Source organism: Crotalus tigris, unplaced genomic scaffold (assembly GCF_016545835.1).
Source record: "Crotalus tigris isolate CLP2741 ecotype Arizona unplaced genomic scaffold, ASM1654583v1 scf7180000017666.379230911805:20528666, whole genome shotgun sequence".
Taxonomy (NCBI): Eukaryota; Metazoa; Chordata; class Lepidosauria; order Squamata; family Viperidae; genus Crotalus; species Crotalus tigris.
Window position 1 is genome coordinate 5169173 of NW_024096552.1, and position 143385 is coordinate 5312557.

The window sequence follows — 143385 nt, forward strand, 5'->3', positions numbered from 1 at the left end:
ATCCTATACTAGACAGATGGCTGTCCAGTCTCTTCTTAAAAACCTCCAGTGATGGAGCACTCACAAATTTTGGAGGCAAGCCGTTTCACTGATTAATATTTCTCACTGTCGGGAAATTTTTCTTTCTTTCTAGGTTAGAGCTCTCCTTGATTATTTTCCATCCATTATTTCTCGTCCTGCCTTCAGGTACTTTGGAGAATGGTCGATCCCCTCTTCTTTGTGGCAACCTCTCAGGTTTTGGAACACTGCTATCGTGTCACCTCTAGTCCTTCTTTTCATTAAACTAGACATACTCATTTCCTGCAACCACTCATCATATTTTAGCCTCCAGCCCTCTAAATCATCATCATCATAAGAATAATAAAGTTGGAAGGGACCTTGGACCTAGTCCAACCCTCTTGCTCAGGCAGGAAACCCTATAGCATTTCAGACAAATGGCTGTCCGGTCTCTTCTTAAAAACTTCCAGTGTTGGAGCATTCACCGATTCTGGAGGCAGGTTGTTCCACTGGTTAATTGTTCTAACTGTCAGAAAGTTTCTCCTTAGTTCTAGGTTGCTTCTCTCCTTGATTAGTTTCCACCCGTTGCTTCTTGTCCTGCCTTCAGGCACTTTGGAAAATAGCTTGACTCCCTCTTCTTTGGGGCAGCCCCTGAGATATTGGAACACTGCTATCATGTCCCCCTTCAGCCTTCTCTTCATTAAACTAGACATACCCAATCATGTTTGTTTCTCTTCTCAGCACTCTTTCTAGAGTTTCAACATTGTTTTTTATCATAGTGACCAAAACTCGGTACAGTATTCTAAGAGTGGTCTGATCAAAGCTCTATAAAGCGGCACTATCACTCCATGTCACCTTGATGCTATCTCTCCTTTGAAGCAACCCAGGACAGCATTGGGGGGGGGTGGTAGTTGCAGCACATTGCTGATGGCCATTAAATGAGGCAGCGCCCCTAAACACCTCCCCCCCTTTGTTCTCCCTGATGTAACCGTTTAACAAATGGGATTATTAAGGGTGCCTTAGATGGGGCAGCCCTGGGATGCCTAGCACAGTGTCAGGCTGGCTTGCCCTGGGCCTCCTAAGGTTACTCCCACTCTTGAGGCACTCCATACTCCACTTCTGTCCCCTTGGGGCCCCTGCAATATATGAGGGGCTGTCACAGAGAGAAGGGAATCAACTTTTCCAAAATGCCCGAAAGCCAGACAAGAAAGAATGGATGGAAACTAATCAAGGAGAGATTCAAACTAGAAATAAGGAGAAATTTTCTGACAGTGAGAACAATCAACCAATGAAACAGCTTGCTTTCAGAAATTGCAGGTGCTTTAAAGCTTTAAAGAAGAGACTAGACAGCCACTTGTGAGAAATAGTATAGGGTCTCCTGCTTGATCATGGGGTTGATGATCTACAAGGTCCCATCCGACTTGGTTATTCCGAAAGTTGTACAAGCAAATGACTGTGGGGATGGTACAGCGGCCATAACTTTGAAACTAGTTCATAAATAGCTGGGGGAGGGGCTGGTATAACTTTGAATTGTTGCTAAGTTATCCAGCATAAGTTGAGGACTACCTGTTAGTAATTGAAACAAAGGGTATCCAATCCATATAAAGGAAGATCAGCAAAAATAAACATTCCCTCAGAGTATTAAGCAAACAAAAAATAATAAATTCCATAATTCCAAACAGTTTGAGCAAATATGTACAAAATATTAAGGTTTCTTTTTAAAAGCATATAGTTCAATTCCCAACAGCAGCCACAAAAAGATCCTTTAAAATTTACTTTGTTTTCTTTGCTGATAGTCCAATCCACCATCCAAAGTAACGGTAATAAAAGTTATTAATAATTAATAAATAAGTCCGGAAATATTAAAATCTCCAAGAAAAAAAATAGCTCGTATCAAAAGAGAGCCTTTCTTAAAGAACAAATGAGTACCAAAAAAAAAACCCTGTTAAGAAATGAGGAAGTCTAAGTTAATTGCCCCATTAGAACTGTGTTACAGCATTGCAAGAGAGATCTCCCTACCTCTTAGTTGGTCACACACCAAACAGTGGGAAAAACCACTTCCACAATATACTTGCCCATACTGATTGTCCAAAGGACAAATTGAGTGATTCCTGGATTGCTTCTTGATTGTAATGTATGCTTTTTTTCCTTGGGGTTTTCATTTGTTGTGCACCGATTTTATATAGAATCGTTACACGAACCTTTTTTTGTGGATCTTTTAGATGAAGAGGATGCCAAAAACAACATTCTGGACAAGTGAGAATCAAAAAAAGCATTAAAGGAGAAAGCAAATCCAGCCAGTGATCAAACTTTTTTTACCTTCTTCTCCAGAAAAAAACGAAGCACTCCACGAAAAGGTCAAGGGGGGGATCATATCCAAATTCAGAAAAAAGATGGAAATATCTGGAAATCAGTGGGGAGGCAGCTTTCACATGGATAGCCACATAGGGCAGGCAGTCATGCAAGCTTTGCCCTTTGAAGATGAACAAAAGAGTATTTTGAATCAAAGCACCGTGCAAGAAAAGATTGAAAATATTTTTGATCTTCCAAATCCAGGAATATTAGTGGTGGGAAAGCCCAGCAGATCTACATACGAGAAAAGCATAGATTGCAGATCACAACTGATTACGCCTGAAGGGATGCACACCGGAGAGAAACCTAATGAATGTTCTGAGTGTGGAAAGCTATTTTGCTACGGCTCCCATCCTTTTGAGGATAATAGGACCTACAACGAGGGGAATCCATACCAGTGCTCTGAATGTGATAAGAGTTTTCACAGGAACACACCCCTAGTGATACACCATAAGACACACACAGGAGGGAAACCATATGAGTGTATGGATTGTGGGAAGCATTTTACTTACAATTCCCACCTGGTGAAACACCAGAGGACTCACACTGGGGAGAAACCTTATGAGTGTCCAGATTGTAGGAAAAGGTTCCGTACTAATTCACACCTGGTGGCACACAAGAGGATTCACACAGGGGAGAAACCATATCAGTGTCTGGATTGTGGGAAAAGTTTCAGTGAGAATTCCCAACTAGTGGTGCACCAGAGGACACACACAGGAGAGAAACCTTATGAGTGTCCAGATTGTGGGAAAGGTTTTCGTGTTAATTCCCACCTGGTGGCACACCAGAGAATTCACACAGGAGAGAAACCATATCAGTGTCTGGATTGTGGGAAAAGTTTCAGTGAGAATTCCCAACTAGTGGTGCACCAGAGGAAACACACAGGAGAAAAACTGTACGAGTGTCCAGAGTGTGGAAAAAGTTGCACTCGCAATTCCGACCTCATGTTACACCTGAGGACACACACAGGAGAGAAACCGTATGAGTGTCCAATTTGTAGGAAACGTTTCAGTCACAATTCCAACTTGGTGATACACCAAAGGATACACAGAGGAGAGAAACCATATCAGTGTCCGTACTGTGGGAAAAGTTTCAGTCGGAATTCTTACCTGGTGATACACCAGAGGGCTCACACTGGGGAGAAACCATATCAGTGTTTGGATTGTGGGAAAGGTTTTACTAACAGTTGTGAACTGGTGAAACATCAGAGGATACATACAGGAGAGAAACCATATGAGTGTCCAGACTGTGGGAAAAGTTTCAGTCAGAATTCCAGCCTGGTGATACACAAGAAGACTCACACTGGGGAGAAATCTTGTGAGTGTTCGGACTGTGGGAAAACTTTCAGTCAGAACTGCTACCTGATTATACATGAGAGGACTCACACAGGGGAGAAACCATATGAGTGTCTGTATTGTGGGAAAAGTTTCATTCGGAATCATGCCTTGGTGATACACCAAAGGACTCACACTGGGGAGAAACCATATAAGTGTCTGGATTGTGGGAAAAGTTTCAGTCAGAATTCCCACCTGGTGGTGCATCAGAGAACTCACACAGGGGAGAAACCATATGAGTGTCCCGATTGTGGGAAAGGTTTCATTCGGAATTGTGCCTTGGTGATACACCAGAGGACTCATACGGGTGAGAAACCATATGAGTGTCTGGATTGTGGGAAAAGTTTCAGTCAGAATTCCCACCTGGTGGTGCATCAGAGAACTCACACAGGGGAGAAACCCTATGAGTGTCCTGATTGTGGGAAAAGTTTAAGTTTCATTCGGACTTATGCCTTGGTGATACACCAGAGGACTCATACGGGTGAGAAACCATATGAGTGTCCCGATTGTGGGAAAGGTTTTAGTACTAGGTCTAAACTTGTAAATCATGTAGGTTTGCACATAGGAGAGAAACCTTTCAAATGCTCAGAATGTGGACAGTGCTTTACTCAAAATTCCTCCCTTACCGCACACAAGAAAATCCACATGAAGCAAAAGGTCTTGAATACAGAGAAGGCATAAATTTCCTTTCTGAACTCCCTCGGAAATGCAGTTGAGAAATTAACTGTTTAATTTCTCAGCTCATTCACTTTATTACAGTGGCTCTCAACCTGTGGGTCGCGACCCCATTTGGGGTCGAACGACCATTTCACGGGGGTCGCCAAACAACGCAGTCCGCCATTTTTTTCCCCCTTTTCCTTAGCTGTGCTACTCCCTTTTATTCTATTGGCTTTTGAAAGCCAATAGAATAGACTCTGTTGAATAGAGTCTAATTCTATTGGCGTTCAAAAGCCAATAGGAATTGTCCAGGCTGTCTCTGCCCTGCTGAGCCCGCCAAAAGTCCCATTCTGCAAACGGTGCTGCACCAGTTGAGTAGTCCTTGACTTACTACCGGTTGAGTAGTCCTTGACTTACGACCGGTTGGGGGTCACGGCAATAAAAAGGTTGAGAACCACTGATATTGATCATCTTAGGGCATAGAAATCCAACATACAAAATATTAACCTACCTAGATGTCCTGCAGTTTTTTGGACCAGAATTCCTCAGCCAGCGTACTTATTGAATAAAATATTTTGGAACATTTCTGGCAGGTCCCAGAAATCTGTGGCAGGACTTAAAAATACAGTGTTAAAAAATAGGAGCACTCATATTGTCATTCCTCAAATACGACCAATAAAAGGCGGTTTAGAGTTCATCTTTTTCTAACATTTTCAGAATTTTAGGTCAAGGAGAATCATATTTAGATGATGGGTAGGCTAAAGGACAGAATAGAGAATATACGAGGGAGGGCATTGTAAAATTTTACAGGTAATGGCTGTTGAACAATATTAAGAATATTGAAGAGAAACGATTGTGCTTTTGAGTGTAGGACCTTCATGTTTATTAGCAATCCTCCTATGATCTTGTGCCGTGGTGGCGCAGTGGTTGGAATGCAGTACTACAATGTAGGCTACTTCTGCTGACTGCCATCTGCCAACAGTTAGGCCAGTGGTTCTCAACCTGTGGGTCGGGACCCCATTTGGGGTCGAACGACTATTTCACGGGGGTTGCCAAACAAGGCTGTCCGCCATTTTTTCCCCCTTTTCTTTGGCCACGCCACTGGCACCCGGTGATGTATAAGTGGTTGGGGGTCACCACAACATGGGGAACTGTATTATGGGGTCGCGGCATTAAAAAGGTTGAGAACCACTGAGTTAGGCAGTTCGATTGTTACCGGCTCAAGGTTGACTCAGCCTTCCATCCTTCCGAGGTCATTAAAATGGGGACCCAGATTGTTGGGGAGGGCAATATGCTGACTCTGTAAACCGCTTAGAGAGGGCTGCAAAGCACTGGAGCAGTATATACGTCAAAATGCTATTGCTATTACAGGTACCCTTTCATGAGTGGTGGGTGATATTAATGTCAAGATGCTGCCCTTAGTGGTGGAGATCCTGAGAAAAACTCTGATAAATGTTTCATTTGTAAACATTTATAAAAGTGCATTGTGTAAGAACCATAACGTTTGACAAGGAAAATAAAAAGGCAGTATCAGCATTGCTGTGAACACGAGGCAAGGAAATGCAAACTTCTCAAGAAAGGGGATATTCTTTCAATTCTTTCACGCCAATCTCGGGGCTCTTTTTAAAATTTTCCCCAAAAAATCCCTACTAGTAAAGAGGAAAATTATTTGGAGCAGCTAAGTGGCATTTTAGTTATGCAGACGAATGACTCTTCATTGTGCTGTGTTTAAAAGACTCCAAAGAATTCAAGATAGGTTTGTTACATTAACACAGTGGTTCTCAACCTGTGGGTCGGAACCCCATTTGGGGTCGAACGACCATTTCACGGAGGTTGCCAAACATCACAGTCCGCCATTTTTTTCTCCCTTTTCCTTAGCTGTGCTACTCCCTTTTATTCTATTGGCTTTTGAAAGCCAATAGAATAGACTCTCTTGAATAGAGTCTAATTCTATTGGCTTTCAAAGCCAATAGGAATTGTCCAGGCTGTCTCTGCCCTGCTGAGCCCGCCAAAAGTCCCAGTCTGCAAACAGTGCTGCACCAGTCGAGTAGTCCTCGACTTACGACCGGTTGAGTAGTCCTCGACTTACAACCGGCTGGGGGTCGCGGCATTAAAAAGGTTGAGAACCATTGTATTAACAGAATTCAGAGGTCAGATTATAATATAATGCCCCTGTGACTCTGGACACGCAGAAACAACAAAGCATGTGTCTCAAAGCTGCTTTTTCAAAAGGCAACCGGACTGTTTTTCCCTAAGGAAAAATTCCTCATCCGAGAAGCGCAGTTGGTTCTGACCAAGTCTGATGAAGCTTAACGGATGAAAAGAGAAACATCTTCTTCGTCCTTAAGGGGGGAAAAAAATCCAGTTGCCTTTTGAAAAAGCAGCTTTGAGACAACTATGACCTGGATGGCTGAGAATCTCCACAGACAAACAAGAGCACCTGCTTTTCCAGTGGCTGTATTACAGAGGCTCATCTCACCATTACTGCATAAATACTCAGGGCACCCAAAACAATTCTGCATGTCCCAGCTGCTTTCAGATAGAAACCCTGCTATAACATATGTTAACAGATTCTGAGGATCCGCACTTAAAACTTGTCAGAGGATGGATGACCTGTGTCATAAATTAGTCTTGCTGAGCATCCAGCTTGTCATATTAGACTTTGCACAGTGATAAATTTAATATGCCATGTTAAATTTATGCTTATATGTTCCTTTATGCTCTCTGTTCCAAGCCCTCCTTTTAGATTCCATTTAGACTTCTCTTTTCATATATATTCTTTTTTATCCCCTCTTTCTCTTCCTTTTTCTCTCTCTCTCCCCCTGTCCCTCTCCCTCCCTCCTGTTATCACATCAGATTTTATTATTCTTAGGAGCTGAAAATGCTTGATAAGGTTCAAAAGCCTCTGGATCTTTTTTTTTTTTTAATTGAAAATTTTTAAAATTTTTACAAATAGAGAAAAAAAAAAAAACAACCCTACCCAACCCACCCCAACCCTCCCACTCCATCCCCCCAACCTTCCCAGAGCTGAATATAGGCTTAGTTAGAATTTCTAAAAATCTTTAAAAAAGTTAAAAAAGTATAAACCATAAGTATATCTAAATACATTACATAAACAACTTATAAAGTAATTAACAATAATATATATGTAAAAAAAAGCATAAATATTAAAAAAGAAAAATGCTTAAAGAGAAAAAGAATAAAAAAGAAAAGAAAGAAGAAAAGAGATATATAAAAAAATAAAAATAAAATAAAAATAAGAAATATAAGGAAAGAGAAGAAAAAAAAGATACAATCTATAAAATATTAAGATTTATATATAAGTTATTGAAAAACTAAGTAATATTTTTATATCCAATTTATGTTGTATAAAATCTATCCATTTTTCCCATACCGCAAAAAACTTCTCTTGCGATTGATCCTTTAAGAAAGCCGAAATCTTTGCCATTTCCGCCAAATAAGAAACTTTAAAAAACCACTCTTGCAAGGTAGGCAAAGATTCCTTCTTCCAGTATTGCCCTACTAACAACCTTGCAGCTGTGATTAAATTTAACATCAATATAACCTCCTTAGCATCACAATCAGTAACAATACCTAACAAAAACAATTGTGGGGTAAATTTTACCCTCCTTCTGAAAATTCTTTGAATATTCCACCATATCTTAATCCAAAAGGCTTTTATATTTTTACACGACCACCGAATATGATAATAAGTAGCATCCAAACAACCACATCTCCAACATTTAGGCTGTAAGTCAGGATACATACAAGACATTTTTTGTGGATCAAGGTGCCATCTATAAAACATTTTGTAAAAATTCTCCCTTAAGTTCTGGGCTTGTGTAAATTTAACATTCCTCACCCAGATGGTTTCCCGGGTATCTAGTAGAACTGGTTCACCAAAATTTTGTGCCCATTTGATCATACATTCTTTAATTAGTTCTGGTTCTGAATCCAGTTCTACTAGCAACCCGTAAATTCTCTTAATGTGAGTTCGCCTTTGGTCTTTTACTTGTTTAAAAAGGTTTTCATTTTCTCTAAGCAAGCCCATATTACGATCCATCTTCCATCTATCCGCTATTTGTCTATACTGAAACCATGAATATGTAATATTTTCATGTGCTAAATCTTCCAAAGATTTTAACTGCCAATTTTTACCATCCCATCTGAGTAATTGTGCATAAGAAACACTATCCATCTTAACTCCTCTCCTTATCCCCTCTATCGCATGCCAATGTATAGCCCATAATGGTATTTTAAAATCACTTCTATAATATTTCCTCCAAACCCGAAGTAAAGAAATCCTTATAATATGAGATTTACAAACCCGGTCAACTTTTTTATTAAAAATTAAATAGGCATGCATGCCATCCAAAAAGTAAATCCCAACCCTCCAAATGGAGTATTTCTACATTTGTTAAATTAACCCAGTCACTAAATAATGTTAAAGCCAAAAGGCCTCTGGATCTTTGAGAGGACCATACTACAATGCAAACTCTTGGTGACTACGGTATTCTGATGCCTTTTGGGAATAAAAGGGGACATTAATAAGAGGGAATGGAAGGGAAGAACATGGAAGAATTGATGGCTAGCTGCTGAAAAAGTTCATTACAGAGAGTGTGTTGTTATTATTATTATTATTATTCTCTAAAAATGTTTTTTTGTCTTTTGGGACATGTCTCATATTTACAACCAAAATGCCAGATGGCAAAAGAGGGGCAATGGCGAGGGATAACAATTTATGTCATGCTTAAGACTTAAGTGTGGAACACTAATCAAGGATATCATTCATTTATTTTATCTATGTATCAGACTTAACTGCCTGTCTCCCTCACAGAGGGGTCTGAGCAGTGTACACATTCATCAGTACAATAAAATATTAAAAACCGTATAATTTAAGATTAAAAATGTAAAACACTATAAATTTATTGATATTAACAATTGATTGAACTTGAATATGCAAAATACAAAGTAGAATTATTGAAACCGACACTAATAATGGAATACCCAGATTAATCAGACCGCACAAAATCTAATATAGAACGAATGAATTCAAGCAAAATTAACCAATCCTCTTAGATATACACAATGTTATTTCATTTGTTGTAAACTTCCATACTGCAGTTACCACTTTTCTGTTAAAAGGTCAGATATGAATTCTCTCCATATTTGTACTGTTAATTGAAGATAGATCAATTTTATTAAAAACATGCCCTGCCTTCTATGATGTCCCATTCTTGTGATTAAAGAAACAAAAAGGTGCTTTAATGGGTTTTTCTCTTTGTTTAGGAGCCATTCCACAATTTCATTTTGTTTTGAAGTTGTTTTCCCCTTTAAAGTCATATTTTGCAACAGTAGAGTTTCCGAGTGGTGAGCAAGCTTTCACATTCACCAGAGATCCTGAGGATAGGGTGCTTCTCCCAAGGGTTGTGTTTGTGACACTCAGAACTATAAACAGCGGGGAATTTGAATGAAGACTCAATTAGGAGGAGAGCCATATGAGTCTCTGGTAGCCAAAAATCGGAAGGCATCCAATAGCAGCTTCTCAGTCTACCATATTTTATAAAGAGGCATATATCTGTGTCAGCTATGCATTCTAATACAATTGGTTAGAAAGAAAAGATGGTAGCAGAATCCTGACATATCTCAGAAGGGGTAAAAATTAATTGATCTCTTATTCACTATTTTTTTCGTAGTGCTGTATATTTCATTACATTAAAATTTTTGACTGTCAAAAATGAATGCTTCACTCAAAGCACAGTGACACACTTTGCATGCAAATGCATAGCAGTACACATTTTATAATCCTTTAAATGTTTCTAAAGTTTATCAATTTCTTCTACCATATATAGTCACCCTCTCTTCTTAAGTGCATTTTTCTGGGTGGGTCCTGCTGTGTGTCTTGATTTGATGTAAGGGAGATTTCTGGGCAAGGAATTTTACCGAAGCAGATGACACTTAGCAGATTTAAAATCTCCTTCACTAACAAAGCAGGCTTGTTGGGAATAGCAGATTCAAGAGGCTCTGTGCACTTGGATGCCATCTCTCATCTGTACAAGTGAAGGTGGCACTTTTGGGACCTCTGCCTTGCCTTGTCCTAAATCCATGGGAGCCCCAGGAAATCAGTCAAAGTTTTTGGGGTGTAGAGAGTTTTTGATCTCTCCTGAGAATCAGCCCTGCGAAAGGACAGGAATTTTTAAGTGAGTTTTTTGCAAACTACTTCCAAGTCTTTTGCCCAAGCTGTTTGGGAGCAATAAGGCTGAAAACTAACTCCTCTAGGGATTGGGAAGGCTGCTCAGAGCAATTCTGCCCTCTGGTGAAATTTAGGCTTCCCAATAATAGAGATAGGAAGATCAGATGTATCTCCTATCTAGAAGTAGTTTAGTGGCAATGCTTGTGGAAGCTTCCAGATTTGTCCCACGTTTCATTATTAATTGGGTGAAGCTGCAATCATTTTAAAGGCTGTACACAAACACAAAACCTTCATGAACGTCTAGAGTCCAACACCTGGCTAATCTTTTTGTGCCTTATCTGATATCGGACGTTGGCGATCATGTTGGCGATCCTGTTTTTATCAGCAGCCGCACGAAAAAGTGCTGCTGAGTTTTGTCCAAACCAGTCCCTTAGAATAGATTTTGAAGCCACAATGTTCTTCTTCTGCCTGGACCTTGTTTGCCTTCAATCTTTCCCTGGAGGATTAAATGGAGTGTGCTGTATTTTTCTGGTGTCGCATCACATGTCCGAAATGTTCTAATTTTCTTTTTTTAATTGTTTTGATGATTTCTCTTGGCTTTCCCAGGCGGCTTATCCCCTCCTCATTTCTGATCTTCTCAACCCAGCTTATACGTAACAGCCGCCTGTAAATCCACATTTCAAATGCTCCTAGTCAATTCAGGTGGCCTTCTGTCAGAGACCAACTCTCTATTCCAGGGGTAGAGAGGTTCTCAACGTTGGCAACTTTAAGACTTGTGGACTTCAAGCTGGCTGAGGAATTCTGGGAGTTGAAGTCCACAAGTCTTAAAGTTGCCAAGGTTGAGAACCCCTGCAAGTCTACTCCATAGAGCAGGATAGAAAAATATAGCATCTGACATCTAATCTTACAAAGTTAAATATGGTCAAGCTTCTCTCTTCAAGCTTCCCTCAGTTGCAAAAATGGGTTTTGAGGAGTTATCCTGCATACCCCCCCAAGATGAAGAACTGGCTGGAACTGACTTCACCGATCCCCGAGGAAGGTGCACTTTAACATTGCCTGTTTTTCCAATGGTTCCTCCCCTCTCAAGGATGCTTTCCTTGATTTGCCTAAAGGTGCTTTTTCAAAAGGCAACTGGACTTGCTTTGTATTTGCTTGAAGACGTTTTGCTTCTCATCCGCGAAGCTTCCTCGGTAACTGAAGAAGCTTTGGATGAGAAGCGAAACATTTTCAAGCAAAAAACAGAAAGCCCTGTTGCCTTTTGCAAAAGACCTGGATGACTGAGAATCTCCATAGACATTCCCTTGATTTAGTTCTCACTTCTTGCAAAGGGATACATAGATCCTCCTAGAGCAGGGGTAGGCAACCTTGGCTCTTTTATGACTCGTGGACTTCAACTCCCAGAATTCCTGGCTGGCTCAGGAATTCTGGGAGTTCACGAGTCATAAAAGAGCCAAGGTTGCCTACCCTTGCCCTGGAGAGAAAAGGTCGGTAAATGTCGATCAAAAAGAAAAAAAAAACCGGGCAAACGCCTCAGGATGGAGATCGGACAAGCGTGTTTTTCAGCCTTATGCCGCTCGATGGCGCTCTAAAGATCAACAAGAGCCGCCACTAGAAAAGAGCATTAGATTGCTAGAGAGGACGTCGGAGGAGAGGAGAAGCGTAGAGGAACTTCCTCTTCCGGCTCACCCATGGGAGGATAGACGCGTGGAGGGCGGTTCTCGTGCTCTTCCCGGGGTCGAAGCAGCAACTGGAAGGTGAGTGGAAGGAAGGTGCGGAGGAGAGGCCGGGAGCTAGTAGCGGGGCTGCCTCGGGTGCAGCTTATTCTTTTCTTCCCCAATTTTTAATCCAGTAGCACTGCACGCTTGAAAAGTGTGTGCCTTTAAAAGTGGTACCTTCAATCTTCTGCTGGTTGGGAGATTTAAATAGTCTCCTTCCTTTTAGGGTTGACTCCTTGTGCTTTTTATGAGCGTGTTGTTTTCTTTGCAAATGAGGAGGGAGCTTCATGGGAAAACGGGGGGCTGTAAATCCTGCAGAGGCTTTGGGCACCATTTCCTCTGTTAAAGCCCCCCCCATATCTTTAAAATTAGACAATTTTTCAGGCCGAAATACACATGAATTGTAACATACGTACCTTTATATTTCTGTTTGTCTTCGTGTATTTGTAAACTGTCTTCGGCATTTCCAGGTATATTTGATAATAATGATTTCAGTGCTAAGAATTTGTGATTTTCCTTGGATCTTGCTAGTCATTTATTTGTGAAATGAAAATTAATGTCGGAGGTTAATCTAGACTTTTGGACTTTGGTTTGTTTTTTTTAAGGATTTTATTAAATTTCAGTAAATAGGGGAAGAACAAGGAATGTTTAAAAATGGACATAAGTAATGAAAAAAACAAAGACCAAAAGTAACATTTTAAAAATGATTCCTTCCAACTCTTTTCAAGATACGGATATATAAAAGTACACTTTTGCTTTCGATAACACAATAAAGTAAAGCTAAAAGCAAAGATATATATACTAATCAGATAACAAAAGGAAAATACATCTCAATCTAAATAAAGTATATAGCCCATAAATGCATCATATTATCAATTCAGAAAACATGTGTAAATAAAACATTTCTTTAAAACAATGAATAGATATGTTTAGACATATCTAAATAAAACATAGCCAATGCATCATATTATCAATTCAAAAATACACATATTACTAGATTCTTCTACAGTAAAAATTCTGTAATAAAACATCCTCTGCTTTAAAATTAGACAAATACATAAACCTAAAAATGTATATCTGTTAAACTCCCAAATGTTGCACAATATTTCTATTATCAAAACATACCAATATCTTTGGTAAGATATCCGCTTTGGCTATCCCATTAGCTAAGTTCTTTGAAAGCCATATTCTAGCAATTCTTGAAAATGATTTATGCTTTTCTGAGAAGAGTGTATTTTCGCTTTCAGAGTTAGTTTTGTGTCTTCAAGAATCTTATCAGTGCCAAATTCTCTTGTCAACCCAAAGACAGATTTGGAAGTTGCTCTGGTTTGGCTTGATTTCTTAGATCAATGTCTAAGAGATTATTATATCATTTTAATCCTCCAACATATGCTAATTCTGATATTTAAAAAAAAGACAACATTTTTTTTCATCATGTGACACACAAAGTCCAATAATGATAGATTTAATCCTTTGGGTCACAGTTTCCATGGCCACATATCTACCAGCTGATTAACAGGATAGAGTTGGAAGAGACCTTGGAGGTCTTCTATCTGGTCCATCCCCCTGGCTCAAGCAGGAGATCCTATACTAGACAGATGGCTGTCCAGTCTCTTCTTAAAAACCTCCAATGATGGAGCACTCACAAATTTTGGAGGCAAGCCGTTTCACTGATTAATATTTCTCACTGTCGGGAAATTTTTCTTTCTTTCTAGGTTAGAGCTCTCCTTGATTATTTTCTATCAATTATTTCTCGTCCTGCCTTCAGGTACTTTGGAGAATGGTCGATCCCCTCTTCTTTGTGGCAACCTCTCAGGTTTTGGAACACTGCTATCGTGTCACCTCTAGTCCTTCTTTTCATTAAACTAGACATACTCATTTCCTGCAACCACTCATATTTTAGCCTCCAGCCCTCTAAATCATTCTCATCATCATCATAAGAATAATAAAGTTGGAAGGAACCTTGGAGGTCATCTAGTCCAACCCTCTTGTTCAGGCAGGAAACCCTATAGCATTTCAGACAAATGGCTGGCCGGTCTCTTAAAAACTTCCAGTGTTGAAGCATTGACCGCTTCTGGAGGCAGGTTGTTCCACTGGTTAATTGTTCTAACTGTGAGGAAGTTTCTCCTTAGTTCTAGGTTGCTTCTCTCCTTGATTAGTTTCCACCCGTTGCTTCTTGTCCTGCCTTCAGGCACTTTGGAAAATAGCTTGACTCCCTCTTCTTTGGGGCAGCCCCTGAGATATTGGAACACTGCTATCATGTCCCCCCTCAGCCTTCTCTTCATTAAACTAGACATACCCAATCATGTTTGTTTCTCTTCTCTGCACTCTTTCTAGAGTTTCAACATTGTTTTTTATCATAGTGACCAAAACTCGGTACAGTATTCTAAGTGTGGTCTGATCAAAGCTCTATAAAGCGGCACTATCACTCCATATCACCTTGATGCTGTCTCTCCTTTGATGCAACCCAGGACAGCATTGGGGGGGTGGTGGCAGTTGCAGCACATTGCTGATGGCCATTAAATGAGGCAGCGCCCCTAAACACCTCCCCCCCCTTTGTTCTCCCTGATGTAACCGTTTAACAAATGGGATTATTAAGGGTGCCTTAGATGGGGCAGCCCTGGGATGCCTAGCACAGTGTCAGGCTGGCTTGCCCTGGGCCTCCTAAGGTTACTCCCACTCTTGAGGCACTCCATACTCCACTTCTGTCCCCTTGGGGCCCCTGCAATATATGAGGGGCTGTCACAGAGAGAAGGGAATCAACTTTTCCAAAATGCCCGAAAGCCAGACAAGAAAGAATGGATGGAAACTAATCAAGGAGAGATTCAAACTAGAAATAAGGAGAAATTTTCTGACAGTGAGAACAATCAACCAATGAAACAGCTTGCTTTCAGAAATTGCAGGTGCTTCATTACTGGAAGCTTTAAAGAAGAGACTAGACAGCCACTTGTGAGAAATAGTATAGGGTCTCCTGCTTGATCATGGGGGTCCCATCCGACTCTGTTATTCCGAAAGTTGTACAAGCAAATGACTGTGGGGATGGTACGGCGGCCATAACTTTGAAACTAGTTCATAAATAGCTGGGGGAGGGGCTGGTATAACTTTGAATTGTTGCTAAGTGATCCAGCATAAGTTGAGGACTACCTGTTAGCTAATTGAAGCAAAGGGTATCCAATCCATATAAAGGAAGATCAGCAAAAATAAACATTCCCTCAGAGTATTAAGCAAAAAATAATAATGAATTCCATAATTCCAAACAGTTTGAGCAAATATGTACAAAATATTAAGGTTTCTTTTTAAAAGCATATAGTTCAATTCCCAACAGCAGCCACAAAAAGATCCTTTAAAATTTACTTTGTTTTCTTTGCTGATAGTCCAATCCACCATCCAAAGTAACGGTAATAAAAGTTATTAATAATTAATAAATAAGTCCGGAAATATTAAAATCTCCAAGAAAAAAAATAGCTCGTATCAAAAGAGAGCCTTTCTTAAAGAACAAATGAGTACCAAAAAAAAAACCCTGTTAAGAAATGAGGAAGTCTAAGTTAATTGCCCCATTAGAACTGTGTTACAGCATTGCAAGAGAGATCTCCCTACCTCTTAGTTGGTCACACACCAAACAGTGGGAAAAACCACTTCCACAATATACTTGCCCATACTGATTGTCCAAAGGACAAATTGAGTGATTCCTGGATTGCTTCTTGATTGTAATGTATGCTTTTTTTCCTTGGGGTTTTCATTTGTTGTGCACCGATTTTATATAGAATCGTTACACTAACCTTTTTTTGTGAATCTTTTAGATGAAGAGGATGCCAAGAACAACATTCTGGACAAGTGAGAATCAAAAAGAGCATTAAAGGAGAAAGCAAATCCAGCCAGTGATCAAACTTTTTTTACCTTCTTCTCCAGAAAAAAACGAAGCACTCCACGAAAAGGTCAAGGGGGGGATCATATCCAAATTCAGAAAAAAAGATGGAAATATCTGGAAATCAGTGGGGAGGCAGCTTTCACATGGATAGCCACATAGGGCAGGCAGTCATGCAAGCTTTGCCCTTTGAAGATGAACAAAAGAGTATTTTGAATCAAAGCACTGTGCAAGAAAAGATTGAAAATATTTTTGATCTTCCAAATCCAGGAATATTAGTGGTGGAAAAGCCCAGCAGATCTACATACGAGAAAAGCATAGATTGCAGATCACAACTGATTACGCCTGAAGGGATGCACACCGGAGAGAAACCTAATGAATGTTCTGAGTGTGGAAAGCTATTTTGCTACGGCTCCCATCCTTTTGAGGATAATAGGACCTACAACGAGGGGAATCCATACCAGTGCTCTGAATGTGATAAGAGTTTTCACAAGAACACACCCCTAATGATACACCATAAGACACACACAGGAGGGAAACCATATGAGTGTATGGATTGTGGGAAGCATTTTACTTACAATTCCCACCTGGTGAAACACCAGAGAACTCACACCGGGGAGAAACCTTATGAGTGTCCAGATTGTAGGAAAAGGTTCCGTACTAATTCACACCTGGTGGCGCACAAGAGGATTCACACAGGGGAGAAACCATATCAGTGTCTGGATTGTGGGAAAAGTTTCAGTCGGAATTCCCAACTAGTAATCCACCGGAGGACACACACAGGAGAGAATCTATATGAGTGTCTGGACTGTGGGAAAAGTTTCAGTCAGAATTCCCATCTGGTGGTACACCAGAGGACACACACAGGAGAGAAACCGTATGAATGTCCATATTGTGGGAAACATTTCAGTTACAGTTCCAACCTGGCAGCACACCAGAGGATTCACACCGGAGAGAAATCGAATGAGTGTCCGGATTGTGGGAAAAGTTTCAGTCGGAATTCCTACCTCGTGATACACCACAGGACTCATACTGGGGAGAAACCGTATGAGTGTCCAGATTGTGGAAAAAGTTTTATTCACAGTTCTGAACTGGTGAGACACCAGAGGACGCACACGGGAGAGAAACCATATGAATGTCCAGACTGCGGGAAAACTTTCAGTCAGAGTTCCAGCCTGGTGTCACACAAGAGAACTCACACTGGGGAAAAACCATTTGAGTGTCCAGATTGTGGGAAAACTTTCAGTCAGAGTTGTTACCTGGTTATACATGAGAGGACTCACACAGGGGAGAAACCATATGAGTGTCTATATTGTGGGAAAAGTTTCATTCGGAATTACTCCTTAGTGATACACCAGAGGACTCACACAGGGGAGAAACCGTACGAGTGTATTGATTGTGGGAAAAGTTTCCGTCTTAATTCCCACCTGGTTGTCCATCAGAGGACTCATTCTGAGAAGAAACCATATGAGTGTCAGGATTGTGGGGAAAGTTTCACTCAGAATTGCCTTTTGGTGTACCACCAAAGGCGACACACAGGAGAGAAACCTTATGAGTGCCCAGATTGTGGGAAAAGTTTCAGTAACAATTCCCACCTGGTGGTGCACCAGAGTATTCACACAGGAGAGAAACCGTATGAGTGCCAGGATTGTGGCAAAACTTTTAGTCGCAATTCTCACCTGCTGATACATCAGAGGTCTCACACAGGAGAGAAACCGTATGTGTGTCAGGAGTGTGGGAAAACTTTCAGTCGGAATTCCCACATGGTGATACACCAAAGGACTCACACGGGAGAGAAACCATACGAGTGTCCTGATTGTGGGAAAGGGTTCGCCACTAAGTCTAAACTTGTAATTCATGTAGCTTTACACATTGGGGAGAAACCTTTCAAATGCCCAGAGTGTGGACGTTGCTTCACACAAAATTCCTCCCTTACTGCACACAAGAAAATCCACATGAGGCAGAAAGCGATGAGTCTAGAAAAGTCTTGAATTTCATCTCTGACCTGTCTTTAGAAGCAAGGGAGATCTAGAGAGGCCCAGCAGAAGCATGAGCTCACCTGCTTCAGACTTTCCCCAAGATACACAGCCAGTGGCATAGCTGTCTTGCCAATGAGAATCAGCGGGGAAGGAAAACTATTATGCCTGCCTTTCCTAATTCTGCCCCTGCCCTTCCTGCTCCCAAGGTGCCCTGCCTTTCTGGGACAAAAAAGGAACCATTTTCCTCAGCTTTTGGGAGCTTTCCCCACTAATCAGGAGTCCACCCATTAGCCGTCCATGGGGATGCTGCAAAGCTCCCCTGCCTCTAGGCCAGGGGTAGGCAACGGCTCTTTTATGACTGTGGACTTCAACTCCCAGAATTCCTGAGCCAGCCATGCTGAGGGGAAAGGGAGAGGTTTCCAAGCTGAGCCATGCTGGCTCAGGAATTCTGGAAGTTGAAGTCCACGCGTCACAAAAGAGCCAAGGTTGCTTACCCCTGCTCTAGGCTTTGCGAAGGGGGCCTTGCTGAAAGGGCAGTTTCAGGACAAGCTTCCCAAACCTTTCCCATTCTTAACACCCCCCTCCTTCCCTCAAAAAAACACATTTCTTCAATAAAAAAAAAAAAACAAAATAGAAAAAAACTGGGAAGGGTGGATGTTGATCTTCACTCATCTTTGTCCCAGTTAAGTGCTAAAATAAATTCTTCCTCTGCCCTCTAAACCAGTGGTTCTCAACCTTTTTAATGCCGTGACCCCCCCCAACTGGTCATAAGTCGAGGACTAAACCCGTCATAAGTTGAGGACTAAACATGTCATAAGTCGAGGACTACCCAACCGGTCGTAAGTCGAGGACTTTCCCTGCCCGGGAGTGCAGCGCATGCATGGTGCCACCCCCTGCGCCGGCCAAGGCGTAGCTGGCAAGTGGCAGAGACAGAGCAGGCTGACCACCAGCTGGCCCAGCCCAAGGGAGGTAAGGCACCCGCTGGAAAAGGGGGAAAAAATGGCGGACAGCCTTGCTTGGCGACCCCCATAAAATGGTCGATGGACCCCAAATGGGGTCGCGACCCATAGGTTGAGAACCGCTGCTCTAAACAATATCCTTTTAAAAAAAAAACTTTACTTTGATTCCAGGCTAAAGAGTGGAAGAATGAAGCCAACAAGGAGAGAAAATCCCCAGCTTTTTTCTCCTGAAGTTAAAAAAAAAAAAAAAAATTGTGCCAGAAAATGGAGGACACTGGGTCTTTGCAAGCTTAAGCTGTCTGACTGTAAAGTCCAGCTAGGACTTAAAGTAAAATAATGTGGCTTTCTGAGGGAAATGGGGGGTGGTGGAATTAAGGAAGGGAAAGGGTTGGGAAGCTTGTCCTGCCTTTTGTGAGCATAAATTAGTCTCAAGAAGTATTCAGTTTATCATGCTAGGCTTTGGGCAGTGATAGATTTTAATCTGCTACATACTAACCTTTATGTTCCCTAAACCCATCTCGTGTTCTTTTAGATTCATTTAAACTATTTTTTATGTATGCATTCTCTTTTATATCTTTTCATTTTCTATAATAAATGTTATTTTAACAATTATTTAGATTATTTTCTTTTTAATTAAATGTACCCAGAAATCCTTATGCTGGTCTTTTGATTTGATTTCACCAGGTTATATAGTACTTCCCCCCACCCCCAGTAGATCACATTGCATATGAATTCTTTGCAGGACCAGGCCAGGGGTGAGGAGCCAAAAGGTTCTTGAAACTAGGTGGTTTCAAATTTAAACGTGTGCAAAAGTTTTTAAATTTTAAAAGAATCAAATTACATTTAATTTTCTCTCTTTTGATGCCATTTTTTGGAGGTGCACCATTATCATAATATATTTAGGAGATGAAAATTCTTGAAATGATTCAAAAGCCTCTGGATCTTTGAGAGAACCATACCATAATGCAAACTGTTAGTAACTATGGTATTCTGATATCTTTGGGAAATAAAATGGGCTATTAGGACAGAAGGAATGGAAAGGAAGAACTTTGCTAACCCTATCCTTTTTACAACCATTTAAAATGTTTCTGTGAACCGTTTATTAGTGTATTTTATCAAATTTAAACAGTCCCACCTTCTTTCTAAGCCCTCTTTTTTTACTCCCTGCTAGTATGTGTATCTCTCACTTTGACCTAGTAGAGACTTTTGTGCAAGGAAATTTAAAGAAGATGGCATTTAGCATTGTGGTGCCCCATCACTGGAGGCTTAGAAAGAAAAGACCAGACAGCCATTTGTCTGAAATGGTATAGCCTCTCCTGCTTGAGCAGGGGGTTGATTAGATGACCTCCAAGGTCCCTTCCAACTCTGTTATTCTGTGTTCTATCTAGGAGATTTAAAATATTCAGGAACAAAGGTGGCTTGCTGAGAGCACCAGGTTCAGGACATTGGGTGTGCTTGGATACAGCTATGGCCAGCACGAATGAAGTCTCTGGCCTGCTGGTGCTCCCAAGCTGGTTCCTCTTGTGAGCCACAGAAAATCTGTCATGAAGTTTTGGGATATGTAGAAAGGTTTTAGTCTCCACTGGAAAAGACAAGAGTCTTTGAATCAGTTTTCTGCAAACTAGTTTCTTTCAAGTCTCTTTATCAACTTGTTTGAGAATAATAAGGCTGAAGTCTAACTCCTCTAGAGATTGAGAAGGCTCCTCGGAGCAATTCTGCCTCGGAGCAAGATTTAGCCTCCTCAATAATGCAGATAGCAAGATCATAGGATAGGTGGTACCTTGTTCAGTAGTAGTAACTGTGAGAGAGATTTTGAAGTCCCAGTGGATAATCACTTAAATATGAGCCAGCAGTGTGCTGCAGCTGCCAAAAAGCTGCCAAAAAAGCCAACACAGTGCTAGGTTGCATTAACAGAGGAATAGAATCAAGATCACGTGAAGTGTTAATACCACTTTACAATGCCTTGGTAAAGCCACAGTTGGAATACTACATCCAGTTTTGGTCACCATGATGTAAAAAAGATGTTGAGACTCTAGAAAGAGTACAGAGAAGAACAACAAAGATGATTAGGGGACCGGAGGCTAAAACATATAAGGAATGGTTGCTGGAATTGGGTAGTCTAGCTTAATGAAAAGAAGGACTATGGGTGACATGATAGCAGTGTTCCAATATCTCAGAGGTTGCCACAAAGAAGAGGGAGTCAAGCTATTCTCCAAAGCACTTGAAGGCAGGACAAGAAGCAAAGGATGGAAACTAATCAGACACAGAAGCAACCAAGAACTAAGGAGAAATTTCCTGACAGAACGATTAATCAGTGGAACCACCTGCCTGCAGAAGCGGTGAATGCTCCAACACTGGAAGTTTTTAAGAAGAGATTGGATAGCCATTTGTCTGAAATGGTATAGGGTTTCCTGCCTGAGCAGGGGGTTGGACTAGATGACCTCCAATATCCCTTCCAACTCTATTATTGTTATAGAAGCGAAACAGCTTCAAAGAAAAAAAACAAGGAGAGAGTGCTCCTAATCTCAGCTTGTTATCTGTATAAAAGACATCTGGGAGCCAGAAATCTTGCTGATTGACAGGGGATCAAATACTTATTTCACTCATTAAAATGCAAATCAATTTTTCACTTTTTTGAAATGCGTTTTTCTGGATTTTTTTTGTTGTTATTCTGTCTGCCACTATTACGCCTACCATTAAAATTGTAGACTGATCTTTTTTTTTCAATGGGAAAATGTACAAAATCAGCAGGGGATCAAATAATTTTTCCCCTCACTGTATACCTATACTCTTTTATACCTTTACCTATACTTATATATTTTAGCTTTTTATAATAATTATTTTTAGACTCTGATTACTTTCTGTACTATTTTAACTGAATGTACGCCATGTTTCTTATGCTGGTCTTTCACTGTAATAAATATTTGATTTGATCAGGTTGCATAGAATTTTTTTTCCCTAATAGGTTACATTATGAAACCTTTACAGAAGGATGCCCAACAATCCAGACAACCCAGAGGTTTATTTGGCCTGAGCCTCAAGTGCCAAGTGACTTCAAATGTAAACAGACCTTCTTAGTAAAAACAATGTTAGTAACTAAAACTTCTTAGTAAAAACAATCTTCTGTTAGATAGGAGGAAGGGGAGAAGTAAGTAGGAAGGTTGAGGAGAAGGAGGAGAGGGGGAGAGTGAGGAAGAAGAGGGAAAGAGGGAAGTGAGAGGTTAGAGCAGTGGTTCTCAACCTTTTTAATGCTGCGACTCCCAACCAGTCATAAGTCGAGGACTACTCAACCAGTCGTAAGTCAAGGACTACTCAACTGGTGCAGCACCGTTTGCAGAATGGGACTTTTGGCGGGCTCAGCAGGGCAGAGACAGCCTGGACAATTCCTATTGCTTTTGAAAGCCAATAGAATTAGACTCTATTCAAGAGAGTCTATTCTATTGGCTTTCAAAAGCCAATATCACATAGTGGTTCTCACCTTTTTAATGCCGCGACCCCCCAACCGGTTGTAAGTCGAGGACTACTCAACTGGTCGTAAGTCGAGGACTACTCAACTGGTGCAGCACCGTTTGCAGAATGGGACTTTTGGCGGGCTCAGCAGGGCAGAGACAGCCTGGACAATTCCTATTGGCTTATGAAAGCCAATAGAATTAGACTCTATTCAAGAGAGTCTATTCTATTGGCTTTCAAAAGCCAATAAAATAGTGGTTCTCAACCTTTTTAATGCCGCGACCCCCAACCGGTTGTAAGTCGAGGACTATTCAACTGTCGTAAGTTGAGGACTACTCAACTGTGCAGCACCGTTTGCAGAATGGGACTTTTGGCGGGCTCAGCAGGGCAGAGACAGCCTGGACAATTCCTATTGGCTTTTGAAAGCCAATAGAATTAGACTCTATTCAAGAGAGTCTATTCTATTGGCTTTCAAAAGCCAATAGAATAAAAGGGAGTAGCACAGCTAAGGAAAAGGGGGAAAAATGGCGGACTGCGTTGTTTGGCGACCCCCGTGAAATGGTTGTTCGACCCCAAATGGGGTCCCGACCCACAGGTTGAGAACCACTGCAATAGAATAAGAGGGAGTAGCACAGCTAAGGAAAAGGGGAAAAAATGGCGGACTGCGTTGTTTGGTGACCCCCGTGAAATGGTCGTTCAACCCCAAATGGGGTCTTGACCCAAGGTTGAGAACCACTGGGTTAGAGGGTGGATGCGGTTTGGGGGGAAATGGGTGAGCAATACCGAAAGTTGTCTGTATAAATTTACTTTATTCTTTATCTGAAGTATTTTTTATGAATGTAATGAAAAATTGAAAATAAAAAACCTTTTACAAAAAAAAACAACAACAATCTTCTGTTGCCACGTTCCTCACATCTCATCTTCACAGCTACTTCCAGGGCAAAAGGTGAAAACCTACATTAAAACAAAAGCTACCAAATTTGACAAAGAGGTTGAGACTGGCCAAAGGTGATTGCCCATTTAAGTAAACATTTTCAGCTGCCCAGAATTGTTTGGTATGACATTGGTGGGGAGGGGCAAATAAATTCAATAAATAAAATAACAATTCCTTTCAGGATACACAATAGATACTTGGCTCCCCCTTTTGGCCATCCAGCTAATTGCAGTTTCCAATAATTCCTCCTAGAGCAGGGGTGTCAAACTCAATTTCACTGAGGGCCGCATCAGCATTGCGGTTGCCCTTGAGGGGCCGGGTGGGTGTGGCCAGAGTGGGTGCAGCCTACTGGGTGGGTGTGGATGGAGTGGGTGTGGCCTACTGGGTGGGTGTGGTCAGTTCTACATCATTTGTTTCAAGGGTGCCTGTGGGGCCCTGGGCAGGAGTGGGACAGATCTGAGGGTCTCTGGCAGAAGGGGGTGGGACCGGGGCAAGTGCCAAGGCATGGTCCACCTGGGAAAGTGCCAAGATGGCCACCACAAAATTGTACATTGGCTCCCGGCTGGCCTGGGCCAGGGCCAAGGCAGCGGGGGCCGTTCCCTCACTGTTTCCAGGATGGCTTTGTGGGCCACATGAAACCACTTCGTGGGCCGCATCCGGCCCTCGGGCCTTGTGTTTGACATGTCTGTGCTAGAGGGCTGGCTCTATCCCTGGGAGAAACAAAGGAAAGATTTCTCTATAAAAATAACCACCTCAGATTTGTAATTTTGTTGCAACCATCCATTGTTGTACTTCTCCTTATTGCCCTGTGCACTCTTTGGATAACCCAGCCTGCTTTCAGACCCAGGACTTTCTTCTAACAGAAGCCATGAAACTGACCATCCTACTCAGAACAAGGGACTGTCCATATGTTCAGGAGAGCCGTGTGCATCTATAGTAGCCAAAAGTCAGAAGGCATCCAATAGCATCATTGCAGATTGACAGATTTTGCTGAAAGGGCATTCGCTTGTTTTAGCTGCAATCGATAGACAGAAAAGGTGTTCCCAGACTCCTCCTGACCTCCTGTATAGATACTGAACAAATCCCAGCATTCTAGCCAACGACAGAATAACAGAGTTGGAAGGGACATCGGAGTTGTCTGATCCAGCCCCCTTGCTGAACTGGTTGCTTGGTCTCAGGAAATTTCTCCTTAGTTCCAAGTTGTTTCTCTCCTTGATTAATTTCCATCTGTTATTTCTTGGCCTGCCGTCAAGGGCTTTGGAAAATAGGTTGACCACCTCTTCTCTGCGACAGCCCCTCAAATGTTGGAACACTGTTATCACCCGTACTCCTTTTTACTAGACTAGACATACCCAATTCCTGCAAATATTCTTCATATGTTTTAGCCTCCAGATCCCTAATTATCTTTGTTGCTCTTCCCTGCACTCTTTCCAGAATCTCAACATCACTTTTTAGAATGTGGTGAGCAAAACTGAATGCAATATTCCAAGTGGTCTTACCGGGGCTTTATATACTAACACTTCGCATGATCTTGATTCTGTATCCATCGGTTAATGCAACCTAGGACTGCATTGGCTTATTAAAAAAGGCTGAGCGCCAAAGAATTGAGGCCTTTGAACTATGGTGCTGGGGAAGACTCCTGCGAGTCCCCTGGACTGCAAGGCGATCAAACCGGTCAGTCCTAGAAGAGATCAACCCCGATTGCTCTTTAGAAGGCCAGATCCTGAAGTTGAAACTCAAATACTTTGGCCACCTAATGAGAAGGAAGGACTCACTGGAGAAGAGCCTAATGCTGGGAAAGATGGAGGGCAATAGAAGAAGGGGACGACGGAGAATGAGATGGCTGGATGGAGTCACTGAAGCAGTAGGCGTGAGTTTAAATGGACTCCAGAAGATGGTAGAGGTAGAGGAGAGGAAGGCCTGGAGGAACATTGTCCATGGGGTCGTGATAGGTCAGACATGACTTCTCAATTAACAACACACTGCTGGCTCATATTTGTCCACTAGGACTCCAGGATCCCTCCGTCAGTTTCTGTTATTGAGCCAGGTTTCACCTAATCTGTACCTGTACATTTGGTTCCCCCACCCCCAGTGTAAAACCCTACTTTCTCTATAAAGCTAGGAGTGAAGGATGGTGGGTGTTGTAGTCCCACCGCACTTGCAGGACAGTATCACTCATCTTCAATTCCTAATTTTCCCCTATAGATGCAGATGAGCCCATGTAACTTTCTCTTTCAGTCTCGGTGCTTGCTTTGAGCCTTTGGCTTTGGTGATGCGAGCGATCCTCTCTGGTGGAGCCGGACTGGGCGATTTTGCCCTTGCTCAGTTCCGCCCCCTCCCTGCCCGGGCTTCAGCGAAGGGGTTAAACGCAGAGAGTTTTTCCTTTGCGCCTAGAGAGGAGGTAGGACGGGAGGGGGGGGGGAAAGGGCTGGGAGCCCAGTCTCCGGCCCCTCCCGCTCTCCCCCCTTCGTGGTTTCCAGCCGCCTACTGCGCCAGGGCTGCGGAGATCTCCTCGCGAGGAGGGGCTCCAGGTGAGCAAGGACGTTGCAAGAGGGGGGCTCCATCAGGTGGAGGAGGAGGGGGAATCCCCAGATGCGGGCAGGGAAGGAGGGGTTGCTTGGGGGAGGGGGAGCAAGGAGTTGGGCTTTTCCCAGTTGCGCCCTCTCCCCTTCCGAGTCCCCGTCTTTGCTTGCAAGGTTTTCTGCCCGGTGCAAGTTGTTGCGCCGCTGCTTATCCTCCTTGATCGCTGCTTCTGCGAACGGATCTCCGATCCCCTTAAAATCCTTCCTTCAAGTCCCTCCCCCCCTCCTTCTCCTCAGCCCAACATCTCGGTGCAGCCCAGCTGCCAGCGTGTGGCCTCCTGGTATTTTCTGGAAGGTTGGGGGGGGGGGAGGCACCGTTCCCACGTTCTTCTCCTGTCGCTGCTGGAGAGGATCAACTGGCCAAGGTCGGGAGGGGAGGAGGACTCAGGGAGATCTGAACTCAAGCGGATCGTAGTTCCCAGGTCGGAGGCTGAAGGGACTCCCCTCCGATTGGGTGATCTGTGCTAGGAAGAGGCCAGTGGTATCTGCAAGCAGGTGGCAGAGAGAGGCGTCCCAGACTTTGGCCAATGGGCAGCCCTGTCCATGTGGGCTTGTTTTGAGATGCAGCCCCTAAATCTGCCTCCGTTACGTGCTCAGATTCTGGTTGTGGGCTGCATCCTAGTTTATCTGGGTCAACCTCACTGAAATTCAGCACTTGTGGAAGTTTTCAATGTTTTAATTCTTATAATTTTGAATGGAAAAGCAGCTTTCGACTGCCTTTACAAACGGCCTTCCCAAGAGATAAAACGTGTTCTGTGATACATGCAAAAAAAAAGAAATAGAAGAGAATATTTGTAACTCTGGGATAAACTATGGCATAAAACCTTGGCTCTTTTATGACTTGTGGACTTCAACTCCCAGAATTCCTGAGCCAGCCATGCTGAGGGGAAAGGGAGAGGTTTCCAAGCTGAACCATGCTGGCTCAGGAGTTCTGGGAGTTGAAGTCCATGAGTCATAAAAGAGCCAAGGTTGCCTACCCCTGAACTAAGGGATGCTTGGTGCTTTCTAAGCTTGGTTGTTTTCTTGCAGACGTTTCATTACCCAACTAGGTAACATCATCAGTGCTAGAAGAGAGTGATGTGAAGGTGGTGTTCTTGTTGGTTCCTTGATTAGGCTGCTTACAGCTTCGAGACACAGAGGGCAGCCCTGGCAAGAAGGAACGAATCCTTTGAATTTAGAGAGGTTTTCATCTCCATTGAGAACCACTCCTGCAAAAAGAACAGGGCTCTTTAGGTCAGCTTTCTGCAAAGTAGTTTCCTCCGGGTCTTTAACCTAAGTTGCTTGAGAATGATAAGGTTGCAAATCTAACTCCTCTGGAGACTGGGAAGGCTCCTCTGAGCAATTCTGTAGTGAGATTTAGACTTGCCGATAACACAGATAGGAAGATCGCATGTAGCTCCTATCTAACTGTGGTTCAGAGGTAAAGCCAGCAGACACTTCCAGGTTTGTCCCATGCTTTATTATTCTGTTAATAGGACAGTGGTGGCGAACCTATGGCACGGGTGCCAGAGGCAGCACTTGGAGCCCTCTCTGTGGGCACACGTGCTGTTGCCCCAGCCTTGCCTCCTCCCGCGACCCCCTCACCAGCAGCCCCGCTGGAGGAGAGTTGCCCCCGGCTGTGGCCCACACGGAGCAGTGCAGCCAAGGACATGGCAGCCAGGCAGCGTAGACAACACCCTGCCCTCATGCCTCATTGCACACAGTTGATGATGCGGGGCGTGGGCAGAGGGCGTGGCCACCATGGCGCTGCTGGGCGCCATGCTGGAGGCGGTGAGTAGCCCTGTGGGCAAGTGGGGTGGGGCAGGGGAGGGGATGGAGTGGGGGCGGGGACAGTTTTTGGGCACTCGGTCTCTAAAAGGTTCGCCATCAGTGTAATAGGATGAAGCTAGCACTCATTTAGGGCGGCAGCCAAAAGAAGAACTTCATGAACTCACGGGGCCCAGCACCAGGCTAATCTTGTGAAGCTAAGTAGAGTGAAGCTTCACTCTTCATGTTTCTCTCAGTTGCAAAGGTAGATTTTGAGGCATTATCCTGCACCCCCCCCCCAAGATGAGTAACTGACTGCAGCAGTCTTTACTGATGCACTTAATCTTGCCTGTTTGCATATCATTTTTCCCCAAGGATGCTTTCCATTGGTTTAGATCTCACTTCCTGCAAAGAAAGCTTTCTCAGTTCCAGCAGCGATGGGACAAGCAAAAGAATAGGTTTGGGATAGATTGTCCTGTAGAAAATCTATCAATGTCATCACCAGGAATCGAAAATGACTTGCTTGGATGTAATAAAAAAAAATCTTTTAAGCACCTCAGATTGTGTTTTTCAGCCTTATTTTAATTTGCATAGTTTTAAATTTTTTTATTGCTTTATTTATTTTTTTATGAACTGTAAGACGTCCAATATCACCTTATCAGAGAGTTTGATGGCATAGAAATTTAATAAATAAAATGTTGCTGTATGGTGCTCTACTGATCAGTAATACCCACACTTAGAAACCCATCAGTACAGTAGCAGCTTCTGCGGTATAGCTAAAAGGATTGAAACCACTGAGTATTCTTGGATTGCTAGAGAGAATGTGGAAGAGAAGAGAAGGACATAGGAGGTTCCAATTAACCCATAGGGCAGGGCTCTTCAAACTTGGCCCTTTTATGACTTGTGGACTTCAGCTCCCAGAATTCCTCAGCCAGCATGTCTGGCTGAGGAATACTGGGAGTTGAAGTCCACAAGCCATAAAAGGGCCAAGTTTGAAGATCCCTGCCATAGGAGATTGTGGCATGGAGGGCAACTCTTGTTCTCTTTCTAGAGTCCATGCAGCAGCTAGGACAGGGGTTCCCAACCTGTGGGTCATGGCCCACTACCAGACTGTGGCCTATTTGCAACCGGGTCGTGTGAGTGGCGGGCTGGTGGACGTATGCTTGTGCATGCAAGCAGCGGGCGCTGATACAGCACTCATGCAAATGAAGCTGTGCGCATGCGCACATACCTGCCCCTCACACAAAACCATCCCCTCCCCACCGTGTGCTGGGCCGCCAACCCGGAAAGGTTGGGGAACGCTGAGCTAGAAGATGAACTGAGGAAAGGTCAGAGAGCAAGGCTGGGAGCAAATAGGGCAGTGTAGAAGCAGAGAAGCAACTAGGCTGAAACATACTCAGCTGCTACATATACCTTCCCTCCCCAATTTTTATTCCCCTAATGCTGGCTGTGGAATTCTGGGAGTTGAAGTCCACATGCCTTAAAATTGTCAAGGTTGAGAAACACTGCCCTAGTGCTACAAATTTAAAACTGGTGCCTTCAATTTTCCACTGGTTGAGAAATTTAAAAAGTCTTCAGGTTAGGGTTCACTTTTTGTGATTTTATGTACATCTTGTTTTCTTGGAAACTGAGGAGCTTCATCGATAAAACTGGTGCTTTAAATTCTGCAGACATGTTGGGCATGGTTTCATCTATTGAAGCCTCCCCTCTCTCTATAAATCACATCAAAAAGTTTGAGCATACCCACTTCTGGGACAATGTTCAGGCTGAAATGGATTTCCAACTTGCCCACATTTGTAGATGTGTATGTATCTGTTTATCTCTCTGTATGCATATATTAGTATCTATGTAAGCCAAAGGCGGGGAAGTATGGTCTTTTTATGACTTGTGGACTTCAACTCTCAGAATTCTGAGAGTTGAAGTCATAAAAGGGACGTAGTTCCCCACCCTTGATATAAGCTTTCCTCCGAATTTATAAACTCATGTGATAATAACAGATGGCAGTGCTAAGGATTTCAGAATTATGCAAAACCAGAAGAGGATTTCATGATTCTGTGGATATTTGAACTTGGTTCTCATTAGCTTTCTATGTGTCAAATGAATCATAGTTAATGTTGGTGGTTAACCTATGATTTTTGGCATTTGTTTTTTATTGTAATGTATGAATTTTCCTTGCTGTTTTCACATCTTGTGCATCCTTTTATAAAGATTAAACTCACCACTTTATGTGAATCTTTTAGATGAAGAGGATGTCCAGAAAAACCATCCTTAAGAAGTGAGAATCAAAAGGAACATTAAAAAGGAAAACAAATCCAGCCAGCAATCAAAAAATTTTCCACTTCCTACAGAAAACCACAAAATTCTTCTGCTTCCCAAGGAAGGTGAGAGACAAAAGAGAATAACAGAAAGAGAATTTTGAGCTGGAAAGAATTGAGTCTGTGGAACTCACTGAAACACTCCCTAAAAAGGTCAAGGACAAGATCATTTCCAAATTCCAAATAATCTGGAAATCGGGAATGGATAGATACATAGGGCAGACAATCGTGCAAGCCTCATCATGTGAAGGAAGAAAGAGTAGCTTGAATCAAAGCACCATCGAAGAAGGGATCAAAAATATTTTGGACCTTGAGAATCCAAAAATGTAACTGGTGGAAACCTCCCTGCAAAAATTGCAGATCGTAGCTGAATATGCACGAGAGGATCCAAACTGGAGAAAAGTCCGCTCAGTGTCATCACTGTGGCAAAATCTTTAAGAAGCAGGCCACCCTAAGGATACACAAGAGGACCCACACAGGGGAGAAACCATATGAGTGTCTGGATTGTGGGAAAAGATTCAGTCAGAATTCCCATCTGATGAGCCACCACAAGACTCACACTGGGGAGAAACCATACGAGTGTCCAGATTGTGGGAAAAGTTTCAGTCACAATTCTGACTTGGTGGTACATCAGAGGACACACACAGGAGAGAAACCATATGAGTGTACAGACTGTGGCAAAGGTTTCAGTCACAGTTCAAACCTGGTGATACACAAGAGGACTCATACTGGGGAGAAACCATATGAATGTCTGGATTGTGGGAAAAGTTTCAGTCAGAATTATGCCCTGGTGATACACAAGAGGACTCATACTGGGGAAAAACCATATCAATGTTTAGATTGTGGGAAAAGTTTCAGTCAGAATTCCCACCTGGTGATACACCAGAGGACTCACACTGGGGAGAAACCGTATGAGTGTCCAGATTGTGGAAAAAGTTTCAGTCACAATTCTGATCTTGTGGTACATCAGAGGACACATACTGGAGAGAAACCATACAAGTGTCCCAACTGTGAAAAAACGTTCAGTCATAGTTCAAACCTGGTGATACATAAGAGGACTCACACTGGGGAGAAACTGTATGAATGTCTTGATTGTGGGAAAAGTTTCAATCACAATTCTGATCTGGTATTACATCAGAAAACACATATAGGAGAGAAACCATGTGAGAGTCAGGAATGTGGTAAAACTTTCAGTCAGAATTACCACTTGGAGAGCCACCAGATGTCTCACACTGAGGAAAAAACATATGAGAGTCTGGATTGTGGGAAAAGATTCAGTCAGAATTCTGATGTTGTGATATACCAGAAGATTCACACTGAAGAGAAGCTATACAAGTGTCCAGATTTCACTCAGGATTCCCACCTGGTGACACATCAGAGGTCTCACACTCAGAAGGCACCATATAAGTGTACAGATTGCGAGAAACACTTCATTCAAAATTCCAACCTGGTTGTACATCAAAGGACACACATAAGACAGAAACTGTATGAGTGTCAGGAGTGTGGCAAAATCTTCAGTCACAATTGCCACCTGGTGATACACCAGAGGACTCACACTGGGGAGAAACCGTTTGAGTGTCCAGATTGTGGGAAAAGTTTCAGTCGTAATTCCTACCTGATGATACACCAGAGAACACACACAGGAGAGAAACCATATGAGTGTTCAAATTGTGGGAAAAGTTTCAGACAGAATTATGATCTGGTAATACACCAGAGGACTCACACTGGGGAAAAACCATATGAGTGTCTGGATTGTGGGAAATGTTTCCGTCGGAATTCTCACTTGGTGATACACCACAGGACTCACACAGGGGAGAAATCATACAAGTGTCTGGAATGTGGGAAAAACTTTAGTCGAAATTCTGAGCTGGTTATACATCAAAGGATTCACACAGGGGAGAAACGGTATGAATGTCTGGATTGTGGGAAAAGTTTCAGTCAAAATTATACATTGGTGATACACCAGAGGACTCACACTGGGGAGAAACCATACGAGTGTCCTAATTGTGGGAAAACTTTCAGTCGGAATTCTGAGTTGGTGATACATCATAGGACTCACACAGGGGAGAAACCATATGAATGTCCGGATTGTGGGAAAAGTTTTAGTACTAGGCCTAAACTTATAAATCATGTAGGTTTACACATTGGGGAGAAACCTTTCAAATGTCCAGAGTGCGGACGGTGCTTCATACAAAATTCCTCCCTTACTGCACATAAGAAAATCCATATGAAGCAGAAGGTGAATGTAGGGAAGGCTTGAATTTCATTGCTGCCTTTAGACGTATGGCTGAGAAATTAACTAATTTCTGGGCTTGTTCATTTAGTCAAATGTGCTTCAGTATTAGAGATAAGGGAGAAAAGAAAACTTGTTAGTTTTCTAAGGGCTAATTTCCCGTATCTGGCTATCAGCAAAAGTTACTGGATATTCACTTGTTCAGAAATTGTGCAATTCTGCAAAAAAAACCAAAAACCTATTAGGGTATTTTTTGCTTATTGATAATCATGCATAATAGAAATACCACAAATAGATTTTCTGCCGTGTGTGTCCTCATTTTCAATGAATTTCCCAGCCAGCAGACCTTTTGAAAAAAATCTGAGTCATACTCAATCTTTATCAGAGGCCCTAGAAATCTGCTACAGGTCCTAAAAAATACATTACAAAATGACAAAGCTGGAAGGGACCTTGAAGGTCTTCTAGTCCAATTCCCTGCTCAAGCAGGAGACCCATGGCATGCCCTCTATGGGTACGCGTGCCATTGCCCCAGCCCCGCCTTCCTCCATGGCCCCCTCCTCACCAGCAGCCCCCCCCCGAGGAGAGTTGCCTCCGAGTGCGGCCCGTACAGAGCAGCGCAACCAAGGACATGGCAGCCGGGCAGCAGGGACAAGACTGCCCTTGTGCCCCATTGCGCGCAGTTGATGTGGGGAGCGTGCGTGGCTGCCATGGTACTGCTGGCCTGCCTGGGCAAACCGCGGTGGGCTGTGGAGGCAGTGGGTCGCCCTGTGGCCAGGTGGGGCAAGGCAGGCGTGGGCAAGCAGGGGTGGGCGGGGCACAGGGCGGGGGCAGTTTTTGGGCACTCAGTCTCTAAAAGGTTCGTCATCACTGCCCTATGCCATTCCAGACAAGTAGATGTCCAGTCTCTTCTTAAAAACCTCCATTGATGGAGCACCCGGAACGTCTGAAGGCAAGCCGTTCTGCCGATTAATTGTTCTCACTATCAGGAAATTTCTCCTTAGTTCTAGGTTGCTTCTCTCCTTGATTAGTTTTCCATCCATACAAAAAAGATAGGCGCACTTAGTGATTGTGGCTCCTCAAATAGGAGGTCAAAGGAGAGAAGAGGTAAAAAGTATTCATCTTTTCCCAACGTGCACAAAAAAATGGAGTGCAAGGAGAATGGTGAATTCATTGTTTGGGAACAGTGAAGCCCAGCGCAGTGAAGCACAGAACGGTGAACATATGAGGGAGGTTTGGGGTCGTGAGAAGAGCACAAAAAGTTCACAGGTAAAAGGTTGTTGAATATTATATGCAAATGCTGTTGTATTGCAGAGAAAAGGAGGTTGTGACTTTTGAACATAGGATCTGCAAAGGTATCAGCAACTCCTGCTATGATCGCCTTTGTGTGGAGGTGCCTCTTGTTATCTTTTGAAGGCTGGTGGATGATAGCAGTGGCCAAGATGCTAAATTTAGACACCAAAGAATTCAAAATTTGTTCATTTCAGTAACACATTTCAGGTTATAATACAGTACCCCCGTGACTCTCGACACCCAGAAACAAGCGATCATATGCTTCTCCACTGGTTGTATTACAGAGACATTTGTACTAGGCTCATCTCTCCAGTACTGCATTACTACTCAGCGTTCACAGAATTCTACACCTCCCTGCTACTTTCAGATAGTAACCCTGCTACTATCCTACTGCTACTATCATATTGTATAACGTGAGTATGGTTGAGCATTTGAGTATTGTTGAGTTTTTATATTTTTATAACATATTCGTTGTGTTTATAGATTTTGCATATTTTTATCTTTTTAATAAGCCACCCAGAATTATCCTCTGTAAGATGCCAGCCAGTGAATTTAATGAGTGAGTGAATAAATGAATGAATTTGTCAAGTTCTGTGAATCAGCATTTAAAATTTATCAGATGATGGATGACATATGTCACAAACTAGTTTTAACCAGCATCCGGCGTGTCACATTTGTGTGCTCTGTGTTGTGATAAATTTAGTCTGCCACATAACTAACCTTTATGCCCCCTACACCCATCTCACCCTAGCTTTCCTCTTAGTTCCATTTAAACTTCTGTTTTTATATATATTCTCTCTTCTATGTATTATCATTTTTAGACTATGATTTTTTCTGTACTTTTTAACTCAGGGGCCCCCAACCTGTGGCCTATGGCCCACTACTTGGCCATCGGGCTGTGTGAAGGGATGGCTGTGCATGCGTGTGTGTGCATGCACTCACCCCACCTCGCACTAGTACCACCCCGAGCATCCCGCCGGTGCTAGCACCGCCCTGCGCCAAGCATCCTGCCAGCATTAGTGCCACCCCAATGTGTCCTGCCGGTGCTAACACCACCCCATTTGTGGCGCTTGTGTGTGACCCATTTGTGCGTGCACATGCACGCGTAATGGTGCCTGCCTCCCTTTCCAGGCCGCCAAACCAAAAAAGTTGGGGACTTCTGTTTTAACTGTATGCCAGTCTTTCACTGTAATAAAGATTTATATGATTTTATCAGTTTATATAGTGCTTTTTTTTTTTCCTCCAGGAGATCACATTGCATATGAAATCTTTAGAGAAGGAAACTCAGCAACTAGGATCAGGCCAGGGTTAGGAGGAATCAAGATGTTTGTTTGGCTTGAGCCTCAAGCTCCAAGTGGCTTCAAAATTAAATATGTGCAAAGTTTTTAAACTCTAAAATAATCAAATTACATTTAATTCTCTCTTCCTTCCCTATTCCCCTCTCTTTTTTGGTGCCATTTTTGGAGCATCTCTGTTATCAAGTCACATTTTATTATACTTAGGAGCTGAAAATGCTTAAAATGGTTCAAAAGCCTCTGGATCTTTAAGAGGACCATCCTGTAATGCAAACCTTAAATGGCTACAACATTCTGATGTCTTTGGGGAACAAAATGGAACAGTAGCACAGAGAGAAGGAAGGGAAGAATTAATAATTTATAGTAGTAGTAGTAGTAGTAGTAGTAGTAGTAGTAGTAGTAGTAGTAGTAAAGTTGGAAGGGACCTTGGAGGTCATCTAGTCCAACCCCCTGCTCAGGCAGGAAACCCTACACTATTTTGGACAAATGGCTGTCCAGTCTCTTCTTAAAAACTTCCAGTGTTGGAGCATTTACTGCTTCTGGGGGCAGGCTGTTCCACTGATTAATTGTACTTACTGTCAGGAAGTTTCTCCTTAATTCTAAGTTGCTTCTCTCCTTGATTAGTTTCCACCCGCTGCTTCTTGTCCTGCCTTCAGGTGCTTTGGAAAATAGTGTCTGACTGGCTAGTTAACAGTGTTTCTCAACCTTGACAATTTTAAAGCATGTGGACTTCAACTCCCAGAATTCCACAGCCAGCATTGCTGGCTGTGGAATTCTGGGAATTGAAGTCCACATGCCTTAAAATTGTCAAGGTTGAGAAACACTGGGCTAGTACAAGAGTTCCTTGCAAAGAGCAATGTTTCTTTTGATTATCATTCCACAAAGAATTCAATTTTTTCCCCCTTTGGGGCGTTATCTCATACATACAATCAAAATACCAGATGGAAAAAAAGAGGGGCAATGGGTATGAATGTGAGGAGAGGAATAACAATATATGTCATGCTTAAGAATTAATTGAGGAGCAGAAATAAAAGAACTGTAACTGAATCCCATTACCCAAACATTCAAAATAGACACAATGAAATTGATAAAAAGGGAATAGTGGAATTCCCAACAAGTAATCCCTTGTTGGGATTACTATATCCCTATATTCTTTTAACAGTAGAAAGAATATATGAATTAGACACACCAAAATCTGACCACTATATAACTAATAAAACCAAACAATATTAAGCAACGGGCTATCTCATAGCCAGAGGAGCTGGTCCCGGGAGCCAGACCAGAAGCCACCAGCCTACAATCGGAGAAACACTCCATTTCTTCAGAAGAAAAGTTTGAGAAGCTCAGATTTAAAGATAAAAAGGATCTGTTATCAGGAGAATAATGGGGAACCGGTTGCAAAGATGTTGACTAGATCTTGAAAGAGTGCAGCTGCAGGAACAGCTGAGTGGGTAGATTTTGTGGGAAAGAAGAAGAGCCAGTTTGGTGTAGTGGCGAAAGCCCCAGAACTGAGAAAGGCTCAGCTCCAGTCCTGCCTCATGCACGAAGCCATTAACAAAACCCCCGCCTAGAAAGCCAGCAACAGAATAGCAACACTGCTAGTTGCTGTGTAATAACACCCAACAGGAGAGGGAGCGGCTAAGCTGAAAAGTGTTAAAACCATCGAGTATTGCTAGAGAGGACGTGGGAGGGAGCAGAAGGGACGAGGAACTTCCTCTTCTGCATGGCCCATAGGAGGTTGAAGCAATGGGAGACAGTTTTCCAGCTCTTCCAAGGACAGTGGCTGGCAGGTCAGTTGGGGACAGGTCGGAAGAACCGCGAGGAGCAAGTTGGGCTATTTGGTTTCCTCCACGGTGTAGAGCAGTGTTTCTCAACCTTGACAATTTTAAGGCATGTGGACTTCAACTCCCAGAATTCCGCACCCAGCATTGCTGGCTGTGGAATTCTGGGAGTTGAAGTCCACATGCCTTAAAATTGTCAAGGTTGAGAAACACTGGTGTAGAGAGAAGGAACAAGGCTGAAACATACCATCTGCTGTTTCTTTCCTCCCCAAATATAATTTCATAGATTCTGCTCACTTTAAAACTCTGGTCCACATTTTTCTGCTGGTTAGGGAGACTTAAATGTCTCCTTGCTAGGGGCGACTCCTTGTGGTTTTTATGAGCACGTTGTTTTCTGGGCAAGTGAGGAGTTTAATGGGCAAAACTGGTGCTTTAAATCTTGCAGAGGTTTTAGACACCATTTCCTCTGTTGACGCCTCCCCCCAACATTAGACCACAATATTTGAGCGTACCCAGGTTTGACAAATTTTTCAGGCTGAAATACACATGGATTTTTGACACGCATACATTTGTAGATGTGTGTATCTGTATTTCTCTCTCTGCATATATCTGTATAAACCAGTGGTTCTCAACCTTTTTAATGCCGCGACCCCCAACCGGTCGTAAGTCGAGGACTAAACCGGTCATAAGTCGAGGACTACCCAACCGGTCTTAAGTCGCGGACTTTCCCTGCCCGGGAGCACCGCGCATGTGTGGTGCCGCCTCCTGCGCTGGCCGAGGCGTACCTGGCAAGCGTCAGAGACGGAGCAGGCCGACCACCAGCTGGCCCAGCCCAAGGGAGGTAAGGCACTCACCGGAAAAGGGGGAAAAAATGGACAGCCTTGCTTGGCGACCCCCGTGAAATGGTCGATCGACCCCAAATGGGGTCGCAACCCATAGGTTGAGAACCGCTGGTATAAACTATCCTCAGCATTTCCAGTTATCTTTGATAATAACAATGGTAGAAAATTATGATATACAGATAGTACACAGCTTACGACCACAATAGAACCGAACTTTTCTTTTGGTAAGTGAAACATTTAAGTGAAATTTTGACCCATTTTATGAACTTTCTTGACAAAGTGTTAAGTGAATCACTGCAGTTGATAAATTAGTGTCATGCTTGTGAAGTGAAACTGGATTCCCCCTTGATTTTGCTTATAAGAAAGTCACAAAAGGGGATCACATGACCCTGGGACACTGCAACCTTCATAACTGTGAATTAGTTACCAAGCATCTGAATTGTGATCACATGACCATGGGGATGCTGCAATAGTCGTTAAGTATGAAAACATCGTAACTTTGAACAAGAGAATGTAATGATTGTACGGTTATTTGAACATGGATCTCAGAGTCTTCTATCTTTGAAATGAATCATAATTAATGTTATAGATAAATTTAATACTTTGGCGTGATTGCTTCCTAACTGTAATTTATGCTTTTTTCTTGCTGTTTTCACATCTTGTGCATCCATTTATATTATGTGAATTTTTTGGATGAAAAGGCTGTGCAGAAGATCATCTTGGACAAGTCAGAATCAGAATTTATGCTTTTTTCTTGCTGTTTTCACATCTTGTGCATCCATTTATATTATGTGAATCTTTTAGACGAAGAGGATGTGCAGAAGATCATCTTGGACAAGTGAGAATCAGAAGCAGCATTAAAAAGGAAAATCCAGCCAGTAATCAAAGATTTTTCCACTTTCTCCAGAAAACCACAAACTTCTTCTATCAGATGACAGACAAAAGAGAGAATAAGAGGGGAGAGTTTTGAGCTGGAAAAAACAGACTCTGTGGAATTCAAGGAAGCACTCCATGAAAAAGTCTGTTTCCAAAATCAGAAAAAGAAGGAAATATCTGGAAATCAGTGGGGAGGAACGAGTCACTTGGACTGCATGACTGTCTGCCCTATGTGGCAATATATTTGATTTCCATATCCAAAACTGTCGTAGGTGGAAAAGCCTCACAGATGTGCATATTGTGGGATTGCAGACCTTATGTGATTATGAACGAGAGGACTCACACTGGACAAAAGCCCACCCAGTGCTGCCAATGTGGCAAAAGCTTTAGGAACCAGGCCACCTTAGCAATACACAAGAGAATGCACACAGGAGAGAAACCATATGAGTGTCCCGATTGTGGGAAAAAGTTTGGTCAGAATTCCCACCTGGCGAACCACCACAGAACTCATATTGGGGAGAAACCAGTGTGTCTGGAATGTGGGAAACACTTCAGACACCGTTCTGACTTGGTGGTACACCAGAGGACTCACACTGGGGAGAAACCGTATGAGTGTCCAGATTGTGGGAAAAGTTTCAGTCATAATTCCGACCTGGTTATACACCAGAGGACTCACACTGGGGAAAAACCATATGAGTGTCTAGATTGTGGGAAAAGTTTCATCCGGAATTATGCCCTGGTGATGCACCAGAGAATTCATACAGGGGAGAAACCATATGAGTGTTCAGATTGTGGGAGAACTTTCAGTCGGAATTCTGGGCTGCTAATACATCAGAGGACACATACAGGGGAGAAACCGTACGAGTGTTCAGATTGTGGAAAAAGTTTCAGCCAGAATTCCCACCTGGTGAAACACCAGAGGACACACACTGGGGAGAAACCTTACGAATGTTCAGACTGTGGGAAAAGTTTCAGTCAGAATCAGGTGCTGGTGATGCACCAGAGGACTCACACAGGAGAGAAACCATATGAGTGTCCAGATTGTGGGAAAGGTTTCAGTACTAGGACTAACCTTATTAATCACGTAGGTTTACACACAGGGGAGAAACCTTTCAAATGCCTTGAGTGCGGACGTTGCTTCACGCAAAATTCCTCCCTTATTACACACAAGAAAATGCACATGAGGCAGAAAGAGATGATTGCAGAGAAGGCTTGAATTTCTTGTCTGACCTACTTTTGGAAATGCAGCTGAGAAACTACTTAATTTTGGGCCTGATTCACTTTAGTCAAATATGTCTTAATATGAACCATGAGAGAGGAGAGAAAAGGAAAGGAAAATGTTGTTTTTATAAGAGCTAACTACCTATATCTGGCTGTCAGCAGAAATTACTGAATGCCGTATATTAGAAGACAGGAGCACTCAAATTTACTTACAGGTTATGGTTCCTCAAATATGAAAAAATAAGGGGTTCAGAGTTTAACTTCTCCTAAGACTTCCAACTATTTAGTGCAGGAAGAATGCCTGTTCACATTGTGGTTAGGGTGAAATACAGACTGGTAAATATATGAGAGAGGGCTCAACAACAACAGCAGTGTAAAATTTCACATATAAAGGCTGTTGAACATATCTGTGAAGATTCTCAGTCATCCAGGTCATGGTTGTCCCAAAGGTGCTTTTTCCAAGAGGCAACTCCTGGACTTCCTTTGTTTTTCCTTGAAGACATTTCGCTTCTCATCCAAGAAGCTTCTTCAGTTCTGACTCCACCATTCAGTCAGAAGTGAAGAAGCTTCTTGGGTGAGAAGCGAAATGTTTTCAAGGGGGAAAAAAAAGTCCAGTTGTCTCTTGGAAAAAGCACCTTTAGATTGTTGAACATGATGTATAGGTGCTGTAAGAATATTGAAAAGAATGGGGTTGTCATTTTGAGCAGAGGATCTTATTATTATTAGCAACTCCTGCTGCGATCCTGTTTGTTTAGGGGTGCCGCTTGTCAGCTTTTGATGGCTGGTGCAGCACCAAGGGGCTGACAGTTTTGTTGCATTTTCCCCAGGGTGGCGGAGATGCGAGAAAAAGAATTGCACAGTGGTAAATGTTTCATTTTTAAAAACACGTTGTATAAGATCCCTGAATAGCTTTTGACAAGGGAAAAAAATGCGTAGTGTCAGCATTGGTGTGATAATTGGGACAATGGAATGCGAAGCTCTCTTCGCAACACTTTGGAAATTTGTCTAATTCTTTCATTCCACTCTCGGGGCTTCTTTTAAAAGTCCCCCCCCCTCCCAAAAACAAATCCCTAGAACAGTGATTCTCAACCTGTGGGTCGGGACCCCATTTGGGGTCGAACGACCATTTCACGGGGGTCGCCAAACAACGCAGCCCGCCATTTTTTCCCCCTTTTCCTTAGCTGTACTACTCCCTTTTATTCTATTGGCTTTTGAAAGCCAATAGAATAGACTCTCTTGAATAGAGTCTAATTCTATTGTCTTTCAAAAGCCAATAGGAATTGTCCAGGCTGTCTCTGCCCTGCTGAGCCCGCCAAAAGTCCCATTCTGCAAACGGTGTGGCACCAGCTGAGTAGTCCTCGATTTACGACCGGTTGAGTAGTCCTCGACTTACGACCGGTTGGGGGTCACGGCATTAAAAAGGTTGAGAACCACTGCCCTAGAAGTAAACAGAGGAAAATTATTAGGAGCAGCTAAGTGGCATTTTAGCTATGCGGGTGAACGGTTCCGATTTTGCTGCACTTAGAAGACACCAAAGAATTCAATTTTGTTCATTTCAGTAGGATAATTCAGGTTATAATACGATGCCCCCCTGACTCTGCACACATAGAAACATCAGAGGACGTGCTTTGCCAGTGATTGTATTGCAGAGATGTTCATACCAGGCTCATCTGACCATGATTTCATAAATAGTCGGGGTATACATGACACCTCCCTGCTGGTTTCAGATAGGAATCCTGCTACAGGGTATAAAGTTGCCAGCTTCTAAGGTTCATCACTTAAAACTTGTCAGATGATGATTTGTGCCATAAACTAATGTTAACAAGCATCCAAGTCACCATACTGATGTGCTCTGTAGAGTGATAAATTTAGTCTGCCACATATTAACCTTTATGCTCCCAACACCTCTCTCATGCTCCTAGCCCAGGGGTAGACAACCTTGGCTCTTTTATGACTCGTGGACTTCAACTCCCAGAATTCCTGAGTCCACGAGTCATAAAAGAGCCAAGGTTGCCTACCCTTGTCCTAGCCCTTCTTATATAGCAGTAGCAGTAGCACTTAGACTTATATAGCGCTTCACAGTGCTTTACAATCCTTTACAAGGGGTTTACAGTCAGCATATTGCCCCTCCCAGCAATCTGGGTCCTATATTACCCAAAATTACCTATATTACCTGATATAGGTAATCCTGGAGTTACAATAGTTTGTTCAGTGACCGTTCAAAGTTACATCGGCATTGAAAAAAGGGACATATGACCGCTTTTCGCACTTACGACCTTTGCAGCATCCCCATGGTCACGTGATCAAAATTCAGACGCTTGACAACTGACTCATATTTACAATAGTTGCTGTGTCCCAGGGTCATGTGATCACCTTTTGCGACCTGACAGAAAAAATAATGGGGCAGTCAGATTTACTTAGCAACTGAGGCAAGAGAAGTCGTAAGATGGGGCAAAACTCACTTAACGACAGAAATTTTGGGCTTAATTGTGGTCGTAAATCAAGGGCTATCTGTAGTTCCATTTATAGTTCTGCTTTTAAGTAATTTGTATCTCTTTTATAACTCAGCTTTTTATAATAATTACTACTTTGGGACATTGATTATTTTCCATGCTTTTAAATTAAATGTACCCCTCATTCTTTGGTCTTTCACTGTAATAAAGATTTGGCTTGATCTGATCAGTTAATATCATACGTTTCCCCCCACCCCCCCACCCCCCCCAGTAGGTCACATTGCAAATGTTCTTTTTATAGAAGATGCCCAACATTCAGGAGGAACAAAGAGGCTTGTTTGGACTGAGCCTCAAGCTCCAAAGGGCTTCAAATTTAAACATGTGCAAAGTTTTTAAACTTTTAAACCATCAAATTACATTTAACAAAAAAGAACTAAGGGTGACATGATAGCAGTGTTCCAATATCTGAGAGGCTGCTACAAAGAAGAAAGGGCCAGCTTGTTTTCAAAAGCACCTGAAGACGAAAGAAGCAGCAATGGATGGAAACTAAGCAAGGAGAAAAGCAACCTAGAACTAAGGAGAAACTTTCTAGCACTGAGAACAATTGACTAGTGCAGGGGTAGGCAACCTTGGCTCTTTTATGACTCGTGGATTTCAACTCCCAGAATTCCTGAGCCAGCATGGCTCAGCTTGGAAACTTCTCCCTTTCCCTTCAGCATGGCTGGCTCAGGAATTCTGGGAGTTGAAGTCCATGAGTCATAAAAGAGCCAAGGTTGCCTACCCCTGGTATAGGGTCTCCTGCTTGATCAGGGGGTTGGACTAGATCTCCAAGGTCCCTTCCAGCTCTGCTATTCTATATTCCTCCCCTGTCTCTTTCTTTGGTGCCATTTTTGGGCACCTCTGTTATCAAGTCACGGTTTATTGTGCTTAGGAGCTGAAAATTATTGAAACGGTTGAAAAGCCTCTGGATCTCTGAGAGGATCATTCCATAATACAAACTCTTAGTGGCTACAACTTTCTGATGTCTTTGGGGAATCAAATGGGACATAGAGAAATGGAAGGGAAGACGTTGGAAGTGTTCATGGCTGACTGGCTATTATAAGAGTTCATTGCAAAGGGTATGGTTCTTTTGATTATCATTCTGTGAAGACTCCATCTTTTTTTCCCCTCGGGAGATGTCTCATGCATACCACCAAAACCAGATGGCAAAAAAGAGGGGCAATATACTGTATATGAGTCTGAAAATAACAATAGCAATAATAATTTATGGCACACTTAAGTTTGGAGTAGAACAAATATTGATTTTAATTATATATATTGGATACTTTGATATTGACACGAAGGGAATAGTGGAGTACCCAACAAGTAACTCCTTTGCAATAAAAAAGATAACTTAGACCCCACAAAACCTACAAATGATATATAACTAATAAAACAAAACAAAATTAAGCAACAAGCAATCTTAAAGGAGTGTGAGTTCAAGTCCCACCTTAGCCATAAGAACCAGCTGGGTGACTTTGGGCCAATCACTAGTGCTCGGCCAAACCCACCTCACGAGGGTTACGGGGGGGGGGGAAATAGGTGGAGGAAGATGTGTTGGAGCCGCCTTGAATTACAGGTAGTCCTTGACTTACAACAGTTCATTTAGTGACCGTTCAAAGTTACAACAGTTGGATTCCAAGACCAGTTGCAAGAATTGGGTATGTCTAGTTTAGTAAAAAGAAGCAGTAGGGGTTGACATGATAGCAGTGTTCCAATATTTTAGGGGCTGCCACAAAGATGAGAGGATCAACTTATTTTTCAAAGCACCAGAAGGCAATGGGTGGAAATTAATCAAAGAGAGAAGCAACCTGGAATTAAGGAGAAATTTCCTGGCAGTGGGGGACAATTAACCAGTGGAACAGCTGGCCTCCAGAAGTTATGGGCACTCCATCGCTGGAGGTCTTTAAGAGACTAGACAGCCATTTGCTGTCCTGCTCGACAGGAGTTTGGACTAGATGACCTCCAAGATCCCTTTTTATTCTATGGGGAAAAAAAGGCTGTTGGAGCAGCCTAACGGTAAAGGCACCAGGCTAGAGATCGGGAAGTACTCAGTCCCAGTTCTAGTTAGACCTGAAGTCGTCAGCCAAAGCCGCTACTCGAAAGCCGCCAACACAGCAGCGGATAGCCCGATCGCCTTCTAATACCATCTAACGGGAAGGGAAACGACTGAGCTGAAGGTGTATTAAAACAATAGAGTATTGCATTGCTAGAGAAGATTTGGAGAAGGACAGAGGAACTTCCTCTTCCGGCTGAGCCATAGGAGGACAGAGGCGTAGAGGGCGGCTCTCCTGCTCTTCTCAGAGTCGAAGCTGCAGCTGGAAGGTGAGTGAAGGGCAGGTCGTAAGTCGGGCTGTTTGGTTTCCTCGCGGCATGGAAGCAGCGAAGGGACAAGGCCGACACATACTCAGCTGCTGCATATTCTTTCCCTCCCCAAATTTTATTCCAGTGATGCTTCATGATAGTAGATTAGACATGAGGAGACTAGAGTCTAGTCTAGAGTAGACTAGACTAGAGACTAGGCAGGGGTAGTCAACCTTGGCTCTTTTATGACTCGTGGACTTCAACTCCCAGAATTCCTGAGCCAGCTAGGAATTCTGGGAGTTGAAGTCCACGAGTCATAAAAGAGCTAAGGTTGACTACCCCTGGACTAGAGGATAGGGATAGGGATAGGGATAGGGATAGGGATAGGGCGGTGTGATAGGACACATGAGGAATTTGTCTCCGGTGCATAAGCTCACAAGCAACAAGTGATAAATCATCATAACCATAAAGTACAATCATAAATCATAAGATACAACATTCAGCGATAGTCATAGGATACTAAATAAGCAATCAACATAAATCATAATAGGATACTAATTAGTAATCAACATAAATGATAAGATAGAAACAATAAAGTTATAGTCATAAGAATCTAAGGAAATAGGTAGTAGGAAAGACGAGAAGGATAATAGTAATACAGTAAAATTGGTTCCTTCAATTTTCTGCTGGTTGGGAGATTTAAAAAGTCTTTACTTTAGAGTTGACTCCGTGTGCTTTTTCTTTTCATCAGTGTGTTGTTTTCTTGGCAAGTGAGGAATTTCATGGGCAAAACTGGTGCTTTAAATCTTGCAGAGGCTTTGGGCATCATTTCCTCTGAAGATGTTCACTTTTTGTCTATCCTATCCTAACATATCCTATCACCAAAACAATATCGAAAAAGTTAAATATCTGAGAGATAAACATATAGCACAAAAAGGTTCTGTTCAAAGTCAGCACGTGAATGGACATAATTGTCGTAAAAGTTTAATTTGATAAGAAATAGTAGTATTGGTTGGGAACTTCTCCAATTTATCTTCTTTCATTTTAATTCATCTATTGTGGTCTGCATTTTTTCTTGGATTTCTTTTTTCAACTCAGCATTATATTGGATGAAGCCTCTTATCACAGCTTCACTTGCATCTCAAACAAATTTTTATATGAACACACTTTTCAAGGTTATCAAATAATTTGTTTATTTGTATTGTTACCAGCCACGTGATCTTTTTGTAAAATTGCCTTGTTGAATCTGCAATGAGAAGATCTCAATTTTGTGTTAAACTTTAAAATGAGCGGATTATGGTCTGAGAAGTTCTTTGGTAAAATATCCACTTTGACTATTCTATTAGCTGCATTCTTTGAAATCTGTATCCTATCAATTCTTCAAAATGACGGACATCTTGAGAAAAATGTATATGCTTTTGCAGACCCATTTTTGTGTCTCTAAGAGTATACCGGTGCCAAATTCTCCATCAAGCCAAAGAAATATTTTTGGAAGTATGTCCTGATTAGGCTTGATTTTCTTTGCCTAAAATTCTGTATAACTGAGGGCCACGATCTCTCAACATATGCCAATTCTGATATGAAAATGGAGAAAATTGAAAAAAGTGGGGAATTTTTTTTCATCATGTGGCACATAACAACAGCGATTACCTGTTTTTAAACCCAGCCTCTTCTCCCAAGTCTCCAATCTTAAATCCATGGATTGGGTAATTTTTGCCGGAAATTTTTCCAAAAACGTTTTCAAATAAAAATAAAAATCCTTTGCCTGTTTTCTTTGCTCACAGGTGAGGACCATGGTTGAAGCAATAACAATAGCTTCTCCAATTCCAAAGTAATTCTAATATAAATAATAAGTCCAGAAATATTAGAAATATCCAAGATAGAAAAATAGCCTGTATTGGACTAAAAACTTTTAGTATACCAGTTCTGGAAGTTTTTTCAGGCTGAAACATACATGGATTTTTAACATATGCACATATGTAGGTTTGTGTACCTATATTTCAATATGTCCTCTATCCTCAGCATTTCCAGTGATTTAATACTAAATGCTAAGAATTTGTGATTTACTAAAATCAACGAGAGAATGTCATGATTGCTTTGGTATTTGAACTTGGATCTCATAGACTTCTATCTGTGAAAGGAATCATAACATTAAAGGTAACTCTTCTATTTTGGTATGTTTGCTTTTTGATTGTAACTTATGCTTCTTTTCTTGCTGATTTCACATCCTGTGCATCCATTTATGTTCAATAATTAAACTAACCATTTTATGTGAATCTTATAGACGAAAAAAGACACCAGGAGGAGCATTCTTGACGAGAAGGAATCGCAACAAGCATTAAAAAGGAAAGCAAATCTAGCCGGCAATCAAAGTTTTTCCTACTTCCTCCAGAAAAATCAAAACAGTCCTCCATTTCCCCAGCAGCTAACAGACAAAAAAAGAGAGAAATAACAGGAAGACTGTTTGGAAATTATTGAGTCTGTGGAGCTCATTAAAATACTCCACAAAAAGGACAGAAGGGGTCATTTCCAAATTGAAAAAAAAGGAAATATCTGGAATTCAGTGGGAAGGAAGGGATCACTTGGACTGCATGAGTATTTGCCCTATGTGGCAATATTTTTGATCTCCAGAAACCAATTGGTAGAAAAGCTCCCAGATATGCATATTGTGAGAAAAGCACAGATTGCAGATCACACCTGATTATGCATCAGAGGACCCACCCTGAAGAAAAGCCTTCCCAGCGCCCTCAGTATGGCAAAATCTTTAGGACAGATACTACCCCAGATATATACCAGATGACACACCCAAGGGAAACACCGTACGAATGTCTCAATTCCAAATTTATTATACACGAGAAGACTCACAATGGGGATAAATCGTATGAATGCCTGGATCCTGGGAAAGGCTCCAGTCACAATTCTGACCTGGTGATACACCAGAGGATACACACAGGAGAGAAACCGTATGAGTGCTTAATTTGTGGGAAAAGTTTCATTCGGAATTATGCTCTGGCTATACATCAGAGGACTCACACTGGAGAGAAACCTTACAAGTGTCTGGATTGTGGGAAATGTTTCAGTCAGAATTCCCACCTGGTGACCCACCACAGGACTCACACTGGTGAGAAACCATATGAGTGTTCAGATTGTGGGAAAAGTTTTAGTTGGAAATACGGCTTGGTGATACACCAGAGGACTCACACAGGAGAGAAACCATACATGTGTCCGGATTGTGGGAAATGTTTCAGTTACAATTCTGATCTGGTGGTACACCAGAGGATACACACTGGGGAGAAACCATATGAGTGTCCTGATTGTGGGAAAGGTTTTCGTCAGAATTCCGACCTCCTGGTACACCAGAGGATACACACTGGGGAGAAACCGTACAAGTGTCCAGATTGTGGGAAAGGTTTCCTTCGGAGTTACGCCCTGGTGATTCACCAGAGAACTCACACCGGGGAAAAACCATACAATTGTCTGGACTGTGGGAAATGTTTCAGTCGGAATCCTGATCTGGTGCTACATCAGAAGACTCACACTGGGGAGAAACTGTACAAGTGTCTGGATTGTGGGAAACGTTTCACTCATCGTTCCACCCTGGTGACACACCAGAGGACTCACACAGGGGAGAAACCTTATGAGTGTCCAGTTTGTGGGAAAAGTTTCAGTACTAGGTCTATCCTTATAAATCATGTAGGTTTACACACAGGGGAGAAACCTTTCAGATGCCCAGAGTGCGGACGATGCTTCTCGCAAAGGTCCTCCCTAACTGCACACAAGAAAATCCACATGAGGCAGAAGGTGTTGAGTGAAGAGAAGGCTTGAATTTCTTTTCTGATCTACATTTGGAAATGCGATGGAGAAATTGACAATTTGGGGCCTGATTCAGAATTTCTTTTCTGATCTACATTTGGAAATGCGATGGAGAAATTGACAATTTAATTTGGGGCCTGATTCAGAATTTCTTTTCTGATCTACATTTGGAAATGCGATGGAGAAATTGACAATTTAATTTGGGGCCTGATTCAGAATTTCTTTTCTGATCTACATTTGGAAATGCGATGGAGAAATTGACAATTTAATTTGGGGCCTGATTCACTTTAGTCAAACATATCTCAGTACTGGGCATGAAGAAGTAGAGAAAAGACATTGAAGAATTAAATTTTGTTCTTTTCAATTCAATTCAGAGATTAGGTCAGTAGTGGCGAACCTATGGCACAGGTACCAGGGTGGCACTCAGAGCCCTCTCTATGGGCACGTGCGCCATCGCCCCAGTCCTAGGCCTTCAGCTGGGTTTTATAAAACCTTTTTGCTTTAGGACTCTGCCGCCGTGTGCAAAAAAAAAAAAAAAAGTTCAGTCAATTTCAACTTCTTGCAAAGTTGGAATTGATTGATTGAACTTTTTAGTCCCACCCTGTCTGCTGTTACCACTACAGCAGTGGTTCTCAACCTGTGGGTTGGGACCCCATTTGGGGTCGAACGACCATTTCACGGGGGTCACCAAACAACGCAGTCCGCCATTTCCCCCCCTTTTCCTTAGCTGTGCTACTCCCTTTTATTCTATTGGCTTTTGAAAGCCAATAGAATAGACTCTCTTGATAGAGTTAATTCTATGGCTTTCAAAAGCCAGTAGGAATTGTCCAGGCTGTCTCTGCCCTGCTGAGCCCACCAAAAGTCCCATTCTGCAAACGGTGCTGCACCACTTGAGTAGTCCTCGACTTACGACCGTTGAATAGTCCTCGACTTACGACCGGTTGGGGGGTCGCAGCATTAAAAAGGTTGAGAACCACTGCACTACAGCCATGCCCACCCAATGGGCCACACTCACCCAATGGGCCATACCCACCCGGCACCTGACGATGCATAAGTGGGTTTGGGCACTCGGTCTCTAAAAGGTTTGCCATCACTGAATTAGGTTATAATACAATGCCCCCATGGCTCTGGACATCCAGAAACTACAGAGCACATGTTTCTCAAGTGCCTGTATTATGCTCATAACAGGTCAATACTACATAAATACTTGGGACACACAAGAGAATGCTACACGTTCCTGCCGTTTTCAGAGAGGAACCCTGCTACTGTACAACATAGAACGTTGCCGGGTTCTGCAGAGCAGCACTTAAAATTTGCGAGACAATGGATAACCTGTGCCATAAACTAGTCTTAATAAGCATCCAGCTTGTCATACTAGGCTATAGGTTTAATCTGTCACGTATTCATCTTTATGCTCCTTAAACCCACCTTGTGCTCTTAGCTCTCCTTTTAGTTCTGTTTAGACTTCAGTGTTAATATATAGTCTCGTATCTTTCAGTTTTTTTATAATAATAAGGTTTGGACTTTGATTATTTTCTGTAGTTTTTGACTGAACGTACCCAAGTTCCTTATGCTGGTGTTTCAGTGTAATAAACATTTGATTTGATTTCATCAAGTAATATAATGCTTCCCCCCCCCTCTATGATCCCCTTGCAGAAGGACACCCAACAGCCAAAAACATGCCAGGAGTGAGGAGGAACCAACAGGCTCTTTGGCCCTGAGCCTCAAGCTCCAAGGGGCTTCAAAATTAAACACATTGCATAGTTTTTAAATGTTAAAAAGAGCCGAGGTGGCGCAGCAGTTAGAGTGCAGTACTGCAGGCCACTTTAGCTGACTGTGTTCAACAGGTCAGCGGTTCAAATCTCACCGGCTCAAGGTTGACTCAGCCTTCCATCCTTCCGGGGTAGGTAAAATGAGGACCCAGATTGTTGGGGGCAATGTAAATATATATATATATATATACATTGCCTACTGGTGTACACTGCTTAGAGAGTGCTTGCACTTAAAGTGGTATATAAGTTTCATAAATAAATAAATGTTGAAATAATTAGATTATGGTCTCTCTCTGCCATTTTTGGGCACACCCCTTACCATGTCATATTTTATTATGCTCAGGAGCTGAAAATTATTAAAATGGTTCAAAAGCCTCTGGATCTTTGAGAGGACCATTCCATAACGTGAACTCTTAATGCAGTGTTTCTCAACCTTGACAATTTTAAGGCATGTGGACTTCAACTCCCAGAATTCCACAGCCAGTCCACATGCCTTAAAATCATAAAGGTTGAGAAACACTGTCTTAATGGCTACCACATTGTGATGTCTTAGGGCAGGGGTAGGCAACCTTGGCTCTTTTATGACTCGTGGACTTCAACTCCCAGAATTCCTGAGCCAGCCATGCTGGCTCAGAAATTCTGGGAGTTGAAGTCTACGAGTCATAAAAGAGCCAAGGTTGCCTACCCTTGTCTTAGGGGAATAAAAAGGAACTTTAGCAAAGAGGAAATGGAAGAGAAGAACGTGGAAGAATTCCTGGTTGACTGGCTACTGAGTGCCAATGGAGTTCGTTGGCAAGAGTGTTTCTTTTGATTTTCATTATGTAAAGACTCAGTTTTTTTCCCCCTCTTTTTGGGGCATGTTTCATACACACAACCAAAACACTAGAACAGTGGTTCTCAACCTGTGGGTCGGGACCCCATTTGGGGTCGAATGACCATTTCACGGGGGTAGCCAAACCACGCTGTCCGCCATTTTTTTCCCTTTTCCCTAGCTGTCCTACTCCCTCTTATTGGTGGCCACACCCACTTGGGGGTCACCACAACATGGAGGACTGTATTATGGGGTCACGGCATTAGAAAGGTTGAGAACCACTGCACTAGAAGGCAAGAGAAAGGGGGCAGTGGGTATGAGTGTGAGGAGAGGAATAAGAATTTATGCCATGGTTAAGAATTTAGTGTGGAGCAGAAATAAAAGGACAGAAGGCCATGATGCCAAGATTCAAAGTAGACACATTGAGACTTTCATGAAGGGAATAATGGAATACTCAACAAAAAACCCTTTACAATAAAAAAATTAATTAGTTGACAGCCTATTAACCATATAGGAAATTAAGCAATAATCTAAAAGCCAGAAGGACTCTTCCCCAGGACCAAGCTACAAGCCACCAGTCTCCAATTGGAGAAATTTCCTCAGAAGAAAAGAGCCACAAGTTTGTAGTTGATCATTAGGTCAAGCATGACAGTAGCCCTTGAGATGCCAATTGATAGGCAAAAAGTATGTCCATGAAAGAGTGATAGATGGGCAGGGGAAATTAAAATGAGAAAAGGAGCTGCTTTCTTGACCCACGATGCTACCCAGGAAGTGCTTTCTTTGCCACCTTGAGTTTCTGAAAGAAAAGGGAATAAAATTATTATTAATAATAATAATAAAAAAGTTGGAAGGGACCTTCAAAGTCATCTAGTTCAACCCCTGCTCAGGCAGGAAACCCTACCATTTCGGACAAATGGCTGTCCAGTTTCTTCTTAAAAATTTCCAGTGTTGGTGCATTCATTGCTTCTGGAGGCAGGTTGTTCCACTGGTTAATTGTTCTAACTGTCAGGAAGTTTCTCCTTAGTTCTAGGTTGCTTCTCTCCTTGATTAGTTTCCATCCATTGCTTCTTGTCCTGCCTTCAGGTGCCTTGGAAAATAGCTTGACTCCCTCTTCTTTGTGGAAGCCCCTGAGATATTGGAACACTGCTATCATGTCACCCCTCATCCTTCTCTTCATTAAACTAGACATACTCAATTCCAGCAACTGTTCCTTATATGCTTTAGTCTCCAGTCCCCTAATCATCTTTGTTGCTCTTCTCTGTACTCTTTCTAGAGTCTCAACATCTTTTTTACATCGTTGTGACCAAAACTGGATGCAGCATTCCAAGTGTGGCGTTACCAAGGCATTGTAAGGTGGTATTAATACTTTACGTGATCTTGATTCTATACCTCTGTTAATGCAGCCTAATCCCTATGTTGGGATTGTTTTCATTCAGATGTCTCCATGCAACAGAGTTTCAAGCCAACAGCTGAACTGGGGCATTCTAAGTCTCGTTGGGCCTCGTTGGATGGGTCGCATCGCCACCCACCCGCCCCCCTCACCCCAATGTTTTCCTTTTGTTTAGTTCTCGCTTCTAGCAAACAAAGCCACTGGGTCAGTTGGAGTAGCCATGAGTGCATCCCCGAGAGACCCGAAAAAACAGGTTAGGGATCGAACTTGCTAGAGTGAAGCTATCAATATGGTCGATAGTTTTGAAAAACACTTGACGGCGCATAGAGTACAGTAATCAATCTAAAATCTCGCGAAGAACAGAAGCCTCTACTTCAGCCTTCTGTCGCTAGATGGCGCGCGCTCTATTAAAGGAGTAACACGCACGACTAGAAAGCCGTCAATACAGTTGATGGTTGCTGACTACTAACATCCAACGGGAGCTGGAGCGTCAGAGCCGAAAGGTGTTAAAACAATAGAGTACTGGATTTCTAGAGAGGATGTGGAAGAGCGGAGAAGAACAGAGGAATTTCCTTTTCCGGCTGACCCTCCGGCTGGGAGGATGGTAGCATGGAGGCCGGCTGTCCTGCTGTTCTCAGGACTGCAGCAGCTGGAAGGTGAGTTGAGGATCGGTCGGAGGAGAGGCCGGGAGCAAGCAAGACTGTTTGGTTTCTTCCACAGAGAAGAAGCAGAGAAGAAACCAGACTGAAACATGTCAGCTGCTGCTGCTGCATGTTCCTTCCCTCCCCAAATTTTGTTCCAGTGTTGCTGGTCGCTTTAAAAGTGGTGCCGGCAATTTTCTGCTGGTTGGGAGATTTAAAAAGTCTCCTTCAGTTTAGGGTGGAGTCTTTGATTTTATGGACGTGTTGTTTTCTTGGGAACTGGGGAGTTTCATGGACAAAACTGGGGATTATATCTTGCAGATGCTTTGGGCATCATTCATAGATTGAAGCCCCTCATCTGTTGAAACCCAGCTCCATCTAAAATTAGACCCAAATGGTTGAATATACCCACATTTTTGAGGGTGAAATATGCATAGATTTTAACATATATTTGTAGGTGTGTCTACCTATGCCTGTCTCTGTGTGCATATCTGCATAATCTAGCCTCAATATTTCCTGATATATTTGAAAATAACAGCTTGTAGTGGTAAGAATTTGTGATTTGTTGAAATCCAGAAGAGAATTTAATGTGTGGCTTTTGAACTTGGAACTCACTAGTCTTCTATGGGTCAAATGAATCATAGTTAATGTTAGAGATTAAACTAGCTATTTGGCATGTTTGCTTTTTCATTATGATGATTTTCCTTTTACTATTTTCAAATCTTCTGCACCCATTTTATAAACAACCATTAAACTAACCTTTTATGTCAATCTTGTAGACCAAAAGGATACTAGGAAGAGAATTCTGGACAAGTGAGAATCACAAGCAGCATTAAAATGGAAAACAATTCAAACCAGCAGTGAAAGTCTTTTCCACTTCCTCCAGAAAACTACAAAATTCTTTTCCTTCCCTAGACAGGTGACAGACAAAAGAGAGAATAACAGTAAAAGAGTTTTGAGCTGGAGTGTATAGAACTCAAGCAAACACTCAAGAAAAAGGTCAAGGGGCATCATTTCCAAATTCAGAAAAAAGGGGAATACTTTGGAAATCAGAGGGGAAGAAGGGGTCACTTGGATAAGCATATAAGGCAGGCAGTCATGAAAGCTTCACACCGTGAAGAAAGAAACAGTAGCTTGAATCAAAGAAAACTATATGGGTGTCCAGATTGTAGGAAAACTTTCAGTCGGGATTCTCACCTGATGATACATCAGAGGACACACACAGGAGGAAAACCATATGAGTGTTTGCATTGTGGGAAATGTTTCAATCATAATTCCAACCTGATGATACACCAGAGAACTCACACAGGAGAAAAACCCTATGAATGTTTGCACTGTGGGAAAAGCTTCAGTCATAATTCCCATCTGGTTGTTCATTTGAGGACTCACACCGGAGAGAAACCCCATGAGTGTCCAGATTGTGGAAAAAGTTTCAGTCATAATTCCAACCTGATGATACACCAGAGGACTCACACAGGAGAGAAACCATATGAGTGTTTGCATTGTGGGAAAGGTTTCAGTCATAATTCCCATCTGGTTGTTCACCTGAGGATTCACACAGGAGAGAAACCCCATGAGTGTCCAGATTGTGGAAAAGGTTTCAGTCAGTATTCCAATCTGATGATACACCAGAGGACGCACACAGGGGAGAAACCATATCAGTGTCTGGATTGTGGGAAATCTTTCAGTTCAAAATCTGGCCTGGTGATACACCAGAGGACTCACACGGGGGAGAAACCATATCAGTGTCTGGATTGTGGAAAAAGTTTCAGTCAGTCTTCCAGCCTTGTGAAACACCAGAGGACTCACACAGGAGAGAAACCGTATGAGTGTCCGGACTGTGGGAAAGGTTTCTGTACTAAGACTAACCTTATTACTCACGCAGGTTTACATACAGGGGAGAAACCTTTCAAATGTCCAGAGTGCGGACGATGCTTCTCGCAAACCTCCTCCCTTACCACACACAAGAAAATCCACATGACACAGAAGGTGATGAGTGAAGAGAAAGCTTGAATTTCTTTTTCTGACCTGCCTTTGCAAAAGCAACTGAGAAATTAACTAATGAATTTGTGGCCTCCTTCAGTTTAGTCAAACCTGTCCTCACTATTAGGCATTTTGGGAGGAGAGGAAAAAAATGAAAATGGAAAATGTTACCTTGATCACGGTTAACTACTTGTGTTGGCTTAACAGCAGAATGTAGTAGATATTCCCTTTTGCAAAAATAGCGTAATTGCTACCAAATGTTTTTGAGGATTTTTTTTTACATGTTGATTATCAGAGATCATAGAAAAGCAACATACAGAAACCTGCTACAGATGCTTAAAAATATATATTAGAACAGTGGTTCTCAACCTTTTTAATGCCGCGACCCCCAACCGGTCGTAAGTCGAGGACTACTCAACCGGTCGTAAGTCGAGGACTACTCAACTGGTGCAGCACCGTTTGCAGAATGGGACTTTTGGCGGGCTCAGCAGGGCAGAGACAGCCTGGACAATTCCTATTGGCTTTTGAAAGCCAATAGAATTATACTCTATTCAAGAGAGTCTATTCTATTGGCTTTCAAAAGCCAATAGAATAAAAGGGAGTAGCACAGCTAAGGAAAAGGGGGGGGGGGAAATGGTGGACTGCGTTGTTTGGCGACCCCCGTGAAATGGTCGTTCGACCCCAAATGGGGTTCCGACCCACAGGTTGAGAACCACTGTATTAAAAGATAAGAGCTCTCAGATTTAGTTAGCATTTGTAGATCCTCAGATATAAAATGATAGGAGAGGAGAAGCAAAGAGGGTTTGGAATTCATCTTTTCCTAATATTTTCTGAAAATCTGCAAAAAGCATCCCTGTTCAGACTATGAACAGTGAAGCACAGAATGGAAAACATAAGAGGTGTGGGACAGTGAGAACAGCAAGAAAATAACATATCTGATGTTTGTTGAGCATGATATGCAAATGCTGTTGGAATATTATAGAGAAAAGGTGGTTGTATCTTTTGAGCATAGCATCTTCTCCTGTTGTGATCTCATTTGCTTGGAGGTGCCTTCCAAGGCTGGTGGGTGATAGCATTGCAAGATGCTAAAATTTTGGCTGAGTTTACAAACAGCAAAGAAGTCAAGGGTTGTTCATTTCAGTAACACAATTCAGGTTATAATACAGCACCCCTGTGGCTCTTGATACACAGAAACAACGGAGCACTTGCTTCTCCATTGGCTGTATTAGAGAGACGTTTGTACCAGGCTCATCTCCCCTGTACTGCATAAACTGCTGTTCTCTTATTTCCATTTAGACTTTTGTTTTTTAATATACTCTGTCATTTTTGTCTTTTTTTTGGTACAATTGCTATATTTTAGATTTTGCTTTCTATAGTTTTTAGCTGAATACACCCCATGTTTATTACACTGATCTTTCACTGTAATAAAGATTTTAAACTTTAATCAAATTATATTTAATTTTCATCATACTTAGTCCTCTCTTTTTTGTATTTTTAGGTACATCTATTACTGAATTTTTTGTATGCTTTAGGCGCTGAAAATGCTTGAAGTAGCTCTAAAACCTCTTGATCTTCCAGACGACCAATTTCATAAAGCAAACTCTTAATTGCTACAAGATTAGGATCTCTTTGTAGAACATCAGCATGGAGGGAATGAAAGAGGTATAGTGTTTGAAGCTCCAGCCTACAGATGGAGAAGTGGCCAGTTCCAGGCCTGCTATAGGCCTGAAGTCATCTGGGCATGGTTTAGATGGTATAGGTCAGTGGTGGCAAACCTATGGCACGGGTGCCAGAGATGGCACTCAGAGCCCTCTATGTGGGCACGCACGTTGTCACCCCAGTCCTAGGCCTTCAGCTGGGTTTTATAAAACCTTTTCACTTTAGGCCTCCGCCACCGTGTGCAAAAAAAAAAAAAAAAAGGTTCAATCAGTCAATTTCAACTTCTATGGGAAAAAAAAAGTTCTTGCCAAGTTGGAATTGATTGATTGAATTTTTAGTCCCACCCAATCTGCCGCTACTACTGCAGCCATGCCAACCCAATTGGCCACACCCACCCAATGGGCCACACCTACCCGGCACTTGACGATGCATAAGTGGGTTTTGTGTTGCAGTTTGGGCACTCGGTCTCTAAAAGGTTTGCCATCACTAATATAGGTTCTCCTGTTTGAGCAGGGGGCTGGACTAGAAGACCTCCAAAGTCCCTTCCAGCTCTATTCTGTTCTATCCCTGGCCAATCCCTCTCTCAGGCCTAGGAAACAGGAAAGGCGGAAACCACTTCTGAAAATCCTTGCAAAGGAAACCACAGAGAAAGCAGTCCAGCCACTTTGACAAGTGTCACGTCTGACTTGAAGGCACTTAAAAGAAATAGTGGCTGTAAGGGTCAAGGGCAGGGGAATAAAACTCCAAAAATGTTCTAGTTCAGTGTCAGATCAGGCATGAAGGCAGCTTCCAGCAGCTATGCAATATTGGGAGGCCAATTGAGAGGCAAAAAGTATATCCATGAAGGGAGAGATAGGCAGATAAGGGAGATTAAAATGGGTCTCTTTCTTGGCCCAGGATGCTATCTAGGAACTGCTTTCTATGCTTCTTAGTGTTCCAGAAAGAAAACAAAAATCAATACATGTTGGGGTTGTTTTCATTCAGACTTCTCAGTGCAACAGAACTTAGAGCCAACTGTTGAACTCGGGTCTTTTGAGTCTAGTTGGGCCAGCATCTCCATCATCTCCCCTCCCCCCCCAAAGGATGCTTTCCCTTGGTTTAGTTCTTGCTTCTGTTGCAGTAGGTATGAATGCATCAATGTCACATACAGTAATCAGTCAAAAATCTTGCAAATGACAAGCCTGTAATTCAATAAAGGAGAATATTTGTAGCTCAGGTTTTAAATGGGAGGTCCTTGCTGCTCTCTGAACTTGCTTCTTTTTTTTTGCAGACATTTCATTACCCAAACTAGGTCACATCAGCAGCACTGATGATGTTACCTAGTTTGGGTAATGAAATGTCTGCAAGAAAACAAGAAAGCTCACAAAGCACCAAGGCCTGTACTTCAGCCTTCTGTGGCTAGATGGCGAGCGTTTTATTAAATGAATAACACCCGGAGAATAGAAAGCCGTCAATACAGCACCGGCACCGATGGTTGCAGAATCCAACGGGAAGAGGAGCGAAGGAGCGGAAAGGTGTTGAAACAATAGAGTACTGGATTTCTAGAGAGGATGTGGAAGAGTGGAGAAGAACAGAGGAATTTCCTTTTCCGGCTGACCCTCCGGCTGGGAGGATGGTAGCATGGAGGGCGGCTGTCCTGCTCTTCCCAGGACTGTAGTAGCTGGAAGGTGAGTTGAAGAAGGTCGGAGGCTGTTTGGTTTTCTCCACAGAGTAGAAACAGAGAAGAAACTAGCCAGTGTTTCTCAACCTTGACCGTTTTAAGGCATGTGGACTTCAACTCCCAGAATTCCACAGCCAGCATTGCTGGCTGTGGAATTCTGGGAGTTGAAGTCCACATGCCTTAAAATGGTCAAGGTTGAGAAACACTGAACTAGACAGAAATATGTCAGCTGCTACTGCATGTTCTTTCCCTCCCTAACTTTTGTTCCAGTGCTGTTGGTCGCTTTAAAAGTGGTGCCTGCTAATGTTCTGCTAGTTGGGAAATTTAAAATTTCTCCCTCGCTGGTATGAATTAAGAACTGCTTGGACTTCAAACTAATGGTAGAATTAAAAGATATACATAACTGTACATATAATTGTATATATAATTGTATTGTATAAAAGATGAGGTTTATATAGAGGTTAAGAACAATGTATAAAATTTTTGTACTATGATAGGAACTGCTTGGAAAATTCATTCTGGAATGTCATGTTTGTCCATTATTGTTTTAATTGTATTATGAATAAAAATTAAAAAAAAAAAAAGGTGGAGTCTTTAGGATTTCCATGGACGTGTTGTTGTCTTGGAAACGGGGGGGGGTTCATGGACAAAACGGGGGATTATATCTTGCAGATGCTTTGGGCATCATTTCATCGGTTGAAGCCTCTCATATGTTGAAGCCCTCCCGCGCTCTGCCCCCCTCCGTCTAATATTAGACCAAAAAGTGTGAACGTGTGCACTCCTGGGACATTTATATCGCTGAAATACACATGGACTTTTAACATACTTACATTGAAGGTGGACCTATATTTGTCTCCGTGTGCATACCTGTATAATCTATCCTCAGTATTTCCTGATCTATTTAAAAATAACAGTTTGTAATGCTAAGAATTTCTGATTTGCTGAAGTCCAGGAGAGAATTTGTTTGTGTGGATGTTTGAACTCGTTAGTCTTCTATGGGTCAAATAAATCATAGTTAATGTTAGAGGTTAAACTAGCTATTTGGCATGTTTGCTTTTTCATTATGATGCATGCTTTTTTCCTTTTGCTATTTTCACATCTGCACCCAATTTATAAACAGCCGTTAAACTAACCTTTTATGTCAATCTTGTAGACCAAGAGGATGCTAGGAAAAGAATTCCACACAAGTGAGAATTACAAGCAGCATTAAAAAGGAAAGCAAATCCAACCAGAAATGGAAGTCTTTTCTACTTCCTCCAGAAAACTACAACATTCTTCTCCTTCCCTAGACAGGTGAAAGAGAGAATAACAGTAAAAGAGTTTTGAGCTGGAGTATATAGAACTCAAGCAAACCCTCCAGCAAAAGGGGCATCGTTTCCAAATTCAGAAAAAAGGGGAATACTTTGGAAATCAGAGGGGAAGAAGGGGTCACTTGGATAGGCATATAAGACAGGCAGTCATGAAAGCTTCACGCTGTGAAGGAAGAAACAGTAGCTTGAATCAGAGAAAACTATACGGGTGTCCAGACTGTAAGAAAACATTCAGTCGGGATTCTCACCTTATGATACACCAGAGGACTCACACAGGAGAGAAACCATATGAGTGTTTGCATTGTGGGAAAAGTTTCAGTCAGAATTCCCATCTGGTAGTTCACCTGAGAACTCACACTGGAGAGAAACCATACAAGTGTCTGGACTGTGGGAAATCTTTCAGGTCAAAATCTGTTCTGGTGATACACCAGAGGACTCACACAGGGGAGAAACCGTATCAGTGTCTGGATTGTGGAAAAAGTTTCAGTCAGTCTTTCAGCCTTGTGAAACACCAGAGGACTCACACAGGGGAGAAACCATATGAATGTCTTAATTGTGGGAAAGGTTTCAGTCAGTATTCCAACCTGATGATACACCAGAGGACACACACAGGGGAGAAACTATACAAGTGTCTGGACTGTGGGAAATCTTTCAGGTCAAAATCTGTTCTGGTGATACACCAGAGGACTCACACGGGGGAGAAACTGTATCAGTGTCTGGATTGTGGAAAATGTTTCAGTCTGTCTTCCAGCCTTGTGAAACACCAGAGGACTCACACAGGAGAGAAACCATATAAATGTCTTAACTGTAGAAAATGTTTCAGTCAGTATTCTCACCTTGTAATACACCAGAGAACTCACACGGGAGAGAAACCATATGAGTGTCCAGACTGTGGGAAAGGTTTCAGTACTAAGACTAACCTTATTACTCATGCAGGTTTACACATAGGAGAGAAATCTTTCAAATGCCCAGAGTGCGGACGATGCTTCTCGCAAATTTCTTCCCTTACCACACACAAGAAAATCCACATGACACAGAAGGTGATGAGTGAAGAGAAGGCTTGAACTTCTTTTCTGATCTGCCTTTGCAAAAGCAATTGAGAAATTAACTATTTAATTTGTGGCCTCATTCAGTTTAGTCAAACCTGTCCTCACTATTAGACATTTTGGGAGGAGAGGAAAAAAATGAAAATGGAAAATGTTACGGTTAACTACTTGTGTCTGCCTAACAGCAGAATGTAGAGGATATTCCCTTTTGCAAGAATAGCTAATTTTTGGTAATTGCTACCAAATGATTTGGGTAGCAAATGATTTTGGGGATGGTTTTTACATGTTGAACAACAGATCATAGAAAAGCAACAGACAGATTTTCAGAAACCTGCTGCAGATGCTAAAAATGAGAAGATAAGAGCTGTCTGATTTACTTAGCCATTTTAGCTCCTCAAGTATAAAGTGATAGAAGAGAAGAAGTAAAGAGGGTTTGGAATTCATCTTTTCCTAATAGTTTCTAAAATTTTGGGCAAGAAGAGTCCCTGTTCAGACTGTGAACATTGAAGCACAGAACTATGAGGCACAGAATGGAAAACATGAGAGAGGTTTGGGACAGTGAGAGCAGCACAAAAATTACATAATGAGCATGATATGCAAATGCTGTTGGAATATAATAGAGAAAGGCGGTGGTTCTTTTTCAGCATAAGATCTTCAAGCTTACTAGCAACTCATGCTGTGATCTCCTTTGCTTGGAGGTGCCTCTTGTTAACCTTTGAAGGCCGGTGGGCGATAGCACTGCAAGATGCTAAAATTTTGGCTGAGTTTAGAAAGGCCAAAGAAGTCAAGGGTTGTTCATTTCAGTAACACAATTCAGGTTATAATACAGCACCCCTGTGGCTCTGGAGCACTTGCTTCTCCAGTAGCTGTATTAGATGTTTGTACCAGGCTCATCTGTTCTGCATAAACTGCTGTTCTCTTATTTCCATTTAGACTTTTGTTTTTTAATATACTCTTGTCATTTTTTTTGTTTTTTTGGTACATTTGCTATTTTTTAGACTTTGATTACTTTCTATAGTTTTTAGCTGAATACACCTCATGTTTATTAGGCTGGTCTTTCACTGTAATAAAGATTTTAAACTTTAAAATAATCAAATTATATTTAATTTTCATCATATTTATTTCTCGTTTTAGTGTCATCTTTCGGCACATCTGTTACTAATTTTTTTGTATGCTTTGGTGTTGAAAAAGCTTGAAATAGCTCAAAAGCCTGTTGATCTTTGAGAGGACCAATTCCATAAAGCAAACTTTTAGGTCAGTGGTGGCAAACCTATGGCACGCATGCGAGAGACAGCACTCAGAGCCCTCTCTGTGGGCACGCGTGCCATGCTCTGGAGATGGCGAAGGACTGGCCCCCGCCACCCTGACCCCACCCACCCAGTCTGCCATGATTACCTCGGCCATGCCCCCCTGCACCCGGTGATAAATAAGTGGGGTTTGGGCACTGGGTCTCTAAAAGGTTTGCTATCTTAGGTGCTACAAGTTTAGGATGTCTTTAGGGAACAGAATGAGTTATTAGTTATTAGAGAATGAAAGAGGATAATTTGGAAGAGTTAGTAGTTGACTGGCTACTGTAAGATTTCCTTGCAAAGAGTATGTTTCTTTTGACTATAATTCTGTAAAGACTACAATTTTATTTCTTTTGGGGTGTGTCTCATACATACAACCAAAGCACCAGAACAACACAGCACAGGAGATTAAAAGTCCAAAAATGTTTCAGTTCAGTGTCAGGTAAGGCATGAAGGCAGCTTCCAGGAGCTATGGAATATTGTGATGCCAATTGAGAGGCAAAAAGTATGTCCATGTAGGGCACAGGTCGGCAACCTGTGGCTCCAGAGCCACATGCGGCTCTTTGAGCCTTCCCCTGTGGCTCTTTGCAGAGAGAGAGAGAGAGACAGAGAGAGGCAATTGCGCTTCCCTGCTTCAATCTCTCTCTCTCTCTCTCTCTCTCTCTGTGTGTGTGTATGTGTAAAAGAGAGTGTACTCACATGTTCTCCGAGGAGCTGAAAAGCTTACTGGGCAGAGCTCCTCCCTTTGCTGCATCTCTGCAGGAAGCAGGAAGGGCAGGAGAGAGCTAGATAGCCCAGCTAGGCTGACTCAGGAATTCTGGGAGTTGAAGTCCATGAGTCATAAAAGAGACGAGGTTGCCTACCCCTGATCTTGTTGGACAACAGCTTGAAGTTTGCCAGGTGAGCAGCAGATAGGAGGGGGGGAGAAAGAGAGAGGGAGGGAGAGAGGAGAGAGAGAAAGAAAGAGAGTGGGGGAAGAGGAGTGGTAGACCAAGGGCAGATAGAGAGGGAGGGAGAGAGACAGAGAGAGAGAGAGACCCTTTTGACATCTAAAATGAAGATAACACTGCATATAGCCTTTTTTTTAACCTGTGTGTGTATGTGTGTGTGTGTGTGTGTGTGTATATATATACACATACATACATATACATACACATACACACACACACACACAAATACCCCCCCACACACAAACACACACACACCTATAATAAAGGTAAAAAAGGATATATGCAGTGTTATCTTCATTTTAGTTATCAAAAGGGTTTTGCGGCTCCCAGTGTTTTGTTTTTGGTGGGAAACGGGTCCAAGTGGCTCTTTAAGTGTTTTGGGTTGCCTACCCCTGATGTAGGGAGATAGGCAGATAGGGGAGATTTAAATGGGCCTCTTTCTTGGCCCAGGATAGCAATAGCACTTAGAGCTATATATTGCTTCACAGTGCTTTATATAGCCCTTACAGAGCCAGTCAGAATCTAACTGCTGGCAGCCGGCTGTCAGCAGAAGTAGCGTGTAGTACTGCATTCTAACTACTGTGCCACCACAGCGCTATCTAGAAAGTGCTTTCTATTCTGAGTTAAGGAAATAAAATAAAACCAATACAATATACGTTGGGGTTGCTTTAATTCATATTCTTCCATGCAACAGATCTTAGAGCCAACAGTTGAACTGGGGACTTCTAAGTCTAGTCTAGTTCAGTGGTTCTTAACCTGGGCGATATTGACCCCCAGGGGGCGATTTCATTTTTCAGGGGGGGCGATGGAATGAAAAGGGGCGACGTGGGGGCAAAGGAATGAAAAGGGGGTGATACGGGGGCGATGGAGCAAGAGGTTTTGGGGAGATTTTTGAGCCTGCCCCTGCGGCTCCGAGCCTCCTCCGCCATTTGGAGAGAGAGAGAGAGAGAGAGAGAGAGAGACTCTCTCTCTCTCTCTCTCTCTCTGATGCGGATTTGCCCCCCCCCCCCCGGCTCCTGGTTGGCTCTGAGCCCGGGTGCCCCGCCTCCTGGAACAAGTGCAGCCAGGAAGTCCATTTCCTTGGCTGGCCCCGTACCAGGTGCACGTGGCCGGGGAACTGCGCAGGGGATCCCCAGGATCCCCGCTGGGAGCAGCCCACCAAAGCCTCAGCCTAGCGGGCCAGCCTTCCTGCAAGCTGCGGCCCTGAGGGAGAGCTGCCCCTGTGATCCCCAGCCATGGGACTGTTGGCCCAGCTGGCCGGGAAGGTGCGCTAGACTCCTGGCTGCTTTGAGAGGTGAGTAGAAGATGGGGGGGGAGAGAAAGGGAGGGGGAGGCATTTTCCAACCAGACCCGCGGGAGCGCCTCCTCCTGGGGTCCGGCGCCGGCTTCCTTGCCCTCCTCCTCCTCTCCTTCTTCCTCCTGTTGCCCCCCCCCCGGGCGGCAGTCCTGGCTGGGGTGGTGGCCGGCAGGGGCATCACTCCCTGGGTGATGCTGATGGGTCGCGGATGGCCGGGAACGTCGTGCGTTGCGGAGCGGCCCCAGCTCCTCCTCCAGCAGCTGATGGTGTTCTGCAGAGTGCGAGTTAAGCCCCGGGACCCTGGTGGCGCGAGGGGAGGCTTGGCGATGCAGCCGATGGGCGGGGCATTCTGCAGATGCCCCGTGGCCCCGACTTGAGCTCAGGGACGCCAGCGGTACGTGGGAGCCAGGGCGTCCCTGCAGGCCCGGCGGGCAGCGAAGCTGGGTGCCTCCAGCAGCAACGGGGTCTTCTGCTGCCTCCTGTCCCCCCTCCCTGCTCCTTCAGTGCCCTCTGCCTTTTATTCTCTCTCTCTCTCTCTTTTTCCTCACCTGGAGAAAGAAGGGGGAGGGAGGGAGAGGAAAGAGAGAGAGGGAGAGGGGAAAGAGAGAAAGAGAGGAAAGAGAGAAAGCGCAAGTGCCTCTCTCTCCCCCCCCTCTCTTCACCTGGAGAAAGAAGGGGGAGGCAGGGAGAGGAAAGAGAGGGAGAGGGGAAAGAAAAAAAGAAAGAGAAAGAGAGAGAGGAAGCGCAAGTGCCTCTCTCTCCCCCCCCCTCTCTCTGTCACACACACACACTAAGTGGGGGAAGAGGACTGGCAGACCAAGGGCAGAAAGAGGGAGGGAGAGAGGGAGAGAGAGAGAGACCCTTTTGACATCTAAAATGAAGACAACACTGAAGATATATATATATATAATAAAGGTAAAAAAGGATATATACAGTGTTATCTTCATTTTAGATGTCAAAAGGGTTTTGCGGCTCCCAGTGTTTAGTTTTCGGTGGGAAACGGGTCCAAGTGGCTCTTTGAGTGTTTTGGGTTGCTTACCCCTGCTCTACCCATACTGTGGCTCACCATTGGCTAGAATGGGCAGTGATGGAGGGGGGAGTGCTTCTTTCGAAACATCGCATGCTGTTTTGTGTGTCTCTTTGTATTGTACTTTTTTAGCATGCACTCCAGTTCGATATTATATTTTCTTTGTCACTTTTTAATCCTTTTTACAGTGTGCATGACTATATATACTTTCCTTGAATCTTAATTTAGTTTCAGAGTTTTCATCTTGAAATTCTTAGTTCCTGCATTGCGGTTTGTTCTTATGCCCTTTTTATATTTCTTTTTGCATCTTAAATTTCACTTGTAATTCAATCATTAAATGTTACTGTTTTTCTTTTCGGGCATTTCACTTTCTTGCAGTTGAATTTTGTTTTCAATGGTCATTACATTTAAGTGTCTTGAATAAATAAGATAATAATGAAATACACGTATCACGAAGTTTGGGAATAAAGTGATGGGTGGCACCAAAATTTTTCACACAGTTGAGATATGGGAAGAAGACTGGAAATAAATTATTTGCATCATATGTCCTGATGACAATTTTAAAGAAAACAAAAAAGTGTTTGCATAAATTGAAGAATTATTTCCTATGTTGTGATTGAGGGGTTATGTTGGGGGAGGGGGGGCAATGACAACTTCCTCATTGGCTCAAGGGGGCGATTCGTTCAAAAAGGTTAAGAACCACTGGTCTAGTTGGTCCACCATCTCCATCCCTCCCCAACCCCGCTGTTGCTTTCCCTTGATTTCTCTCTTTTATCAAACAAAGCCACTGGGTCAGTTGCAGTAGTTATGAGTGCATCCCTGGGAGACCCGAAAAAACCAGATTAGGGATCGATCATGCTAGCGTGAAGCTGTCGATATGATCGGTGGTTTTGAAAACAACTTGATGGAGCATACGGCAATCAATCAAAAATCTTGCGAAGGACAGGAGAAGCGTATTTTTCCGCCTTCTGTCGCTAGATGGCGCTCCACGAAATGAGCGGCGACTGGAAAGCCGTCAACACGGTAGCAGGATCGATGGTTACTATGTACAGTACTGACATCCAACGGCAGAGGGAGCGACGGAGCTGAAAGGTGTTTTGAAACAATAGAGTACTGGATTTCTAGAGAGGATATGGAAGAGAGGAGAAGAACAGAGGAACTTCCTCTTCTGGTTCATCCATGGGGGGGGGGGAATGGCGTGGAGGGAGGCTCTCCTACTATTTCCAGGACGACAGCTGCTGGAAGGTGAGTTGACAGGTCGGAGGAGAGGCTGGGAGCAAGTAGGGCTGTTTGGTTTCCTCCACGCTTCCAAAGCAGAACAACGGAGTGGAAAGGGACGATGGAGGTCTTCTAGCCCAACCTGCACTGTATCCTGTGGCATCCTCTTTGTTTTTGCAATCATTCCCTATCTGATATCCCCGAAAATTAGTGGAATTAGCCATAGAGAAAATGTTCCTCTAGGACTGGCTCAGGAATTCTGGGAGTTGAAGTCCACGAGTCATAAAAGAGCCAAGGTTGCCTACCCCTGCTCTAGGAGGACTTTTTCCTTAATACTGAGATAAGTTAGGAAGGCGTTGCATGAAATCCCCTCACTGGCAAAGTGACCTAGAGAACTGTTGGCAGAGATTTATGTTGCCTTAGGAATTGAAGGAATTGAATTTCCTTCAGTTCTTGGATTCACGAAATCTGCGGTGGAAGGAGGGTCATTTTAAAAATGAAAACCTTTTAAAAGGGGGTTGGTGAAACATAGGAAACTGCAAACAGTAAAACATTCCTTGGCATAGGATACAGTGAAAAGAATGGATGAGCATTCGGATGAACATTTTGCCCCCGTGGCTCTTGAGTCTTAAAAAGGTCCCTGCATTTTGGCTGCCTCAGATGGAATTATGTAGCAGGCAAAGAAAACCTTGGTCAGGGGGTCCCGTCTCATTCCCAGGAATCCTTCCTGACGTATGAAGTCCCAAAATGAGACTCAACCTTGAAGATCTGGTTACTGCTTGTCACCTGTGCATAGAGAACATCTCCCTGTTCCTCTGCACAGAGATGAGCAATGTGGAAAGGAAATGTTGGTCTGGATTTCTCTTGAGGAATGGAGTTCAAGCCAGGCTCCGTTTCCAAGAAGAGAAATAGGAATGTATGATGACCATTAATCAATAGAATAGCAGAATAACAGAGCTGGAAGGAACCTTGGAGGTCTTCTAATTCACTAATTTAGTCACTTTGTCAAAGAGTGAAATTAGATTTCTTTGGCATGATCTGTTTCTGACAAACCTGGGTTGGCTTCTGGTTATAATGTTGCTTGCTTCTAGGTGTTCGCAGATTTGTTGCTTTATTATATTTTTCAGGATCTTCCCTGTTATTAATGTCAGGCTGTAGTTCCTGGATCTGTCCCCCCCCCTCTGTTTTGAAGATGGGAACCATATCAGTTCATTCCCAGTCTCTGGTAGTTCCCCAGTGCTCCAGGATCTTTGAAAGATATGGTTCAGTGGTTCCAAGATCTGCCAACTCCTTCACTGGGAGCTGGCAGATCACTGGGATGTAATCGATCAGGTCCTGGTTATTTGAACTTGTCTACAATGGACAAGTGTTTTCTTGCTTATTTTGATTTGTATTCCTAGTCTGCCTTTTACGGTTATGTTTTTGGTAGGTTAGGCTGTATTATCTTTTTTCATGAAGACAGATGAATTAAGGAGCTCTGCTTTCTCTCTACTGCCCATTACTTCCTTGCCATTTTCTCTCATTCGTGGACCAATTATTTATTTGACTTTTTTCTTGTTTTTTATATGTTGAAAGAAAAGTTTTTATTATTTTTGACAGTTGTTGCAAGTCTTTTATATCCTTCTGAGCCTTAGCTTTCCTGATTTTATCTTTGCAAGTTCGATCTATTTATTTGTATTCTGCCTTAGTGTCCTTCTTTCCATTTTTTGTACTTGTTCTTTTGTCTTCTTCTTGAGTTGTTCCCCCTTTAAGATTTTCATCCATGATATCCTTCCCAAGCTCTCTCTAAGCTTGTTAAAAATCATCTCTTTTAAAGACACTGGTTCGATTTTGTTCTATTCATTGCGTTTGAATTATATTGATTTCCAATATGACAGGGTCACTCTCTCCCAAAGTTTTGGGAACTTCAATCCCTTCTATCATTTTTTCTGTGTTAGTAAAAATTAGGTCCAGTATAGCTGTCTCTCTAGTTCCCTGCTCTACCGGTATCTTTTGGATGACAAAGTTGTTAGCTAGGTTGGTCAGGAACCAGTTCGGTCTCCTAACTGATGCAGAACTTTTCTCCCAATTGATGTCAGGATAGCTGAAGTCCCCCATTACTACTGTGGTGCATTTCCAAAATAATAATAATAAATAATAAATTAATATAATAATAATAATAATAGTAATAGTAATAATGTAGAGTTGGAAGGGACCTTTGAGGTCTTCTAGTCCAACCCCCTGCTCAGGCAAGAAACCCTATACCAGGGGTGTCAAACTCAATTTCACTTGAGGGCCACATCAACATTGCAGTTGCCCTTGGGGGGCTGGGAGGTGTGGCCAGAGTGGGTGCAGCCTACTAGGTGGGCGTGGATGGAGTGGGTGTGGCCTACTGGGTGGGTGTGGCCAATTCTACATCATTTGCATCAAGGGTGCCTGTGGGGGCCTGGGCAGGAGTGGGACAATCTGAGGGTCTTGGCAGAAGGGGGTGGGACCAGGGCAAGTGCCAAGGCATGGTCAACTGGGGCAAGTGCCAAGATGGCCATCACAAAATTGTACATTGGCTCCTGGCTGGCCTGGGCCAAGGCAGTGGGGGCCGTTCCTTCAACTGTTTCCAGGATGGCTTCGCGGGCCACATGAAACCACTTCGTGGGCCGCATCCAGCCCCCGGGCCTTGTGTTTGACATGTCTGCTCTATACCAGTGATGGCGAACCTTTTAGAGACCGAGTGCCCAAACTGCAACCCAAAACCCACTTATGTATCATTGGGTGCCGGGTGGGCATGGCCCATTGGGTGGGTGTGGCCCATTGGGTAGGCGTGGCTGTGGTGGTAATGGCAGACTGGGTGGGACTAAAAAGTTCTATCAATCAATTCCAACTTTGCGAGATCTTTTTTTTTCCCCGCAAGGAGTTGAAATTGATTGATTGAAACTTTTTTTTTTGCACATGGCGGCGGAGGCCTAAAGTAAAAAGTTTTTATAGGCTGAAGGCCTAGGACTCGGGCGATGGCGCATTTGCCCACAGAGAGGGCTCTGCATGCCACCTGTGGCACGCATGCTATAGGTTCACCATCACGGCCCTATACCATTTCAGACAAATGGCTGTCCAGTCTCTTCTTAAAAACTTCCAGTGTTAGAGCATTCACAACTGCTGGAGGCAGGTTGTTCCACTGGTTAATTGTAGGAAATTTCTCCTTAGTTCTAGGTTGCTTCTCTCTTTGGTTAGTTTCCACCCGTTGCTTCTTGTCCTGCCTTTAGGTGCTTTGGAGAATAGCTTGATTCCCTCGTCTTTGCGGCAACCCCTGACTTTTGTTAATATATGTAGCAAAGGAAAAACTAGGGTGAAACATGTCAGCTACTGCTGCATGTTCCTTCCCTCCCAAAATTTTCTCCCTGTCGTTTTAAAAGTATTGCCTTGCAATTTTTGCTCGTTGGGAGATTTAAAAGTCTCCTTCAATTTAGGGTTGACTGTGATTTTTTGAGATGTGCTGTTTTCTTCAAAACTGAAGAGTTTTGTGCATATTATCTTGTAAATGCTTTGAGCACCATTTCATTGGCTGAAACCCTCATCTGTTGAAGCCTTCCCCCTGAAATTAGACCAAAAAATATGGGCATACCCACTTCAGGAACATTTTTATGGCTGTAATACACATGGACGTTTAACATACTTACATTGGTAGGGGTGTCAGTGTTTGTCTTTGTGTGCATATCTGTATAATCTGCCCTCAATATTTCCTGTTGTATTTAAAAATAATGGTTTGAAATGCTAATAACTTGTGATTTGCTGAAGTCCAGAAGAGACTTTAATGTCTGTGTGGATATTCGAACTTGGATCTCGTTAGTCTATGAGTCAAATGAATCATAGTTAATGTTAGAGGTTAATCTAGCATTTTGGCATGTTTGCTTTCTCATTGTAATGCATGCTCTGTTCTCTTGCTGTTTTCACATTTTCGGTAGCCAGTTCATAAACAACTCTTAAACTATGGGTTTATGTCAATCTTACAGGCAAAGAGGATGCCAGGAAGAGAATTCCAGACAAGTGAGAGTGGAAAGAGGCATTAAAATGGAAAGCAGATCCAGCCAGCAGTGAAAGTATTTTCCACTTCCTCTGGCAGATGACCGACAAGAGAGAGAATAACAGGAAGAAAGTTTTGGGCTGAACTCAAGCAAACACTCCTGAAAAAGGTCAGGAGGGATCATTTCCAGATTTACAAAAAGGGGAAATATTCTGGAAATCACTGGGGCGGAAGGTGTCACTTGAGTAGGCATATAAGACAGGCAGCCATGGAAGCTTCCCCCTGCCAAGAAAGAAAGAGTAGCTTGAATCAAAGAAAACCATATGGATGTCCAGGCTGTGGGAAAACTTTCAGCCGGAATTCTCACCTGATGAAACACCAGAGGACTCACAAAGGAGAGAAACCATATAGGTGTCAGGATTGTGGGAAAAGATTCAGGCATAATTCCCAGCTGGTGATACATCTGAGGACTCACACAGGAGAGAAACCCTATAAATGTGCAGATTGTGGGAAAGGCTTCAGTAATAATTCCAACCTGATCGTACACCAGAGGAGTCACACAGGAGAGAAACCATATGAGTGTACAGATTGTGGGAAACGTTTCAGTCATAGTTCCAACCTGATGATACACCAGAGGACTCACACAAGGGAAAAACTATTGGAGTGTCGGGATTGTGGGAAAAGTTTCAATCAGCATTCTGACTTTGTGACACACCGGAGGACTCACACAGGAGAGAAACCATATAAGTGTTCCGATTGTGGGAAAGTTTTCAGTCATAATTCTGACCTTCTGAACCACCAGAAGAGTCATACTGGAGAGATCCCATACAAGTGTCTGGACTGTGGGAAAGGTTTCATTCGGAATTCTGCCCTGCTAATGCACCAGAGGATTCACACTGGGGAGAAACCGTACAAGTGTCCAAATTGTGGTAAATGTTTCAGTTGGAATTCTAGGCTTGTGATGCACCAGATGACTCACACAGGGGAGAAACCATATAAGTGTCCAGATTGTGGGAAAGAGTTCAGTCATAAATCCAACCTGATGATACACCAGAGGACGCACACAGGGGAGAAACTATACAAGTGTCTGGACTGTGAGAAATCTTTCAGTTCAAAATCTGGCCTGGTGATACACCAGAGGATTCACACAGGGGAGAAACCATATGTGTGTCAGGATTGTGGGAAAAGTTTCAGTGTTAATTCCAACCTTGTGAGACACAAGAGGACTCACACGGGAGAGAAACCATATAAGTGTGCAGATTGTGGAAAATATTTTCGTTGGAAATGTGTTCTGGTGACACACCAGAGGACTCACTCAGGGGAGAAACCATATCAATGTCTGGATTGTGGAAAACGTTTCAGTCAGTATTGCGTCCTTGTGACACACCAGAGGACTCACACAGGGGAGAAACCATATGAGTGTCCGGACTGTGGGAAAGGTTTCAGTGCTAGGTCTATCTTGATAAATCATGTAGGTATACATACAGGGGAGAAACCTTTCAAATGCACAGAGTGCAGACAATGCTTCTCGCAAACCTCCTCCCTTATTAAACACAAGAAAATCCACATGAGGCAGAAGGTGATGAGTGAAGAGAAGGCTTGAATTTCTTTTCTGATCTGCCTTTGCAAAAGCAATTGAGAAATTAACTATTTAATTTGTGGCCTCATTCAGTTTAGTCAAACATGTCTCAACATTAGGCAGGAGGGACAAAAGAAATGGAAAGGAAAAATGTTACTTTGATCAAGGTTAATTACCTGTGCCTTGCTTAGCACAGCAGTTCTCAACCTGTGGGTCGGGACCCCATTTGGGGTCGAATGACCATTTCACGGGGGTCACCAAACAACGCAGTCCGCTATTTTTCCCCCTTTTCCTTAGCTGTGCTACTCCCTTTTATTCTATTGGCTTTTGAAAGCCAATAGAATAGACTCTCTTGAATAGAGTCTAATTCTATTGGCTTTCAAAAGCCAATAGGAATTGTCCAGGCTGGCTCTGGCCTGCTGAGCCCGCCAAAAGTCCCATTCTGCGAACGGTGCTGCACCAGTTGAGTAGTCCTCGATTTACGACCGGTTGAGTAGTCCTCAACTTACGACTGGTTGGGGGTCGCAGCATTAAAAAGGTTGAGAACCACTGTATTAGCAGAATATAGCAGATATTCTCTTTTTCAATAATAGTGCAACTGCTGCACAAATAATGTGGGGTTGTTTTTGCATATTGATGAACAGATGTCTTCAGAAATCTACTGCAGGTCCTATAAAATATATTAGAAGATAGGAGCATTCTGATTTACTTAGTGATTGTAGCTCCTCCAATATGAGGCGATAGGAGAGGTAAAGACGGATCAGAATTCATCTTTTCCTAAGTTTTCCAGAAATTCAGTATAGGAAGAATCCCTGTACAGATTGTGAACAGTGAAGCAAGGACAGTGAGGGACAATGAAACACAAAATTGAAAATATGAGGGGGGTTTGGGACAGTGAGAAGAGCACAAAAATGTCACATGTAAAGATTGTTGACCATGATATGCAAATGCTGTTGGAACGCTGTAGGGAAAAAGGAGTTGTAGTTTTTGAGCATAGGATTTTAATGTTTTCTACCAACTGCTGCTGTAATCTCCTTTGTTTGGAAGTGCCTTCTGTTAACATTTGATGCTGATGGATTAACCTTTGAATCTTGGCAGTGCCAAGATGCTAAAAAATTTGCTGAGTTTAGAAAAATTCAAGGGTTGTTTATTTCAGTAATACATTTCTGGTTATAATACAATGCCACTGTAACTCTGGACACACAGAAACAATAGAGCATGTTGTTGTCCAGTGGGTGTACAGATATTTGTATCCAGGTCGTCTCTCTAGTACTGCATAAATACTCAGGGCACACAGGACAATTCTACATCTCCCTACTGCTTTCAGATAGTCACTCTGGTACTACATGCAGTATAATGTTGCCAGATTCTACAGAGCAGCACTTAAATATGGTCAGATGATGGATGGCCTGTGCCATAAAGTAGTCTTAAGGAACATCCAGTTCATCCTACAGTCTGCTTTGTGGAATGATAGATTTAATCTGCCACATAATAAACCATTCAACCTACAGGCATCTTATGTCCTTGGCGTGCTCTTAGTTCAGTGGTTCTCAACCTTTTTAATGCCGGGACCCCCAACCCGTTGTAAGTCAAGGACTAAACCAGTCGTAAGTTGAGGACTAAACCGGTCGTAAGTCGAGGACTTTCCCTGCCCGGGAGCGCCGCACATACGTGGTGCCGCCCCCTGCGCCGGCTGAGGCGTAGCTGGCAAGCGGCAGAGACGGAGCAGGCCGACCACCGGCTGGCCCAGCCCAAGGGAGGTAAGGCACCCGCCGGAAAAGGGGGAAAAAAAAGGCAGACAGCCTTGCTTGGCGACCCCCGTGATATGGTTGATCGACCCCAAATGGGGTCGCGACCCATAGGTTGAGAACCGCTGTCTTAGTTCCATTTAAACCAATGGCCCACAACCTTTTGGCCACTAGGGACCAGTTCCATGGAAAGAGTTTTTCCGTACATTGGAGGGGCCATGATTTTGTGTGCTGCCTGCATCCTGCAGATGGGGCTTTGCTTGTTTGCACGGCCCAGTTGCTGGCATGCTGCAGCCAGCTGCTGGTCCATAGACTGGGTGTTGTGGACCCAATTTAAACTTCTGTTTTTATATATTTATATCTTTCATTTATGTCTTATTTAGTATAATTACTATTTTTAGACTTTATTTTCTATTCTGTTTAGCTGAATACATCCCACATTCATGCTGGCTTTCACTGTAATAAAGATTTTAAACTTTAAAATAATCAAATTATATTTCATTCTCATCAGATTATATTCAATTCTCTCTTTTTAGTGTCATATTTGGGCATTATCTGCTGTCACATTTTTTTGGGCTTGAGCACTGAAATTGCTTGAAATAACTCAAAAGCCTCTGGATCTTTGAGAGGACCATTGCGTAATGCAAACTCTTAGTGGCTACAACATTCTAATGTCTTTGAGAAACAAAATGGGACATTAGCGCAGAGGGAATGGAAGCGACGAAGTTGGAAGCGTTCCTGGCTGACTGGCTATTGTAAGAATTCATTCCAAAGGGTGTGTTTCCTTTGATTATTATTCTGTAAAGACACTTTTTTTTTTCATTTTGGGGTGTGTCTCATACATACAACCAAAATACCAGATGGCAGGAAAGAGGCAATGGGTATGAGCGTGAGGTGAGGAATAACAATTTATGCCATATTTAAGAATTAAGTGTGGAGCAATAGCAATTGAATTTCATTACACAAACATTCAAAATATACACAATGAAACTGGTACAAAGGGAATAGTGGAATTCTCATGAATAACTCCTTTACAGGTGAACAAATAGATTAATTGTTTCTGAAAATCCTTGCCAAGGAAACTGCAGGAAAGCAGTCCAGGCCCGGTGTCAACTCTAACTTGAAGGTACCTAAAAGAAACATTGAGTTTAAGGCAGTGGTTCTCAACCTTTTTAATGCCGTGACCCCCCAACCGGTCGTAAGTCGAGGACTACTCAACCGGTCGTAAGTCGAGGACTACTCAACTGGTGCAGCACCGTTTGCGGAATGGGACTTTTGGCGGGCTCAGCAGGGCAGAGACAGCCTGGACAATTCCTATCAGCTTTTGAGAGAGTCTATTTTATTGGCTTTCAAAAAACAATAGAATAAAAGGGAGTAGCACAGCTAAGGAAAAGGGGGAAAAAAATGGCGGACTGTGTTGTTTGGCAACCCCCGTGAAATGGTCATTCGACCCCAAATGGGGTCCTGACCCACAGGTTGAGAACCACTGGTTTAAGGGTAAAGGATGGGATTAAAAGTGCAAAAAACCTCCAGTTATTGTTAGATCAGGCATGAAGGTAGCTTGAGATGCCAATCGACAGGCAAAAATTATGTCTGTGAAGGGAGATAGGTGACTAGAGGAGATTAAAATGGGCCTCTTTCTTGACTCAGGATGCTGTCTAGGAAGTGCTTTCTATGCAGCCCGGAGTTTCTAAAAGAAAAGAGAATGAATAAAAGATAGGTTTGGAATGCAACAGAGCTCAAAGCCAACAGCTGAACTGGGTCTTCTAGTCCAGGGCTTTTCAACCGGTGGTAGGCGTACCGCTTGTGGTACATTAATGAGTGGCAGGTGGTATGCAGCCCTGCCTAGCCAAGTGTAGTGGGGGAGGAAAAGAGCCAGCACAGGCAAGGACTTACAGTGAGAGAGTCCTCTGGAGCTGCAAAAGCCCCAGGCTCACTTCTGGCTCACCCTCCCCTATAAGAAAGGAGGAGGGGGGGAGGCAGAAGAGCCTATAAAAGGAGTCAGTTTGGGCAGGAGAGGGAAAGAGAAAAAAAGCAGCAGCCTTGGGAGGAGACAGAGTCAGCTGCACAAAGATGAAGAAGGAGGGTGAGGGTGGGGGGAGAGGAGATCAAGCAGGCTGGCCATGAGCCGGTGGCAGCCACCTGGGCTGGCAGCAGCAAACAGGCAAGAAATGCAGTGGGGGAGGGGTCACTTTCCAAGAGGAATGAAAAAAGGCAGCAATGGCTGGAGGTGAGGCACGGAGGAGGGAAGGAGATGGAGAGTGGAAGGATTCTTATGTGCTTTTGTGACTTTGAAGTTCTGGGATTTGTGCAATGAGGGCTTTGTGTTCTTAAGGAGTGTTTGGCAATTTCTATTTGGCTGATGGCTGATGTCTCCTGTTAGCTTCTATTGCTCTGCTGTTAGCTGTAAGTTTTGCTGCAAGGGATTTTGAAGTATTTTTCTCCTGAATGGATTTGGCCTGTAGCATTCCTTTACTTATGAATGGAGCCATTTGGGGAGGTTGCCTTAGCCGGCAACCAGTACTTACATTTTTTTCTTCCTTAAGTGTGGTCTGCGCTCCTTACTTTCCTTTCTTGATGTTGTTAATTGCAAAGTCGTGTCCGACCCATCGCGACCCCGTGGACAACGTTCCTCCAGGTCTTCCTGTCCTCTACCATCTTCTGGAGTCCATTTAAATTCACACCTACTGCTTCAGTGACTCCATCCAGCCATCTCATTCTCTGTCGTCCCCTTCTTCTATTGCCCTCAATCTTTCCCAGCATTAGGCTCTTCTCCAGTGAATCCTTCCTTCTCATTAGGTGGCCAAAGTACTTGAGTTTCAACTTCAGGATCTGGCCTTCTAAAGAGCAGTCGGGGTTGATCTCTTCTAGGACTGATCGGTTTGAACGCCTTGCAGTCCAAGGGACTCGCAGGAGTCTTCTCCAGCACCATAGTTCAAAGGCCTCAATTCTTTGGCGCTCAGCCTTTCTTATGGTCCAACTTTCACAGCCATACATTGCAACTGGGAAAACCATGGCCTGGGCTATACGCACTTTTGTTGGCAGGGTGATGTATCTGCTTTTTAGAATGCTGCCTAGATTTGCCATAGCTTTCCTCCCCAGGAGCAAGCGTCTTTTAATTTCTTGGCTGCAGTCCCCATCTGAGGTGATCTTGGAGCCCAGAAAAATAAAATCTGTCACTACCTCCATTTCTTCCCCATCTATTTGCCAGGAATTGAGAGGGCCGGATGCCATGATTTTGGTTTTCTTAATGTTGAGTTTCAAGCCAACTTTTGCACTCTCCTTCTTCACCCGCATCAAGAGGCTCTTTAGTTCCTCTTCACTTTCTGCCATTAGAGTGGTATCATCTGCATATCTTAGGTTGTTGATATTTCTCCCGGCAATCTTAATTCCAACTTTTGATTCATCTAGCCCTGCCTTTCTCATGATGTGCTCTGCATATAAGTTAAATAGGCAGGGCGACAGTATACAGCCTTGCCGGACTCCTTTTCCAATTTTGAACCAATCAGTGGTTCCGTGTCCAGTTCTCACTGTTGCTTCTTGACCCGCATATAGGTTTCTCAAGAGACAAATGAGATGGTCTGGTACTCCCATCTCTTTAAGAACTTGCCACAATTTGTTGTGATCCACACAATCAAAGGCTTTTGCATAGTCAATGAAGCAGAAGTAGATGTTTTTCTGGAACTCCCTAGCTTTCTCCATGATCCAGCGTATGTTGGCAATTTGATCTCTAGTTCCTCTGCCTCTTCGAAATCCTGCCTGTACTTCTGGTAGTTCTCGATCCACATATTGCTGGAGTCTAGCTTGTAGGATTTTAAGCATAACTTTACTAGCATGTGAAATGAGTGCAATGGTTCGATAGTTTGAACATTCTTTGGCATTGCCTTTCTTTGGAATTGGAATGTAAACTGACCTTTTCCAATCCTGTGGCCACTGTTGAGTTTTCCAAATTTGCTGGCAAATTGAATGTAGCACTTTTACTGCATCATCTTTTAAGATTTTGAATAGCTCAGCTGGAATACTGTCACCTCCACTAGCTTTGTTGTTGCTCAGATTTTCTAAGGCCCATTTCACTTCACATTCTAGGATGTCTGGTTCGAGGTCAGTGACCATCTCATTGTGGTTATCTGGGATGTTAAGCTCATTCTTGTATAGTTCTTCTGTGTAGTTTTGCCATCTCTTCTTAATCTCTTCTGCCTCTGTTAGGTCTCTGCCATTTTGGTCCTTATCATGCCCATCTTTGCATGAAACGTTCCCTTCATATCTCCAATTTTCTTGAAGAGATCTCTGGTCCTCCCTATTCTGTTGTTTTCTTCTATTTCTTTGCACTGTTCATTTAAGAAGGCATTCTTATCTCTTCTAGCTACTCTCTGGAATTCTGCATTCAATTGGGTGTATCTTTCTCTTTCTCCTTTGCCTTTCGCTTCCCTTCTTTCCTCAGCTATTTGCAAAGCTTCCTCAGACAGCCATTTTGCTTTCTTGCATTTCTTTTTCTTTGGGATGGTTTTAGTTGCTACCTCTTGTACAATGTTGCGAACTTCCATCCATAGTTCTTCAGGCATTCTGTCTGTCAGATCCAGTTCCTTAAATCTATTTGTCACCTCTACTGTATATTCATCAGGAATATGATTTAGTTCATACCTGAGTGGCCTAGTGCTTTTCCCTACTTTTTCAATTTAAGCCTAAATTTTGCAACGAGAAGCTCATGATCTGAGCCACAGTCAGCTCCTGGTCTTGTTTTTACTGACTGTATAGAGCTTCTCCATCTTTGGCTGCAGAGCACATAGTCAATCTGATTTCTATGTTGACTGTCTGGTGATGTCCATGTGTAGAGCCGTCTCTTGGGTTGTTGGAAAAGAGTGTTTGTTATGACCATCGTATTCTCTTGACAAAATTCTATTAGCCTGTGCCCTGCTTCATTTTGTACTCCAAGGCCAAACTTGCCTGTTATTCCGGTTATCTTTTGGCTTCCTACCTTAGCATTCCAATCCCCCATGATGATAAGGACATCATTTTTTGGTGTTAATTCTATAAGGTGCTGTAGGGCTTCATAGAACCGGTCAATTTCATCCTCTTCAGCAGCAGTGGTTGGGGCATAGATTTGGACTACTGTGATATTGAATGGTTTGCCTTGGATTCGAATAGAGATCATTCTGTCATTTTGAGGATTGTATCCCAGTATTGCTTTTCCTATTCTTTTATTGACTATGAAGGCTACTCCATTTCTTCTGAGGGATTCTTGCCCACAGTAGTATACCTGATGGTCATCTGAGTTAAATTCACCCATTCCTGTCCATTTTAGTTCGCTGATTCCTAAGATGTCGATGTTCAGTCTTGTCATCTCTTTTTGACTACGTCTAGCTTGCCTTGATTCATGGATCTTACATTCCAGGTTCCTATGGAGAAAAAATCTTTACAGCATTGGACTTTCCTTTCACCACCAGATATATCCACAGCTGAGCGTCCTTTCGGCTTTGGCCCAGTCGCTTCATTCTTTCTGGCGCTACTAGTACTAGCCCTCTGCTCTTCCCCAGTAGCATATTGGACACCTTCCGACCTGAGGGGCTCATCTTCCAGCGTCATATCTTTTTTCCTTTTAGTACTGTCCATGGGGTTTTCATGGCAAAGATACTGGAGTGGTTTGCCATTTCCTTCTCCAGTGGATCACATTTTGTCAGAACTCTCTGCTATAACCTGTCCGTCTTGGGTGGCCCTGCACGGCATAGCTTATAGCTTCATTGAGTTACGCAAGCCCCTTCGCCACGACAAGGCAGTAATCCATAAACTTTCCTTTCTAGCCAGTAGCTAATTCTTAAAGGGGAATGTGCCTTTTTAAGTTAGTTCACTCAGCAGCTTGTCTTTTCTGTCTCGGGAGGCCTTTCCTTGTTTGATCAATATATGGAAGAGGGAAAATATGGGGGGGGGGTTCAAATTCTTCCTTCAGAAGGAGATGGGAATGAGAAAAGGGGAGGAAGGGAAGGGAGGGAGGAAAGGAAGTCCTGCCTTAGCATCTGGCCACCAGCAGCTCTGCCATTGACTTTGCTTGTCAAAAGGTTGCAGAAGAGGATCACATGACCCTGGAACACTGTGACCATTATACAGTAAATAGGAATCAGTTGCCAAGCATCCAAATATAAATCACATGACCCTGGGCATGCTGCAATGGTCATAAGTGTGAAAAATGGTCATAAGTCATTTCAATGCAATTGCAACTTTAAACAGGTTTTTTTTTTGGTCATCAAGTCTTTAACACTTTGCTAGGTGGTACTCGAATATTGCCATATCCTAAAAGTGGTACAATCGGTAAAAAGGTTGAAAAGCCCTGTCCTATATCATGTACTTTGACCTGAGTGTGAGTGTGCTCTTTTGGTATTGGTGGATTAATCCTATTATGTCTTCAAAGGTCCTGTCTTTTAGAGTTTGGGTGGGGTATGTAGATTCCTCATCTCATAGCTTCTAGCTTTCTGACCCCAACCTTCCTGAATGGATTATTGAATTTGCATTTCTAAAAGCTGATCTCTGCCTAGGGCAGCGGTTCTCAACCTTTTTATACGGCGACCCCCAGTCACGCGCCGCGGCGCGCATGTGCGGCGGTGCCCCCATGTGCGGCGCGCATGCACGGCGCCACCCCCATGCGCAGCGCACATGCACGGCGCCGCCCCCCTGAGGGGGAAAAGTGGCGGATTGCGTTGTTTGGCGACCCCCGTAAAATGGTCGTTCGACCCCAAATGGGGTCGCGACCCATAGGTTGAGAACCGCTGGCCTAGGGGCTGGGGCTGGTTTCTGTCTTTTTAAAGATCTCCATTATTCCTTTGGGGAAATATATTCTGACTTTTTAAATATTTCCCAAAATATTTCTTTCTCTGGATTCTTCCCACAAGATGAAGCTGGCAATAATTTAGAGCCACACATAAACAAGAACTTCATGAACTTTTAGGGCCCAGCAACCAACTTAATCTGGCAAAGCTAAGTAGACTCAGTGAAGAGTAAACTTCACTCTTCAAGCTTCCCTTGGTAGATTTTGAGGAGTTATCCTTGCCCGCTAGGACAAAAAACTGGCTGGAACAGAATTCATGCATGCACAATAAATGATATATAATTGTTGCTGTTTGTATGCATACCGTTCCCCCCCCCATGTTGGTTTAAGTTCTTGCTTCTTGCAAACAGAGCGCTGGCTCAACTGTAATAGCTATGAGAGCATCCCTGAAAGACCAGAAAGAACAGGTTAGGGATAGATCCAAAGTGAAACCACCGCTGTGGTTGGTGTTGAAAACCACTTAATGGCAGATACACAGTGTTTCTCAACCTTGACAATTTTAAGGCATGTGGACACAGCCAATGCTGGCTGTGGAATTCTGGGAGTTGAAGTCCACATGCCTTAACATTGTCAAGGTTGAGAAACACTGATACAGTAATCCAGGGGGTCTTCAAACTTGGCCCCTTTATGAATTGTGGACTTCAACTCCCAGAATTCCTCATACTGGCTGAGGAACTCTGGGAGTTGAAGTCCACAAGTCATAAAAGGGCCAAGTTTGAAGACCCCTGCAGTAATTGATCAAAAATCTTGCAAACAAGAACAGTGATTTTAAGCTTTATGTCGCTAGATGGCGCTGCATGAAATGAGTATTGTAACATCCGGCGACTAGAAAGCCGTCAATACAATAGCGGCATCGATGGTTGCTGAATACTGCCATCAAACGGGAGGGGGAGCGAGGGAGCCGAAAGGTGTATAAACAAACGAGTACTGGATTTCTAGAGAGGAGAACAGAGGAATCTCCTCTTCCGGCTGACCCGTGGGAGGATGGAGATCTGGAGGGCGGCTCTCCTGCTCTTCCCAGGATCAAACAGTAGTTGGAAGGTGAGTTGAGGACAGATCGGAGGAGAGTCAGGGAGCAATTAGGGCTGTTTGGTTTCCTCCACAGTGTAGAAACAGAAGAAACCACACTGAAAATGTCAGCTGCTACTGCATGTTCCTTCCCTCCCCAAATTTTGTTCCAGCGGTGCTTGTCGGTTCCTTCTGCTTGATTGGGTGGCCTGTAATATACACTTAGGACAGGGGTAGGCAACCTTGGCTCTTTTATGACTCGTGGACTTCAACTCCCAGAATTCCTGAGCCGGCATGGCTGGCTCAGGAATTCTGGGAGTTGAAGTCCACGAGTCATAAAAGAGCTAAGGTTGCCTACCCCTGACTTAGGACAAGGGAGGTGAGCACCGTGCCCTAGAGTCAGACCTGACCGACAGGGAAATTTTCACTTATTGCAAATCTATATAATCTATCCTCAGCATCTTCTGATATATTTGAAAATAACAGTTTGTAATGCTAAGAGTTTGTGATTTACTGAAGTCCAGAACGGAATCTAATGATTGTGTAGCTATTTGAACTTGCATTTCGCTAGACCTCTATGCATCAAATGAATCATATTTAATGTTAGAGGTGATCAAGCGTTTTGGCATGTTTGCTTTTTCATTTAATGCATGCTTTTTTCTCTTGCTCTTTTCACATCTTTTGCACTAAGGGTGCAGAAACTAAGGGTTTATGTCCATTTTATAGATAAAGAGGATGCCAGGAAGATAATTCCGGACAAGTGAGAATCACAAGCAGCATTAAAAAGGAAAGCATATCCAGCCAGCAATGAAAGTCTTTTCCACTTCCTCCAGAAAAGCACAAAATTCTTCTCTGTGTCCATGCATGTGACGGACAAAAGAGGGAATAACAGGAAGAAAGTTTTAGGTGGGGGAAAAAACTGAGTATGTAGAACTCAAGCAAGCACTCCAGAAAAAGGTCAAGAGGGATTATTTCCAAATTCAGAAAAAGGGGAAATATTCTGCAAATCACTGGGGAGGAAGCGATCACTTCAATAATCATATAGGATGGGCGATCATGCAAGCCTTGCCCTGTGAAGAAAGAATAGCTTAAATGAAAGCATCCATCCAAGAAGGGATCCAACATATTTTTGACCTTGAGAATCCAAAAATATCATTGGTAGAAAAGCTTCACCGATGTGCATATTGTGGGAAAAGAACAGATTGCAGACTACACCTGATTATACCTGAGAGGAACCACACTGAAGAAAAATCCACCTTCTATCCTCAAGGTGACAAAACCTTGGGAAACACGCTACTCTAGTGATAGAAAAAAGGCCTGAAATGGGGGAGAAGTCTTTTGGGTGTTCTGATTGTGGGAAAACTTTCAGTAGGAATTCTCACCTCGTGATACACCAAAGGATGCACACAGGAGAGAAGCCCTATGAGTGTCCAGATTGCGAAAAACATTTCAGTCAGAATTCCCACCTGGTGACACACCAGAGGACTCACACAAGGGAGAAAATGTATGAGTGTCCAGATTGTGGGAAAGATTTCAGTCATAACTCCAACCTGGTGATACACCAGAGGACTCATACAGGGGAGAAACCCTATGAGTGTCCAGACTGTGGGAAAGGTTTCAGTCATAATTCCAACCTTGTGAAACACCAGAGGACTCACACTGGGGAGAAACCATATGTATGTCCAGATTGTGGGAAAGGCTTCAGTCAGAAATCCCATCTTGTTAAACACCTGAGGATTCACACTCGGGAGAAACGGTACGAGTGTCCCCATTGTGAGAAACGTTTCTTCTGTAATTCCAACCTGAAGATACACCAGAGGACTCACACAGGAGAGAAGCCATATGAGTGTCCAGATTGTGGGAAAGGTTTCAGTCTGAATTCAAGTCTTGTTAAACACCTGAGGGTTCACACTCAGGAGAAACGGTACAAATGTCCTGATTGTAGGAAAAGTTTCAGTCATAATTCTGACCTTGTGAAACACCTGAGGATTCACAGAGGAGAGAAACCCTTTGAATGTCCTGATTGTGGGAAAGCTTTCAGTCATAATTCCAATCTTGTGAAACACCAAAGGATTCACACAGGTGATAAGCCATATAAGTGTCTGAACTGTGGAAAATGTTTCAGTTGGTATTCTGGCCTGGTGATACACCAGAGGACTCACACAGGGGAGAAACCATATGAGTGTCCAGACTGTGGGAAAGGTTTCAGTACTAGAACTAACCTTATAAATCATGTAGGTTTACACACAGGTGAGAAACCTTTTAAGTGCCCAGAGTGTGGACGGTGCTTCTCACAAAATTCCTCCCTTACTGTACACAAGAAAATCCACATGAGCCTGAAGATAATGAGTAAAGAGAAGGCTTGAATTTTTCTCATCTCCCTTTGGAAATGCACCTGAGAAATTAATCATTGAATTTCTGGTCTGATTTTATTTAGTTAAACATGTCTCAGGACTAGACTAGACTAGACTAGACTAGACTAGACTAGACTAGACTAGACTAGACTAGACCAGACCAGACCAGACCAGACCAGACCAGACCAGACCAGACCAGACCAGACCAGACCAGACCAGACCAGACCAGACCTTGGAGGTCTTCTAGTCCAACCCCCTGCTCAAGCAGGAGAACCTATATCATCTCAGACAAGTAACTGTCTAGCCTCTTCTTTAAAATCTCCAGTGATGGAGCGCCCATGGTTTCTGGAGGCAATCTGTCCTCACTGTCAGAAAGTTTCTCCTTAATTCTAGGTTGCTTCTCTTTTTGGTCAGTTTCCAACCATTGTTTCTTGTCCTGCCCTCTGGTGCTTTGGAAATAATTTGATCCCCTCTTTTTTGTGGCAGCCCCTCAAATACTAAAATACTGTTATCATGTCCCCTCTATTTCTTCTTTTCTTTAGACTAGCCAAACCTAAGTCCTGCAGCCGTTCTTCGTATGTTTTAGTCTCTAGGCCTTTGATCATCTTAGTTGCTCTTCTCTGATTTTTTTCCAAACTCTCATCTTTTTTTGTGATATGGTGACCAAAATTGGCTGCAGTATTGTGGGTGTGGTCTTCCCAGGGTTTTATAAAGCGGTACTAATACTTTGCGTGATCTTGATTCTATGCCTCTGTTCATACAACCCAGGATTGTATTAGCTTTTTTGGCAGCTGCTGCACACTGCTGGCTCATAGTCAAGTGATCATCCACTAGGACTCCAAGGTCCCTCTCACAGTTACTGTTTTTAAGCCAGGTTTTGCCCAGTCTGTACTTGTGCCTTTGATTTTTCCTGCTTAAATGTAAGACTTTGCTTTTCTCCAAAATGAAGCTCATTTTGTTGGACAGGGCCCATTGTTCAAGTTTGTCAAGATCTTTTTGGAACCTGAGCTTGTCTTCTGGGGTGTTGGCTACTCCTGCCAGATTGGTGTCATCTGCAAATTTGATGAGTTCCCCTTCAATTCCCTCATCTAAGTCATTGATGAAATATTGAAGAATACTGGGCCTAAGACGGAACCTTGTGGTACCCCACTGCTCACCTCTCTCCATGTGGATGTAGTGCCATTGAGGACTACTCATTGAGTACGGTTTGCCAGCCAGTTACAGATCCATCTGGTGGTGATGTTGTCTATTCCACCTTTCTCTAGCTTGCCAAGGAGTAGGTTGTGGTCTACCTTATCAAATGCCTTACTGAAGTCTAAGTATACTACATCCACAGTATTTCGCTGGTCTTAGTTTAGTCACTTTATCAAAGAATGAAATATTGGTTTGGCATGATCTGTTTTTGACAAACCCGTGCTAGCTACTAGTTATAACTTTGTTTGCTTCTAGTTGTTTTTTTTATTATCTTTTCCAGGATCTTCCCAGGTATTTATGTTAGATTGATTGGTCTGTAGTTTCCTGGGTCCGTTTTTTTCCCTTGAAGTTGGGAATCACATCAGCCCTTTTCCAACCCTCAGGTATTTCCCCAGTGCTCCAGGATTTTTTAAAGATAGGTGCAATGGTTCTGAGATAACATTTGCCAGCTCTTTGTCATGTATGTGTTTCACTTTGAGAGCGGTCAACTAAATTTCATTTTTGATGTGTGCCACTGTGCCCACAGTATAAAAATGACAATAAAGGTTATCTTCTTATCTTATCTGTCGGGTCCTGGTGATTTATATTCGTCAAGGTCGGATAGGTATTCTCTTCCATTTTCTTGCTTATTTTAATTTTTGTTTCTAGTTTGCCTTTTGCAGTATTCTTTTTAGTATGTTGTGCTATAAATTCTTTTTGTGTGAAGACTGATGCAAAGAATAAGTTAAGCAGTTCTGCTTTCTCCCTATTGCTTGTTACTTCCTTGCCATCTTCTTTCTTTAGTGGGCCTACAGTTTCCTTGACTTTTTCTTGTTATTAATATGTTGAAAAAAACTTTATTATCCTTGATTTCTGTTGCAAGTCTTTATTCATTCTAAGCCTTTGCTTTCCTGACTGCGTCTTTGCATGTTCTGGCTGTCTGCTGATAATCAGCCTTAGTTATGTGTCCCTCTTTCCATTTTTTGTACTTGTCTTTTTTGTCTTTCAGTTTGTCTGAGAGATCTTTGTGCAGCCATGCTGGTTTCTTGATTTTCCTGTTTTCTTTTTCAGTGGTATTGTGCTAGACTGGGCTTTTATGATAGCATTTTTCAGAGTTTCCCATGCTTCTTCAGTTGTTTTCCCCTTTAGGATTTTCATCTTTCCTAGGGTCCCTCTGAGTTTGTTAAAATCAGCTTTTTTGAAGTTTAAGAGATCAGTTGAATTATTTTCTTTTTCTTGTGTTTGCATTATATTGAATTCCAGTATGACGTGGTCACTTTCCCCCAAGGTTCCGGCAGCTTCAACTCCCTCTATCACTTCTTCTCTATTAGTAAGAATTAGGTCCAGTATAGCTTTACTTCTAGTTCCCTCTTCTACTTTTGGATGACAAGTTGTTGGCTAAGTTGGTTAGGAATCTGTTTGATCTCCCACTCGCTGCAGAGTTTGTTTCCTAGCTGATATGTGGTAGTTGAAGTCTCCCAATACTACTGTGGTATTCTTCCTACATACATTTCTTAACTGATTAGCAAACAGTTCATCTATTTCTTCTGATTGGTTGGGTGGCCTGTAGTATACCCCTATGGCAGTGGTTCTCAACCTTTTTAATGCCACGACCCCCAACCGGTCGTAAGTCGAGGACTACTCAACTGGTGCTGCAGCACCGTTTGCAGAATGGGACTTTTGGCGGGCTCAGCAGGGCAGAGACAGCCTGGACAATTCCTATTGGCTTTTGAAAGCCAATAGAATTAGACTCTATTCAAGAGAGTCTATTCTATTGGCTTTCAAAAGCCAATAGAATAAAAGGGAGTAGCACAGCTAAGGAAAAGGGGGCAAAAATGGTGGACTGTGTTGTTTGGCGATCCCCGTGAAATGGTCGTTTGACCCCAAATGGGGTCCCGACCCACAGGTTGAGAACCACTGCCCTATGGCAATGTCACTTTTTTTCCCTTTTATATTGACCCATATAAATTCTGAAGGGCTTTTATCTTTGATCATGTGCATTTCTATAAGATATGTAGTAATCTCTTACATCCCCTCTTCTTTTTGTAGTTCTGGTTCTTTTGAACAATTTTTATCCATCACTCCATTCCAGTCATGGTTTTCATTCCACCAGGTTTCTGTAATGCCAATTATGCTAAATATATATATTAGAAGATATGAACACTCTTATTTACCTAGTGCTTGTAGCTCCCCAAATATGACATGATGGGAGCAGAGAAATAAAGAGGTTCAGAGTTCATCTTTTCTTAACATTTTCAGAAATTCAGGGCAAGAAGAATCCCTGTTTAGATTGTAAAGAATTAAGCAAGAAGAGTGAAGCACAGAATGGGGAACATATGAGGGAGGTTTGGGGCATTGAGAAGAGCAGAAAAAATTCACAACATATAAAGATTGTTGAACGTGATACGCAAATGCTGTTGGAATATTATAGAGAAAAAGGGGATGTGGTTTTTGAGTGTAGGATCTTCAGTTTTTCCACCACCTCCTGCTGTGATCTCCTTCGCTTAGAAATGCCTCTTTAAATGCTGGTGGGTGATAGTAGTGGAAGGTGCTAATTTTTTTCGTTAATGTAGACGACACCAAAGATTTCAAGGGTTGTTCATTTCAGTAATACACTTCAGCTTATAATACAATGTGCCCGTGAATCTGAACATTCAGAAACAACAAAATACATGCTTCTCCAGTGGCTGTATTATGGAGATATTAGTATCCAGGCTGTCTCTTCAGTACTGCATAAATCCTCAGGGTGCACAGGACAATTCTACATCACTGTGCAGCGTTCAGATAGTCACCCTGGTACAAAATACAGTATAATGTTGCCAGGTTCTGCGGAGCAGCACTTAAATATGATCAGCTGATGGATGACTTGTGCCATAAAGTAGTCTTAAGGAGCATCCGGCTCATATTTTTTGCTCCATAGAGAGATTAATCTGCCACATGCTAAAATTTATTAACCATATCTTATGCTCCTCACTGTGCTCTTAGTTCCATTTAGGCTTCTATTTTTATATATACTCTGTCATTTATGTCTCTTTGGTTTTTTGTTTTTGTATAATTACTATTTTTATACTTTATTTTCTGTACTATTTAGCTGAATACACCCCAAGTTCCTTATGCTGGTCTTTCAGTGTAATAAAAATTTTAAACTTTCAAAGAAGCAAATTATATTTAATGCTTGTTAGATTACATTGAATTCTCTCTCTCTTTAGCGTCATTTTGGGGCACGTTTTTAATGCTTGGCTGCTGAAAATGCTTGAAATAGCTCAAATATCTCTGGATCTTTCAGAAGACCATTCCGTAAAACAAACTCTTAGTGGCTACAACATTCTGATGACGTCTTTGGGGAACAAAATGGGACATTAGCGCAGAGGGGATGGAAGTGGAGAAATTCATGACTAGCTAGTGTAAGAATTCATTGCAAAGAGTGTGTTTCCTTTAATTATCATTCTGTAAAGACTTTTTTTTCTTTTAGGGTGTGTCTCATACATACAACCAAAATATCAGATGGCAGGAAAGAGGGGCAATGGGTATGAGTGTGAGGTGAGGACTAACGATAATATGACCGACTGGCTACTGTAAGAGTTCATTGCAAAGAGTGTATTTCTTTTGATTATCCTGCGAAAATAGTCATTAGATTTCATTATGCAAAGATTCAAAGTAGACAAACTGAAACTGATACAAAGGGAATGGTGGAATTCCCAACTTGCATAACCCTCTTACAGAAGAACAAGTGGCTTAATGAGATCTCAGAAAACTTACAAACACTATAAAACTCATAAAATCAAGCAAAATTCAGCAACAGGTAATCTCATAGCCAGAGGAGCTGGTCCTCGGGGCCAGGCCAGAAGCTGGCAGTCTACAGTCGGAGAAACATACCATTAACTCAGAAGAAAAGTTTGAAGTTCAGGTTTAAAGACAAAAAATGTTCCGTTATCTGGAGATTACAAAGATTGCAAAGAGCCAGTTTGGTGTAGTGGTTAAAGCTCCAGGTTACAGATCGGGAGTTATCGCGATTGTTCCGCCCATTGCCAGCAATGGTGTGGGTGAGGTTTTGGCCTGACGCATCTGGGCCGCTGGCTGGCAGTTTGACACCCCTTTGCAAACAAGAGTGATTTTCAGCCTTATGTCACTAGATGGCGCTGCATGAAATGAGTATTGTAACACCCGGCGACTAGTAAGCCGTCAATACCGGCGTAACGGAATCGATGGTTGCTGAACGGGAGGGGGAGCGACGGAGCCGAAAGGTGTATAAAGAAACGAGTACTGGGTTTCTAGAGAGGAGAACAGAGGAATCTCCTCTTCCGGCTAACCCGGAATGGAAGCGTGGAGGGCGGCTTTTCTGCCCTTCCTAGGATCGCAACAGCTGGAAAGTGAGTTGAGGAGGGAGCAAGTAAAGTTGTTTGGTTTCCTCCGCAGAAAAGAAATCAAACAGAAACAGGTCAGCAGCTGCTGCTGCATGTTCCTTCCCTCCCCAAATTTTGTTCCACTGGTGCTTTAAAAGTGCCTGCAATTTTGTGTTGGTTGGGAGATTTAAAAAGTCTCCTTCAGTTTAGGATTGACTCTTTGTGATTTTTATGATCTTGTTGTTTTCTTGGAAACTGAGGAGTTTCATGCACAAAACTGGGCATTATATCTTGCAGATGTTTTGAGCACTTTTTCATCTGTTGAAGACGTTCATCTATTGAAGCCCCCTCTTCCTCGAAAATTAGACTAAGAAGTGTGAGTGCACCCACTTCTGGGACGTGTTTGCAGTTGAAATACACCTGGAGTTTTAACATACTTTGGTAAGTATGTTTATATTTGTGTGCATATCTGTATGTGGGTGAAATGGCACAGGGGTTAAATGTGGGTGAAATGGCACAGGGATTAAAGATGCTCTTCAGTGCTTCCAGCTGGAGAGTGACTGCTGGGGTTCAAGATCCACACTCCATGCAACAGGGTGAGCTCCAATTACTTGCCAACCTTGCAGTTTGAAAGCATGCATTTTGCTTGTCCTCTGATTTCAAAGAACGGAATAAGATTTATTTGGCACAATCTGTTTTTGAAAAACCCGTGTTTACTTCTGGTTATAACTTTGCTTGCTTCTAGCTATTTGCAGGTCTGATGCTTTATTAACTTTTCCAGGATCTTCCCAGGTATTAATGTCAGGCTGATTGGTCTGTGGTTTCCTGGATCTGTTATTTTTTTCCTCTTTTAAAGTTTGGGACTACATCAACTCTTTTCTAGTCCTCTGGTAGTTCCCCAGTAATCCAAGATCTTTGAAAGATACGGTTCAATGGTTCTAAGATCACATCTGCCTGCTCCATCAGCACTCTGGGATGTAATCTGTCGGCAGCGATTTGAACTTGTCTAGAGCAGACAGATATATCTCTTAGTATTTTCTTGCTTATTTTAATTTGTATTCCTAATCTGTCTTTTACAGTTAAGTTTTTGATAAGTTGAGATGTATTATCTTTGTGTGAAGACAGATGCAAAAATGAATTGAGTAGCTCTGCTTTCTACTGCCCATTACTTTCTTGCCATCTTCTCTCATTAGTGGACCAATTGTTTCCTTGGCTTTTTTTCTTCTCCTTTTATAATTTTAAACTTTTTAAATTATTTTTGGCATTTCCTGCAAGCCTTATTTCATTCTGAGCCTTAGCTTTTCTGACTTCATCATTACAAGTTTGGGCTTTTTGCTCTCTGCGTTAATTATATCTCCCTCTTTCCATTTTTTGTAATTATTCTTTTTGTCTTTCAGTTTATCAGAGTTCTTTGTGTAACCAGGCTGGTGGTTTCTTGGGTTTCTTGTTTTTCTTTTTCAGTGGTATTGAGCTGGATTGCGCTGTTATAATAATATTTTTCAGAGTTTCCTAACCCTGTTGAGTGGTTTTCCCCTTTAAGATTTTCATCCATGGAATCCTTCCCAAGCTCTCTCTAGGCTTATTAAAATAAGCTCGTTTGAAGTCTTAAGATATTGATTTGATTACATTCTATTGTTTGCGTTTGAATTATATTGAATTTCAATATGATGTGGTCACTCTCCCACACAGTTGCAACAACGTCAACCCCTTCTATCACATATGTGTTCCAATATAGCTGTCCCTCTAGTTCCCTCCTCTACCTTTTGGATGACAAGGTTGTCAGCTAGATTGGTTGGGAACCTATTCTATTTCCCACCTGATGCAGAATTTGTCACCCAGTTGATGTTAGGCTAGTTAGACGCTCATTACTATTATGGAGTGTTTCCGAAATACATTTGTTAACTGGTTAGCAAAAAGTTCATCTATTTCCCCTGCTTGGTTGGGTGGTCTGTAGTATACACCTATGACAATGAAGATGAGCTCCATGCCCTAGAGTCAGACATGACTGACAGGGAAATCCTTATCTATTGCAAATCTGTATAATCTATCCTCAGCATTTTCTGATATATTTGAAAATAACAGTTTGTAGTGCTAAGAGTTTGTGATTTACGAAGTCCAAAAGGGAATTTAATGTTTGTGTGGATATTTGAACTTGCTTCTCGCTAGTTTTCTATGCATCCAATGAATCATATTTAATGTTAGAGGCTAATCTACCATTTTGGCTTTTTCATTTTAATGCATGCTTTTTTCTCTTGCTGTTTTAACATCTTCTGCAGTAACTTTTTAAACAACCATTAAACTAAAGCTTTATGTCCATTTTATAGACAAATAGAATGCCAGGAAGAAAATTCTGGACAAGTGAGAATTACAAGCAGCATTAAAAAGGAAAGCAAATCCAGCCAGCAATGAAAATCTTTTCCTACTCCTCTGAAAACTACAAAATTCTTCTCCTTCATCAGGAAGCTGACAGACAAAAGAGAGAATAATAGGAAGAGAATTTTGAGCTGGAAAAAACTGAGTATGTAGAGCTGAAGCAAACACTCCAGAAAAAAGTCAAGGGGGAGAATTTGCAAATACAGAAAAAGGGAAATAATCTGGAAATCAGTGAGGAGGAAGGGGTCACTTGTATAATCACATAGGATAGACAGTCATGCAAGCCTTGCCCTATGAGGAAAGAACAGCTTGAATGAAAGCACCCATCCAAGAAGGTATCCAACATATTTTTGACCTTGAAAATCCAATAATGTTATAGGTTGAACAGCCCCACCAGTGTGCATATTGTGGGAAAAGCACAGATTGTAGATCACACCTGATTATACACTAAAGGAACCGCTCTGAAGAAAAGCCCACCCTCTGTCCTCAATGTGGCACAGGCTTTAGGAAACACGCTACCGTAATAATCAGTGGTGGGATTCAGCCGGTTCACACCACGTTAGCTGAACTGGTAGCTAATTTTTTGTTGCCACGCCCAGAATGGACTCTCGGAAGCGGCATACACACAAAACTGATTGTTCACATCTTTGAATCCCACCACTCCTACTAAAACAAAAAAGGACTGAAATGGGGAAGAAATCATATGGGTGTTCTGATTGTGGGAAAACTTTCAATCGGAATTCTCATCTTGTGCAACACCAGAGGACCCACACAGGAGAGAAACCTTATGAGTGTCCAGATTGTGGGAAAGGCTTCAGTCAGAATTCCCACCTGGTGACACACCAGAGGATTCACACAGGAGAGAAACCGTATGAGTGTCAGGATTGTGGGAAAAAATTCAGTGATAATTCCAATTTTGTGATACACCAGAAGACTCACAGAGGAGAGAAACCGTATGTGTGTCCAGATTGTGGGAGAGGTTTCTTTTGCAATTCCCATTTGATGAAACACCTGAGGACTCACACAGGAGAGAAACCATATGAGTGTCCCGATTGTGAGAAAGTTTTCAGTCATAATTCTGACCTCCTGAACCACCAGAAGAATCATACTGGAGAGATACCATACAAGTGTCTGGACTGTGGGAAAGGTTTCATTCGGAATTCTGCCCTGCTAATGCACCAGAGGATTCACACTGGGGAGAAACCGTACAAGTGTCCAGATTGTGCTAAATGTTTCAGTTGGAATTCTAGCCTTGTGATGCATCAGAGGACTCACACAGGGGAGAAACCATATGAGTGTCCGGACTGTGGGAAAGGTTTCAGTGCTAGGTCTATCTTGATCAATCATGTAGGTTTACATACAGGGGAGAAGCCTTTCAAATGCCCAGATTGTGGAAAGTGCTTCTCACAAACGGCCTCCCTTAATAAGCATAAAAAAATCCACATGAGGCAGAAGGTAATGAGTGAAGAGAAATCTTGAATTTCTTTTCTGAGCTGCCTTTGCAAATGTAGCTGAGAAATTATTTAATTTCTGGTCTCATTCAGTTTAGTGAAACATGTTTCAGTGTTAGGCATGAGGGAGGAGAGAAAAGAAATGAAAATGGGAAATGTTAGCTTGATCAAGGTTAACTACTTGCGTCTGGCTATCAGCAGAACGTAGTGGATATTCTCTTGTGAAAAAATAGTACAATTGCTGCAAAAAGGATTGGGGGTTATAGTTTTTGCATGTTTAACAACAAGAGTTCATAGAAAAGCAACATACAGAGTTTCAGAAATCTGCAGATGCTAAAAAATAAAAGATAGGAGCTCTCTGACTTACTGATTTAGCTGCTCAAATGTGAGATGATCAGAGAGGAGAGGTAAAGAGAATTCAGAGTTCATTCTTAAAAACATTTTCAGTGCAAGAAGAATCCCTGTTCAGTTTGTGCAGAGTGAAAGAAGAACAGTGAAGCACACAATGGAGAACACATGAGGGAGGTTTGGGGCAGTGAGAAAAGCACAAAAATTTCACATGTAAAGATTGTTGAACATGATATGCAGACACTATTGGAATATTATAGAGCAGTGGTGGCGAACCTATGGCACGGGTGCCAGAGGCGGCACTCGGAGCCCTCTCTGTGGGCACACGTACCGTGCCCTGGAGATAGCGAGGGACTGGACCCCACCACCTTGGCCCTTCCCACCCAGTCTGCCATGACCACCCAGCACCCGGTGATAAATAAATGGGTTTTGGGTTGCAGTTTGGGCACTGGGTCTCTAAAAGATTCGCCATCACTGTTATAGAGGAAAAAAGGGATGTGAGTTTTGAGCGTAGGTTCTCCAGGTTTCCTAGCAACTCTTGCTATGATCTTCTTTGCTTTGAGGTGCCTCTTGTTAGCCTTTGAATTCTGGTAGGTGATAGCAGTGGAAGGTGATACATTTTTGCTGAGTTTACTTGACATCAAATAAATCAAGGATTGTTCATTTCAGTAACACAATTCTGGTTATAATAGCACTCCCAGTGACTCTGGACACATAAACAATGGAGCACTTGCTTCTCCAGTGACTGTATTACAGAGACATTTGTACCAGGTTCATCTCTCCTGTACTGCATAAACTACTGTTCTCTTAGTTCCATTTAGACTTCTGCTTTTTAATATACTCTGTCATTTATGTCTTTTGTTTTTTAGTATACTTATTATTTTTTAGACTTTGATTACTTTCTATAGTTTTTAGCTAAGTACACCCTATGTTTGTTAGGCTGGTACTTCGCTATAATAAAGATTTTAAATTGTAAAATAATCCAATTAGTTTTAATTTTTGACATATTTCTCTCCTTTTAGTGTCATCTTTGAACACATCTTTTACTTTTTTTATATGCTTTAGGCACTGAAATAGATCAAAAGCCTCTGGATCTTTAAGAGGATCACTCTGTAATGCAAACTCTTAGTTGCTACAACATTCTGATGTCCTTGGGGAACAAAATGGGAGAAAATAACAGTTTGTAATGCTAAGAGTTTGTGATTTACTAAAGTGCAGAAGGGAATTTAATGTTTGTTGGATATTTGAACTTGGATCTCACTAATCTTCTATATAGATAGGACATGATCTCTGGCCAGAACCACCTCTCTGAAGGCACAACAATCTTTAGATCATCTTTCTGCAAATTAGTTTCCTCCAAGTTTTTAGCCCAAGTTGCTTGAGAATAATAAGGCTGCAAATTTAACTCCTCTGGAGATTTGGAAGGCTGCTCAGAGCAATTCTACCCTCTAGTGGGATTTAGGCTCCCCAACAATACGGAGAGGAATGTTCAGCGGTAAACCCTAAATTCGTCCTAGGTCAGTGTTTCTCAACCTCGACCATTTTAAGGCATGTGGACTTCAACTCCCAGAATTCCACAGCCAGCATTGCTGGCTGTGGAATTCTGGGAGTTGAAGTCCTCATGCCTTAAAATGGTCAAGGTTGAGAAACACTATCCTAGGTAAATGTGTTTCGGAGGCAATGCAGATGGATGCTTACAGGTTTGTCCCAGGTTTCGTCTATTAATAGGATGAAGCTGGCAATCATTTACAGCTTCACTTTTCAAGCTTCCCTTAGTTTGCAAAGTTAGGTTTTGAGGAGTTATCCTTTACCCCCAGTTATGCCCCCCCCCATACCTGGATGGAACAGAAGTCACCAATCCACGAATGATGTGCATTTGGTGCTGTTTGTGTGCACATCGTTTTCTGTCCCCCCCCCCCCCCCATGTTGATTTAAATTCTTGCACGCAAAGCCGCTGGGTCAGTTATACTAGCTGTGAGAGCATCCCTGGGAGACCCGAAAGCACAGTTTAGAGATCGATTAAAAGTTATATTATCGATGTGGTCGGTGGTTTCGAAATCACTTAACGGCGCATACAATAATCGAGCAAAATCTTGCAAAGAATAGATTTTCAGCCTTTATGTCGCTAGATGGCGCTCGATAAAATAAATAACACCCGCCGCCTAGAAAGTCGTCAATACAGTAGCGGCATCGATGGTTGTTGAGTGCTGACATCCAACGGGAGGGGGAGCGACAGAACTGAAAGGTGTTGAAACCATCGAGTATTGGATTTCTAGAGAGGAGAACAGAGGAATCTCCTCTTCCGGCTCATCCGTGGGAGGATGGAGGCGTGGAGGGTAGCTCTCCTGGTCTTCCCAGGGTCAAACAGCAGCTGGAAGGTGAGTTGAGGGCAGGTCGGAGAAGAAGCCGGGAGCAAGTAGGGCTGTTTGGTTTCCTCCATAGTATAGAAGAAGAGAAGAAACCAGAGACACGTTGCTGCTGCATGTTCCTTCCCACCCCAAGTTTTATTCCAATGGTGCTGGTCGCTTTAAAAGTGGTGCCTGCAATTTTCTGTTGGTAGGGAGATTTAAAAAATCTCCTTCAGTTTAGGGTTGACTCGTAAGTGATTTTTATGATTTTATTGTTTTCTTGGAAACTCAGGAGTTTCATGCACAACACTGGGCGTTATATCTTGCAGATGCTTTCAGCACTTTTTCATCGGTTGAAGCCCCTCATCTATTGAAGCCCTCTCTTCCTCTAAAATTAGACTAAAAAGTTTGAGCGTACCCACTTCTGGGATATGTTTTCGCCTAAACTATACATGGACTTTTCAACATGCTTTGGTAAGTGTGTTTATATTTGTTTGAATGCATATCTGCATGGAGTGCAATGACTCAGTGGTAAAAGATCCTGAGCTTTTCAGCTGGAGGGCTGATGACGGCTTCAAGGCCCGAGCTCCATACATCAGGGTGAGCTCCCATTACTTTCCCTGCCCCTGCCAACCTAGCAGTTTGAAAGCATGCAAATGCAAATTGATTAATAGGTACCAGTTTGGTGGGAAGGTAATAGAGTTCCATGTGCCTCTGGTGTAGAGCAGTGGTTCTCAACCTGTTGGTCGGGACCCCATTTGGGGTCGAACGACCATTTCACGGGGGTCGCCCAACAACGCAGTCCGCCATTTTTTCCCCCTTTTCCTTAGCTGTGCTACTCCCTTTTATTCTATTGGCTTTTGAAAGCCAATAGAATAGACTCTCTTGAATAGAGTCTAATTCTATTGGCTTTCAAAAGCCAATAGGAATTGTCCAGCTGTCTCTGCCCTGCTGAGCCCGCCAAAAGTCCCATTCTGCAAACGGTGCTGCACCAGTTGAGTAGTCCTCGACTTATGACCGGTTGAGTAGTCCTCGACTTACGACCGGTTGGGGGTCGCGGCATTAAAAAGGTTGAGAACCACTGGCGTAGAGTCACGCTGGCCACAGAACCACTGAAATTATCTTCGGACAATGTTGGCTCCCTGGACCAAGAAACAAAAGAACAGAATAACAGAATAGTACAGTTGGAAGGGACCTCGAAGGTCTTCTAGTCCAACCCCCTGTTCAAGCAAGAGACCCTATGCCATTCCAGGCAAGTGGCTGTCCAGTCTCTTCTTAAAAGCCTCCAATGATGGAGCACCCACAAGCCATTCCACTGGTTGATTGTTCTTATTGTTAGGAAATTTCTCCTTGGTTCTAAGTTGCTTCTCTCCTTGATCATTTTTCATCCATTGTTTCTTGCCTTCCCTTTTGGTCCTTTGGAATATACGTTGACCCCCTCTTGTTTGTGACATCCCCCCAGATATTGGATCAGTGCTATTATATCACACCTAGTCCTTCTTTTCTCTAGACTTGTTGTTAGTTGCGAAGTCGTGTCTGATCCATCACAATCCCATGGACAACATTCCTCCAGACCTTCCTGTCCTCTGCCATCTTCTGGAGTCTATTTAAGCTCACTCCATTCAGGCACCTCATTCTCTGTCGTCCCCTTCTATTGCCCTCAATTTTTCCCAGATTGAGGGCAATTGCAGGAATTGGGTTTGTCTAGTCTCTAAACTAGACAAACCTAATTCCTGCAATCATTCTTCATGTGTTTTAGCCTCCAGCCACCTAATAATCTTTATTGCTCTTTTCTGCACTCTTTCCAGAGTCTCTACATTGTTTTTATAATACAATGACCAAAAATGAATTGAGTAGCTCTGCTTTCTCTTTATTGCCTGTTACTTCCTTGCCATCTTCTCTCATTAGTGGACCGATTATTTTCTTGACTTTTTTCTTGTTTTTTTATATGTTGAAATAAACTTTTAAAATTATTTTTGACATTTGTTTCAAGACTTCTTTCCTTCTGAGCCTTAGCTTTTCTGATTTCATCTTTGCAAGGCTATTTGTTTGAACTCTGCCTTAGTTTTATGTCCCTCTTTCCACTATTTGTATTTATCCTTTTTGTCTTTCAATTTATCAAAGAATTCTTTGTGTAACTATGCTGGTTTCTTCTTGGATTTTTTTTTTCTTATTCAGTGGTATTGAGCTGGACTGGGCTTTTATAATCATATTTCTCACAGTTTCCCAACTTTGTTGAGTGGTTTTTCTCTTTAAGATTTTCATCCATGGAATCCTTCCCAAGCTCTCTCTAAGTTTGTTAAAACTGGCTCCTTTGAAGTCTAAGACACTGGTGTGATTATGTTCTGTCGTTTGTGTCTGCATTATATTGAATTCCAATATGACAAGGTCACTCTCCCCCAAGGGTGCAGCAACTTTAAACCCCCTCTTTCACTTCTTTTGTGTTAGTGAAAATTAGGTCCAGTATAGCTGTCCAGCTAGTTCCCTCCTCCACCTTTTGGATGACAAAAATTGTCAGCTAAGTTGGTCAGGAACTTGTTCAATTTCCCACCTGATGCAGAGTTTGTCACCCAGTTGATGTCAGGCTAATTAAAGTCCCTCATTACTATTATGGAGTGTTTCTGAAATACATTTGTTAACTGGTTAGCGAAAAGTTCATCTATTTCTCCTACTTCGTTGGATGGCCTGTAGTATACACCTATGACAATGGAGATGAGCTCCATGTCCTAGAGTCAGATATGACTGATAGGGAAATCTTTTATCTATTGCAAATCTGTATAATTTATCCTCAGTATTTTCTGTATATTTGAAAATAACAGTTTGTAGTGCTAAGAGTTTGTGATTTGCTGAAGTCCAGAAGGGAATTTAATGTTTGTGTTGATATTTGAATATGGATCTCGCTAATCTTCTATACATCAAATGAATCATAGTTAATGTTAGAGGTTAAAGTAGCATTTTAGCATGCTTGCTTTTTCATTATAATGCATGCTTTTTCTCTTGCTATTTTAACATCTTCTGCAGCAACTTTATAAACAACCATTAAACTAAGGGTTTATGTCCATTTTATAGACAAATAGGATGCCAGGAAGAGAATTCCGGACAAGTGAGAATCACAAGCAGCATTAAAAAGGAAAGCAAATCCAGCCAGCAATGAAAGTTTTTTCCAACTCCTCCGAAAACTACAAAATTCTTCTCCTTCATGAGAAAGGTGAGAGACAAAAGAGAGAATAATAGGAAGAGAAGTTTGAGCTGGAAAAAACTGAGTATGTAGAACTCAAAGGAAACACTCCAGAAAAAAGTCAAGGGGGATAATTTGCAAATACAGAAAAAGGGAAATAATCTGGAAATCAGTGAGGAGGAAGAGATCACTTGTATAATCACATAGGATAGATAGTCATGCAAGCCTTGCCCTGTGAGGAAAGAATAGCTTGAATGAAAGCACCCATCCAAGAAGGGATCCAAAATATCTTTGACCTTGAGAATCCAATAAAGTTATAGGTTGAAAAGCCCCACCGATGTGCATATGAAGAAAAGACCACCCTCTGTCCTCAATGTGGCACAACCTTTAGGAAACATGCTACCCTAGTGTTACAAAAGAGGACTGAAATGGGGGAGAAGTCATATGGGTGTTCTGATTGTGGGAAAGCTTTCAATCGGAATTCTCACCTGGTGACACACCAGAGGACACACACAGGAGAGAAACCCTATGTCTGTCCAGATTGTGGGAAAGGCTTCAGTCAGAATTCCCACCTGGTGACACACCAGAGGACACACACAGGGGAGAAACCTTATGAGTGTCCAGATTGTGGGAAAAGTTTCAGTCGGAATTCCCACCTGGTGATACACCAAAGGACACACAGAGTGGAGAAAGTGTATGAATGTCCAGATTGTGGGAAAGGTTTCAATCACAGTTCCAGCCTGGTGATACATCAAAGGACTCACACAGGAGAGAAACCATATGAGTGTTCCAACTGTGGGAAGACTTTCAGTCGTAAAACCAACCTTGTGAATCATCTGAGGACTCACACAGGAGAGAAAGTGTATGAGTGTCCAGACTGTGGGAAAAGTTTCAGTCATAATTCCACCCTGATGATACACCAGAGGACTCACACAGGGGGGAAAGTTTATGAATGTTCAGACTGTGGGAAAGGTTTCAGTCACAAATCCAACCTGATGATACACCAGAGTACTCACACAGGAGATAAACCATACGAGTGTCCTGATTGTGGGAAAAGTTTCAGTCATAATTCTGCCCTTGCGATACACCAGAGAATTCACACCGGAGAAAAACCATACGAATGTCCAGATTGTGGGAAAGGTTTCAGTAATAATTCCAACCTTGTGAAACACCAGAGGACACACAGAGGGGAGAAACCGTATGAGTGTCCAGATTGTGGGAAAGGTTTCAGTCATAATTCCAACCTGATGACACACCAGAGGATTCACACAGGAGAGAAACCGTATGAATGTCCCAATTGCGGGAAAGGTTTCAGTCAGAATTCGAACCTTGTTAAACACCTGAGGACTCATACTCGGGAGAACCGGTACAAGTGTCCATATTGTGGGAAATATTTCTTTCGTAATTCCAACCTGAAGATACATCAGAGGACTCACACAGGAGAGAAACCCTTTGAATGTCCTGATTGTGGGAAAACTTTCAGTAATAATTCCAACCTTGTGAAACACAAGAAGACTCACACTGGGGAGAAACCCTATGAGTGTCCAGATTGTGGGAAAAGTTTCAATCAGAATTCCAATCTGATAATACACCAGAGGACTCACACAGGGGAGAAACCGTATGAGTGCCTGGTCTGTGGAAAATGTTTCAGTTGGTATTCTGGCCTGGTGATACACCAGAGGACTCACACAGGGGAGAAGCCATATGAGTGTCCTGATTGTGGGAAAGATTTCAGTACTAGGACTAATCTTATAAATCATGTAGGTTTGCACACAGGTGAGAAACCTTTCAAGTGCCCAGAGTGCGGACGGTGCTTCTCGCAAACCTCCTCTCTTATTAAACATAAGAAAATCCACACGACCCAGAAGATGATGAGTAAAGAGAAGGCTTGAATTTCTTATCTGCCTTTGCAAGTTCAGCTGAGAAATTAAGTATTTAATTTCTGACCTGATTTTGTTTAGCCTTACATGTCCTCAGTACTTAGGCATGACGGAGGAGAGAAAGAAATGAACATGGAAAATGATAGCTTGATCAAGGTTAACGACCTGTGTCTGTCTATCAGCAAAAATGTAGTGGGTATTTCTTTTTGCAAAAAGCACAATTTCTGCCCAAAGGCTTTGGGGGTTGTTTTTTGCATTTTGAACAATAGAGATCATAGAAAAATAACATACAGTTTTTTTTACGTCCTGATAAAATATATTAGGAAATAGGAGCCCTCTGATTTACTTACCTATTGGAGCTCCTCAAATATGAGGTGACAGGAGAAGAGAAGTAAGAAGGGTTCAGAGTTCATCTTTTCCTAACATTTTCAGAAATTCAGGACAGGAAGTATTCCTGTTCAGATTGTGAACAGTGAAGCACAGAATGGAGAACCTATGAGGGAGATTTGGGGCGGGGAGAAGAAAATTTCACATGTAAAGGTTGCTGAACATGATATGCAAATACTGCTGGATGTAAATTTAGGAAATGATATGGAGGTTTTGAAAGAGGTCAGGTGTCTGTCAGGTGCAGAGACAAGAGGCATATTTTTAAGATAGTCAAGAATTCCAGTAAGGACTGTGATGTTGATGCTATTGTACATCTTGGCACAAATGATCTGTCCCAAAAAGATGTACTCTCTGTGCAGAATGATTTCCAGAGCTTGGGGCAGGAACTTGGTAGGATAGAGGTTTTACCAGTATATAAGGAACAAAAAAAGGGAAAGGCCAGCGTATAGCAGAGTTCATGTGTGACTAAAGTGTAAGTGGGAAGGCTTTAGTTATATTAGGCACGATGTCTGCAGCTGGTCCAATGAAAAAGAGATGGTCTGCATCTGTCAAAGAAAGGGACTGAGTTACTTGGCTTGGCATTAAATTTACAGATTTTCTGGAGAAACATTTAAACTAAACGGGGAGAGTGAGTTAATTAATATAGAACAGTGGTTCTCAACCTGTGGGTCAGGACCCCATTTGGGGTCGAATGACCATTTCATGGGGGTCGCCAAACAACGCAGTCCGCCATTTTTTCCCCTTTTCCTTAGCTGTGCTACTCCCTTTTATTCTATTGGCTTTTGAAAGCCAATAGAATAGACTCTCTTGAATAGAGTCTAATTCTATTGGCTTTCAAAAGCCAATGGGAATTGTCCAGGCTGTCTCTGCCCTGCTGAGCCCGCCAAACGTCCCATTCCGCAAACGGTGCTGCACCAGTTGAGTAGTCCTTGACTTACGACCGGTTGAGTAGTCCTCGACTTACGACCGGTTGGGGGTCGCGGCATTAAAAAGGTTGAGAACCACTGATATAGAATATTTCTATACAGGTTATGTGGAAAGTAAACACAGGTTCAGTCAAAAAGGACTCAAATGTCTGTACACCAATGTGCAGAGTATGAACAATAAACAGGGTGAATTAGAAATACAAGTAAATGAAAGCAGATATGTTGTTGCCATTAGGGAAACTTGGTGGGATGAAACCACAAATGGATCACACAGCTATTTAAATTATTTAAAAGAAACGGACCAAAATAAAAGAGGAGGTGGAGTTGCACTATATATAAGAAATAACTACATCTCTACAGAAATAGAGTACAACAATGATGAAAACTATCCTGAATGTATTTGGGCCAATATAAAAGGGGGGGAAATGACATTGCCATAGGTGTATACCATAGGTCACCCAACCAAACGGAGAAAATAGATGAACTTTTTGCTACTTAGTTAACTAAAGTATGTAGGAAGTATATCACAATAGTAAAGGGGGACTTTAACTACCCTTTAACTACCCTGCACCATGTGGAAGATCAAACAGGTCCTGTTATTATAGAGAAAAAATGGATGTAGTTTTTGAATGTAGGATCTTCAGGTTTTCTACCAACTGCTGCTGTGATCTACTTTGCTTGGGGTGTGTGTGCCTCTTGTTATCCTTTGAATGCTGGTGGGTGATAGCAGTGGAAATTGCTAAATGTTTTCCTGAATTTAGAAGACGCCAAAGAATTCAAGGGTTGCTTATTTCAGTAGTACAGTTCAGGTTATAATACAATGCCCCTGTGGTTGTGGACACACAGAAACAACAAATCATGTGCTTCTCCAGTGACTTTAACACAGCGATGTTTGTACCAGGCTTGTTTCTCCAACACTGCATAAATAGTCAGGATGCACAGGACAATTCTATACTCTCTGGTTCTTTCAGATAGACACCCTGGTACAAAATACAGTATAATGTTGCCAAGCATTGCAGAGCAGCAATAAGAATTGGTCAGATGATGGATGGCTTGTGCCATAAACTAGTCTTAAGGAGCATCCAGCTCATCCTACAATTTGCTCTGTAGAGTAATAGATTTAGTTTGCCACATACTAAACTTCATGGAGCTACAGGCATCTTATGCCTTACTGTCTGCTTAGTTCCTGACGGTATTGCGCAGCAGGTGTCCAAATGAAGTCATAAATGCTGACATGAACTTGTATTTCTATATGTAAATCTATTTTACAACTATGTATACAGCAACCTAGATAAGTCAGGCAAACAGGAGCCTCATCAGGTAGATCACGGAACAGCATACAAAGCGCACAGAAGAAAAAGACTGGAAAACAGGGAAATTCCCCCTCCACACCCACAGCAACCAATCACAGCGCAGATTGCCTCATGCAGGATCCACCAATCAACCACAACTGTTCTGGCTCACTGCACAACCTCACTGCTCCAGCTACTAAATTTAAATACCTTAACACGGGGGTGTCAACCTCGCAACGGTCATGTGACATGTCGCAACGTATTGTGACTTTTTTTCCATTGCTGGCAATGTGGTGGGCGCGGTTTCACCATGACGCATCCGGCCTGTGGGCTGGCAGTTTGACACCCCTGCCTTAACAGTTTCATTTAGATTCCTGTTGTTATATGTACTCTGTCTTTTATGTCTTTTGTTTTTTTAGTATAATTACTATTACTACACTTTGATTTCTGTATTTTTTTAGCTAAATACACCCCACATTCATTATGGTGGTCTTTGTCTGTAATAAAGATTTTAAACCTTAAAACAAATTATTTTTTATTCACATCATAATGTATTTAATTCTCTCTTTTTAGTATCACTTTTGGACAGATCGGTTATGACATTTTATCATACTTAGGCCCGGAAAATGCTTGAAATAGCTCAAAAACCTCTGGCTCTTGTGAGAGGATCATTCCATGATACAACCTCTACAAGAGTGGTTCTCAACCTTTTTAATGCTGCGACCCCAACCAGTCGTAAGTCGAGGACTACCCAACCGGTCGTAAGTTGAGGACTACCAAGCCAGTAATAAGTCGAGGACTTTCCCTGCCTGGGAGCGCCGCGCATGCATGGTGCCGCCCCCTGCGCTGGCTGAGGCGTAGCTGGCAAGGGGCAGCGATGGCGCAGGGCAACCACTGGCTGGGCCACCAGCTGGCCCAGCCCAAGGGAGGTAAGGCACCCCCCCCCTGGGCCCCACGCACGCCAGCAACCCTCCCTGCGCCCGCCGGCCTCCCACTTCCCACCCCTGGCCCTCTTTTACTTACATTTTTAGTAGTTTCTCAGCAGGGAGGAGTGGAAGCTTCCAGGCAGCTTGTCTTCGCTGCAGACAACTTGCAGCACCGTTTGCAGAATGGGACTTTTGGCGGGCTCAGCAGGGCAGAAACAGCCTGGACAATTCCTATTGGCTTTTGAAAGCCAATAGAATTAGACTCCATTCAAGAGAGTCTATTCTATTGGCTTTCAAAAGCCAATAGAATAAAAGGGAGTAGCACAGCTAAGGAAAAGGGGAAAAAAATGGCGGACTGCGTTTGGCGACCCCCGTGAAATGGTCGTTCGACCCCAAATGGGGTCGCGACCCACAGGTTGAGAACCGCTGCTCTACAATATATTTGGGGAACAAAATGGGATATTAGCTCAGAGGAAATGGAAGCGAAGAAGTTGGAAGAATTTGTGGCTTGCTGGCTACTGCATGAGTTCCTTGCAAAGAGTCTATTTTTTTGATTCTGTAAAGCTTCCATTTCTTTTTCTTTTGCAACATGTCTCATACATACATATAGATGGTAAGAAAGAGGAGCAATGGGTATGACGGTGAGGGGAGGACTAACAATTTATGCCAAGCTTAAGAATTAATTGTGGAGCAGAAATAAAGGAATAGTAATTGAATCCCATTACACAAACATTCAACATAGACTGATACAAAAGGAACAGTGGAATTCCCAACAAGTAACTCCTTTACAGTAAACAAATAGATTAATTAGACCCCATAAAACCTACAAACTCTATCTATCTCTATCTATCTATCTATCTATCTATCTATCTATCTATCTATCTATCTATCTATCTATCTATCTATCATCTACCTACCTACCTACCTACCTACCTACCTACCTACCTACCTACCTACCTACCTACCTATCACCTACATAACACAAAATCAAGTAAAATTCTTCAACAGGCAATCTCATAGCGAAAGGAGTTATTTCTTCTGGACAGGCCAGAAGCCACCTATCTCCAGTTGGAGAGGCTCCAGTTCCTCAGAAGAAAAATTTGAAGCTCCGATTTAAGACAAAAAAGGTCCTTTTTCTGGAGAATAATGAGAACTCAATTGCAAAGATGTTGTACTAGATCTTGAAAGACTGCAGCCACAGGAACAGCTGAGTGAGTAGGTTTTGTGAGGAGTAAGAAGAGCCAGTTTGGTGTAGTGGTTAAAGCTGCAATTTGCAGACTGGGAGATGCTCAGTTCCAGTTCTGCCATAGGCATGAAACCTAGTCCCTCTCTCAGGGCTAGGAAGCAGGAAAGGGGGAGACTGCTTCAAAAACCCTTGCCAAGGAAACTGCAGAGAAACCAGTCTGTTTGGAAGGTGCCAAAAACAAACATTGGACATAAGGGACATGGGGATTAAGACTGCAAGAAGTTCCAGTTTGGTGTTAGGTCAAGCATGAAGGTATTTCAGGAGCTATGGAATACTGAGATGCCAATTTACAGTAAAAAAGTATGCCCATGAAGGTAGATAGGCAGGTAGGGGAGATTAAAATCAACCTCTTTTTTGGCTGCTATCTAGGAAGTGCTTTCTGTGCCACCTTGAGTTCCCGAAAGAAAAAAAATCAAGACTATGTTGGTGTTGTTTTCATTCAGATTCCTTCATGCAACAGAGATTATAGCCAACTGCTGAACTGGGGTCTCCTGAGTCTAGTTGGGCCGGCATCTCCATCGTCTCTGTCCCACCTACTCTCCCCAAAGGATGCTTTCCCTTGATTTAGTTCTTGCTTCAGTTACAGTAGGTACGAGTGCATTGATGTAGCATATAGTAATCAATCAAAAATCTTGCAAACGTCAGAAGCCTGTAAGTCAGCCCTTTGTCGCTAGATGGCGCGCGCTCTATTAAATATGAGTAACCCCCGGCGTCTAGAAAGCCGTCAGTACAGTAGCGGCATCGATGGTTGCTGAGTACTGAAATCCAACGGGAGGGGGAGCGACAGAGTCGAAAGGTGTTGAAACAATCGAGTACTGGATTTCTAGAGAGGATGTGGAAGAGAGGAGAAGAACACAGGAATTTCCTTTTCCGGCTGACCTACGGGAGGATGGTAGAATGGAGGGCTGCTGTCCTGCTCTTCCCAGGACTGCAGCAGCTGGAAGGTGAGTTGAGGACAGGTCGGAGGAGAGGCCGGGAGCAAGTAGGGCTGTTTGATTTCCTCCAAGCTGCAGAAAGAGGGTAGAAACCAGAGACTGAAGATAAGAGAAGAGAGATGAGATAACCTTTATTGTCATTTTTATACTGTGGGCACAATGGGACACATCAAAAATGAAATTTAGTTGCCCGCTCTCAAAGTGAAACACATACATGACACACACCTAAACATACTATGAACAACATATGTATAGACCCACATCCCTACATATACGTAGCAAATAAATATTAAATATTGTCCATCTTGAATATATAAGGGAAGGAGGAAGCTTGAGAGTTTGCAAGGTATATGCTGTATGGAATGAAACTCTGGCTGAATCTGGATGTTCTGCTTCGGATACCACGAAGCCTCCTCCCAGAAGCTAACAAGGAAAATAAGGTCGTGAAGAGGATGTGTAGTGTCCCAGATAATGTTACGGACCCTGCTCAAGCAGCGCTTCTATGCTGTGTCCTGGGAGGGAGGGAATTGCCAATGATCTTTTTGGCCACCCTAACCACTCTGCACCGCCTTCCTGTCTGAAGCAGTGATGCCTCCAAACCAGACTGTGATGCTGTATGACAGGATGCTCTCGATTGTCCCCCTGTAGAACATGTTGTATGTTGCTGCTGCATGTTCTTTCCCACCCCAAATTTTATTTCAGTGGTGCTGGTCGCTTTAAAAGTGGTGCCTGCAATTTTCTGCTGGTTGGGAGATTTAAAAAGTCTCCTTCAGTTTAGGGTGGACACTTTGATTTTATGGATGTGTTGTTTTCTTGGGAACTGGGGAGTTTCATGCACAAAACTGGAGATAATATCTTGCAAACGCTTTGAGCACCATTTCTTCGGTTGAAGCCTCTCCTCTGTTGAAGCCCTGCTCTCTCTAAAATTAGACCCAAATGTTTGAGCATACCCACTTCTGGAACAGACATATATTCAAAGGTGTGTCTATCTACATTTGTCTCTCGTATGCATATCTGTATAATCTAGCCTCAGCATTTCCTGATATATTTGAAAATAACACTTTGTAATGATAAGAATTTGTGATTTACCGAAGTCCAGAAGAGAATTTAATGTGGATATTTGAACTTGGATCTTACCAGTCTTCTATACATCAAATAAATCATAGTTAATGTTAGAGGTTAATCTAGCACTTTGCCGTGTTTGCTTTTTTATTGTAATGCATGCTTTTTCCTCTTGCTGTTTTCACATGTTCTGCAGCCATTTTATAAACAACCATTAAACTAAACTTTTATGTCAATCTTGTAGACCAAGAGGGCACTGGGAAGAGAATTCCAGACACGTGTGAATCACAAGCAATATTAAAAGGAAATCATATCCAGCCAACTATGACATTCTTTTTTGCTTCCTCCAGAAGAAAACTACAAAAGTCTTCTTCTTCTCCAGACAGGTGACAGACAAAAGAGAGAATAAGATGGAGAATAAGAATTGAAAAAAAACTGAGCATGCAGAATTCAAGCAAACACTCCAGAAAAAGGTCAAGGGGGATTATTTTCAAATTCAGAAAAAGGGGAAGTAATCTGGAAATCAGGACGGAAGGAAATGGTCACTAGATAGTCACATAGGACAGGCAGGCATTCACCCTATGAAGAAAGTAAGAGTAGTTTCAAAGCACCATCCAAGAAGAGATCCAAAATATTTTTGAACTTGAAAATCCAAAAATATCATTGGTGGAAAAACCCTACAATTTGTGCATTGTAGGGAAAAGCACAGATTGCAAAGCAACAGCTTATTATGCATGAAAGGACCCACGCTGAAGAAAAGCCACCCACTGCCCTTAATGTGGCAAATAACTTTAGGAAATGTGATACACAAGAGGACCCACATGGGGGAGAAACCATATGGGTGCCTAGATTGTGGGAAAACTTTCAGTCGGAATTCTCACCTGGTGTTACACCAGAGGACTCACACAGGAGAGAAACCATATGAGTGTCCAGATTGTGGAAAAAGATTTAGTCGGAATTCCAACCTGACGATACACCAGAGGACTCACACAGGAGAGAAACCATATGAGTGTCCAGACTGTGGGAAAAGTTTCAGTCAGAATTCCAATCTGGTGATACACCTGAGGATGCACACAGGACAGAAACCATATGAGTGTCCAGACTGTGGGAAAAGTTTCAGTCAGAATTCTGACTTGGTCGTACATCAGAGGACACACACAGGAGAAAGACCATATGAGTGTCCAGATTGCGGAAAAAGTTTCATTCAGAATTCCGACCTAGTCATACATAAGAGGATTCACACTGGGGAGAAACCGTATGAGTGTCCTGATTGTGGGAAAAGTTTTAGTCGGAATTATGCTCTGGTACTACACCAGAGGACTCATACTGGGGAGAAACCATATGAGTGTCCAGGTTGTGGGAAATGTTTCAGTCGGAATTCCGACCTTGTGGCACACCAAAGGACTCATACTGGGGAGAAACCTTATGATTGTCTAGATTGTGGGAAAAGTTTCAGTCGGAATTCCCACCTTGTGCTACACCAGAGGAGTCACACAGGAGAGAAACCATATGAGTGTCTGGATTGTGGAAAAAGTTTCAGTCGGAATTCTGGCCTGGTGATACACCAGAGAACTCACACTGGAGAGAAACCTTATGAGTGTCTGGATTGTGGGAAAAATTTCAACCGCAGTTCCTACCTGGCGATACACCAGAGGACTCACACAGGAGAGAAATCATATGAGTGTTTGGAATGCAGGAAAACTTTCAATCGGAATTCTGAGCTGATGATACACCAGAGGACTCATACAGGAGAGAAACCATATGAGTGTCCTGATTGTGGGAAAGGCTTCAGTCAGAATTCCCATCTGGTAGTACACCATAGGACTCACACAGGAGAAAAACCGTATGAGTGTCCAGAATGTGGGAAGGGTTTCAGTACTAGATCTAAACTTATAAATCATTTAGGTTTACATACAGGGGAGAAACCATTCAGATGTCCAGAGTGTGGACGGTGCTTCACACATTATTCCTCTCTTACTGCACACAAGAAAGTCCACATGAGGCAGACAGTAATAAGTGTAGAAAAGGCTTGAATTTCTGATTTCCCATTAGGAATGCAGTTTAGAAATTAATTTAATTTGTGGCCTTATTCTCTTTAGTGAATCGTGTCTTAATATTGGACATGGAGGAGAGAAAAATGGAAAATATTACTTTGGTAAAGGCTAACTACCTATATGATTATCAGCAGAGGTTAGTGGATGATCAATTTTGCAGAAAAGTGCAATTGCACAAAAGCGACTTTTTTTAAAACATTATTTTTGCATATTGATCATTATAAATCATAGAAATGCTCCATGCAGAATTTCAGCTTTCTATCTTGGTGTCCTCCAGATTTCAGCCCCAGACTTTCTAAGCCAGCATTTTAACTATGCAGATGAATGATCTTGCGGTTGCTGAATTTAAAGGCCACCAAAGAATTCAAGGTTGGTTCTTTTCATTAACAGAATTCAGAGGTCAGTTTATAATTCAATGCCTCCTTTCTGTGGATAAAAAAGTCAAGGTTTCCCCTGCCAATTGTGTCTGACTCTAAAGGATAGTGCTGATCTCTGATTCATGGCCAAAAAGCCAGCATTATCTCTGCCATGGTCTTGTGGTTGGCATGACTATATGCCAAAGGCACACAGAACACTGTTACCTTCCCACTGAAGTATTATCTATTTATCTACTTGCATTTACCTGCTTTCGACTGCCAGGTTGCCAGGAGCTGAGGCAAATAAAGGGAGCTCGCTTCATCACGCTGTATTTAGATCTCAAACAGCCAACCTTTTGGTTGACAAGCCCGTTGTCTTAACTACTCGGCCACCACACTTCCCCTTCTGTGAAACAACAGCATGTGCTTCTCCAGTGGCTTTATTGCAGAGATGTTTGCATCAGGCTTATCTTGCCATTACTGCATAGATATCCAGGGCTCATGAGACATTTCTATGCCTCTCTGCTGCTTTCAGATAGTAACCTTGGTGCAGTGTGTAATGCTTCCAGGTTTCTGTGGAGCAGTGCAGGGCGGGACTCAAGGCAGCTCCCGAGGACAGCAGTGACCACTGGAGGCCGGCCAGGCCATAATTCCCTCCCTCCTGGAGGGGAGCAACGCCCTTCCCCTTTTGGCAGCCCCCAGCTACACTGGCACGACGGGGGGGGGGGGACTCCCTTGACCTCAGGGATTCCTGTCTGGAGCTGCTGCTTCTCTTCCAGGGCTCATCTTCCAGCTGTCCCAGAAAGGGGGCTCCGGCTGGGGCACATGCTCCAGGCTCTTCTGGCAGAAGAGGGCACCTGGCTAGCTTTGCCTCCGCCACGGAGGCCACTAATAGCCCCAGCAACAGACCGGTCGTGGCTCCCCTGCCAGGAGGCTTAGTGATGCAGCTTGGCCTAGAAGCCACCTGTCTTCAGGGGCCCTCAAAGGAGCCACCCCCAGAGAGCAACACAACCAGGCATACAGTGAAGGTAGGACTACAAAACCCTTTTTCTCCCAAGAGGCGGGAGGCGCTCAGCATCATGGACATGCTTAGCCATCCACCATCCACCTTCGGGGGCTCTGTGGCCCATCCCACCAACTGGAAAGCCGAGTCTCTTTCCTGGAAATCAATTTCTGTGAAACAACAGCATGTGCTTCTCCAGTGGCTTTATTGCAGAGATGTTTGCATCAGGCTTATCTTGCCATTACTGCATAAATATCCAGGGCTCACGAGATATTTCTATGCCTCTCTGCTGCTTTCAGATAATAACCTTGGTGCAGTGTGTAATGCTTCCAGGTTTCTGTGAAGCAGTATTTAAAATTCGTCAGGTGATGGATGACCTGTGGTATAAATGAGCCTCTTAATGAGCATCCAGCTCCACGAATGGCATGTTCCATAAAGTGAAATATTTAATCTGTCCCATACTAACCTTTATGCTCTGTACTCTCATTCTCCTAGCTTTCCTTTCATTTCCATTTAAACTTCTGTTTCTATGTATACTTTTCTCTTTTATATCTTTTAGCGGTTTATAATAATCATTCTTAGACTTTGATTATTTTCTATGTTTTTTTTAAACTAAATGTACCCTTAATGCTGGTCTTTCACCATAATAAAGATGTTATGGTTCCGGCTAATAAAACACTTCAAAGAACTTCCAGGCATTGATTTTCCTAAAAGTCATTTATTGTTACAAAATGTCGGCACAGGCATAACGAAGGTATGCCAAGATCTAAATGCCCTACCCCCCCCCACAGGCCCAATGACTGCTCCATCGAACTGGTGCCAGGAGCCAAACCCCAACAAACCGAAAAATAACCCTTAACAAAAGTTTTGATAATGTTATATAACACTTGTTTTCCTAGTAGGTCATATTGCATAGAATACCTTGGCAGAAATACACCCAAGGACCAGGCCAGGTGTGAGAAGGAACCAGGAAGCTTATTTGGCCTGAGTCTCAAGCTCCAGGTGGCTTCAAATTTAAACAAGTACGGTTTTAAAACTTTAATCAAATTATATTTAATTCTCCTGGTCTTTCTTTCTCTTTGTTGATGCCACTTTTTGATCACATCCATTATGAAGTCACATATTTTTATGTTTAGGAGCTGAAAAACGCTTGGAGTAATTCAAAAGCCTCTGGATATTTGAGAGAACCATATCATTAATCAAATTTTTATTAACTACAGCATTCTGATGTCTTTGGGAAATAAAATAGGATGTTGGCACAGAATGGAAAGGAAGAGGAGAAGTTGGAAGTGTTTATGGCTGGCTGGATACTGCAAGAATTGCACGGGGAGTGTTTATTTGGATTATCCTTCTGTGAAGGGTTTTTTGTTGTTGTTGTTCCTTTCTGGAGATGTTTCATATGTGCAACCAAAACGCCAGAAGGCAAGGAAGAAAGGCAATGGGTATGAATAGGCCAATAAGAAGCCCAAAGTCATTGGCTGAAATGTACGGCCGTAGAAACTGAATAAAGAAAGAACAATATTTTTGTTTAAGAATTAACTGTACAGCACAATTAAGGGAATAATAATTTAATTCTATTCAGAGTAGAAACATTGAACCTGACACCAAGGAAATAATGGAATACCCAGCAAGTATACAATATACAATAAAAAATTAGATTATTTAGACCTTGCAAAACTTACTAACTAATAAAACCAAACAAAATTAAGCAACAGACAATCTAAAAGCCAGAATAATTGTTTCCCAGGATGAGGCCAGAAACCACCAGTCCCCCATTTCCAATTATACAGAAATCCTGCCTCCACTTGTTCCTCTTTTATCAGTATTTCTTATGTTTGTTCAAGAGCTGCTTTAGTACTGTAGAATAACCAGTGTGGCAAATGGCCAGGAGCATGGCCTGAGATGTCAGCCAGGGCAGAGAAGAGCAACACAGATGATTAGGGAGCTGGGGGCTAAAACTTAACGAAGAATGGTTGCAGGAATTGGGCATATCTAGTCTAACAAAGAGAAGGACTAAGGGTGAGATGAGAGTAGAGTTCCAATATTTTAAGGGGCTGCTGCAGAGATGAGAGGGTTAACCTATTTTCCAAGGCACTTGAAAGCAGGACAAGAAGTAATGGATAGAAACTCATCAAGGAGAGATCCAGCCTAGAACTAACTAGAAATTTCCTGACAATGGGAACAATCATTGGGTCTCCGTTTATTCTAAAGAACTGGTTGTGTCTCATTGATTGATTGAAAGTGTTTTGAGTGTGGACTATTGATCAGGGCTGCGAGTATGTGAGTGAGTAAACTATAAGCCAAGAACCTGGGAGCAGATGCAGCTTTTCATAATGGTGTCAGCAGTAGGATACATGGATGTGGCCCTTTTAATTTATTATTAGAATACAGTGTTTCTCAACCTTGACAATTTTAATTTGGCTGTGGAATTCTGGGAGTTGAAGTGCACATGCCTTAAAATTGTCAAGGTTGAGAAACACTGAGATAGATGCTTGTGGAAACCTGGGAATGCTTGGTCATTGCCTGCTTCCCAGCCACAGCTTCACTAGAGATTCCTGAGGTGGAGGAAATGAGTTTGGTACATTGCAAAGTGGTGGGAGAAACTTGTTATGAAGTTGGAATTGCTTATTGGGGACTTGTAGGTGAAGAACGAAGTCAAAGTATTCAGTGAGGGATGTTCAGATAGAATTTGAGAAGCTTTATTAAGAGAAGGAAAGAAACTAAAAGATGTACCTGGAGTATTGACAGTAGTATTTGGAATTGGGCTGAACAGAAATGCAGGTAGTCCTCAACTTACAACAGTTCATTTAGTGACCAAAGTTACAGTGGCACTGAAAAAACTGACTTATGACTGTTTTTCACACAACCATTGCAGCATCTCCATGGTCATGTGATAAAAATTCTGATGCTCGGCAACTGACTCATATTTATGACGGTTGCAGTGTCCCGGGGATCATGCGATCCCTTTTGTGACAAACAAAGTCAGTGGAGAAGCCAGATTCAATTAACAGCCATGTTACTAACTTAACACCTGCAGTGATTCACCTAATAAACGTGACAAGAAAGGTCGTAAAATGGGGCAAAATTCATTTAGTAAATATCTGACTTAGCAAGAGAAATTTTAAGCTTAATTATGGTCGTAAGTTGAGGATTTCCTGTAGCTGGGCTGAAATAGATCAGCATTTGCATTTGAACTCAGCTTCCCCTGACCAAGAGATTGGGCAGATCATATTAAACAATTAAACAAACTGATAGAAAAAAAAAGTAATGTGGGAATGACAAGAGGGTCACAGCTACACTGTGGGTAAACCCCTCCCCATTTATATGCACCACAACACATAAGAGGGTGGGATTTGGATCACACAGGTGCAGCTGTGGTCTTGATATATTTTACCACTTCGCTGCAAAGCTACCTGCTTTCTATGCTGCAAGCTTTGTCTTCACAGACCCTGAAGAAGCTATGAGCACAATGCCAGATCCTTCCATTTTTAATTAAAAGAAATTCTAAAGGAAATGTCAGGATTGGTAGGAAACTTGGTGGGTGGCCTTGGCAGCGGTATCAGCAATCCTATGCATAATTTATTCTATTTTTTATTCTTTTAAAATATATTTATTTGCTAGGTTTTTAATGTTTTAGTGCTGGAAGCTGCCCAAAGTGATTTGTTATGAGATGGGTAGCAAATAAATAAATAGTTGCAAACTAGGGTTTAAATCAGTGTTTTTCAGCCTTAGCCATTTTAAGTAAGGACTTCAACTCCCAGAATCCCACAGGTAGTAGGATTGGTAAAAGTTATCGTGGTGAGCTAAATTTAGAGGCTGGAATGTCTTATCCTGGTTTATTCACATCTTTCACAGGATATAAAGGGGAAGAGGTGTGGAGGAGTCCAAACAAGTGGGAATATTAATTAGAAAGCCTGTTCCTAAATGGAGCAAGCTGATTAGTGAAATGGACAGAATCATCTTTTTCTCAGGATAACTCAGAATTAAAAGAGCTGCTGGTCTCTAGATTGGAACAATTTCTCAAGTTCAAGCAGGCATTTGATACCACCCTTTTCAGAGGACTGTATCCCCATGCCTTTGAGAGAAGAGCTGTTAGATTGGGTTTTTAAAAAAAGGCATTTTAGTTTTCATTCCTTCATGTCTTATATAAGGAACGGTTGCTAGAATTGGGTATGTCTAGTTTAACGAAGAGAAGGACAAGGGGGGACATGATAGCAGTATTCCAATCTCTCAGGGGCTGCCATAAAGAAGAGGAAATCAAGCTATTTTCCAAAGCACCTGAAGGCAGGACAAGAAGCAACGGGTGGAAACTGATCAAGGAGAGAAGCAACCTAGAACTAAGGAGAAACTTCCTGACAGTGAGAACAATTAATCAGTGGATCAGCCTGCCTCCAGAAGCAGTAAATGCTCCAACACTGGAAGTTTTTAAGGAGAGACTGGACAGCCATTTGTCTGAAATGGTGTAGGGTTTCCTGCCTGAGCAGGGGGTTGGACTAGGTCCCTTCCAACTTTACTACTACTATTACTACTATTATTATTATTATTACTATTATTATTAATCTCTATGCATTGAATTATCACTTGTTCAGCAACCAAAGTTATTACAGCCCCAAATGAGAGAGATTTAAGATGGGTCCTCATAATTGTGGCCATTGTAGCTTCCCCACAGTAACATGATCACGATTCTGGCACTTGGCAACCAGTTCACAATTACAATTTTGCAGTGTCCCACAGTCACATAACCCATCATTTTTAACTTTGACTGCTGGCTTGCAAAAGGCAAAGTCAATGGGGAAGCCAGCAGGAAGTAGAGATCATGTGACCGTCAGATGCTGCATTGCACAAGGGTTTGCCTAACAATGGCAACTGAGACAGCAGCAGCTGCTGTTGTGAGTTGGCTCAGTCTTGTAACTTTGTGCTTTATGACTGTGTTGTTTAACCAAAAGAGTTGCCGGTCCCAATTACCATTATTAGGTGAGGATACACGTGTTTGTTTTATTCCGTCAGGCTGAAGACTTACGAGAATATTGCTTTTGTGGATAAGTACCATTTTCTCTGTTTATCCCTCAACTACTAGAAAGGGCTTGATCATTGAGATTAATCCATGGAGGTTCTGGATTGGTAAAAGGAAATATTGCTTAAAAGTGATACAGGATATACCGCAAAGGAGGAAGAGGTGATACTTCTAGTCACACATTTCAAAGCTGTACAAGCAGTATTTTATTGCATATATTTTGAAACACTGTATTTTATGGGGGCAACCATCTTTGAAAAAAGGTAGCTCAAATGGGCTAAGTTGCATAATGCCTCCACGCCTGGGGCCCTTCATTTCAGCGGGATTGAAATCTGGCATTTTGATTTTTTGAGGTCACCTGGTCACTATCTGCGACCTCCTCAGCCAGCTTCCCACAAGCAAAGTCAATTGAGGAAGCTGGATTTGCTTAACAACTGGGTTATTAATTTAACAACCACGTGACTCACAATCATGGTAAAAAATGGTCATAAAATTATGTCTGGTCACATGAGGACTCTCTTTAGGTCCACCCTGACTTATGACAGAAATTCTGGTCCCAGTCATAAATTGAGAACCACCTCCTAAGCACTCCATTGCTTTCTCTCTCTGTTGCACGAAAACTTACCATTTGGTGACGCTTTCTGAGATGGTCTCTTATGGCATGCTTCAATTATTCAGAGGTGGCTTTTCATCCAGACATTCAGTTGATAAACTTACATTTTGGGAGGCAATAGAGTAAGAAATATCATGATAGGCTAGGCTAGGCTAAGAAAGTAGTGAGGGAAGTTAGCCCAGAGAAGGAAATATTAAAAGGGCAGAAAAAAATATTTTTCCTCAAAAGGATTTTTTAAAAGCAAACCTGGCCCCAAATCTATCTCTCTGCCCCAAGCAAGAGCTAGCCCCATACAAATGCAGATGTAAAACCATCAGAAAGTTGAAGCCAGAGCACTCAAGAAGACAAAATCTGCATGCCCCACCCAAACTCTAGGAGTCAGCCCCATCACCTGGGAAGCAGGATATGATAATAGGATTAAACCACAGATATCAAGGCCTAGAAAAACACTCAGAAATAGCCTCAAGGTTCATGCCACAGGAACAGGAAACTATTCCAAACAAGGCTAGAGGGGATATAAAAACCTACTGCCCATGTGCTCGACTCCTCTTTCCTCTCCTCTGCTCTTTCTTGCAAGGACCATCTTTCTGCTTCTTCAATAAACTGTAACCTTCTTCCCAAAGCAGTCGCCATGTTGCTTATTTATCCCTGGCTTGGATGAACCAGGATGAAGACTTACTTCTGACAGTAGGATAGGATAGGATAGGATAGGATAGGATAGGATAGGATAGGATAGGATAGGATAGGATAGGATAGGAGTTGGAAGGGACCTTGGACGTCTCCTAGTCCAGAGGTTCTCAACCTTGGCAACTTTAAGACTTGTGGACTTCAACTCCCAGAATTCCTCAGCCAGCAAAGCTGGCTGAGGAATTCTGGGAATTGAAGTCCACAAGTCTTAAAGTTGCCAAGGTTGAGAACCCCTGTCCTAGTCAACCCCCTGCGCAGGCAGGAAACCCTATTTCTGATTATCTTTTCTACTTCCAGAAGAGCTCCTTTTCTCCGGTCACTCTTCATTGGGGTCTTCCAGCTGTGCAACTGAAATTCCTTTAGTCAATTAGGGAAGAGAAGAAAGGGAGAAAGAAGGTAGAGAAGAAGGAGTGTGGATACAGTGAAAGGGGAAATGGGCGAGCAACACCAAAAGTCATGTGTATGTCTTTATTTCATTTTATTAAAAGTATCTCATATATGAATGTAAAAAGAATGTATGTTAACATCTGATAAATATCACGGTATATGTATGGGGGAGAGTTTGGAAAAATAAAAAATTATTAAAATGAAATTCCTTTAGTCCATCACCCAAGACCATCATCCAAGAGCAGACATGGGCAGCTGTCTTAGCCTGGAAGATAAAGCCCACCGTCCCTATCTGCTGAAGGGCCATAGGAGGCTTTTCAATGAAGCAATGGGATCAATGGGCAAAATTTTCACTTAAAAGTTGAATGCCTTTTGGAAGTTGAGTTGCGATTTGAAACACCAGAAATTAGATCTTGGGGGTCCCAGAGGCTTAGCACCTATATGTCTATTTATATCCTTTGCCACTGGATGTTACTGGTACAATCTCAGGGTGCTTTGGGTCTTGGAAGCTATATTTTGGAAGTTAAGAGATTGGACAACCCTCTATCTGAAATGGTATAGGATTTTCTATTTGAGCAGAGGGTTGGGCTAGAAGACCTCCAAGGTCCTTCCCGACTCTGTTATACTGTTTACCTGTTGCCTGCCATTACCTTATAGGTTCAAATGCTGTTGTAATCTCTATATGGCAAGGAGAACATCAACCACTAAAATAAACAGTTGAGATGAACAAGTCCTGATAGAAAACTTTAGTGATTCTTAGGCTTGATAAGAGAGAGAAGAAAGCCTACTATCAAGAAACCACTTCAAAGCTTTGTGGGAAAAGCTTCAGGCCACAATTAAATGTTTGTTCACATAGGAACTCAGATGAGTGTGTGCAGAAACAGCTTCTGCTAGAATACATTTACTGCTAAAGCTCTATAGCAGTGGTTCTCAACCTTCCTAATGCCACGACCCCCAACCATGTGGTCGTAAGTCGAGGACTACCTGTATTTCTCTGCGGGCAGGGCAGGAGGCGGCGTGCACGCTCCGCCTCCTCTCCTGCGGCTGGAGTGCACACTGGGCAGGCCGAGGGTGCACGCAGGCCGTCGCCCAGCAACCGCCTCAGCCCGGAAGCGCCGCGCATGTGTGGTGCCGCCCCCTGCGCCGGCCGAGGCGTAGCTGGCAAGCGGCAGTGACGGCGCAGGCCGACCATCGGCTGGGCCACCAGCTGGCCCAGCCCAAGGGAGGTAAGGCACCTGCCGGGCCCCACGCGCACCAGCAACCCTCCCTGCGCCCACCACTGCCCCGCTAGCCTTACCTTGGCCACCGCACGTTCGGTGCGGCAGCAGGCAGGCCCAGGTGCTCCTGGGCGGCCATGGCACGCGGCAGCGAGGGCGCAGGGCGACCACTGGCTGGGCCACCAGCTGGCCCAGCCCAAGGGAGGTAAGGCACCCGCTGGGCCCCATGCGTGCCAGCAACCCTCCCTGCGCCCGCCGGCCTCCCACCTCCCACCCCTGGCCCTCTTTTACTTACATTTAGTAGTTACTCAGCAGGGAGGGGTGGAAACGTCCAGAAAGCTCGCCTTAGCTGCAGACAACTTGCAGCACCATTTGCAGACTGGGACTTTTGGCGGGCTCAGCAGGGCAGAGACAGCCTGGACAATTCCTATTGGCTTTTGAAAGCCAATAGAATTAGACTCTATTTAAGAGAGTCTATTCTACTGGCTTTCCAAAGCCAATAGATTCTATTGGCTTTCGAACGCCAATAGAATAGAGTCTCTTGAATAGAGTCTATTCTATTGGCTTTCAAAAGCCAATAGAATAAGAGGGAGTAGCACAGCTAAGGAAAAGGGGAAAAAATGGCAGACTGTGTTGTTTAGTGACCCCTGTGAAATGGTCGTTCGACCCCAAATGGGGTCGCGACCCACAGGTTGAGAACCGCTGCTCTACAGTATAACCTTTGGGAAGGTTGAAAGAAGACTGTGTTGAATTATTAGATGTTCAAGGCCAGAGTTGGTACATGTTGCCCATCATAATCAGGTAATATTATACACAGGGGGTTGGACTAGATGACCTCCAAGGTCCCTTCCAACTATTCTTCCTACATCAACTCAGAAAGCTCAGATTGCCCAAGGATCTGCTGATACAGCTCTACAGAGGAATTATTGTCGTATGTACCTCTATAGCTGTATAGTTTGGCACAGCAAGAGACTTCAAAGGATAGTTAGGACTTCAGAAAAAAAATAATTGCAACCAGCCTGCCTTCTATTGAGGACCTGCATACTGAGGACCTGTATACTGCACAAACCAGAAAGATGACTGAGAAAATATCTGCAGACCTGGACATAAACTGTTTCAACTCATCCCCTCGGGTTACCACTATAGGGCATTGCATGCCAAAACAACTAGACACAAAGATAGTTCTTTCCCCGAGCCATCATTCTGCTGAACACCTAATTCCCACAGCACTGTCTTAAGCCTAAATATATTTACACATGTAGTAAGCTGTATTGTTATTATCTTCTCATTTCTTGTCTTTTCTTCTCATCTTTCCTACTGTCTTCTCCTGTTGGTATTACATGATTTATCACTTGTTTGTATCTCATGATTAATGACTGTAACTATGATTTATGATCTATGACCTATCCTTTTGTTGTTTGTATATACACTGAGAGCTTATACACCGGAGACAAATTCCTTGTGTGTCCAAGCATATTTGGCCAATAAAGTATAAAGAATTCCATTGACCCCTTTGAACTTTGGGTTGGAGAAACCACCTAGGAATACCAGCCAAGAAAACAAATAAATAGATCAGAGAATAAATCAACGCAGAATTTTCATAGGCCCAAAAGGCCAGCCTCAAATTATCCTAATTCAGATACAAAGACCCAGCTCTCTAGAGAAGTCTCTAATGCTGGGAAAGATTGAAGGAAAGAGAAGAAGAGGATAACCAGCAGCAAAACAGACTCAGTTACAGGAACAATCAGAGTACCCTTGGATGACCTGAAGGACTAGGTTAGGGGCAGATACTCCTGGAGAAAGTCTATCTACAGTACATGGTTGCTAAAAGTCAACAATGACTTGATGACATGCAATCAATTGCTGCTACTTAATTACAGGTGATCCTCAACTTACGATCACAATTGAGCCCAAACTTTCTGTTGTTAAGCAAGACATTTTGCTAAGTGAGTTTTGCCCCATTTTATGACCTTTCTTGTCACAGATCCTCTTGATCAGAGTAAAAGTAGCTTTTGAGTAAATACATCTTGTCACAGTTCTTAAATGAATCACTGCAGTTGTTAAATTGGTAACAAAGTTGTTAAGTGAATCTGGCTTCCCCACTGAACGTGCTTGTCAGGTCACAAAAGATGATCACATGACCATGGACAATTGCAACCATCATAAATACGAACCAGTTGTCAAGTGTCTGAATTTTGATCACGTGGTCATGGGAATGCTGCAACGGTTTCATAAGTCCCTTTGTTCGATATGGTAACTTTGAACGGTCACTAAATGAACTGTTGTAAAGCAGGCTTGAATATCACAAGCTCCAGATCCTCCATTCATCCATCCGCTCTAACAGCTGATTAGTCGGGTCTGTCTTGCCAGTCTCCTGGCAGAGCTTCGGTCACATGATAGGAAGCGGAAAGCAAGGGAAAAGCCGCCTTTAAAACATACAGAAAGAGAAGGAGCGATTCTCCCAGGTCTGTTTGAATCCGCGTGTGCTTTGGATGGCTTAATCCGGATTAGCTGCCCCTTAAAGTGCTTTGTCCTATGAAAAATATTTCCCAGCTTTTTAAAATTCACCTCTCTTCTTCCTGATGGGTAGTCCTTTTTAGGGATTGCCCTGATGCAGAGGGTGTAGGATGGGTGGGACTTAACCCATTTATAAAAGTTTGTTTTCTCACCAAAAGTGGTTGGGGTGTTGAAAAAGAGAGGAAAAACACATTCGACTGGGGAACTGAAGAAACGCCCGGGGAGTGGATTGCTCCAAGAGATAAAACAGATGGGGAGGGAAAAGGAAGAGGATAGCATCCGGATTTTCCTCGCAGGGTCTTCACTGAGCCTACCCATCACCCCCCTCCGTTGAATTAAAACTTGCAAATTATGTTTTCTCTGTTTTTATAGTGTTTTGGTGTTATTTGAAACCACATTTGCACACATCTTCATTAGTACTGTGCAGCTGCTGACTGGGGTTGCATGTCACCAATTACGTGTCTGGGTGCAAATCCTCATGATCTGAGTAAAAGTAGCTTTTGAGTAAATATGGCTGTGTCCAGACAATGTGGAATTCTCTTGGGTAAAAGGACCGGGGACCATTCAGTATTACACCAAGCCACGTATTTAAAGAGTTTCAATTTGATTTTGATTGTACTGAAGTCGAAATACATTTTAAATTTTCATTATTTTTATCCTGCCCGCTTATTGTTTAAAGTTTGGTTCCAATAGGGCCAATCAGAGGCCAGAAGAAGTGATGGAGAACCTTATTAGATACGAGATCAGTCCTGAAAGTTCTTATGGCTTTTCTTTTTGGAGAGATCAGAGAAAAAACAAGGGTAGTAGCTGGCTTTTTTTTTTTAAAGGTGGGGGAGTTAAAGGGATGAACAGGTTTCTAAAATGTATGTATTTTGGCCTGAGTGGTTTGGGGTGATGGGAGTGCTTGGCTTAGGTCTGGAAATATTGGAGCCCAAGAGGACTTTCCAGATCAGTGTTTCTCAACCTTGGCATTTTTAAGCTGTGTGGACTTCAACTCCCAGAATTCCCCAGACAGCCAACTGTTATACGTGATAACTTATAACTCTTACAAATTTAAAACCCATTTGAGGATTGAACTCTGTTTGATAATGTATGGTCTGAAAAGTCAGATTGTGCAATGTTAGCCTTGGAGAAAAGAGGAGGCAAGAAAAATACTTGGCTGCTCAAATCAGCCCGGACTTATTTTCCCCAAATTAGCATTTTAAAAATGTCATTATTTTGACCTCTCTTTCTTCCTCCGTGACAGGAGCAAGTGGATTTCTGGGGCTAGCCTCAAATGTTGGATTTGGAGTTGCTATGGAGGAAGATTCTGGCAGCATCATTGTTCTGGGTGAGGGCTCTTTCTACTCAAGATTTGTGAATCACTGCAAAGTTCTTCCCTGACTTCCAGGAGGACTTGATTTGGAAATATTTCACATGCATTTCTCCAGCCTCACCTGGAGGTCAACATAGATTGTGTGAAAATGAACCCAGGGAGCCACTTCTGGGGAGCCGCTGACTGCAGGAATCTTGATGCTTTAAGAAGGAGATAGAGCAGCAGCACAGAATCCATGAATGTGCTAGCTGAGGAACGCTGTTGATGTCTTGTTTTCCTTCAGCTCCATGCACTACTTCAGGAGTGTCAAACTGCCGGCCCACGGGCCGGTTTCATCATACCAAAGCCTCACCTACCCCATTGCCGGCAATGCAAAAAGAGTCACGATATGTCGTGACACATCACGTGACGTGGCAAGTTTGACACCCGTGCACTACTTGGAGACACACTGAAGACAAGGCAGCCTTTGTGGGCACTGCTGGCCTCCTCGTTTCCAAAAACATTGATCTGTTCCTCAGGGTTTCTGTTTCATGCTGTTTTTCCCTAGTGGCTAATTTGCTAGGCCAGTGGTGGCGAACCTATGGCACGCGTGCCAGAGGCAGCACTCGGAGCCCTCTCTGTGGGCACACGCACCATTGCCCCAGCCCCGCCTCCCCCCATGCCCCCTCCTCATCAGCCCCCCCTGGAGGAGAGTTGCCCCTGGGCACGGCCTGCACAGAGTAGTGCAGCCAAGGACATAGCCAGGCAGCAGGGACAAGACTCCGCCCTCATGCCCCATAGCGTGCAGATGATGCTGCGGGGTGTGGGTGGAGGGCGTGGCTGCCATGGCGCTGCAGGGCTGCCTGGGCGATATGCTGCGGTGGGCCATGGAGGCGGTACGTGGCCCTGCGGGTGGGTGGGGCAGGGGGCAGGGGGGCAGAGCAGGCAGAGTGGGAGGCGGGGCGGGGGTGGGGGGCAGTTTTGGGGCACTCGGTCTCTAAAAGGTTTGCCATCACTGCTAGGCAAATTTGGGAGGGGGAGGAGAGGAAAGGAGGTTTGCTGTGGGTGGTTTCAGATACTAGTTGAAAATGGACGATCGTGGTAAATCAGGTAGGTAGATAGTCCTCAACTTATGACTGATTGCTTAGCGACTATTCAAAGTTATAATGATCCTACCTTGGGGCTGAATTTGAAGTTATGATGGTCGCTGTCCCTCTTCTTGTGATCACATGACTTGGGCACTCAGCAACATGGCCACGTTTATGGTTTGCGGAGTCCCACAGTTACATGAGTGCATTTTATGGCTTTTGCCCAAAACAAGCACCTCTGATTTTCAGCAAAAGCATGCCCATTATGAACTATTTGGTTCGCTTAACAATATCAGATTCACATAACGACCATAGTGATTTGCTTAATGGCTACTGCAAAACTCCTAATACCGGGTCATCACATGACCAACCCATTTTTACAATTATCAAGCTTACGTCTCTCGTTAGGGCCATAAATCAAGGACTACCTGTGCACTTTGTTATTCTGAGCTGATGGACGAGCTTGGCTGTCAAGCTGTACTCTGGGATGTAGAATTGTATTCTTCAACTCTTTTGAAATTTGGTCACATCACAAGATTTTGACCATTTTTAGAAAGTTGAATACATCAGCAAAACACACAGGCAGTTTTAGAATGTGATAGATTTCCTTGCGTCCATCGCGTCCTCCTTTAACAACTCAGTTTAGAATTACTTTTGTTAAAAAGAAAAGGTTCATTTTATGGAGGGCAGCTTTTATTGGTACATGTAGTCCTCAACTTACAACCGCCATTGAGCCCCAAATTTCTGTTGCTAACGTGTGACAGTTAAGTGAGTTTTGCCCCGTTTTACAACCTTTCTCGCCACAGTTGTTAAACGAATCACTGCAGTTAAATTAGTAACATGGTTGTTAAGTGGAATCTGGCTTCCTCGTTGACTTTGCTTGTCAGAGGGTCACAAAAGGTGATCACGCAATCTCGCAGCACGGCAACCATCAGAAAAATTGCCAAGTGTCCGAACTCTGATCACGTGACCATGGCGATGCTGCAACAGTTAGAAGTGTGACAAAAGGTTATAGGTCACTTTCTTTTAGTGACTCTTGTAACTTTGGATGAATGGTTGTAAGTCAAGGACTACCTGTATTAGCCCCAGGCCTACATAAAGACTGATACCCCAATTCTCTCTTCACTTTCTTTTAGTGACTGTTGTAACTTTGGATGAACGGTTGTAAGTCAAGGACTGCCTGTATTAGCCCCAGGCCTACATAAAGACTGATACCCTAATTCTTTCTTCACTTTCTTTTAGTGACTGTTGTAACTTTGGATGAACGGTTGTAAGTCAAGGACTACCTGTATTAGCCCCAGGCCTACATAAAGACTGATACCCCAATTCTCTCTTCCAGAAGGCGATGAGGATGAAAGAATCTACACCGGAGAGGATCCCCATTACTGTCCGATGTATGACAAAGGGTTTGGTGATCCGTCGAGCCTGATGGATCGTGAGAGACCCAAAGCATCCGAGAAACGATACAAGTGTGCTGATTGTGGGAAAGGCTTCAAGAAACGGTCGGCCCTCCTCACCCACGACCGGACTCACACGGGAGAAAAACCCTACAAATGCCCAGAATGCGGGAACAGCTTCAGTAACAAATCCAGCCTAACGAGACACAAGAGGAAACACACCGGAGAAAAGCCGTTCTGTTGCTTAAACTGTGGGAAACGTTTCAGCCAGAGCTCGAGCTTAATCAGGCACATGAGGAACCACACCGGCCTGAGGCCCTACATATGCTCGGATTGCGGCAAAAGTTTCAAGCAGAGCTCCAGTCTTCTAGTCCACGGGAGAACGCATACGGGAGAGACCCCCTATAGTTGCTCCATCTGTGGGAAGCGCTTCTCCCAGAGCTCAAATCTGGTGAAACACGAGAGGATCCACACTGGGGAAAAGCCGTACAGATGCTCGGACTGTGGGAACACCTTCAGTAACAAATCTAGCCTTACAAGACATAAGAGAAACCACACAGGGCAGAAACTCTACAAATGTTCCCAGTGTGGGAAAAAATTCAAACAAAGCTCAGGCCTTCTTAAGCATGAGAGAATCCATACACGGCCCAGCTTCTCACAATATCCTCATCCTAGCTTGGATCTGGAGTCTAAGCTGCCTGTATGTGAGAGAGACCATGTTGGAGAGGCCGTGTAAGCTGCTTGCTCTATAAACCAAGTTTTTATTTGACATTAGTAGCACTGGATGGGGTTCAAACAGAATGGAGCTGTATTTGAATAGTAGTGGGAAAGTGTTGGATGATAGATATACAAACCCCGCAGAGTCAGTGACCACGGTCTCAACTATTCGGCCAAACCCTGTTTTCTTGCTGCTTTGCAAACAGAACCCAAAGGGAAGAAGTCTGTGATATAGTGATGGAGTTTTCAGAGTCTGACCAGTTTTATCTGTAAAATAATTTCCTTGGGAGGAAAAAGACATCTTGAAGAGACAGTTTAGTGCAGTGATGGCGAACCTTTTAGAGACAGAGTGCCCAAAAACTGGCCTCGCCCCCGCTCTGCCCCCCATCCCCCGCCCCCGCTCTGCCCCCCATCCCCTGCCCCGCCTGCCCACAGAACCACTCACTGCCTCCAGGGCCCGCCGCAGATCACCCAGGCAGTCCAGCAGCGCTATGGTGGCCACATCCTCTGCCCGCGCCCTGCAGCATCAACTGCATGATGGGCAGAGTCTTGTCTACGCCAGGGCTTTTCAACCTTTTCACTCATTGTACCACTTTTAGGATATGGCAATATCCAAGTACCACCAGTCGCCTACCAAGGTGTCAAAAACTTGATGACCCCCCCCAAAAAGAAGGAAAAAAGTGATAAAGTACAGGTAGTCCTCGACTTACAACAGTTTGCTTAGTGACTGTTGGACGTTACAATGGCACTGAAAAAAGTGCCCCCCAAGCCACAGCCAAGCAAGATGCCTGCCTGCCCACCCGGCGGCGCTCTTCCTCCTGTTTGAGATTTTCATTGTTGTGAGCATTTCTGTTGAGGATTGGCAGCGGGGGGTGGGGGTGGGGGGTGGGGTGGGGAGTGTTTGGTTTTTATTCCCCCTGTCTGCTGGGTGGTTGCAGCAGATTTTGGTCACTTCACATGACCCTGGGATACTGTGACCGTCATAAATATGAATCAGTTGCCAAGCATCTGAAATCACAAGACCCTAGAGATGCTGCAACATTCTTGCTGATCGGCGCTTCTGGGCTCAGCAGAAGCTCCAGGATCAGTGCTGCTTTCCAGCTGATTGGTGCTTCTTCAGGGCTCAGAAGAAGCACCAGGATCAGCACTGAGCTCCAGCTGGAGCCTGGTGCTGATCCTGGTGCTTCCACTGAGCCCTGACAGCCCCAAAGAAGTGCCAATCAGCTGGAAAGCGGCACTGATCCTGGTGCTTCTGCTGAGCCCTGACAGCCCTGCAGCTCCAGCCATCTCTTGCTCAGGCTTGTGCGGTGCTGCTACCGGCTCAGCTCATTCCCCTCCCCTGCTACCACTTTTCTAGGATGGTCATGTACCACCTGCCAGGTGCCAATGTACCACAGGTGGTACCTGTACCACTGGTTGAAAAGCCCTGGTCTATGCTGCCTAGCTGCCACGTCCTTGGCTGCACCGCTCCGTGTGGGCCATGCTCAGGGGTGACTCCTTCAGGGGGGCTGCTGGAGAGGAGGGGGCCGCGGGGGGAGGTAAGGCTGGGGCAACGGCACGTGTGCCCACAGAGAGGGCTCCGAGTGCCGCCTCTGCCACCCGTGCCATAGGTTCGCCACCACTGATTTAATGATTATTAATCAAAATGCCACATGTATAGAGAAAGAAAAGATTAAAATCTGTCTCAAAACCTGCCCTACCCTTAAATGAAGTAGCAAACTCAGGTTGGATGTTATCAACTCTACTAGGCAGACCAGACCAAGAAACAGACATTACGTGGACTTAACACTACTTTTACTAGAGTGGCTGTAATAGCAGAATCTTGCAAGTGTGAATGTATTTCCCCATCTCCCCTTTATCTTCTTGAGAATTTGGGGTGTTGGAGGTTGCCTATCTGAGATATTTTTGTAAAACTTCTGTCTTTGGGCTTAAGCCACGTTTATCTGTTTACAGGTAGTTCTCTACTTACGGCCACAGTTGAGCCCAAAGTTTCTGTTGTTAAGTGAGATTTGTTGAGGGAATTTTGCCCCATTTTACGACCTTTCTGCCACAGTTGTTCAGTGAATCGCTGCACTTGTTAAGTTAGTAACACGGTTGTTAAGTGAATCTGGCTTCCCCATTGACGTTGCTTGTCAGAAGGTCACAAAAGGGGATCACATGACTCCGGGACACTGTGATTGTCATAAATATGAATCAATTGCCAAATTTCTGAATTCTGGTCACATGACCATGAGGATAATGCAGCGGTCGTAAGTTTGAAAAATGGTCATAAGTCACTTTTTTCAGTGCCATTGTAACTTTGAATTGTCATTAAATGAACTGTTGTAAGTCGGGGACTACCTGTATTGCCTTGGTAACGGATCTTTCTTTCTCAATCAAGACCATGCTCTACAGATACACTGTACTGACTTTTGGAGAACTATTTATTTATTTATTTTATGAGACTTATATACCGCTTTAAGTGGGAACACTCTCTAAGCGGTGTTTGCCCCCAACAATCTGGGTCCTCATTTTACCTACCCCAGAAGGATGGAAGGCTGAGTCAACCTTGAGCCAGTGAGATTTGAACCGCTGACCTGCTGAACACAGTCAGCTAAAGTGGCCTGCAGTACTGCACTCTAACTGCTGCGCCACCTCGGCGCAGCAGTTGTAAGTGGCATGTACAGTCTATCCCAGGGGTAGGCAACCTTGGCTCTTTTATGACTCGTGGATTTCAACTCCCAGAATTCCTGAGCCAGCATGCCTCAGCTTGAAAACCTCTCTCTTTCCCCTCAGCATGACTGGCTCAGGAATTCTGGGAGTTGAAGTCCACGAGTCATAAAAGCGCCAAGGTTGCCTACCCCTGGACTCTATCCTGTATCTCTTGAATTAGCCTCTTGTGGGGCTGAGATATGTTATCCCATTAAAGGTGCTAGAAGTTAAATCCAGTTGCCAGCCGGGTTGGCTTCTGATTCTGGAATTTGCCATGGCTAGAGAAGGGTGAGGGGTGTTGTAGGGGGCATTTTTTTCCCCTGTCATTTATCTCTGGGCAACTTTGCTTTTTCTACTGATAAGGGAAGATTCACTGTCCTGGATATTGCCTTTTCCCATTTTAGGATTAACTTGAGCAATTTTCTCATACATTCATGAAACATTCAGAACAGAACAGAATAACAGCGTTAGAAGAGACCTTGGAGGTCTCCTACCCCTATATCAGTGATGGTGAAACTTTTAGAGACCGAGTGCCCAAAACCTGCCCCCCCACCCCTGTCCCCGCTTCACCCTGCCCACTGGACTACCCATCACCTCCACGGCCCGCCACAGATCACCCAGGCAACCCAACAGCGCCATGGCAGCCACGCCCTCCGCCCGTGCTCCGCAGCATCATCTGCGCGCGATGGGGTGCAAGGGCGGAGTTTTGTCCCTGGCTACCATGTCCTTGGTTGCACTGCTTCGTGTGGGCCGCACCTAGGGGTGACTCTCGGGGGGGGCTGCTGGTGAGGAGGGGGCCGTGGTAGGAGGCAGGGCTGGGGAGATGGCGCGCATGCCCACAGAGAGGATTCTGAGTGCCTCCTCTGGCACCCATGCCATAGGTTTGCCACCACTGCCCTATATCATTTCAGACAAATGGGTGTCCAATCTCTTTTTAAAAACCTAGAAATATCAACATCTGATTTATTTCTGTAGAAAAGCAGCTACGCCATCATTCTGTGGTTACTGAGTTTTGCTGCTTGTTGCATTTCAATGTTGATCACGGGGAATGTATTTCCTTTGTGGCTAGCATGAAAGCTAAGTGACAAAGGGAGGATAGGATGATCCATCTTTCCTCAGCCATCCCACTTGCTTTCCTGGAAGGAATTACTGATCCTTATTGGTGAGCAGGTTAATTTTTAAATGAAAAGCTACAGCAGAGAGAGTTGATTATGTCCTTGCTCATCTTAGCTGCCTTGATCAAGTACGCTGGTGGTCACTTCCTCACATGCCTATGAGATTCATTGGGTAAAATTTGCTTCATAAGCCACTAGAAAGGTCCAAGGCTGGATCTTTCTTTTGTGTTTGTTTAAATATATATTTGAGGACAATCTAACTTATATTTATTTCTCAGATAAATTCTCAGAGAATGCAATGAATCTTGCTGCCAAATAGATATCTTCAGGATCAAATTGCTTAAGCCTTTTCTGCAATCCCTCTAAGAAATCCTATTTAATTCTGGATCCTTATGTTTTCCGTAAAGCTCAGTTTTCGGAGTAACTTTATTGCTGTTTTCTTAGAACTACTATATTTGGTCTGCAAAAAATGGATAATCAAGCCAGGTAAAATAGCCCCTTAATTTTCTAATGTCAAGTGTCCCAATGCATAGAGACTTGTCACTGGGTGTGGGAGTTCTGGGTTCAGAACTGATGCCCCCAGTGTAGCTTTGCAATCTGCTAGGCAGCCTGGGTTGCCCATCTATGAAATGGTTTACCTTGCAGGGTTGGTGTGAGGCTGAACGTAAATAAAGGTATGCAAATTGCAAGTTATGTGTACTTCTTTTTCTTGCCATAATGTTTGCTTCTTTACTGTATCCCAAAAGTGCTTTTCCAAAAGGCAAGTGGACTTGTGTTTTTTTTTTCTTTGAAAACATTTCGCATCTCATTCAGAACTGAAGAAGCTTCTTGGATGAGAAACGAAACGTGTTGTCAAGGGAAAAAAACCCCAAGAAAATCCAGTTGTCTTTTGAAAAAAGCACTTTTGGGACAACCATGACCTGGATCAGTGGTGGCGAACCTATGGCACGGGTGCCAGAGGCGGCACTCAGAGCCTTCTCTGTGGGCACACGTGCCGTTGCCCCAGTCCTAGGCCTTCAGCTGGGTTTTATAAAACCTTTTCTCTCTAGGCCTCCGCCTCCATGTGCAAAAAAAAAAAAAAAGTTCAATCAATTTCAACTTTTTGCAGGGAAAAAAAAAGGTCTTGCAAAGTTGGAATTGATTGATTGAACATTTTAGTCCCACCCAGTTCTGCCATTACCACCACAGCCATGCCTACCCAATGGGCCACGCCCACCTGGCACTCGACGATGCATAAGTGGGTTTTGGGTTGCAGTTTGGGTACTCGGTCTCTAAAAGGTTCACCATCACTGACCTGGATGATTGAAAATCTCCATAGCTGCCTTTTCTATGCCTTTGGCATTTTTCTGCAGCTGCCACCTGGAGCCATTTCTTTTTTTTTTCAGATTTTCCCATGAAACCTTGAGTTGACTCCTGACAACTAGATGGACAACATGTTGGGTTGCAATTCCTTCTTATCGTTGCTTCTTGTCTCCTAGTTTAATTGGCTGGTGTCGTGAACCATTTACTCGCTATGGGTCGTGTGTGTCTTCCTCAATCTTAAATTGTCTATTAAAAGCCTGGGAGTGTGAGGGTTCTGCACCATATCTTAGCTGTGCCTAGCACTGCCCTCTTCTGTACAGAGAGCTCAGATGTTGTTCCCTGGGATCTTTTAAGCCCAGTTTAGGAGTCACAGACCCGAGTGTATTTCTACCACCACTGTCACTGTGGCTTTTATTTCCACATCTCTTTAGGCCAGGGGTAGGCAACCTTGGCTCTTTTATGATTCGTGGACTTCAACTCCCAGAATTCCTGAGCCAGCATGGCTCAGCTTGGAAACCTCTCCCTTTCCCCTCAGCATGGCTGGCTCAGGAATTCTGGGAGTTGAAGTCCATGAGTCATAAAAGCCAAGCTTGCCTACCCCTGCTTTAGGCCCTGGTTCTTCTCCAGCTTTTCCTGAAGTTGCTGTTACTTGATATTGCTACCTACATAAAATCAGCAATAGCAATAGCACTTAGACCTAAATAACTCTTCACAGTGCTTTACAGGTCTCTCTAAGCGGTTTACAGAGTCACATATTCCCCCCCCCCAACAATCTGGGTCCCCATTTTACCGACCTCGGAAGGATGGAAGACTGAGTCAACCTTGAGCCGGTGAGATTCGAACTGCCAACCTGCTGGCAATCGGCAGGGCAGTCAGAAGTATTACATTCTAACCACTGCACCACCACGGCTTTATATCCCTATTAATACATTTCATTAGCGGATTAACCCACTACTTGAGTTCTCCCACTATTTATTTTTTTCCATTTATTTATTTAGGAAATAATATTTGTCGCCAATTTTGTATCCAGCGACTCTGGGTGGCTTACAGTATAAAGAACATTAAAGCATTAAAAAGCATTAAAATCAACATTTGTAGAATACCGTGGATAAAATCATTGATGAATACACACCATAGTCCGATTCTGGATGGTAAAATATTCAACTAAGGCAGTGTTTCCACAGTATGCTAACCAACATGCATGTGTCCAGGTGTTCCTCGACTTACGACCATAACAGAGCCCAAAATTAATATGGCTAAGTGAGACATTTGTTAAGTGAGTTTTGCCCCATTTTACGACCCTTTGCCACAGTTAAATGAATCACTGCAATGGTTAAGTTGGTAACATGGTTGTTAAGTGAATCTGGCTTCCCCATTGACTGTCAGAAGGTTGCAAAAGGGGATCACATGACCCTGGGACATTGCAAGCGTCATAAATATGAGTCAGTTGCAGTGGTTATGTGAAAAATGGTCATAAGTCCCTTTTTTTTCAGTGCTGTTGTATCTTCAACGGCTACTAAATGAATTTTTGTAAGCCGAGGAGTATCTGTATTTGAACCAGGATAAAAGCTAAGCCCAGTTTCTTGTATGCAGCAAATAGAGCTGTTGGTTCTTTGACAAGTCTAGTCGAACATGTTAGGTAAACACAGCCAAGCTGATCACTGGAGTGCAAGAATATTATAGACCTAGCATTTTCATGAAGGGGAGATTGAATGTTTGTTTCATGCGGAAGGCAGTTCAACCCTGGGAGATGGGCTTTAAGTATCTGGCTGTTTTCTACTGGGGACTCATCAGGTATAGGTAGCCAATGTATGTATGTATGTATGTATGTATGTATGTATGTATGTATGTTTTTCCCAATTGCAATGTATGGCTGAGAAAGTTGGACCATAAGAAAGACTGAGCACCAAAGAATTGAGGCCTTTGAACTATGGTGCTGGAGAAGACTCCTGCGAGTCCCTTGGACTGCAAGGCATTCAAACCGGTCAGTCCTAGAGGAGACCAACCCCGACTGCTCTTTAGAAGGCCAGATCCTGAAGTTGAAACTCAAATACTTTGGCCACCTAATGAGAAGGAAGGACTCACTGGAGAAGGGCCTAATGCTGGGAAAGATTGAGGGCAATAGAAGAAGGGGACGACAGAGAATGAGATAGCTGGATGGAATCACTGAAGCAGTAGGCATGAGCTTAAATGGACTCCAGAAGATGGTAGAGGACAGGAAGGCCTGGAGGAACATTGTCCATGGGGTCGCGATGGGTCGGACATGACTTCGCAACTAACAACAATATGTATGTATGTATGTATGTATGTATGTATGTATGTATGCATGCCCTACCTTTATTACTTTCACAAATAACTCAAGGTGGCAAACATATCCAATGCACTTTCTTCCTATTTTCCCCACCACAACCCTGTGCAGTGAGTTGGATTGAGAAAGAGCAACAGACCCAAGGTCACCCAGTTGGCTTTCATGGCTAAGATGTGACTAGAACTCATGGTCTCCGTTTTTTTAGCCGGGTGCCTTAACCTCTAGACCAGGGATAGCCAACCTTGGCTCTTTTATGACTCATGGACTTCAACCCCCAGAATTCCTGAGTCAGCATGGCTCAGCTTGGAAACCTCTCCCTTTCCCCTCAGCATAGCTGGCTCAGGAATTCTGGGAGTTGAAGTCCACAAGTCATAAAAGAGCCAAGGCTGCCTACCCCTGCACTAGACCAATTCACTCGGATGTTATTTTATGGAGTGTGAACCTTCCACTGGAGCAAAGTTTCTCAACCTTGTCCACTTTTAAGATGTGTGGGCTTTCTGGGAACTGAAGTCCACACATGTTAAGGTATCCAAGGTTGAGAAACACTGGTCTAGATAAATAATGTGGTGTATTGTTCCAGCTCTCTTAGGAACTACCCAGAAACCTAAAGAACATTAGTGGAACCTAGATACACAATAATGTTGGAAAGGCAAGCTACAAGAGTGTGTGTTTGTCCTTTGTGTTGACTCCTGGCAACATTTTCAAAACTGGTTTGCTCTTATCTTCTTCCTAGGGCTGAAAGACAGGAACTGGCCAAGCTCACCCAACTGGCTTCATATCTAAGGCAGAAGAAGAACTTTCGGTGTCCTGGCTACTAACCCAGCACCAAACTGATTTTCAGATTTTTTTAATTAAGTAAATCTAATTCAATCTATTTTCTCTTGCACTGCAAAAATCCAGAGATTAAAAAACCCAAACACTCATTACAAAGGCAAGATTTATTGTTTTCTATTTCCTATTAAATACAGTATTGTACTAAAATAAATTTATTTGAAAAAGGAAGGAAAAAACAGACAACTATACTTTTAACGACAAGCTCCTAATTAAAATTCCAATACTGGCTTCTAGTAATAAAATAATTTTTCAGCTGATTGCTTTACTGATAGAAACCAATTAATGATCATGACTCTTCATTATTTTCCCCAATATATTCCATCACTGCTTAGCCAGGTTAATGTCATGGTTCCGACAGATGAATCTCTTCAAAAGAACTTCGAGGCATTGTTTTCCTTAAAGAATCTTTTATTTGAGAAACAAAGTATCGGCACTACAGTTGAAGCCAAAAATTGAACCCCCCTCCCCTGGCACAAAGTAGCAAAGCGCAATTCCCTCCTCCAATTAAATGTCATAAATCACATTCCCCAATTCACTTGAAGTGTGGGCTTTTTCCCCATCTCTCCTGCCAGACAAATTTCTATCACCTCTGGACCTAATAACCTTGGGTTCCCATGGCTGAGTTATTATTGTTATGACTAGCTGGACTCTCATCCACATTCCCCCTCCCAGCATTAACAAACTCTAAAAGCGATAGAGAAAAGATGGCTACATTTCCATCTGTTGTCAAAGCAGGAACATCCGATGTTAGCAGCGTTGACAGTTAATTCTATTCTTAGCAACCCTGATGCCTAAAATTTTATCAAATATAATTTCTTATATAATCTCACTTTAAATTCAAGTTTAGATTCTTCAAACTCTTTAGATCCTGAATCTTCTGTGCTAGCAGAACAATCACAAGAACTATGCTCCAATTATGCTCCAAAGTTGTTTTAAATCCCACTTTAATATTTCAGGATTCTTAGAATTACATTTTTTTAACTTCTTGATCTACTTGATATATCAGGTTGGTACACTGAGCACCAATCACGCAGGTTCCGTCATACAGGCAGTTCTTGACTTACAGCTATTCATTTAGCAACCATTTGAAGTTACAACAGCACTGAAAAAATGACTTAGAACCAGTCCTCGCACTTATGACCACTGCAGCAAACCACTATAGAAAATTTGGGTGCTAGAAAGCGGGCATGCATTTTCAAAGTTTGCAGTGTGATCAATGGTCGTGTGATTATCACTGATTCACTTATCAATTGTGGGAAAATGGTGGTAAAATTGGGCATGACTCACTTAACAACTGCCTGGCTTAGCAATGGAAATTCCAGTCCCACTTGTAATCATAAGTTGAGGACTATCTGTATAGGAAGATTAACTGGTATGAATAACATTACAACTTACGACAACTTGGATAGGAAAGATTCAGTACAGGTTGTCCTCGACGTATGGCCACAATTGAAGCCAAAATTTCTGTCGCTAAGTGAGACACTTATTGAGCTTTGCTCCATTTTACGACTTTCCTTGCCACAATTGCTAAATGAATCATAGCAGTTGTTATTTTAGTAACATGGCGGTTAAGCGAATCTGGTTTCCTCACTGACTTTGCTTGTCAGAAGATTGAAAAAGACGATCACATGACCCGGAACACTGCAAATGTCATAAATATGAGTCAGTTGCCAAGCATCTGGACTTTGATCATGTGACCATGGGGATGCCGCAATGGTCGTAACTGTGAAAAATGGTCATAAATCACTTCAATACCGTTGTAGCTTCGAACGGTCACTAAATGAACTGTTGTAAGTCAAGGATTACCTGTATATCCTCAGTGAACTTTTTACATTATTTCAATCATCCTTACAAACTTGGAATATTACAATTTCGCATGATAGAGTTTGTGTGGTCGTAAGTCAAGGACTTACTTGTACTTTCTACAGCCACAGTCTTGCACAACAAAGAAGCCGGGTGCAGGTAAAATGGACCCCAGTACAAACTTCTTGTTTGCATCTGGACAAGCGTGGGGGGACTTAGCCATACCCACAGAACGTGGCAATACAGTTTCCCCACCTGCTGCCCTCCTTCCAGATGCATTCTGGGATCTGCTCCCTAGAAGGCCACACAGCTGAACTGCAACTCCCAGAATTCTAAGCGCCGCATTCTAAGGCAAGAGGTTGAGGAAAGCCCACAGCAGACACTGAATGGCACCAGACTGCTTTCTCTGGTGGCGGTGGCAAGTTTGAAAGAACCTTCTGAGCTAAGAAACACTGTGACACCCACACCATGAATCTGTGGCACTGTTTGTGAGTGTAGTAAAAATTAGATACACCAAGAACTAGTGACAATTCTGTCAGCCGTGCCCTTTTTCAGGGTACATCATTGCATTATCCTTCCTGCTCACCTTCCCAGTGCTTACTGAGCATGCTCAGCCCTTCTTTCTTTTTCTATAGAATACAGAGAGTTGGAAGGGACCTTGGAGGTCTTTGGAGGGGCGGGGGAGAGACCCATTTACTTTAATTTTTGACAAGTCTGAAAACCTCAGTGTTCCAAGCTTGCAGATTCCTTTCTTCTGTGCCAGATAGGTGATATTTGGGATGCAAAAAATGTCTGCCACAGTCTTTATAGAAAAAGAGACAACCTCAGGGGAAGCTTGACCTACTATCAACATTTTCTTCCTCACTGCTTCAACTCTATGAATTGCTCCTTCTGTTTTATTTTAGGCCGAAAAGATGGTTACCTTCAAAGGAAGCAAAACCTTGTGTCATTCGTATGTGGAATTTCTGTTTGTTGACAACCGTTGAGGAGATCTACCCCATATTCATGCTATGTTCCACATGCATTATTGCATCAGTTCTGGCTAAATCCTTGTCCACGGTTGGCCCATGCGCGTGGTTTCTCTCGTGTTTCAAGAGGGACGCTTTGTGACTGAATTTTTTCCCACAGTCCAAGCACTCAAAGGGCTTCTCTCCCCTGTGGCTTCTCTGATGATTAATCAGGTTGGATCGCTGACTGAAGCTCTTCCCACATTCTGCACATTCGTACGGTTTCTCCCCTGTGTGAGTTCTTTGGTGGCCAACCAGGAATTCTCTCCGGCTGAAGCCTTTCCCACACTCCAAACACACGTAGGGCTTTTCCCCTGTGTGAATCCTCTCGTGGATTCGGAGAACTGAGTTGCAACTAAAAAATTTCCCGCAGCTGGCGCACTTATACGGTCTCTCCCCCCTGTGAGTTCTCTCGTGGGATGTCAGGCTTGAACTGTTGCTGAAAGATTTCCCACAGTCGGTGCAGCTGTATGGTTTCTCCCCTGTGTGGATCCTCTGGTGGTTCAGAAGGTTTGAACTCTGGCTGAAATTCTTTCCACAGTCTAAACATTTGTATGGTTTCTCTCCAGTATGGAGTCTCTGATGGCGGACAAGACTTGACCTAAAGCTGAAGTTTTTCCCACAATCCGTGCACATGTATGGTTTCTCTCCCATCTGAAAGTCAGGAGGCTGTGGGGTCCTCTTCTCATGTTCTGAATGTCTGGATGGATTCTCTTCATCATATGCATTCTCTTGCTTTCCTGTGGACGAACTGGAGAGAAAGCTTTTACCACAATTCAAACATATACGAAGACTTCCTCCCCTCAGATCTAAGGTCTGACTGGAATCGTGCCCACACTTGGAACATTCGTATGGTTTCTCTCCAACAGGGATCCTCTGCAGACTACTTTGATTAACTTTTTGATGCAACCCATCCTGACCATCCATGGTCGAGTCTATTCTCATTTGTTTCTTCTGCTCAAAAATGGACTCCCAATGTTCACCGTCCTCATTAGATTGGGATGGCTTTTTTTCAGCTTCCAATTTTTGACCCTTAGAAAGGTCATGAGCATTTTCTCTGGGCATTCTCTCCCAGCTGTTTCGACTGAAGATTTTGTCATCTTGTTTCTCACAGGTATGTTTTTTGGCTTCTCCTTGCTCTAAGGGCCTCCCTTCATTCCTCTCTGTCTCTTGATGACATATTGCCATCCTTCCCATTGGGGGCAAGGAGAAAATTTCCCCTTTGGCTTTATCAAATGGAACCCCAGTAAGTCCCATCAGTTGAGAAATTCCTTTCATAAATGGCCTCCGCTTGTTTTCAACCATTTCTATAAGAAATAACAGAGAGTAATGAATCTGTGAAGAGGATTTTGACATTTAACATTTCATTGCTTCTCCCCAGTAAAACAGAGAGCAACATAGGTGATATGATGATCCTATCCCCCCCCCATTAAAAAACCCTAAGTGTTGTTATGTTACAGCACAAGCCCCACCCTTACATATATACAAGTGTCCCTAATTTGGATGCAAGTACATAAGTCATAAGTTTAGGAAAACCACTCAGAAGTACATTAGAAATTTTGCAAAATCCAAATTGGCCAAGCAATGGGTAGAAAGTGGTTCTCAACCTTTTTAATACCGCGACCCCCAACTGGTCGTAAGTCGAGGACTATTCAACTGGTGCAGCACCGTTTGCAGAATGGGACTTTTGGCAGGCTCAGCAGGGCAGAGCCAGCCTGGACAATTCCTATTGGCTTTTGAAAGCCAATAGAATTAGACTCTATTCAAGAGAGTCTATTCTATTGGCTTTCAAAGCCAATAGAATAAAAGGGAGTAGCACAGCTAAGGAAAAGGGGAAAAAAATGGCGGACTGCGTTGTTTGGCGACCCCCGTGAAATGGTCGTTCGACCCCAAATGGGGTCCCGACCCACAGTTTGAGAACCGCTGGGGTAGAAGCTAGTCAAAGGGAGATCCAACCTGGAAATAAGGAAGAATTTCTTGACAGTGAGAATGATTAATCAATGGAACAGCCTGCCTCCCCAAGTTGTAGGTGCCCCATTGCTGGAGGTCTTCTAGAAAAGACTGGACAACTATTTGTCTGGGGATGTTATAAGGACTCCTGCCTTGGGCAGGAAGTTAGAGTAGAATACGGTCCCTTCCAGCCCTATGACTCTATGACCTGTGATTCAAATCTTACCTAACAAGTGGATCTGATGATCTGCCCTTTGTTCAGCTGCCACCTTTCCTGTTTCCAACAAAGGCTGTTTTATTTTGATGGAACTGGTCTGAAAAAAAAAAAGACCACAGCAAGACCTGAAGATTTAAGAATATTTAATGGAAAACTTTCAGATTTAGCAACGTGTTACAATATTATAGCCAATGTGTATACATACTACATAATAATACATACATACATGCAACCTTATAAGAAATGTGGGAGGATGACATCCTTTTGGTTAGTTTTTTTTACCCTGAAATTAACAGATCCCCCCCCCCCGCAAAAGCATCCTATTTACTATGTGGGTCAAATATATTAAATTAGATTTGGTTTGCAGGAAATGGCTGAGGGTTTGTGAAGATCCAGATTCTGTGTGTGTGTGCACGCACGTGTGCCCATTTTCATCAATAAACTTCATTTGAAGGAAAACTGTAAATGTGATTCACAAATTAGATAACAGTAACTTAATGGTTCTTGTAAGTGGGTGTAATTTCTAATGAACGAATGAATTAATTAATTAGCTGTTTCATGCAGCGAGCAGGAACATTACACAATTTCAGAGTCTATATCCTGGAACAAATCATGTCAGTGTTGGTGGAAATGCTGTTTTCTTTTTGATAGCTCCTTGATTAGGCTGTTGTTTACTATTTGATTTTTACTGATTGTTGATTTGGTATTAATCCTAGCGTTAACCCCTGCTTATCTGGGGGTTGATTACTGTTAAGGAGGCATTTTGGTCACCTCGTTTTTGTCCCAACAATCCTGACAGGAAAAGTCACTGTACATAAACAGAGCAAACCCCACTCCCTTCTAGCACTAAAGATGTCACCTAGTTGGGTAATGAAAAGTCTGCAAGAAAACAACCAAGCACAGAGAGCATCACGAGCCCTACAGTTCAACCCTGAGCTACAAATATTATCTTCCATTAGTCCCCTCTGGTTGATCAAACTACTCACCTGCTCTTCTTGTATTTCAGATTCTTCTTTCCACAGCAAGAAATCTTCTGCTACGGCCACCGCTTGGAGACAGGTCTCTGGGTTATCTTCCCTAACCCAGTTTTGCATCTCTGACGGCAGAATTGCCAGGAACTGTTCCAGGATCACCAGCTCTATGATCCGCTCCTTTGTGTGACTTTCAGGCTTCAGCCATTGAGAGCCAAGATCCTGGAGGTGCCCAAGTGCTTCTCGAGGTCCCTCAGCCTCCTCATAGCGAAACTGCCTGAATCGCTGGCACGGTTGCTCCAAACTGATCTTGTCCTTCTCCAGTGCTTCCTCTCCAGCTTTCAGAGGACAATCCAAGCTTTCGGAGGTGGCATGAGCTTTCCTACAAAAGCCTGGTAGGATTTCAGATGCAACCATTCTTCTAAGACCTGGGTTGGCACGAGCAATGGCCCCTAACAATGTGATAGAAGAATTATGGTCATCCCACTCTTCGGATCCAGGCAGCTGAGGTTGGCTTTCTTTTGAATGAGTTCCTTTCTGGATGTTACACCATGGACCTTCGGAATCCAGCTCCACAACTTGCTCTCCTTTAATCTGCAGGGGATCCACATTGGATAGAATTTTTCCAACACAGTCCTCCTGGAGAACATTACGATCGCGTCCTCCTTCCTCCATTTTCTCCCCTGGAGCTTGCTCAGAGCTTGTGAATGCCTGCATTTTTATTCCTGGCTAGAAAACTGGTCCTGGAAACAAGGTAATAGGAGAGAAGTTAAGGACAAAATTCAAGGTGGGTCATATAAATGTAGCCATACCTCATTATTTTCTAGTATATCCCATAGAATGTGATGGTAGTATAGTTAATATGCCCGGATAACACCCGTTTCTTGAACTGCACTAAATGCCAGTTTGCTCCTGGGTACAGCTCAAGGTGCTGATCATTACCTATAAAGCCCTCATAGCCTAGGGCAGTGATGGTGAACCTTTTAGAGACCGAGTACCCAAACTGCAACCCAAAACCCACTTATGTTTAGTCAGGTGCCAGATGGGCGTGACCCATTGGGTGGGTGTGGCCCATTGGGTGGGTGCAGCCCATTGGGTGGACATGGCTGTGGTGGTAACGGCAGACTGAGTGGGACTAAAAAGTTCAATCAATCAATTCCAACTTTGCGAGATCTTTTTTTTTCCATGAAAAGTTGAAATTGATTGGTTGATTGAACCTTGTTTTTTTTGTTTTTTTTTTTGCACATGGCAGCAGAGGCCTAAAGTGAAAAGGTTTTATAAAACCCAGCTGAAGGCCTAGGACTGGGGTGACAGCGCGCGTGCCCAGAGAGGGCTCTGCGTGCCATCTGTAGCACATGTGCCATAGGTTCGCCACCACGGGCCTAGGGCCTGCTTAATTGAGAGACTGCCTGAAAGTTATACTTCAGCATTATTAAGAGCTCCAATGATTCTCCACCTTGTTTTGGAACACATTTGAATAATTTTGGAAAAGAGAGAAAACTGACAGGTGCAGTCAACCCCTAGCCCATCAAAATTTCCTCTTCTCTGATGTACAAAGGAGTCAACATTATTTTCCTGCAGAGTCTCAAAATAGTAACAGGGGAAAAAAAGCACATTAATCAATCAGAATAGAGCTGGAAGGGACTTTAAAGGTCTTCTAGTCCAATCCCCTGCTCAAACAGAAGACCCGATACCATTTCAGACATCTAAGGAAATACATGCTATATATCTAAGAAAATATATGCTATGCATCTAAGAAAGATAGCAGGAACAGCTGCCTTTTGCATCTCTGGGGAGGGGGCAACAACCTGTTGGAAAAATTATCTCATGATGTAATATGAATAGTTATACTTTGTTTTCTAAAAGTCAACTTGCAGAGAAGGAAAACAAAACAAAGCAAAAATTAAAAAAAAAAACAGCAATTCCTCTACCTTTATCACAGGTAGCCTGAAAGCAACATAACCAGCTTTGTCAGTTTTTCACAGGGCAGACTAGTAACTTGACCTGCCTGTCTCTGTTCGTTCCAAAACTTTGAGTTGTGTGTGTAGAAAAAGGTGTTAGTCCATCTTTCTGTACTGCGGAACTGGATCTCTGAAGCAGAGGAAGAAGGACAGTCTACCTTGAATGTTAGCTAAAAGAAAGAAGGGGAAGGGGCTACGGTGGTTTTCATTTTCTTTTTATCTTTGCCCCAAAACAAAACTTCTATCTGTTAAGCTGCAGAACAAGACTAGGCCCCCTTTTCTGTTGTTTTTCACATCTCCAAATTATACAGGTTTGCAACTATATACAATCCCAGAGAATGCATACATCTAAATACTGTCTATGCCAGCGGTTCTCAACCTGTGGGTCGGGACCCCATTTGGGGTCGAACGACCATTTCACGGAGGTCGCCAAACAACGCAGTCCACCATTTTTTCCCCCTTTTCCTTAGCTGTGCTACTCCCTTTTATTCTATTGGCTTTTGAAAGCCAATAGAATAGACTCTCTTGAATAGAGTTTAATTTTATTGGCTTTCAAAAGCCAATAGGAATTGTCCAGGCTGTCTCTGCCCTGCTGAGCCGCCAAAAGTCCCATTCTGCAAACTGTGCTGCACCAGTTGAGTATCTTTGACTTACAACCGGTTGAGTAGTCCTCGACTTACGACCGGGTGGGGGTCGCGGCATTAAAAAGGCTGAGAACCACTGGTCTATGCAAATTAAACAAATGAAAAATAATAATATAATAATAATAATAATATATAATAATAATAATCCCCCAGTGAGGCACTACCTTGAGTGTTGTGGGGCTTGTGTACTCTGAGGAAGATGAGAGCTATGCCAGAGGTTCAACCATACTGGACAGGTCTCATCAGAGGAGTCAGACAAAGAGTGTCTCCTCCCATAAAAAATATGTAAACGTAAATTTCAGAATGCCATACTGGCTCGGATGTCGCCGGTTAACAAGGTCCGCGCTAGATATTGGAGTTCCTGGATATCTGGTGAAAAATGGGGTACAGGACTCAGGACTGTTGGCTGAGCAACCAGGGCCAGCAGCTGCAGAACTACTGGAAGAAAAGGTGTTTACCCGTCGCAGATACACAGTGATGGAAAACAAAGAAATAATGATCTGTTACTACAGATCAAGTCCAACAAGAAGAGGATATCTAAAACGAATGCACCAGTTCGGGAAAGAACAACATCCAGAATCAGAAATAACAG

General features: G+C 43.0%; 5 protein-coding genes across 14 annotated transcripts in view; 4 read left to right on the plus strand and 1 right to left on the minus strand.

The window, feature by feature from the left end:
- The first annotated feature begins 11949 nt into the window (after positions 1 to 11949).
- Positions 11950 to 32607, plus strand: LOC120305168 (zinc finger protein 658B-like). The gene is made up of 3 exons (XM_039336603.1): positions 11950 to 12287; positions 16049 to 18068; positions 30554 to 32607. Exons 2-3 carry the CDS (start codon positions 16221 to 16223, stop codon positions 32336 to 32338), a joined length of 3633 nt encoding a protein of 1210 aa, XP_039192537.1. The 5' UTR covers positions 11950 to 12287; positions 16049 to 16220; the 3' UTR covers positions 32339 to 32607.
- Positions 32608 to 35745: 3138 nt separating this feature from the next.
- Positions 35746 to 61555, plus strand: LOC120305041 (zinc finger protein 420-like). The gene is made up of 5 exons (XM_039336348.1): positions 35746 to 36686; positions 38221 to 39575; positions 47278 to 48231; positions 53791 to 54779; positions 59687 to 61555. Exons 2-5 carry the CDS (start codon positions 38685 to 38687, stop codon positions 60513 to 60515), a joined length of 3663 nt encoding a protein of 1220 aa, XP_039192282.1. The 5' UTR covers positions 35746 to 36686; positions 38221 to 38684; the 3' UTR covers positions 60516 to 61555.
- A 4692-nt stretch (positions 61556 to 66247) lies between these two features.
- Positions 66248 to 94447, plus strand: LOC120305042 (zinc finger protein 208-like). Its single transcript, XM_039336349.1, has 4 exons — positions 66248 to 66305; positions 70262 to 71869; positions 82705 to 83784; positions 92319 to 94447. The coding sequence occupies exons 2-4, from the start codon at positions 70541 to 70543 to the stop codon at positions 93144 to 93146; spliced, it is 3237 nt and encodes a 1078-aa protein (XP_039192283.1). The 5' UTR covers positions 66248 to 66305; positions 70262 to 70540; the 3' UTR covers positions 93147 to 94447.
- A 1078-nt stretch (positions 94448 to 95525) lies between these two features.
- Positions 95526 to 111735, plus strand: LOC120305167 (zinc finger and SCAN domain-containing protein 2-like). Of its 4 annotated transcripts, XM_039336600.1 has the most exons (3): positions 95526 to 95844; positions 96144 to 96288; positions 107891 to 111735. In XM_039336600.1, exon 3 carries the CDS (start codon positions 108381 to 108383, stop codon positions 109677 to 109679), a length of 1299 nt encoding a protein of 432 aa, XP_039192534.1. In that variant the 5' UTR covers positions 95526 to 95844; positions 96144 to 96288; positions 107891 to 108380; the 3' UTR covers positions 109680 to 111735. The 4 variants fall into 4 exon arrangements, with proteins under 4 accessions (XP_039192534.1, XP_039192536.1, XP_039192535.1 ...); XM_039336602.1 differs by lacking the exons at positions 95526 to 95844; positions 96144 to 96288 and adding an exon at positions 98886 to 100834 and having other exon boundaries at positions 108454 to 111735; XM_039336601.1 differs by lacking the exons at positions 95526 to 95844; positions 96144 to 96288 and adding an exon at positions 98886 to 100750 and having other exon boundaries at positions 108454 to 111735.
- A 24192-nt stretch (positions 111736 to 135927) lies between these two features.
- The window catches only part of LOC120305164 (zinc finger protein with KRAB and SCAN domains 7-like), a 12380-nt gene continuing 4922 nt past the window's right edge, over positions 135928 to 143385 (minus strand). For 4 of the 7 annotated variants that reach the window (XM_039336590.1, XM_039336591.1, XM_039336595.1 and 1 more), the window contains exons 2-4: positions 140204 to 140931; positions 139227 to 139314; positions 135928 to 138357 (exon numbers count right to left, since the gene is read on the minus strand). In XM_039336590.1, coding sequence (XP_039192524.1) covers positions 137036 to 138357; positions 139227 to 139314; positions 140204 to 140905 — 2112 coding nt within the window. In that variant the 5' untranslated portion in view covers positions 140906 to 140931 and the 3' untranslated portion in view covers positions 135928 to 137035. Of the gene's footprint in view, positions 138358 to 139226; positions 139315 to 140203; positions 140932 to 142119; positions 142624 to 143385 lie in introns of those variants that run through there. The other 3 variants (XM_039336593.1, XM_039336592.1, XM_039336594.1) reach the window with 2 other exon arrangements.

Coding starts and splice junctions, on each gene's coding strand:
- LOC120305168 (XM_039336603.1), top strand. CDS start 16,221: ATGGAAATATCTGGAAATCAGTGGGGAGGCAGCTTTCACATGGATAGC. Junction 18,069..30,553: donor CTGCACACAAGAAAATCCAC/ATGAGGCAGAAA, acceptor AAGAGGACCCAC/ACAGGGGAGAAACCATATGA.
- LOC120305041 (XM_039336348.1), top strand. CDS start 38,685: ATGTGCATATTGTGGGATTGCAGACCTTATGTGATTATGAACGAGAGG. Junction 39,576..47,277: donor TTACACACAAGAAAATGCAC/ATGAGGCAGAAA, acceptor GAGAAGACTCAC/AATGGGGATAAATCGTATGA. Junction 48,232..53,790: donor AGGTGTTGAGTGAAGAGAAG/GCTTGAATTTCT, acceptor TAACAGTAAAAG/AGTTTTGAGCTGGAGTGTAT.
- LOC120305042 (XM_039336349.1), top strand. CDS start 70,541: ATGGAAGCTTCCCCCTGCCAAGAAAGAAAGAGTAGCTTGAATCAAAGA. Junction 71,870..82,704: donor AGGTGATGAGTGAAGAGAAG/GCTTGAATTTCT, acceptor AGGTGACAAAAC/CTTGGGAAACACGCTACTCT. Junction 83,785..92,318: donor AGATAATGAGTAAAGAGAAG/GCTTGAATTTTT, acceptor TCACATCTTTGA/ATCCCACCACTCCTACTAAA.
- LOC120305167 (XM_039336602.1), top strand. CDS start 99,421: ATGGGGGAGAAGTCATATGGGTGTTCTGATTGTGGGAAAGCTTTCAAT. Junction 100,835..108,453: donor AACCTCCTCTCTTATTAAAC/ATAAGAAAATCC, acceptor GAAATGTGATAC/ACAAGAGGACCCACATGGGG.